The sequence below is a fragment of the Python bivittatus genome, unplaced genomic scaffold (genome assembly GCF_059951505.1).
Source record: "Python bivittatus isolate LINGU-HERP-01145 unplaced genomic scaffold, Pbiv_v1 ctg000200_np1212, whole genome shotgun sequence".
Lineage (NCBI taxonomy): Eukaryota > Metazoa > Chordata > Lepidosauria > Squamata > Pythonidae > Python > Python bivittatus.
This window is the reverse complement of record NW_028277040.1, coordinates 7,031,200-7,142,869: the sequence shown is the minus strand read 5'-3', so window position 1 is coordinate 7,142,869 and position 111,670 is coordinate 7,031,200. Positions and strand designations below refer to the sequence as shown.

General features: G+C 39.7%; 2 protein-coding genes and 2 long non-coding RNA genes across 8 annotated transcripts; 1 reads left to right on the top strand and 3 right to left on the bottom strand.

The window, feature by feature from the left end:
• Window positions 1-17,988: 17,988 nt before the first annotated feature.
• Window positions 17,989-28,042, bottom strand: LOC148216530 (uncharacterized). Its single transcript, XR_015795229.1, has 3 exons — window positions 27,876-28,042; window positions 24,929-25,145; window positions 17,989-18,777 (listed from the first exon to the last, which is right to left on the bottom strand). It is a non-coding gene; the product is annotated as an uncharacterized LOC148216530 (long non-coding RNA).
• An 887-nt stretch (window positions 28,043-28,929) lies between these two features.
• Window positions 28,930-33,197, bottom strand: LOC148216529 (uncharacterized). Its single transcript, XR_015795228.1, has 3 exons — window positions 33,092-33,197; window positions 30,882-30,947; window positions 28,930-29,034 (listed from the first exon to the last, which is right to left on the bottom strand). It is a non-coding gene; the product is annotated as an uncharacterized LOC148216529 (long non-coding RNA).
• A 503-nt stretch (window positions 33,198-33,700) lies between these two features.
• On the top strand, window positions 33,701-72,147 carry FAM117B (family with sequence similarity 117 member B). The gene is made up of 8 exons (XM_007422018.4): window positions 33,701-34,500; window positions 51,937-52,085; window positions 57,666-57,758; window positions 59,136-59,249; window positions 62,430-62,573; window positions 63,256-63,481; window positions 65,102-65,222; window positions 66,303-72,147. Exons 1-8 carry the CDS (start codon window positions 33,783-33,785, stop codon window positions 66,619-66,621), a joined length of 1,884 nt encoding a protein of 627 aa, XP_007422080.2. The 5' UTR covers window positions 33,701-33,782; the 3' UTR covers window positions 66,622-72,147.
• Window positions 72,148-72,248: 101 nt separating this feature from the next.
• Window positions 72,249-103,768, bottom strand: WDR12 (WD repeat domain 12). 5 transcript variants are annotated; one of them, XM_015890535.3, is made up of 14 exons: window positions 102,999-103,768; window positions 100,905-100,999; window positions 100,009-100,103; window positions 98,482-98,588; window positions 97,143-97,258; window positions 95,823-95,977; window positions 94,924-94,969; window positions 92,408-92,499; window positions 91,555-91,695; window positions 91,338-91,443; window positions 89,816-89,948; window positions 89,083-89,155; window positions 85,086-85,165; window positions 72,249-73,824 (listed from the first exon to the last, which is right to left on the bottom strand). In XM_015890535.3, exons 1-13 carry the CDS (start codon window positions 103,148-103,150, stop codon window positions 85,088-85,090), a joined length of 1,389 nt encoding a protein of 462 aa, XP_015746021.1. In that variant the 5' UTR covers window positions 103,151-103,768; the 3' UTR covers window positions 72,249-73,824; window positions 85,086-85,087. The 5 variants fall into 5 exon arrangements, with proteins under 5 accessions (XP_015746021.1, XP_025031482.1, XP_015746024.1 ...); XM_025175714.2 differs by having other exon boundaries at window positions 72,249-73,807; XM_015890538.3 differs by lacking the exon at window positions 72,249-73,824 and adding an exon at window positions 84,538-84,902.
• Window positions 103,769-111,670: the final 7,902 nt, after the last annotated feature.

Genomic DNA, 111,670 nt, shown 5'->3' with positions numbered 1-111,670 from the left:
ATCCAAGTTAAACACCCTTGTTACCATTTAATTATTTTGCTCTTTTACCTTAAGTCCATCCAAACATCAGAGTTAAGATCATAGCATGTGGCATCTAAATTGCAAAGGCCTTGGGAAATAAGTGCAACCATATCTTGCATTTGGAGTCCATGGAGAAATGTGATGCCAATAAAAGAAGAAGGGCTTCTTTGGGGAACTGGTTGGATTTTCTGCAATGAGCCATACTTGCATAACTGCTGCTTTGACAGCATCTGGAGGACAGTCATTCTGTATTTGTCATCTGGTTGGCAAGCGTCCTGCCATTTAACTTGAAAAGGACTGATCTTTGGGGAGTGCAGTTTAGGTGCTTGAAAAAGCTGAAGTCTTTTGGGAGTTCCAGGTTTGAGTGCTTCCAAAGATGTGTAGCCATAGCACTGGGTGCTTCTTGAGCAACACAAAATGATATATCTTGAGGCCAAAGGCAAGAGGGAGTGAAAGCAGGAGCTCTAGTAGCCCTCAGTGAGCCTTTTCTACAGATGACATTGCTTGTTCCAATTTCATCCACATCATTACTTTGCCAGGACTTCTAAATGCCTATTGTCACCTCGAGTGTGCCCCATTTCAGGGTAAGCTATTGAGTTGCAGAGGGAAAGCAAGCCAGATTTGAGACAGTGTCCTGTTTGCAATTTAAATTGAAGTATTTGCTTTTTCAAGCATGTAATTCAAATTCCTGCAGTGTCCTTGCCTACTGTATGCTTGCTTCTGATGTGTAAGTTCTATATGTAAAATTACAAACACAAATTCATTCAAAAATATCGGCTTTGTCTAATACTGTTACATTTTAAAAGGAGTCATTTAATAAAGACAAGTGGTTAAAATGCCATCTTAATCAATTTGCTTCTATGTCTTTGTTCCACAGAATTTAAAGTTTGGAGACATAATAGTTGGCACTGTTAAAAATACTGGTCTCATTACTTGAAAAGTAAGAAAGTTCTCCTTCCTTTATGTAAGATGTTCAGATATTAGATATTTGATGATTCCTACTCGACAGGGCTTACACTGCAGGAAGTCTTTAAGAATCCATTTACAAAGCTATTACAATTGGAACTAGAGCAGAGATTCCTGGGATACTTTAAAAACGACCAGATTTATTATGGCATGAATTCATGGACCTGTGCTACATAAAGTAGAGGACAAGCCATATCATACAACAAGAGTATGGAGAAATAGAAGTTGGGGACTCATCTAGTTGTTCACATCCAAAGTGGGAATATCTCAAGCTCCACCGTACAGATGAATGAGTGAGTGAGTGAGTGAGTGAGTGAGTGAGTGAGTGAGTGAATAAATAAATAAATAAATAAATAAATAAATAAATAAATAAATATAAAATGCAGTCAGAAATCAGAAAGTACCCTCTTCTGACTTGACTTTGTCCAAAAATTATTTTCCAGATTTTTTTAGAGCACTTAGTTCAGTGTGATTATTTTAATTTTGGGGTATTTTGCCAAATATTTCTATCTAACCTTTGTTTAGTACTAACATGGTTGTGGGTTTGTTTTTTTTTCCAGCCAAATACCTGGTATTTACAGCACTTAGATTTGTCCATGAAAAAATCCAATTTAAATTGCAAACGCAACTAAGAAAATGAATTCAAAAATTGATAATTCCATCCCTAATCTTTGTCTATCTTAGTTTGTGTTGCTTACTCAAGATCAAACTGCATCAGTGTTGCATATTTACTTTTTTATACTGGAGGAAATGAATTGTACTGGCCAGCATGCAAGATTGAAACACACTTTTCTTTGCTTCAGATTAAGTTTCCTAAAAAATGTATTGGGACAGTAGTCAAATACAATACGATATTCACTGAAGCTGAAATATGAAGCTATGTATATTCTCTAATTGCAAAAAACACTACCATATACTCTTCAACAGCCAAACCCCCAAATATTTCTAGAAAGTAAGATGAGCCGAAAAATGCCAGTTGTCAGATTGTAGTCCTATTGTACTGTCTCCCACATTACTGCTGAAATAGCCAGTTTATAATAATCAGTTTTATTATTTTTGTATAAGCTGCCCAGTATTTTGTTATGCTATTTAAGTTGTGTATTACAGAATAATGTGACTTAACTGCATTTATTGCTTTTTTTAATGTTTTATGGAGGCCACTATGAAAGCTGACATTATTGAAAGTCACTTTAGAGTTTTCTATGAATTCTTGTAACAAAATCCTTTGTGATATATGAACCTATATAAAGAGACTGTTTTAATGAAAAAAATGGATCAGAACATTTAAAAACTATCCTTTAGGCCTGAGGAGAAGGGAAAGGCTTGCTGTAAAATGATGCATTAATCCATTTAATAAATATCACTTCATGAAAGTATGATATTTGTACGTGTGTGTCACTTTAACATCTCTAATTTGACCAATAGGTGTCACTCTTACAAGTAAAAAATGTCTTTATATTGACCTGTTATTTTTTATAATATTTTTCAGTTTAGGGAGAGGTTCCCTATAGTTGCATAATGGAGGAGCATGCTAAAAAATGCAGTCAAGAATAGGTCATCGTTATATATTATTTGCCAATCCTTCCATTTATGTTTAGATGATGATGCAAATCAAGCATATGAATAATAGCCACTTAATATTTGAGAATTGCTTCCAGACAATGAAGTGAGAAACTTTTAAAAATAGAAAAGGGAAGATCCTCTTTCACTGCTCATAGGAGACTGAGCAATAATGCAGATATTTGTATAGGATGAGCAGTGACCATTTTTGAAAGGTTGGCAGGAGGCTAGCCTAAAAATAGTAATACTTCAATAACTAATAATAAATAATAAATGTATTTATTTATTAAAATAAAAATAAATGTATTATTAATTATTGACATATATTATTTTTAGGCTAGCCTCCTGCCAACCTTTCAGAAAGTAAAAGACTGAAGATGGAGCACATACAATTGTCATATCCAGTCATTTTAAATTACCTATATAAACTTAAATATCTAGGCAGTTGCACAATTTTTTATAATAAGGGCAATTTGACATTTAGACTTTCAAAGTCCATGCTGGTCTTTATCAAAAGAAAGAGATTGGTGGGAATCCTACTGCCTTTTAACAGCTGAAGTTTGTTACATAAATTGGCTAAAATATTTAAATCTAAATTAGGATCTGAAACTTTCATATTTGAAGAAAATAAGTATCACGGTCTTATTAAACTGCAGCATTTTAATTGTCATTTTTAAGGTGAAAATCATGAACATTTCCTCTCTGATTTAAACTCTATATTAAGCTCACAGAGGAATCTTTACCAAATAGTATTGCCTTGTATTCTAAAACAGCGAAGCAATAGGCTTGTTTGTTTTAAATTGCTGGAAAAATAGATATTGTCTGATCTCCTCCTCCTCCTCCTCCTCCTCCTCCACAAATTAAGAGTAGATACAGAAGGAGGCAAATGCCTTTCTATTCCTATCGTTAAAAGTGCTTCCCCCAAACATGAAAAGCAGCTCAAAATTATGTCGCTAAAATATGGTACTGAAAAAAAAGGCAAGATTTGGGGTGGTTCACGTGGAAAGGTTAAGGGTGGTCATGAAAGCAGTTTGCCTCCTGGGGGCCTCCCCCTCCCATTCCCACCCTTAAAATAGCCCCTCCACCCTTCCTAGGGGCGTCATCACAGCTTTCTGCAGGCCACCCAAAATTAGGGAGGCTCACAGGCTGTCCGCTTGTTTTAAGTGAAGGAATGTCAGATCGGAATAGCAGCATCAGGTTTTAAACTCTGTAAATGCGGTTACTTATATAACACTTGCCGCCCTTTGCAACACTTGCAGTCCAGTCTATTACAAAAAAATCAGTTAATGGATACTCAAACTGGCACACCACTTGTATTTATATTTGGTTACCCATTATAGTAATGGATGCATCCTCATATAAATACGCCACATTTGTAGATAAATACAAGAAAGAGATTTCCACGCCACTGATTATATTGTAATTTTGTTTGCATTGAATATTTCTATTTTTAGGCGAGCTAATGTGGTTCCATAATGATGGGAGCAAAAAGCCACTTAACAAAACAGAATTTTTCCACTTTTAACTGCCCACAGTAGCCTTTTATGCATCCAAAATACCTCTCCAGAAGCCAGATAGCTTTCCTAACAGTGTGGGCTCCTGGCAGGAAATGACAAGAGGGGAGAATCACCCAAAATCAGACAATTTTATATGAATAAAACAGAAAAATCTTGTGGTGAGGGAAGGATAATCAGTGGAATTCATTTATTTATTTATTCATTCCATTTATAATCACCACATTCCAAAGGATACTTGGTGGTTTAGACAAGACAAATTACATATTAAAATACATTTTAAAAAATACAAAAGTCCATAAATCAATTAAAAAACGTGGAATGACATTAATTAACAAAGCCACACCATAACCCAACCAAGATGGGATCGCAGCCCAAGCGTTCTCTGGAAGAGCTCCATTTTGAGCTGTTCCCAAAAGGCAAGGTGGGAACCAACTGGATGTCCTGGGAGACTTACAAAGGACCAGTGCTGCCACCAAAAATCAGCATAGCCAAGCCTCCCTAAAATCAGCTCCTTCACCCCCCTAAAATGGGGAACCAATTGTAGTTTCTCCTGTGGTCCTGCAGATAACTTGGTGTCGAGCCATGTAAGACTTTATGGGTGAGCACATTTAAATTACACCCAGAAGCTTACAGTTCACCAGTGTAGGGCCTGGAGCACCAGAGTAATGTATTTTCACCAGGAAATGCCAGTTAGCGCATGAGCTGCTGCGTTCTGAACCAGCTGCAGCCTCCAAGTGATCTTTAAAGGTAGCCCCATGTGGAGTATGTTGCAATAGTATGTTTCAGGCCCGGATATGGAATGGAAATGGCATCGGTCGCACTTATGGATGATCTCTGGTGGGAACGGGATGGTGGAAGGGTGACCATCCTTGCTCTCCTTGATCTCTCAGCAGCCTTCGATACCGTCGCCCACGGTATCCTATTAGGATGGCTCAGGGAACTGGGGGTGGGCGGCACATTCTTGTGCTGGTTCGCCTCCTTTCTCCAGGGCCGATCCCAATCGGTGGTGATAGGGAGCGAGAGGTCCCATCCTCGGCCCCTCCTTTGTGGGGTGCCGCAGGGTTCGGTTCTCTCTCCGCTCCTTTTCAACATCTACATGAAACTGCTGGGTGAGATCATCCATCATCATGGGGTGAGGTATCATCAGTATGCTGATGATACGCAGCTATACATCTCCATCCCTGGTGAAGTAAGTGATGCCGTGGCCACCCTTTCACGGTGCCTGGAGGCTGTAAGGGTCTGGATGGGGAACAACAGGCTTCGGCTGAACTCTGGTAAGACGGAGTGGCTGTGGGTTAATGGCTCCTCTGTATCCGGGATTTTGTCATCTTTGGTGCTGGATGGGGTGGCACTGCCCCTGACAGACCCAGTGCGTAATCTGGGGGTCCCCCTAGACTCACGGCTCCTGCTTGAAGAGCAGGTGGCAGCCGTGGCAAGGAGGGCCTTTGCACAACTTCGGGTTGTGCATCAGTTACGCCCTTTCCTGGATCAGGATGCCCTTTGAACAGTCACTCACGCCCTTGTTATCTCCCAGATAGACTACTGCAATGCACTCTACATGGGGCTGCCCTTGAAGAGTATCCGGAAGCTACAGCTGGTCCAGAATGCAGCTGTGTGGGCTATTGTTGGAGCCCCAAGGAGGGCCTCTGTAACACCTCTGCTCCATGAGCTGCATGGGGTGCCAGTTCGCTTCCGGGTCCAATTCAAGGTGTTGGTTATCACCTTTAAAGCCCTACATGGCATGGGGCCAGGTTATCTAAGGGACCGCCTCCCCCCTATGACTTCAACCCATCCCACCCGATCACACAGAGAGGGCATGCTTCGGACCCCCTCGGGGAAAGAACTTCAACTGGCGGGGTCCAGAAGGTGGGCCTTCTCTGCGGTAGCCCCTGCTCTTTGGAACATTCTGCCCCCGGAGGTGCGATTGGCCCCCTCACTCTTGGCCTTCCATAAGGCTTTGAAGACCTGGTTCTGCCACCTGGCCTGGGGTGGGGTGGGGTGGGAATACCTCAAGCATGGGGATGGCTAGCCCCATAGAGGCCTTCTGCCTCAGATTTTTCATCCTCTTGGACTCTCTTCTCCTTTTCAGTAATGTTTTTAATTAAGGTTTTATGTATTTATATATTTTATGTTTTTAATGTTTGTTGTGAATCGCCCAGAGTTTCCCCATTGGGGGGAGATGGGCGGTTGAAAAATTTAATAAATAAAATAAATAAAATAGTCTAAATGGGTGGTGATGAGGGCATGAGTCACTGTAGCAAGCCCTTCCCACCCCCATGAGGGCCACAATTGATACACTAGCCAAAGCTGAGCAAAGCCCCCACCCCCTGACCACATCCTCTACCTGCTGTTCTGGCAAAAGCCACAAGTCCAGAAGGAACCCCAAGTCACAGACCTCCTGCTTCAAGGGTAGTGCCACTCCATCAAGAGACACCAGTGGAGCAGACACAGAGCCCTGATGGACATACAGCAATAATTTAAGCCCGTTCTCTCCCATCCAGACCCTCACAGGCCCTAGGTTAGGACTTCAATGGCATCACCAGTCCGGTTTGGGGCATCATCAGCATACTGTGATACTGAACCCCAAACCACTAGATGACTTCTCCCAGTAGCTTCATGTAAACATTAAATGAGGGAAAATGTCAGCCACATAGGGTAGACCAGACTAAGAAACCAATGTCATATAGGTCTAAAACTACTTTTATTGAAACAGCTATAGTAACAGAATATTGCAAGTCAGAATGTGCTTCTCCCTCCCTCGCTTTGTGAGAATTAGGGAGGGGCCTCTCCGAGGCATTTTCTCAAGTTAGTTTCTTGGAATGGGCTTAAGTCACTCTTGTCTGATTGTTGCCATGGTAATGAATCTTCCCACTGTCCTTCAAAGCCATTCTCTATGCCTCTACAGAATAGGACCGACCTCTGTGGCACTTCACAAGAGAATAGCCGCTGGGCTGATCTCACCTCCCACACTGACTCAAAACACCTACTGAGGAAGGAGTAGAACCACTGCAACGCAATGCCTCCAATCCCAACTCTCACAGGCAGCCCAGAAGGATATTATTGTCAATGGTATTAAAGGCTGCTAAAAGATCTAAATGGACCAGGGTGGGCACACTTCTCTTAGCCACGTCCAGACAAAGGTCATCCTTTAGTGCAGCCAACATAGTCTCCATTCCATTTCCAGGCCTGAATCCTGACTGAAAATGATCCAAATAATCTGCTTCTTCTAGGGGGCCACCATAGTTGACTTCCCACCAATATCTGAACAATCTTGCCTTAAAAGGGACAGTTGGAGGTCAGACGATAGTTATCTAACACCTCTGGATCCAGAGACGGCTTCTTAAAGAGTGGGCATAGCATAGAGTGTGCCCTATTCCTGAAGTCACAGGAACCCCAAGGAATCAAGTAGCATGATACCTTACTTGGACAAATCTGGGTGACTTTGTCAGCAAAACGTTGTGCTAATTGTTCACAATGATCAGGTAATAACTCTTGATGTTGGTTCATCCCTAGCAGGGAATTGGCCACCCAAAACACAACCACTGGACAACAACCTACTGATGCTATAATACAGAAGAAGTAATGGTGCTTCTTTTATCACCACGGAGTAGGCTTGAGCATAGCCACATACCTGTATGTGGTCAGGTTCACTTTTTGTCTTTCTCCACTGATGCTCCAGGCATTGCTTCTGCTGCTTCATCACCCAAAGGGACAATCTGATCAAGGGCCCAGGTCACCTCTCATTGCCAACAGTGAACTAAGCCCTCAACAGATTCACCCACCAGATTTTTGGGAAATCTCCCAAGCACCTGCTGGAAATCTTCTGGATCCATGAGGCACTGGGAAATTATGCTATAAGGGGAAATGGTTAAATCCATTTCACTCCCATGCCATGGTTCAGATTGGTGCTTCTTTGTTTTTGTGGTTTGGGTTGGGAATCCTGATTATGAGGGTCAAACACATCATTAATACATAGTTTCACCCACACATTGTACAGCCTGATAATTACCAAAGCATTTAGTGTGGAGGCAAGATCACCAGTTAGTCTGTGATTAGCTCATGTCAACCATGGCTGACTTGGAAATAAAGCTGGATCTTCTTGGTATAGTGCAATTATTTGTGAACCATTATTTATTTTCAAGTCTTTATTTACAGAATTGTAGAAGTCAAACAGATTTTTACCCTTAATTTCCATGGTATTTATATCACTACAGCTGTATTTATACAATAATAAGCCAGCATTTTTAACCACAGTTTGTGGTCTGTTTCACAAATAATTGTAAAATACTGTGTGATTAATTCATCACACTAAGCCAAAGCCTTCCCACCAAATTATATTTTAGCATGACGTGGGAACCAGGCCACTGGATTTTATTTGCTTTTAAAATTAGTTCTCATCTGTATGAGTCTGCCAAATAGTCAGACAAAACTGAAATAGCCTGTGGATGAATGAAATGGGGCATAATAAATCCTCATTAGATAGCAAACAGTATCTGCAATGAAATGTTGAGGTTGTCCCCACCCAGTTTAACGACCATTCTTAATCACAGCTTCTGTCAGCTTGGTAATGCAGCTCAGGCTTCACAATGGTGTGCATGGGGGTGCCCACTCTATATGAATAAAATGCTTTTCTTATACTTTCCCATAGATTTTCCCTACAATGCTATATAACTGTCAATAGCAAATCTCTGATTTTTCCAACCATACAGGTAAAGGTATGGTCAATAAACATGCTCCTATAGGGCAAAGCAAGGTGGAACACAAAAATCCTCATAGTTTATAGGCTTCAAACTTTATTTCCTTGATCAACTTCCCTCCCCTACTTCCTGGACACATACTATCAATTGTCTTGAGATTTGAGTAGATCAAATCTCTCTTCCCCAGCTCTTTTCTTTTTCCATTCACTTCCATAAAGTACATTTAATGTCTCAATTGCTCTTAACCGAACAGATACAGAATTGAGTGATTAGACAGCTGTTCTTAGCTTGATTCCTTTCAGATGTGTTGAACTTCTATTCCTATAATTCCTAAGCCATGCTGAAAAGTACTGTTTTTTTGAAGACAGTACTCAAATCCTCATTAATGGATTCACTTTTTACAAAACAGATGAAACAATCTTTTGAAGGTTTTGTATAAATAACATAATCTGCACATTTAATACCTGCTTGGGATGCTTTGAAGGCATTTGTGGTTGTAGTATTACTTATACGTCATGGGAAAAGAAGAATAGAACATCTAAAAAAGAAAATTTAAAAAATTAGAAACATTCAAGTACATATGTAAAACAACCTCCAGCAGAATTACAGCTGTGTGAAAAAAAGTACACCCTCTTTGAGTTCTATGGTTTTACGTATCAGGACATAATAAAAATCATCTGGTCCTTAGCAGTTCTCAAAAGTAAGTAAATACAACCTCAGATGAACAACAACACATGACATATTACACCATGTCATCATTTATTTTACAAAAAGAACCAGAATGGAGAAGCCATGTGTGAAAAACTAAGTACACCCTTACTGCTTCCATAGGTATGAAGAGGCTAAGTAGCAGCCAGGTGCTGCTAATCAAATGCCCTTGATCAACTGATCATCAGCAAGTGTGACTACCTCTATAAAAGCAGAAGTTTTAGGAATTTGCTGGTCTTGAGTATTGAGGTGTGTGTTAACACAATGCCAAAGAGTAAAAACACCAGCAATCATCTTAGAGAAGCAATTGTTGCTGCCCATCAGTCTGGGAAGGGTTATAAGGCCATTTCCAAACAATTTAAAGTCCATCATTCTACAGTGAGGAAGATTATTCATAAGTGGAAAACATTCGAGACAGTTGCCAATCTTCCCAGGAGTGGACATTCCAGCAAATTCACCCCAAGGTCAGACTGTGCAATGCTCAGAGAAATTGCAAAAAACCCAAGAGTTACATCTCAGACTCTACAGGCCTCAGTTAGCATGTTAAATGTTAATGTTCATGACAGTACAATTAGAAAAAGACTGAACAAGTATGGTTTGTTTGGAAGGATTGCCAGGAGAAAGCCTCTTCTCTCTAAAAAGAACATGGCAGCACAGCTTAGGTTTGCCAAGTTACATCTGAACAAATCACAAGACTTCTGGAACACTGTCCTTTGGACAGATGAGACCAAAGTGGAGATGTTTGGCCATGATGCACAGCGCCGCATTTGGCGAAAACCAAACACAGCATATCAGCACAAATATCTCCTACCAACTGTCAAGCACGGTGGTGGAGAGGTGATGATTTGGGCTTGTTTTGCAGCCACAGGACCTGGGTACCTTGCAGTCATTGAGTCGACCATGAACTCCTCTATATACCAAAGTATTACAGAATCAAATGTGAGGCCTTCTGTCCCACAGCTAAAGCTTGGCTGACACTGGGTCATGCAACAGGACAATGATCGCAAGCACACCTCCAAATCTACAACAGAATGGCTGAAAAAGAAAAGGATCAAGGTGTTGCAATGGCCCAGTCAAAGTCCAGAACTCAACCCGATTGAAATGCTGTGGCAGGACCTCAAGAGACCTACGCATAAACAAATGCCTGCAAACCTCAATGAACTGAAGCACTGTTGTAAAGAAGAGTGGGCCAAAATTCCTCCACAATGATGTGAAAGATTAATAAAGTCATACGGAAAATGATTACTTCAAGTTATTGCTGCTAAAGTTGGTTGTACAAGCTATTGAATCATTAGGTTTACTTAGTTTTTCACACATGGCTTCTCCATTTTGGTTTTCTTTTTGTAAAATAAATGATGGCATGGTGTAATATGTCATGTGTTGTTGTTCATCTGAGGTTGTATTTACCTCCTTTGAGAACTGCAAAGGATCAGATGATTTTTATTATGTCCTGATACGTAAAACCATAGAACTCAAAGAGGGTATACTTTCTTTTTCACACGACTGTACATGAAGCTTTTAGTAACTTGGAACTGAATTCCCTGTATGCCCTAGACGAATAATAGACATTGAATTACATAAAACAAAGGCATTGGGAGTGAAGGAAAAGAACTGGTAAATTTCTCAACTGGCAAATGAAACATCAACAACAAAGTAATATTTCTACTATTTATGAATCAAATCTTTATCATGGTCATAGACCAGCATATGTAAAAATATATACTGACTCTGATCTAACAAGTCAGTATTTTTTATGTTTCAACTTTACAACTTTAAGACAAAGGTGATTGAGGAAGAAATTAATAATTTTTAAATGATATCATTTTTCCAAAAACAGCACAATGCCTCGAAGCTGTCAGTCAATCTGCACCTTTAAATCTATGAAAACAAGAGAAGTTTCTGACCCTGATGGCTATCTATTGAGTGGTATAAAAAATAGATTAGGGTTTTGATCCTAAATCATTGGAGGTTTATAATAATGCTTTTTAAATACAATTTTTCCAATTTCCTTTAATGAGGCTTATAAAAGTCCAGTTCTGAAGATTGGTAAAGGTTCTATTGATTGTACAGACTACCCGCAATTTTCTTGTAAATGCTGATGCTAAGACTTCGACAATGACTCTAATATGAAACTACAGATTATGTAGTCTTCAATTTCTCTTCCTGCACAATCTGGTTTCATGAGAAAGGCAACAAGCCTCAAATGATATTAGATTACTAACTGCTATCTTAGATATATATTTAGGAAAAAATAGAGTTGGCAATGGTAATCTCATTAGACGCAGAAAAGGCGTTTAATATTTGGACATTTTTGGAGCAGATTTTGGCCAAGTATGGATTCCTTCTGTTTTTATTAATTGGATTAAAGTGAATTATTCTAATTCTTTGGACAAGGTTATTACAAATGGAAATACTTCCTCAATTAGCAATACATTGGAAGGAACTCGTCAGGAATGTCCTTTGTCTCTTCTTATTTTTTATTTTTATCAGGCAATTAAAGAATATTCTGGCAGAAAAGTCAATAGCCAGGTTGTTTATTATGCTTTATGGATAATTATGAATGTTCTATACCAAAATTTACTGATATGGTACAACTTAATTAACTGGGGTCTCTAATGTATCTATGGAAATTTGTAAAAATTGGGGGTTGTAAAAATTGATAAGTTATTAAGATATTTATGGGAAGGACAAACAGCCAGATTCTCTTTATCTAAATTATACTTTTCCCTGATTTTCAGTTTTATCATTGGGCATACATCTTAACTTCTATTTCTTCATGGAATTCATGTGATTAGGTAAAAAAAATAGTTATGGGCACAATTGTAAAGTTATTATGTAAACTCTCTGACATCACGGCAGAGATTGGTTCCTTTTTTATTCAAAATTCAACTCTATATCTTTCATTAAAGGCTGCAAAGCCTGTTTAGAACTAGAGCCTGGGATGGAAGTTTAGTGTTGACCATTATTTACACAATACAATATTATGACACTTAGGGATATTTATCTGTCACCAGCAGAGTAACAGGGCCAAATTCATAGTGGCAGGAGAAGCTGGCAAAAGAAAGATCTGAGTTCAAAAAAGGGACCTATCTGGCCCAAGGCTACAGAGACATTTTTTAAAAAAAAACTTCCAATGTATCTCTATGGAGAAGTCAGCTGGATAGTCACTTGGTATATTGCTAATTGTGTCATTCCAAAGCCCCTCCCTCCTAGTCACATCACCCAGAATGGACCTGCTTTTAAGGCATTGGAAAGACCTCCAATGGAGTTCTATGGTGTGCAGTTTTTTCCTCTCTTGTACTGGAATTTGTTGGTTCATAATGTTAATACTTTAGATCAGCTACTTGCTGAGATATTTTTTAAAATGTAGATTATTGCACAAGGAATTTAAGATTGCCTAAACCTGCAGACTGTCAGTGTTTTCAGTTAATATATCTTTTGATTCTACAATTAATTAGCAGCATCTAAAACTCCTGAATTACTATTAGCACTGAAATATTTCATTTTTGTTTTGTACCTTTGAGTCAGTGTTGACTCCTGGCCACTGCCTGGACAAGCCCCTGCAGTTTTCTTGGCCAGGTTTTTCAGAACCTGGTTTGCGCTTGCCTGCTTCTTCCCAGGGCTGAGAGAGACTGACCCACCTAAGGTCTCCCAGCTGGCTTCGTGCCTCAGGCGGGACTAGAACTCCCAGTCTCCCGGTCTCTAGCCTGGCGCCTTAACCACTACACCAGACTGGCTCTCGAAATATGTTTCAGACAATTCCAATTCCACCATATTGTAATAGACAGTTAAAGAATATTGTTAAATTGGATATTAGTTGCTTGGACCCAGTAACAAGTCTTTCAGAGCTCTGAATAATAAGGTTAGAGCAGGATTTGTCAAGCAGGGTTCCTGTGGAAGGTCACTAGGGGTTCCCTGGGAGATCATGATTTATTTTAAAAAATCTGTGATGGAATGGAATTATGAAGGCCAAACTCAGGGAGATAAACATTTTCTTAGCTCACCAGAACCGCGTGCGAGGAACAAGAGGATGAGACTGGCACCTCCCTGAGGAATTCACACTGTTGTGGCTGGAGGACTTTGGGAACTGGGGTTTGAGTCTGGGAAGACTGATGTCAGGCCTACCCCAAGGAACTCCAAGAGACAATGCCAATTCAGTCCAGCAATGTTTATTAGCTACAACCTCTAGCAAGAATCTTCCCAGACTAAAACCCCAGTTCCCAAAGTCCTCCAGCCACAACAGTGTGAATTCCTCAGGGAGGTGCCAGTCTCATCCTCTTGTTCCTCCCACACGGTTCTGGTGAGCTAAGAAAATGTTTATCTCTCTGAGCTTGGCCTTCATAATTCCATTCCATCACAAAATCAGAGACAAAAACCAAACAAAAACCCTCCAACCTCCAACACTGGGTTGGCCCTCTGGAGCGTGCGCGGACCCTGGGTGGGGGTGGGGATTGCAGTGTGTACAAGCGGGAGGTGAGCAAAGCATGAGCCAAGGAGTGAGGAGTGCATGCACGAGACAGAAACGCTGCCGGGGCCTCCATGCCGGGGCTCTCCTTGCCGGTGAGCGCCTGCCTTCCTGCAAGTGCAGCAGCCCAGGGGGCTCTGTCTAAGGGCAGGCACAGGAGATCCAGGGCTGGCCTGGCCCAGACAACAGCAGCAGCAGGAGCCACCCACAAAGGCGGGGGAGGAGGAGGGGGGGAAAGGCAAAAGTGGTGGTGAAGGCTTTGGCATCAGGGTGCCAAAATTTCAGGAGAGGTTGACGAGTCCAAATATTAAGGGGAGCGGTGCTGGAGGTTGCAAGGCATCGGCAGGTCTAGTTCTGCAAAGGGGTCCTAGGGAGAGGAGGTGGAAAGGTGGGGGAGGAGAAAGGAGAAGCTGGATTTGGAGAACGAGGTGCTGATGAAGCAGGGAAAGGGGAGGAGGCTGGCCAACCTGACTCAATGTGCCGGCATCATCTGCATCCCTGCGGTGCATTTTGCAGTTATCATTCATGACAGTTTGATATATCGCTCAAAAACTGTACACACCCTTCAAAGTAGCCCAAAATAGCCAAAAAGACCCACAACTTGCAAAGGCCAAAAATTTCCCACAACTGATCTCTAAAACTCAAGTTCAGCCCAGAACTGAGTATCGAGAATTGAGTGAAAAACAATCACAGGTTTCACATTAAGGAGGTAAATTTCATGCTTTATTTTTAGTTTAAGAGCACTGTTAATGCATATATACAGGCCTACACATGAAACAAATACAATAATTTTGTAACTTCTGCCCTTTATTTGAGCCTGAATGTGCAGGGGTTCCCCAAGGTCTGAAAAATATTTCAAGAGCTCCTCCAGGGACAAAAGGTTGAGAAAGGCTGGGTGCAATGAATAACAGTGAACAACAATGCATGAAGTAGGATGAGTACATTTAAAACGAGAAATTATATAGTACATAGGCACATTAAGGTGGGAAACTTTGGGTTCTTTTCCTCTTATTCATCTGGTGAAAAAAGGGGCTTTTAATCTAGCACGATGTCATGCCCTCCCCTCGGCTGTCCTTGGCCGATACAGGAAGTTCCCTTACCCAGAGAGACAAGGCCCCGTGACTCTGGACATGCAGAAACAACGGAGCACGTGGTTCTCCAGTGCCTGTACTACCTGAGACATTCGTACAAGCCTCATCTCACCATTATTGCATAAATACCCAGGGCGCACAGAACAATTTTACACCTCCCTGCTGCTTTCAGATACCAGCCTTGCTACATAATGTTGCCAGGTTCTGCGCAGCAGCGATTAAAATTCGTCAGATGATGACCTATGCCATAAACGAGACTTAATGAGCATATAGTTTGTCATACTAGAGAACTCAGTAGTTTGATATACTCTGCCATATACTAACCTTTATGCTCCCCCACAACCCCCTCATGCTCCTACTCCCCCTTTTTCAAAACCTTTTTTTTATAAACTCCAATGTATCTTTTATGCTTTTTAATTGACTGTACCCCACCCTTCTTATGCTGATCTATGACCATAATAAAGATTTGATTTGATTTGATGTAAAAAGGAGGAGCGTAGTCTCTTTTGTGAAGGAGGAGCAAACTGTGATTGCTGATTGTTTCAGACACAGTACTAGAGTTCTTATCAGTATGAGAACCATGCCTCCTTGTGTTTTGCTATTTGCAAGAATATTGAGAGAAAGCGTTGGAATAACCCATATTAACATATGAATGGTTAAACAGATTAAAGACCCTTAAGTAGGTTCCTTAAGATGCAATTAATTCAACTTTTTTTGTGTTTATTGGACGCCATAGATAGTTTTTAAAAAGGTTGGTTGCCAATTTCATGTTGGAAGTATAAAATGATGCAGGGGACACTTGTACATATCGTATGGGTTTGCTTCGCTATTGTTCTGGATATTGGTTTAATATCCATGCAAATGTGGTTTTTGACAGAGTAATAAGCTATGAATATGATTCTGAATAATATACTAAAAATGTGGAATCTATCATTATATTAAAAATGATGGGCCTATCAAGCATGGAACATAACAAAAAAAAAAGAACTTTACTTTTTTTCATAATGAAATTTTCATAATAAACTTTTCTAATCTTGGATTTATGGTATGTTGTTCTCTGCATATGAACGGACTATCAGCATAATGGAAGGATTTATCAAGATTTCTCCATGTGGCCAAGGTTAAGGCTGTACTTAAAAACTGAGCTGTTTTCTTATTGTTTGATCATTTTGTCCTTTTTTCTTTTAATCCCTTTTTCTGTTTTTTTTTTCTTTGTCTTTTTTGGGGGGGTATCCTTTTTTCCCTTTTTTCCTGGATATTAAGGAAATAAACATTTTTTAATAAATAGAACAAGTCAATTGCCTCTTTTCCCCACTATTACTTTTCTATTTCAATTGACATGAAGAACTGGTAGCGCCTCAACTGCTCTCACCCCCAAAGATACAGAACTACAGAACTGGTCAGCCTCGCCCAAGCTGAAGCCTTCCAGATGCATTTTACTTCAGTTCCTAGAATTCCTAAACCAACCTGATCAGGATTTACATAAAAGGAAGCCTAAACCATCAGGAGCATGCTAGGGCAAAGCTGTAACAGATTACATCACCAATACAAAAGCAAGCATTGCCTGAATCATGCCTGGATGACCAGAAATTTGTTAATCCCATAATATGTTTATTGCTTGTGGCAGGGGTAGGCATTGTGTTACAGATGGGGACCTCGGTTGGTTATGCCAAGATTCTTAAAGGACTGATATTCTTTAAGGTTCTTTTAATGAAAAAATCAATTTAATTTAATTCAATTTAATGAAAGGCTGATTCAATCCTGCAGAGTTGGCGCGCTCCAGGTTCTTTTGATTAAACTGTCATCTGTCAGGACCCCAGAAGTGCACTTTCTCTGTAGCAGCGCCTGTCCTGTGGAACAAGGTTCCCGCCCCACCCCAAGATCCAGATGGTTCCCACTCTGCTGCTGTTTAGAAGAGCCAGGAAGGCCTGGCTCTTCACCCAGGCCTCTGGCAAGGGAGAGTGAGGCCCCTCACTTCATTGTGCTTACCTTTATATTTTATATTTTATTGATTGGATTGTAATTTCTTTGATTGTTGTTGACAGTTGAGCAGCATACAAATTTAATAAATTATTATTATTATTATTAAGAATGGGAAGCTTGTGTACTACAACACAAACAATCAGTCTCTAACATCATCTTTGTTTATAGTGACCATATGTCCATTATAAAGGACAGTCCTTTATCTCAGAAAGCTGTCCTTTAGATTTAATTTTCAAAAACTCACTTTTCTCCTTTATTTTGGTCATTTAACTTTTACCTTACAAATCATACCACTTAATGCACAGTCTTTCACATGCATTTAAAAAATACGGAAATTGAATTGACTTTTTAAAATAAGTTTACATATACTGTTTGATTTTAGATTTTTTATTAGAATATGTGTCTTTGTAAAGCCTTTCTTGGTTTTGCTCTTGAATTTTCCTTTGTAAAGCAAAGTTATAAACCTAAAGAATTTTTTTTTTTTATCCTTATGAACCTCTTTCAGATTTGCCCCTCTTTTAGGTTTGTCCTTTATTTTTTCCAAGAAAAAAAGGTCACCATACCTTTATTAGAACATTTCCTGTAGACTCTACCCAGATTTTATAGACATTCTTAGAAAATAAAGATGGTGGAATGCCATCGGTTCAAATGCCACCTGTTCAAGGAAAAAAAAAATATGGAAGTGGTAAGAGCTCTATCAGAACGGTATATGCAGTCCACCTTCCCTTAAGCTCTCAGAGCAGAGAGATACAGATGTTGCATTATGTCACACCCCCATGGACGGGGCTTTATATGACTTTACATGGGGGCATGGCATAATGCAACATCTGCATCTCTTTGCTCTGAGAGCTTAAGGGAAGGTGGACTGCATATACTGTTCTGGTAGAGGTTTTAGATATCTCTTCCTGCAACCCCTGAGCACCAGGACCTGGATAGCTCCTAAAGGTAATGTACTATATGCAGTTGTCTGAAGTGTGACAGTCTGTGCGTTCAATTCCTGGTAGAGGGTTTGAACCCCGCAGAATAACATCTAGCTACCCGTGTCTGAAGAGTCCCAATAAGGATGAAAAGGGACACGTGGTGCCTCCTGGCGGTCAATGTAACTGGAGTAAAAAGAGATCATTCTCAGAGAGAAAGAAGGTAGCGGGGAGCAATTTAAGTGTTGTTTTCTGGCAAATAGGGTTTGTTTTTTTACTAGCAACATCCAGAAAGGCAGCTCTTAATGAGAATGCTTACAACACATTCTCTAAATTTTAAGTGTGCCCAGCAGCCCAGCAAGTTTTTTTTTTACCTTTGCCTTATGTTTTGCATTGTCATAATTCAATGAATACTATATACCCTTCCAATGGAAGCTGACTGACTGAATCCCATGGGCTCTAATATTGTCATAATATTCAATGCATCCCATATTTAATTTTTGATTTTCAAAAGTTGAATTCTGAATTTTAAGTTTTTTGTGTGTGTTTTTCCGTAAGTCAGTCAATGCTTTAGCGTGTGTGCTGTGTGCAAACGAGAAAACAATCCTTCCCCACAGATACACAAGGCACGATGCAAAAGCTGAAAGAACGGTGAATAGAGCAGCCATGCACTTTCCCTGGCCAACAAGTGGAGCCAGATGGGCCTTTCCTTGCTGAGATCTTCTTCCTGAGGGACCTGAAATACAGCCTCCCGGTGCCCTTGTGTGCTTGTTGCTGGACCAGCCCAAAAGGTTCTGCAATTCAGCTCTGTGGACGCAAAGCAGTCACGATCTGCCTCCTCACTGGGTAGCTCTGCAAGTAAACCAGGTTAAGAGTAACCATCAATAACTCCATGAAAAAGTGTAATATCATGCACGTTTCTCCATCTTCTCAGCTTCTTGTTGTATTGTTTTCCGTTGCATTCATATGCATAGATTCTATTTTATGCATTTATTTAATGTCTATTTATATTGCAATCTGATATTTTAAAACATCTCAAGCAGTGCACATGTTGGGGGAAAGTATCAAAACACAACAAATGTCTGTATTTTATTCATACTGGAAATTAATATAAAGCATTGAGAAATGGTGGCTTGGGTTCAGACAGCTCATGAAGCCAAGGTTTGTTATCCATAGCTCATAAAACAACCATGGCTTGTCAGTTCCAACACAGCATTAAACACTTCCTTAAGCAACAATTGCAGAAATGTCTAAACCAAATATGGCTTCTATAAGGCAAGATTTAAACAAGTCATGTGCCAGCCATTGCATTATGTCAGGTTTTCAAATGGGATATATATCTTTAAAAAATCCCCTCTCAACATTATGGGTGGTATGTGTCTTCCTCAGTCTCAGGTGCTGTACCAGAGGCCTGGGAGTTTGAGGGTTCTGTGCAGTATCTTGGCTGTTCCTAGCACTGCACTCTTCTGCACAGAGAGCTCTGATGTTGTTCCTGGGATCTGTTGGAGCCATTCTCCCAGCTTTGGAGTCATGGCCCCAAGTGCTCCTACAACCACTGGGGCCACTTTGGCCTTTACTTTCCACATCCTCTCTAGTTCCTCCTTCAGGCCCTGGTACTTCTCCAGCTTCTCATACTCCTTCCTGATGTTGCTGTCCCTCAGCACGACTACATCTATCACCACCACTGCCTTCTGGTCCTTGTCTACTACCATGATGTCTGCTTGATTGGCCAGTACCTGCTGTCCATCTGGTAATGGAGGTCCCACAGGATCTTTGCCCAAAATCTCCCATCTGGATTTGGGAGGGACTAGCCCATGCACTGTGTCACATCCTGTACATAATGCCAGCTACTTGGTTGTGCTGTTTAGTGTGTGCTGTTCCTGCCTGCATCTTACACCCTGCCACTATGTGTTGGACTGTCTCTGAGGCCTCTCTGCATTGTCTGCACCTTGGATCATGTCCAGTGTGGTAGATCCCTGCTTCTATGGATCTGGTGCCTAGTGACTGTGTGCTGCTACGACGAGTGCCTCAGTGCTGTCTTTAGTCCAGCCCTTTCCAGCCACTGGTAGGATTTCCCAATGACAGCCACCTCAGCTATCTGTCAGTGGTACATCCCATGCAGGCTGTTGCCTTGCCATGGAACTTCAACTTCCTCCCATGTCTGTTGCTGCCTCAGGCGTTCTCTCAGCAGCTCATCTTTGGGTGCCATCTTACTGATGTACTCCTGGATGCTCTGGGTTTCATCCAGGACAGTGGCTTTGACACTCACCAGACCTCGTCCACCCTCTTTCCAGCTGAAGTACAGTCTCTGGATGTTGGACCTGGGATGGAAACCTCCATATATTGTGAGGAGCTTCTGGGTCTTCACATCGGCAGCCTCCATGTCCTCCTTTGGCCAGCTCACTATACCAGCAAGGTATCTGATGACTGGCAGGGCATAGATGTTGATGGCATGGATCTTGTTCTTCCCATTGAGCTGGCTCTTCAGGACCTATCTTATCCTTTGGTGGTACTTGGATGTTGCTGTCTTCCTTGCCTCCTCATCATGGTTCCCATGTGCCTGTGGGATACCAAGGTACTCTCTACTACCATCTGGCCACACTTCTTCTGTCCAAATGACATCCCAATATCCTCACTCTAGATCTGTGTTAGGTGGATCAGAGTTAGGTCTTGTTCACTCTTAGCATACAGCTTGATGTCATCCATGTAGAGGAGGTGGCTGATGGTAGTTCCACTCTTGAACTTGTATCCATATCCAGTCCTTGTGATTATCTGGCTGAGGGGGTTCAAGCCTACGCAAAACAGCAGCAGGGACAGTACATCACCTTGGTATATGCTGCACTTGGTCACTTTTGTGAGCTGTCTTGAGTTTATTTCCAGTGTTGTCTTTCACTGAGCTCTTGAGGAAGGTCCTTAGTGTCCTGTTGACTTTGTATAGCACCAGGCATTCACAGTTCCATGTGTGTGGCATTGAGTTATAGGCTTTCCTGTAGTCAATCCAGGCTGGGCTCAGGTTGGTCTGCCTAGACCGTGAGTCTCTGGCAACTGCTCGATCTATGAGCAACTGGTGTTTTGGGCCTCTGGTATTGTTCCCAATGCCCTTCTGAGCTGTGCTCATGTACTGGCCCATATGGTCCCATAGCTTGGCAACTATGATGCCTGATAGGACTTTTCATGTTGTGGGGAGACAGGTTATTGGCCAGTAGTTAGACGGTGCTGTTCCCTTGTGGGGGTCTTTCATGATCAGCACTGTTCTTCCTTGTGTTAGCCAGTCTGGGTGGGACCTTGCTGCTAGCAGCTGTTTCATCTATGCTGCTAGGCATTTGTGCACTGCTGTTAGTTTCTTTAGCCAGTAGGTGTGGATCATGTCTGAGCCAGATGCTGTCCAGCTCTTCTTGTTCTTGATCTGCTGTTGGATGTCTGCTACTGTGATGGTGACTGGTTCCTGTTCTGGGAGATTGCTGTGATCTGTTCTCACGTCTTGCAGCTGCTTTGCACTGGTGTTATATATTCTTCTAGTGGCTTTGATAAGGCAAGATTTAAACTAGTCACTGTTGAGTTTCTGCTGTTGGTGGCTTTGCTGTTACTGTGTTGTTCCACTGCAGTTGGGAGTACACCTCAGATAGTTCTTTGGAGAACAGGGCATTTATCTTCTTGGCCTCTGCTTCTCTAGTGTATCTCCCTAGCCTGGTAGCCAGTGCTGCGAGCCTTTGTTTAGCAGTCTCTAGGGCTTCAGATGGAGTCAGGTCTTCTTGAGCCTGGGATGTAATGTGCAGTTGGTCTATCTCAAGTTGTGAGAGCAGCTTCCTCTTCACTATGCTGATGTGTTGGGTAACTAGCTGTTTTTCAGTTAGCGTGGATGTACAGTAGGTCTTCTATCCATCTATAGTTCCCTCATATGTTGCATATATCCCCTCTCATTAGGTCTACTGTTATAGTAGCATTCCATCAATTCCAGGTTCTCCTATCTTGTCCATGTATGGTTTGTCCCAGTACCCCACATTGTCAGACTGTCCTGGTTCCCGAACATTTAGCGCAGACCTTGTAAATCCAGGCAACATCCAAGCAGGCATAACTCTCTTAATTTGTGTCACTCTCATATCTGAGGTTGGCAGGCGAAGTGCTAGGGGGCCTTTGCCTAAGAACAACTACTGGTAAGGTAGGTACCAGCCAAGATTTGAACCCTGGTCTCCCGTGTCAAAGGGTGGTACCCTAACTACTATGCTATCCAGCAGCTCTATCCACTACACTTCCTTAAACAAGGATTGCAGAAATGTCTAAACCAAACAGTGGCTTTGATAAGGCAAGATTTAAACTAGTTATGTGCCAGCCATTGCATTATATCAGGTTTTCAAATGGGATACACAAACACACACACACACACACACATTTTACATGAATTCCTGTTTGACTCTTGCTAGCATTTTAAAATATGGTAAAGAAATAAAAAAAAAGAAGACAAAGAACTACATTCTCATCTACATGCCATTGGGTAACTCCAATGAGATTTCTGGTTGATTTCCTTACCCCATTGACATAAATGAGTTTAAAATAGACATGATCATGAAACTGTTTAGATGACTTCAGTATGCCATTGTTCTCAGCAATACTATACCCAAAATAATTCTTGATGAGCTCATACTCTAAATAGAGGAGCCAAAGGGGAACTCTTAAATAAAAATTAACCCACGTTTGTCATCTGCAAGCCACATTAGATTCCCTCCCCTGCTCTCCCATCTCAGATTAAACTTGTGGAAGAACTGAATCCAAGTACTTTAACACAAACATCTGTTTCTAAGGATTAAACATTTTTATATTTGTATTATTGATGCACAAACAATGGAGAAATCATGCTTTTGTATAGCAGGATGTAGTGAGGGGAGAAAGGTTAGATGCCAGTTTTTTCTTTGGGTGCCACATTGAAAGACTTCCTCCACCCATCCACCCACCCCTCAGACACACAGACACACCGCACCATCCATACTCTCTTTCAACCCAATCTTAAACTTACTTTCTGGGGCTATGTGCTGGCACACTGAGCACAAACTGTTCTTTCATGTAAAAAATAAAGGTCTGGAAAAGTTGTTGCTGGTCAGTAATGATGAATGATAATGACTTTGTACTTGTGTCACAACAGGACCCTGGGCAGGGTAGGGATGGCTTGTGTTAATGTAGTTAACATGTAGGAAGCAAATGGAAGAACAGGGCATATTAATACTGCTTTTTCTTAAATATTCCCTTATGTCTTTGATGGATGTTTTTTTTCTGTTTACTGCCGGTCTTTTTCCCTGGCACATTTGCTTTGCAGAAAGGTGGACAATTATGAGTCCATCCTATCACGTCTTCATGATGCTGCAAATTATTTTTACACACACACAAAGTATCTATTTTATATACAGTATTCCCAGCCATACATGATTTATCCATTTTGAGCTGAGAACCGCCTCACAAAATCCAAAGAAATACAAAACCTAAAGGATGGTTGAGTTCAGAACCATTTTTTAGTTTGAAAAGTGTGGATCACATCAATTACTTAAAAATAGTCAGTCAAGGTTCAGCTCAGGTTTCATTATGGAAAATGCTTTAATTACAATAGTTAATAATCTGTGTCTAAAGACAGACTGGGAAATATAATCCAGATGAATGTATTGTCTTCCCCATGGCTGCATACAGAAGTCATAATGTGGCTTGTTGTGTTTTGATTTAGTAAGCTGGGTAAACTGAATTAATTTCGGCTTATTCAATTAACCATGTCTAAAGTATGATTTATAACGTTACGTAAACCCATTTCTAATACTCTGTAGGCCATTGTATTATACAGAAGGTGCCTTCCCCAGAGGCAAAGAACATGAAGCCTTCAGATTTACTGAAGGCCACCTCTCAGCCCTTCCAGCTGGCCTGGCAAATGAAAGCTGTGGGGTACTACAGCTCAACAGCATCTGAAGGGCCAGAGGTTCTCCACCCCTTCTGTACATCCAAACATAAAGGTAGAAAGAAGAGACTGTGACTAATACATTTCAACAGACTAGAAATGTGGTCCACAAAACACAGATATCAGGAGATAGACAGCTGTAAACCTTTCACTCTGAACTGTCAATATATCAAAGACAAATTTTTGGGGATGTGCAGCAAGAGAGAACTTATGTAAAAAAGGTATGGATAGAATGGGGCCTGTGCACAAAAGGAAATAGAAATTTAGTGATGGAAATTCCGGTCCCAATTGTGGTTGTAAGTCGAGGACTACCTGTAATTGCCAGATATACAGCATAGCATGTGAGAACACACTTTTTTCCTCTAACATGCACATGTGCACACACACACACACACACTGGAGTAGGGGGAAGATGCCTAGCGAAGTGCCCCTGGAAGATAAATGGTAGCAATGGAACCTAACAAGCTGCTTCACCAAATCAGGAGGAGGGGCCACATGTGAAGATTCAGAGGGCTTCTGGGAGAGGTGGTTGTGACCTCCAGCCTTCTACCCGTTTAACCATTCTGCTAGCTTGCCTTCTCAGACCTGGGTGCACCTTTCAAATTTGTGACTTCAGCTCCCAAAATCTGCCTAGCTAGCAATGTTGACAATTCTGGATATTAAATTCCACATGTCTGGAAGGTCATCTAGGTTGAGGATGGTTGGTGTATGAAGAGGTTGATGTCCCTTAATGGCTATCTTATCATTTGAAGAGTTGGTAGGCTTAGGTGTTACTCTCAGGGGCTCTAACTGGCCATAAAGGTCAATTGTTAGTTTTAGAGGATAATATCTGGCATGAAGAAAAGAAGAAGTCATCTTTTTTCCCCTGGAGACTTTCCAATGGAAAATCTTAAAAGAGTTGATGAAAACCCTCCTCTTTATTTCTGTGACTGTTATTGTGACTGGGAAGACAGAAAATACAACCAGCTTCATCAAATGAACTTGAGCCCCCAACAGGGAAAATCCAGAAAGATTCTGGCTTCATAGTCTACATTCGTATCATAAATAATGGAACTAAATGGGTGCACTCACAATGTAGAAAGGTAACAGCAAACATTCATGCTTGCATGAAAATAGTTTGAGCTAGCCAAGAGGAGGACTTTCAGTCCTGTTTGATGGTCCTCATAATCTTTGCACCACTGTAGAGACTGACAGGCATCGGTCCATTCTGTCTTACTTTATTTTTGCTTGGGAAATGTGGCATTCCTTAAAAACGAGTTCTTCAGCCAGAAGTTAGAGTCAGGAATTCCTGAAAGACAGCAATACCAACAAGCTCAGTCGACATGCAATAATATCATTTCATGTGGAGTGCACATGTGAACAGAAAGAGCATCCTAAAAGGCATCCCTGAAATCTTGGTAAAATTCAGCAAACTCTCAGCAGACAGGTCAATATGAATCAACAAATCCCAGTAAGCAGATCAAATAGCATAAGCAATGTTCTGAAAGCACCAGTCTAGCTCATACACTATGAATTATTGCCATTTTTAAATTTTCCATGGCACGAAATGTAAGTATTCTGCTTTGTTCAACTAATCTTGCTAAATTCCACTACAGCTGCCTCGGTAGCCTGGAAAGATAAACTTTATCAATTAATTCAAATCTAGTCACACTTCGGGGCGTGGTCTTTACAAAACAGGCAAAAATCAGGTTAAAAGAAAGAATATAGATGGTTTTCAGTGAATAACACAGAACCACTGATCTAGAAGATAAGTAATGTGAAGCAATTTTCAGAGGGAATTTGATAAGAACTAACTTGATAAAATATCACGTATTTATACACAAATTAGCTGGTGAAATCTAGGTGATCTTCTGCTTGGAGAAGAACATAAGGGTCACTTATGTTGAAAATATGAAGTATATCAAATTATATGAAGGATAACAAGGATTTTAAATCTGTATCTAGTTAAGTGAAGTTCATACTTGTCAGTATGGTTTTAGCAGAATCATAATTTCCACCTGCAATTTAAGATGCAGTTCACATATTCTGGACTTCTGGAGGAAGAAATGGTGGACTGAAGACGGCGGAGCCGATGATAGCAGTAAAGAACGAAGAGACGGCAAGTAGATCGGTACTTCGAACCTCTTCAGATAAAGGAGTGGACGGGAGATTGTCCACAAGTGCTCCAGACAGTTGCTTCTTCTGAGGAGATGGCAGGTCAGTGGTCTCTGGTGGGTTTTGAGCACTGGGAGATGAGGGAATAGCCATCTTGCTCAAGCTGCAGTCGGTGCCTTTGAAAGGACACTAAATTCACATACTTCCTTTTCTAATCACATTCGGAAATTGCTTATTAACTACTTTTCAGCTATTAGAAACTTTTGAATCGAAAAGCCTGAAAACATTGGGTGAGTCTGCCTTAATGAAAGAAAATTCTAACTATAAGCTTAAGAACTTAAAAAAAAATTTTTTTAAATAAACAGCAAAAGATTGATTAAAACTTTGGTTTTAGAAAACTACAAATGGACTAAGGGTCCAGATAAATTTGAAATAAGATTTTGGAATTAATTATAAAAAATCCTTCCTGTGGGAAAACACATTTGTTTTTAATTAAAATAATAATAATAAGATTTTAAAAATTGGGCACTAGAGGGAACTAAAGATTTCAACTAAAGGAGAAGAACACATAAACTTGACTAACAGTTACAGAATGGCACAAAATATTCTAACACTGGAAATATCGAACAATATTTTCAAAAAATGGAGTCAGACATTAATATTAACAATGTCAACAGTAATATCTGCCTCTATGGATAGACTGTGTCTAAAAGATGTTATGGAAGAAGAATAGGTTTTACCTGACAAGACAGAGACTGAGTCGAAAGTGAACATACAAATGACAGGCTATAAGAATGACACAGAAAAATATGTTACACTGGACATACAAAAGAAACTGGCTGATGTTTTAATAATTAAAAGGGACATACAAACAATAAACCAAGAGAGCGACCTGGATAATTTTTCTATATTGGATTTACAAAAGAGACTTGTTAAAGCTTTGAAGAATCTCATGAGAAGGGACAAAGAAGAAATGAAAAGAAATCAAGTTCTACGACATTATGTGAATGGACTAAAGATTAAGATCGTTAAAAGTAAAAGGAATGAATATAAGGTTGGTTTATTTGATCAAGGTTAAAATAGAGATGTTGTTATTTCTGGTAGCCCTTAATGGACTTTGCTGACACCAGGACTGAAATGACAATGCTTTATGAATTTGTTTATAGATAAAAGATGGGATATGGGAAGAAGAGATCATTTATTGTAATTTAAGAGGAGGTGATAAAGTTACTAAAATTGTTTATACTTGTGATGAAGGTTGGGAGCCATTCTTTGATTAGGCCAGTATTTTTTATTAGGTCAACTCAAAATTACCCCCTTCCCTAAAATGCAAATTTCTGAGTCCCAAACCTCAATTTGTCTGCCAGGGGGACCTGGAAATCTCAGGCATGTGAATGTTATAGAGAGGTTAGTAAGAATATTGAATTGATATAGCTTTCAGAATTACTGTTATTAAATAGCTACATTTGTTTTTTTCTATAATGACAGCCTTGTGTTTATATTAAGATATTTTATCCCAATATTTTTCACTTTCACTAAGGCTATTTTAGGTAGTAGGTGAGTTATGACCATGGTTCAGCAACCATTTGAAGTTATAACGCTACTGAAAAAAGTGACTTTACGACTGGTGCCTGAAGTTAGTTGTTGCAGCACTCCCACGGTCACGTGATCACAATCTGGGCACTTTGCAATCTGTTCGCACTTACAACCAGTTACCAAGCACCCTACAATCACCTGATCGCCATTTGCAACCTTCCCACAACCAAAGTCAATGGGGAACCCACCAGGCGAAGTTGCAAATCACTTAGGTAAGTCTCCCCCACCCACCCAGCTTTTCTTCGCTTGCTCACATGCACCATACCCTCCTTCCCCCCTTCGCTCGCTCACATGCACCAGCGCCTTCCTTCCCCCTTCACTTGCTCACATGTGCTGCACTGTGCTGTGGCTCTGGGGCTTTGCAGAAGGCTTTGCAGGAGGAAGGAGAAAGCCTCATGAACGGCCAGCAGCTTCCAACATAAGCTGCAGAGTGCCTCCCCGGAGAGTCCTTCAGCACCCAGAAGTGCCCCTGGAGAGTCCTTGAGTGACAAAGGAGGGAGGGAGAGTGTGGTGCATGCATGCGAGTGAGCGAAGGGGGAAGGAGGGAGCTGGTGAGTGACAGCAAATCAGCTAAGGGGGAAGGAGGGCCAAGAAGCCCCTGAACCACAGTGTGGCAAGTAGCCCTAGAGCCACGTAGTTCTGGGGCTGCTTGTTCCCTGCAAGGCAGGGTGCTGGGCAGCCAAAAGGTCAGAGATGAGGGGGAGACAGGCAGGTGGGGGAAGTTGGAGGCAGTCTGTTACCTTACTGAGGCTTGGGGCTGGGAAGGACCAAGCCCGGAATGGCTTAGATTGGAGTAGGTCCTTGGCTAATGACAGGTGCAATTTGCTTAATGATGGCAATAGGGAGTGCCAGGATTGCCATTGCTAAGCAATGTGGTCACGTGATGTCTCACTTTTCGACTGCATTGCTTAGCAATGGAAATTCCAGTCCCAATTGTGGTTGTAAATCGAGGACTACCTGTAGATCTATGCTGCAAAAATACGGTCAACTAGAGGATAATAGATAGGTAGATATCGAGAGAGAGATCGAGAGATCAGTTTTGGTTGCTATTTAGTGGTCATCTGGTAGCTGTAATGTGGGCAAACAAGAGTTTATTTGATTTTGCTGATAAAAAACAGTAATGGCAAGGCTGTAAATTTATATGAAGAAATTATGAAACCAACTTAACTCTTTTGCCTCCCATGTTTCCTCTCAAATTCATCTTTCTTACACAGCTTCCCTCTCCAAGGCTAAAATACAGGTAATCTTTGTTTGGCAACCACAACTGGGACCAGCAACTTGGTCATTAAGCAAAGCAGTCACTAAGTGAAACTAAAAATGTGCTTATGATCTTACTTCAGCTTTCCTTTGCTTTACAGACCTGCGAAGATTGTAAAAGTGAGGATTGGCTGCAAAGTTACTTTTTCATCACCTTTGTAACTGTGAATGGTTGCTGTCTGAGGCAGTTGCTAAACAAGGATCTCCCGTCCTGTTCTTTTCACAATCACCTGTAAAAAAACAGTCTGTTTTGGATTTTTTAAAAATTTGGATACCTTGTTTTTCATCATTCTTCCCCAATCAGTTATGAACAGCAGCAGAGCTGTGACATCCCACAGTTTACATTCTTCCCCTTGTTGCAAGTGTTTTCATATTCAGCTTCTTGGCTTAGACCTAATCTGATCCAGAGGCCATTTTACTTCAAACATTATGAAAAGCTTCCTCACCTCATCCCTTTCCCTGCATTAAACTTGCACGTACATATACCGTCTCCTTGCTCACAGGTGAGAGGGGAAGAGCTGCTTACGTAAAGCCATATTTAAGAATTCCCACCAACCAAAAATGTACAAAAAAGGGAGTAGCCTTTTCTTGTTTAATTTAGGCTTGCTATCAGTATCAGTGTTTACGGTTTAAACTAGTGAGAACTTTAGCTCAACCAATACAGAAAGTGAAGAGAGGCACTGAAATTAGAGAAAGCCCAGATCACAAGATGGTGCAGGGTAATTAGATTTTCATTTACCCACAACAGCATGAATAAGTGCAAACCCACTTTATTCCTGATCTGTTTCTTCATCTACTCCCTGATCGAAGGGCTGAGTTGCACTGGATTAGCTCCAGAACAGTGCAAATCAGATAGTGTCCATAAACTGGATTGGGCAGGCTTTGATCACCACTAATGGAAATTACTAAAAAAAATTAACATTCCTGAAATCAGATGAATAGAAGTGGGTAAGGAGCTCAAGGTAGAATTTAACCCAACAGATTACACAGGCATACTATTTGTCATTTAACTAGTGTATTGTTATTCACATTTTCAGAATGCTATAACGTAACAAAAATGACTCATATCATTTTAAAAGAAAAGAACTGACTTGGGTTTAAAAACTACAGAAGCAAGACTTGAATAGGTTGTGAAGAGGTATAGACTACCTGATCTGCAATGCAAGTTTAGTGTCTTCTTTGTTCTCCCCTGTATTTCTATAAGTTTACTGTAAAACCAAGCATTGTAGGGATTAATTATTGTCAGAAAACACATTGCTTCATTCAGTAAATAAGTCAGGAGACACCCTGGAAGCATTCACATGACCTAGTAAGCAACAAGACTTGATAGTTAGCTCATCCTTGTGATCGATGCAACTGCTGAACCACTGACATGTCATCAGAATGTAGGATGCGTATTGGTTCCAGCGGGAACCAAAAAAAAAATTAGACTTCTTTGGCTATTTCCAGGCAGATGTTACCTGAGTCCTGCATTTGGATGACACAGAACTTCAAAAAACAATAAATTGGTGTTGTGGTAGCTACACTGCTCAAGGATAAGTGGCTAATAGTCAAGTTTATGCTAATAAAGCCTTATGGCTTGCTGTATCATGTGAATTTCACATTTTGTTCAGGCAGGATTGGGGAGTAAAACCTTTATTGGAAGGCAGCTATGCTGGTTTGAGCTTAGTCACCAGGTGAATTCACTGCACACCCAGAAGATAAACCTGGGGCTTCTAACCTACACTTGGACTCAGTTTTGCTTTCCCTTTCCCTTCCCCCAATTTATCATGAAATAATGAAACAAACAAACACTGGCATACTGCCATAAAGAAGGGTTTGAAGTTCTTCCAATTTCTGTGTCACTCTGTATTATTGCTCTAGGAAAGTCACTGAACTCTCTTGGCTGCCAGAACTGCTTTGTAAATAAAATAATGTATAGTAATTGCATCTGTTACCTTGCTTCCCAAGTCCTTTGTAAAAACAGTCATGCCTAAACTGTCTTAGTTGTAAAAACAGATTAGTTTCACAACCATGTTCAGTGTATCTTACTGGCTCAAACTGATCTTCTATAGATTTAGGCCACATTCCTAAATACCTCTTACGAGTCTTAACACCTTCTGAGATCTCCGATTTCTTTCAGTCTTCTCTGCACATGGAACAACTACAACAACAACAAAGAGTAAACCAGCAATTAACCACTTCAAATGAGGTAAGCCTCTGGACACAGCAACAGCAGTTTTTAATGACTTCAGTCAAAACACAAAGACGTGTATAGTCAGATGCTTGGACTAACTAAAATGTTCCCAGGAAGAAAAGAGGGTACGAATATTCTATTATCAGCGGCTGAAACAATACATTTCTTTGTGTTTGGCAAATAAGGGATTAATATTGCTTCCTCTCCACCCCAAAAGATGTACTTCTACAAATAATTCTTTTTTGCTTTTGTATAATATCCTAAGTGATACATCTGTTTGCATCCAGACAGCTGTCTCCCTGGGCTGCCAGCTCAGAATTTTTGTGGAAAGCTGACAGAATGGCTGTGTATCCATTCAGGTGTATATAAATCAATGGCACAGGTTACAACATGTGGTGTAGAGTGGGCAACCAATAACAAGCTGTGGGCATGCAGAGAATGATGGCTCCTATGGGGACATTCTGGAAGAAGGCAATAGCAAGATGGGTTTGGGACACATCAAAATAAAGTTATTATTGTTTTAATAATGGAGGAGTATAACAATGCTGCACAGGTTTTACTGAAAAGCCATAACTTAAGAAAATGACTTTGGCTGGGTTTATATATTGCACTTAAAATAGCGAATCTAGTCACTATGACTTCCACTACAAACAATAGTTAAAATAAACCATAGCTTATAATGATTCATGGAACTAGCCACTGACTGGATTGATAAGGCAGCAGCTTTGGACAGAAAATTTACTACTGTACAGGATAAAAGTGCTGATAAGCTTAGTTGGGGATACTAGCACTGCAATGTTCTGGATTCAATTCCAAAAAGGTGCTTTGGAGTGCACAGTGGATGCAAAGGTGACACCTATCTGCAATTCTTTCAAATAGCTAATTTTTTCCAAGAATCACACAGCAGCTGCAAAGGGTTGCTGTGCAATCCTAGGAAAAAGATACAACTTTTAAAGAGTTGCAGAGAAGTGCTATGTTTGCACTCCTGGACACTCCAAAATGCCTTTTCCTAATTACTGCTGAAGCACTGCATAGCCTAGTAGAAACTACTTCTGTTTGGCTCTGAATTTTACACTATCTTAATCTCAGCCAACTCCACACCCATATGATTACTGCATAGCTAAAATATCGCTCTCTACTCCTAGGAGGAAGAATGGAAAACAAATACAGTACTGTAAATAGATATTTTGATAGAAGCTGCAGCATTAGCAGATGGACAGGTTTTCCCTTTTTCATGCAGCAGTAAGGCATACAGCGGGCCACACTGGGTGTGGGAAATGGATAATATTATTTCTTAATCAGATTTAAACCTGTATGTTTAATTCCTCAAGTAGCCCCACACCCTCTTCTTAGCTTGTAGATATTTAATATGGGAAAGGGTTGCAGCTCCAGGCACTCAAAGAACTGCTGTAGCATGCGGTGGGGAATTTGGTTTTTGTTTTTAGTGTAGCATGAACCAGGTGAAGCCAACCTGGTGCCTCCAGAAATGCTGGGCTACGATTCTTATCAGCCAGAGGCCAGTATGACTGATGACTGGGAATTACAAAAGCTGTGAACAAGAACAGTGATGGTTGAAAGGGATCATAAAATAATACAAAACTATTACATATTATATATTTGAGAAAAACGTATTTATTAGAAAAAATGACTATATTCACACAATGAACTTACTCATGTTAAGATAAACCATTGGTTATAATTAATTTTCTGGATTCACATGATACACTAAACTATATACTTGATCACAAATTTGGATTCATAAAACACACTAGATGATGTTTGTTAGCTGATTTGCACTTCAGTGCAGCATGCCATCACAGTGCATCGCTTGATGACAGTCCTGCTACCACAGATGTTGCGAATCTGTACTAGTGCTTTCTTCGTCCAAAGATGGGAAGGGCTGAGCCAGTTGGCAAGCTGCAGAGAACTAGAAGTGATTTAGACTCACCATTTGCTGATCCCTAAACAAGATGGTTACCTGGGAGCTTAGAGGAAGGACCCTAATTGTAATATTGAGTTGTTCACTTATTAAATCAATAATCAAGTATTTTTCTAGATCTGCTGGCTTTGATGACATTTGGAACCTGCCAGATGAAGGAAGGCTAGAGTACCTGATGCTCCATGTCTCCTTTTGGTGCAAACTAAGGATCAGCGGTGGATGGGCTGGTGGGCTGTGGGACAGGAGACTACTCACTCCCCTGGGATTTCTGCTGGGTGGGCTGGCACACGCCGGACACCTGGTGAACAGGCCTCTATTTGGCCTTACATGGCCAACAGATGAAGCTGCACGGGGCTCCTTCATTTACTCCGCTTCAGAGGTGGGATATTGTGCCCAGGGTAGAAATTTAAACAAGCATCCAGCATTTCCTATACGAAAGGTAAGGCTACGAGTCCCACTGCATCAATGGCACTACCGGATTCCTCCCTCCCTCCCTGCCTCGGGTAGGGGAAACACAAGCGTAGACCGCGCGCCCTGTCATAGTGCTCGCGCACCGTCCTCTTGCGTAGCGTAGATCTGACCCTGTCCCTTTAAGCCTCACCCCCACCTACCAGGCCACGCCCCTCGGCCAATCAGGACGCTGTAGCGGCAGGAACGGAGTCGATGCGCCTCCAATGGGAGAGGCTGGTGAGGCTACTATTGTTGATGAGGCGGCCGGAGAAGCCTCACGAGTGTCTCCCCGTGTGTGAGGATTCAGTGCTGGTGTGGGGGAGGGACGGGGAGGAGGGTGGGGGTTTTGTTTGCTTCCTCGCCTCGCTATTACTACTGATTCTGCCTCGGGCGGGCGCCCGGAAAAGACCAGGATGTCTTCCCAGCCGCGCGTGAGGCGCAGCGGCTCCCCCACCTCAGCCACCTCCTCGGGGGGAGGGGGAGCCGCGGCCGTGGCGGCGACTACGGCGGCGGCGGCGGCGACGGCAGGCGGGGCAGCCGGCACCAACAGCCGCCTACAGCCCATGCGGGCCACGGTGCCTTTCCAGCTTAAGCAACACGGTAGCCCCACGAGGAGCGGCGGCGGCGGCATTCCACGAGGGGCGGCGGCGGCGGCAGCAGCAGCAGCGACCGCCCCACTCCAACCGCCGCCGCCGCCGCCTCCTTTGCCTTCCGCGCGTGCCGCCAGCCCCACGCGACCAATGCTTGGTAGCGGCAACAACGCTGGCGCGCGCGGGGGCAACACCAATCATAGCAGCAGCAGCAGCCCGGCCGTGGGCACGCAGACGCTTCTTGGGGCGGGCGGCTCCGCTACGGGGGCACCCTCCTTGTCCTCTTCCTCGGGCTCCGCGCGTGGCAGCCCCACAGGCGGAGGAGGGGCGCGCGGCAGCCCCCCTCGCTTGCCGGCGCCGCCCCTGCCCGGTTCGACGCCCTCGCCTTGCTCGTCCCCTGTTTCGCCGCCGGTGCCCGAGGGCAGCGCCTGTGCCGCCGGTGGATCGGGAGGAAAAATCCGGCATCGCCAGCGACGGCAGTCGCCGGAGCAAAACAGGGCCTCTCCGGAGAGGAAGAGTCCTAGTTCGCCAGTTTGTAAAGGTGAGAGAAACGGGTGTGATCATGCCCTTTAAGTGGGCGAACAGATTTGGGACAGAGTCTCCTGGATGGGGCTGAGTGCTCCTCTTTTGTATCCCGGAGTGGTAAATCCCAAGTCCTGCAGCCCCGCGAGCTGACCACGAGGCGCTAACTTTGGGCACTTCTCGTTCGGAGGGGGAAATCTCTTATTTCCTCTTGTTCTGTTATTGGGCGAACCTGTAACTTTCTCCTGCTGCATAACTGTCTTAATTGTCTTTCACTGCTTAACTACTTTATTCTTCTTAATATTGATGGTCCCTGGGAGGGTGGGTATGATGGTATGCCACAACCTGGAGAAGTAAAATGCTGTGAAACAACAAATGTTATGTCTACGAAGAGTAAGGGAGATTAGAAGAACATGTCTCAACTTGTCTGTTTTTAAGGCAGATATTTGTATCTATTTTTAAATTTACGCCCTGCTTTTCTGCTTATATAAACACACAAGGCTTGCAGTAAAACAAGGTACAAAAGTTTCTTGTGATGATAAAACAACAAATTCTAGTGGAGAGATGATAGTCTTGAAGAATTTCTCTCTGTTTAACATTTTAAGAATGACATTGGTATGGCATGCAGCAGGAGAAAGAATCAATAGCTACTTTGAGGCTCTCTGTTAGTCCAGAATGAAGGTAGGCCGGTAGAAAACAGGAATAAGATGAGGTAAATGCAAATGAAAGTAAATAACTAACTTCTGGAAAGCAAAGGACTTTAATAATTTAACTGCCATCTACAAAATTTGTTAACAGAAGAGGAGTGTATAAATCAGCATTCTCTCCTTTTTATTCAAGTGAAAATGCTCAGTACAAAAGGTTTAGAGGCAATAATAGTGTTACCAATGGAGGCTAATAACAACAACAATAATAATAAAATAATAGTCTCTTGGTAACATGCATCTCCCACATTGAGTCTGATATACACCCAGGAAGCTAGCTGTTAACCTAATAGATTTATGAATGTGTAGAAGAGGTGATGGTTCTTTATAAAATGAGATTGAGTGGTTAGCTTGAATTTGGTATAATGTTAGAATTAGTAATGTAGACTACCTCATTATTTTGGTAACTGACAAGTATGCCAGCTTCTGCAAACCAGGGAAAAGTTTGCTTTCACTCTACAGCTTCTCCCCCTGCCCCAAATACTATAATTAACTATATGTTTGAGCAGGTTACAAAATCTTTTTGTGAGAGAGTACATTTTGACAAGACTGTCTGTATACTTTAAAATGGCATGTTAATGTTTTAAGGATAGATATTAATGAGGTCCAGTTTATCACTGGATCATTTCCACTGGATTTCAAATAGGCTGGACAATCTTGTGATACCTGTTGAAAAATATGCCTGTCATTGGTTAATTCAATGTAATCCTAAACATATTTATTCAGAAATAAACTGTGCTAAGTTCAACAATAATGTATCTAAGGTTCTGGCCCTACTCTGCAAGTGACTAAATTGACTTGTTATTGTCAGTTGCCATGGTCTTTGGAAACAGTGACTGCTTTTCAACCTCTCTTCATTCTTGAAGAGAAAGTGATATGTGAATTTTCCAAGTGAAACAATGTGGCTATTAGAATGCCTTTTCTGAGCAGGAAACAAGAGAAGTGAAGATTCAGGTTTGAAGAGGCCAAAGTATAGTGCTGTATGGCTGAGAACATTTGGTGTAAGCAGTTTGGGAGTTCTTTAACTGATGACATCTGTCATGTTGCTAGACAGCTTTCCCACAGATTATAAATAATCTAAATATAACTTCTTATAAACCCCTGTAATGTTGCCAAGAACACTGTATGGGCATAGCTGTAACATTAACACAAGTTTGGGTGTCCAGTATTGGGATCCCCAAGTCAAAGACATTCCTCTAGTGACTGGGGAAGAGAATTGAATTCTTACAAATCAACATGGAGGTGATGATGTGGCCAGACCAAAGCCTTAAAGAAGCTTGATCGCTGATGGTGCCAATACTGAAAGAAAGGTTTCTTGTTTTACAGGGATACATACAACTGGAATGTAGAATGTAAGAGGCATTATCCATCTACCCATCCCAAAAATACTACATGAAAAATTGGATTTGATATAGGTTAATAGTTTTGCAAAGTTCAGGTAACACAGATAAGACTTCACACACCTGGGCATTATTGGATGAGCAATGTCAGAATCAAAATACTGTAAGCTACATAGTAGAAAACAAAAGTGCATTCCAATCTGTCAGGATTCTAGTATATTTGATACCAGTGTCAAATATACAGGTTGAAATTAGAAAATTAAAATGTAGATGTGCAAACAAGAACTGACTGGAAGAATTTACATTCAGAATATAAGATCAATGTAAAGAACAGATTCAGTAGATTTATGAGAAAAAGAGCCTGAGTAACTATGGAAAGAGACATTGTGAATACCAAAGCCAAAAAATGTCTCAGAATGTCAAACATGAGGAGATACAAGTGGATTTCAGGACAAGCTATCATGACAGTCAAATAAGATGGAAGGTAAAAGCCTTGGGCAACAAGTAGGATGTATAATGGCTGAACACAGACATTCAGCCCAAGCAAGAAAACACAAAGAAACAGGTTCAGGAAGATAACAAGAAAAGAAAAATGAGAAAGGTGTTTTAAGAAGATAAATCACAGGATGATTTATAGGTGAAATAGGACTGTTCAAGAATAAGTTAAAAAAAATAATAGAAGCAAATGAAGTTGAAGATGGAAAGTCTTTGCAACCCTTAAGAACCAGGATTATAAAATGTCACAAACACTGGTAGAGAATTTATTAGGAACTGACTTGCACTAGAAGAATTACCTATGAGAGATAATAGACTGTGAGCCCCATGCTTATATGAAATACCCATTGGACGGTATAAAGTTGCAGGAAAAGAAGTAGTTAAAGAGGTAACAATATTATATCAACAAATGTGGAACATGAATATTTGGCCAAAATATTGGAAAATATAGTGTATTTACCCAGGCTGAAGAAAATAATAAATTACTGAACCATTGCACTAATGGTAAAATTTTGCTTAATATCTTACACAAAAGAATAAAGCCATACATGGAGAGAGAAAAGTCAAATGAAAGGTAGCTGACAAAAAAAGCAGAGGGGCACAGATCAGATAGGAAAATAAGCTGGGTAATAGAGCAAGAGAAGGTGGTTTGCCTTTATGGCCTTTGATTGTAGGTCATGCCAGCATGTGGAATACATACATTAAAGCTAATGAGAGTGCCAGAGTACCCATTTATTCTTTGAGGAGCCTTTACAAATGAACATGATAGCACTATAAGAATAGAGTTTGGAGAATTCTTCAAACTAGGAAAGAGTGTGAGAGAAGAATACATCTCTGTTTAACTTAGAGTGATTATATTATCAGAATGGCAAGATTTGAAGAGATGATGGCAGAAATCAAAATTGGAGGCTGAAATCCTAACAAATTGAAATATGCAAATAATGCCACTTTGCTAGTCCAAAGTAAAGATTTACAAGAGCTCATGCAAGTAACATGGAAAATGCAATACAGTGGTACCTCGGGATGCAAACTTAATGCGTTCCGTGACTCTGGGCGTATCCCGAGTTGGGCGTAACCCGATGCAAATTTCCCCATAGGGTTCAATGTAAATCCGGTTAATCTGTTCCACCCTCCGAATTTGGTCGCACCCCGAAGCAAATTTTCCCATAAGGTTCAATGTAATTACCGTTAATCCGTTCTGGCGTCCGCGGACCACGCATCAGGGGCGGGAGAACGGCCGGGCGTTGCGCGGTGGGAAAAAGCCGGGCGCGGCACGAGAACGGCCAGGCACGGTGCGGCGGGAGAATGGCCGGGCACGGTGTGGCGGGAGAATGGCCGGCGTGGCGCAGCGGGAGAACGGCCAGGCGCGGCACGGCGGGAGAACGGCCAGGCGCAGCGCGGTGGGAGAACGGCCAGGTGCGGCAGGAGAACAGCCGTGGACCACGTGTCACGGGAGAAAAAATGGCCGCGGACCACGTGTCAGGGGCAGAAAAATGGCCGCGGACCACGTGTCAGGGCAGAAAAATGACTGTACCCCGAGGCGGAGTTCGCACATCGAGGTAAATTTTTGCAGCCGGAGCTGGTCGTAACCCGAAAAGTTCGTTAGTAGAGGCGTTCGTATCCCGAGGTACCACTGTATCTAAGTCAATGTCAATGAATGTTTTAGTGGATTTATAGTTGATGACAGAGACGTTAATGTGGCAAAGAGTTTTGTTTTCTTGAGTTCTGCAATAGATAAAAATGGATACTGGAAGATTAATCCTAGAGGAAGGCAGTAACAAATGTAGGATCATAAAGGATAAAGAAATGTGTATGACAGAAATCAGAATTGGTAAAGCAGTAGTTTTTCAAGTGATAATATATGTCTGTGAAAGGTGAACATTGAGAAAGAATGAGAGAAAAAAGATAGTAGCCACCTCTGGACCCATAATTCAGAGTTGTCTAAGAGTACCATGAACTACAAGAAGAATCTCTCAATCTGTCCTGAATCAAATGAATACTGATTACTTGAGGCTGTGATTGGAAAGCTGAAACTCACATACTTTGGGCCTGTGATGTGTAAGTGGATGGGCTAGATAAGCAATTATGTATTATGTCCAAGGCTGAGGACAGTAAGAAAAAGGAAAGGTAATAGAGTGGATAAATGCAGTAAAAAAAAAAAAAAATCACTTGAATATTCCTGGAAAGCTATGGGTTATCACTGGAAACAAGAAGGCAGGCATTTGTTACAATTACAAATCAGGTTATGATTTCTACAAATAAATTCATTATATTTTGAAAACCTATAATGAATATGTATTTTATTATACATTTTGAAAATATGCATGTTTTAAAAAATGGACATATTTTTCACCAGTCATATATCTATAGCTATATTTCTGGAATAAAATTCCCCAAACTGTTGTATGATCAATTACATTTTGATAGCCTACAGGATATCTAAGATCTCACATCTGGTCTGGTAGGTGCCAGTATGCCTGATAGTGATACCTTCTGTGACACCTGCCAAGCTTCTTGCTTCACCTGATTTTTAACTTCTCTCTCTCTCTCTCTCTCTCTCTCTCTCTCTCTCTCTCTATATATATATATATATATATATATGTATATGTATATGTATATGTATATGTATATGTATACATGTACATATATATCCAGAGAGAGAAACTCACATACATACATACATACATACATACATACATATAAAAATGGAGGAAAATAGTATGCTGTAAAGCATCAGTCAAGTATAATCTTTGAGAAATATTTCTGGTGTATTACCTAGTCTTAGAGGAGTCTTAGAAAATAAAATAATGGCTGTAGCTCACATGCCAAAAAAACAAAACCCAACACCATAAAGATATTGGAGTAATAAAACTTAATACATTTGGAAGGTTAGAAGGGGCTGAGTCAGGGGCAATTCTTTGCCTTCTGTTAAATGTGAGTTTAGATTGTACTATATTCGCTACAGCAAGCATAATGTCAAAATTCTGAATGTGCTTACAGACTCAAAAAGATTGAGGACTCCTGATTTGTTTCCTCTTCTTGAAAAATAAATACTTGAGTGTCATGGCTGGATATGAAATATTTGTAAGTGTGCTTGCTACCTTGCTAAAGTGAGTATTTGCCCTTTTTTAAGATGAGTTAAGAAATCTCTTCTTTAAAACAGCTAACTTAAATTTTCAGGGGTTTAAGTAATAAACTCTTTAAAAAGATGTTTTGTTTGTAGATAGCAAAATTCCAGTCATATTCAGGCTAAATATTTGAAAATGAAAGCTGTAATTCTGTGGAAAAAGCATTTCCATTTTGTATTCAAGATGTACAAACGTGAAAGGAAAACTAAACTGAAATAGATAAAAACTAGCACCAGAAGCAGTAATTTAAAACTATAAGCTGGAACTTATCATTTGTAAACCTCTGAGCTCTTTGAAGATAAAGCAGAGTATAAATATAATAGGAAGTTAGGTTTGACTCCTTGTTTTTTGTGATGCCTTTTGTTCATTAAGTTTTTGTAATACCACCTCTTGTTTCTTTAAGCTTGAAATTTGTCCAAAGTTGCATTGGAAGAGAAAGAAACAAGATTCAAAGTTCAAGGAGTAATAAAGTTTATATATAGATTAAAATGCTTACAATATTCACTTAGAGCTTACTCTAGTTTGCAGATTTAAGTCCTTAAATATCCTTGTTTAGTTGTTATATTCATATTCTTTATCATTCAACTCTGAAATCTTAAGTTTTAAAAAATGACAGTACATTAATCACTGTTCTCAAAATAATTATTGCGATTAGTCATTGCATATTGAATCAGTTTTGAAAAGTGGATTTTTTAAAGTGTCAGTTCTTCATTTTAATGCAGCATGTTACAAAAACTGAGTGGGAGAGAGGTGCTTACTATAATCCCCTGTGGCCATCAAACCTGTCTTTAGCAGGCCAGGTGAACACTTGCAGAATATTTTCTCAGAAGGCTGCAAGGGCAAGACTAGTGGAGTTCTGTTTCTTGCTGGGTTTTTGGAAATCAGCCAAGATTTAAGCATAAAGCAATCTATGCATAATAGAATTTGAAATCTTGCTGATATGCAAGATTTCTCTGTGGGAACAGAGCACATCTGCATCAGACCAAACGCTCATCTAGGGTCTTCTTCCCCTATAATAGCTAATCAGGTCTATTGTCTCTAATACTGTGTTTCAATACAATTTTATTTTCTCATGTCTCAGACTTGTGGTAGCAAAATCTTCAGCCTTCAAGGAAAATCAGGTTTGTTTACCAATCAAAATTTTGTATTTTCATGTAATTTAATTCCATTGCTCACTTGTAAATTTATTTTTATAATTTCTATATATCTATATGTATATGTATAAGGAAGGAAAAGTTCTTACCTACTCATGAAAAGCTGGCTTTTCATAATATTTATAATAAGTCTGATTCTTACAATGTTTTGAGAATTTGTAATTTAAAAAAATCCATGGGGGAACAACTTCAATGAAACATAATAATTCCTAGTAATTGTTGAAAGGTTCACTTCTTATTTTATTCTGTCACTTATCTAACCTCTGTTTTCAGGCAGAAATGTGTACTACTGTAATCTGAGGTTATAATTTACTGAGGATAAATAAGTATGATGCTATATTATCTACCTACCTACCTACCTACCCAATTTATATGGCCAACCCACTCGCAGCTGTGGGGGGCTAACATCAGATTAAAACTGACAATCAAAATCTAAAGAAGCTAGAGATACTTAACACACCCAAGGCTAGTCTCAATCCAATAACCCATCAAGACATGTTCACCTAGTACCCTGACGCCATGTCTGAGGGAATTAACTGCATAAGAAAGAGAGATTTTCCCAACAGTTCCCAACATTCATCCAGCATAGGAAGTAGCTATAGGACATTATAAGTTTTGTAACCCCATACATTAGGAGGCTACAGGAGTTCTTCAGAGATAAATTTTCTCTGTATTATTTGTAAATCTTGGGGATTCTACATGGAACTTTTTATATAGAATTGATCTTCCACCACTAAATGACAGGTTAACTTCAGTAAGTGGAGTTAATTATTTTCCTGTTTGAATGTCTGCCTATGTTACAGCAATTCACACTTGGTGGTATGGGGGAGAAAAAAATGTATGACATATTTTGGATTTGCTGATAATATTTGCTCCTTTTGTTTTGATTGTACATTCTTTGTGGACTATCAAAGCAGAGATTCTGTTGATACACTTTCAGTTTCACATGAAATTTCCCTGTGAATTCATTACAGGGAAAGATATTCCAGGGATATTATTGAGAATGGCTTTGCACCTTTGACAAGATAAATTTTGATCTGGCATTCTGTTAATTGTATCCACTTTGGGCTTACTGTTAAGGGAGAACAGGAGATAGATAGAAAGGTAGATAGGTAGGTATGATGATCAAATTTACAGAACAAATGCATGATCTCTCCATATTTATTCTCCACAATAAGAAATTTGTGAGATAGGTTGATTCGGAGAGAATGTAATTGGCCCAAATTCAGCTCCATGGTTAAATAGGAGATGTTGAACCTAGCCTCCTTGGGCTACAATTTAACAACTGCACTTTACTGGTTAACCTCTGAAATAGTAAATAGTTCATATGGTTCATATGATCAGTTGTAAACACCCTTTCTTGTTAGCTGAAGACATTGGATTTCTTTTATTGAGCTTTGGAAGGCAAAACTATTTTAGAGTGCTGGTGAAAATCCTGTATCAAATGAGTTCATTTTAATGCCTGTTCTGTGGCAGAGAAGCAAATAACGTTTATTTTTCTGTCAAATTTGAGCTACACAATGCTCTGCAAAGCCTTTTTGATAGATTGAATGTCTTGCATTTGGGGGCAAGGGGCTTCTTATGAAATACTTTGTGAATAAAATTTCTCTCATCATTTCTGAATTGGATGTTGTTTGAAAAATCATGACCTGATTACTGTCCCAACAAACCTGATATAGAGTTAGCAGTTGCTTTTATGAGTGAGAGAGAAGGCCTTCTTTACTTTTGAAAGGATCTGTATTGAGTTTATTTGTGTAATAATTAGTAATCTTCACTCAATCCCACATTTTATAGCTATTTTACAGAGTCAGTACATAGTGTGACTTGATTTGATGGTTTCTTGGATGATACTGATTTCTCACTGTTGAAAAATGGATGTATCCTTCTTGTCCTTTTAAACCTGTCATCCAGGATACCACCTGTTTCATTCACAAGGTTTCTTAGGATAACTGGGCCACCATTCCAGTCAGTGTAATTGAGCACTGTTTAGTTTCTAATATATTTCAAATCTTGAAATTGCAAGGGTTGATAAGGATCATCCTACTCTCTTTCTCTCCCTCCCCTGTTCTGAAGTTAGGAAGAAAGCTGGTACATTAGTTTAGCTGAAAACAGGTCAATATTAAGAACAGCCTGTCTCTGTTTTCTGCTTCAAAACAGGAAAATTGCTTGGTGGAGGAACTTCTCTGCCCTCCTGAAAGGTTGCAATATTCTACTGTTTTTATGCAGGAAAAGGATTCCCTCTCTTTTCTGATTTGGTGCTATTGGTTATGTTGAACTGCATCATTCCCAATTGGTCTGACCAGTCGTCATGCAGTCTAGGAAAGATTAAAGTTATAGTCTGACATATCTGTATGATACCAGGCAAAGAAACCTGCTATATGCCATCAAGGTGAATGAAGAGGATGGAAGTAAGAGCAAATATATCTGGGCAGTTGAAAAATGTTTATATCAGAATAGACATTTTGAGAACACATAAGGGATGCTCTCACAAACTGTATACATACACGCCCATAATACATACTGTGTTCACTCTTGAAGTTCTTAGGCTACTAGAAGTAGAAGCTAGGATAGCAATTGGCAAGATGTCTCCTTAATGATCTGTTGTTAGTGGAAATGCTTGAAGCCAATGTATGAAGTCAGTGATTAGTGGGAAGAAAATGATTAATCTCAGATCCTGTGAAGATTTGATTAGTGAAGTTGAATATTAAGCTTCTGCTTTCACCTCTTATGCATTTAGCTTCTAACATCTTAAAGAATGATATATTTTCTTGCATATGCCTCCCATGACATATCTAGCTAATGTTCTTTTATTATTTAATTCTGCAATACTCTAAATGTTTTAGAAACATTAATTGTATTTGAGAATTACTTCTGATTTGTAGATTTAAAACACTGGTTCCTTTGTATACTATTATTGAACACTATAGCAAATATATATTAAAAAAATTCCCTTCTCACCCCTATGGGTGGGACGTGTCTTTCTCAATCTTGGGTCCTCTACCAGAGGCCTGAGAGTTTGAGGGTTCTGTGCAGTATCTTAGCTGTTCCTAGCACTGCACTCTTCTGGACAGAGTGCTCTGATGTTGCTCCTGGGATCTGTTGGAGCCATTCTCCCAGCTTTGGAGTCACGGCCCCGAGTGCTCCTACCACCACTGGGACCACTTTGGCCTTTACTTTCCACATCCTCTCTATTCCTCCTTCAGGCCCTGGTACTTCTCCAGCTTCTCATGCTCCTTTTTCCTGTTGTTGCTGTCACTTGGCATTGCTACATCTATCACTACCGCTGTCTTCTGGTCTTTGTCTACTACCACGATGTCTGGTTGATTGGCCAGTACCTGCCTGTCTGTCAGGATCTGGAAGCCCCACAGGATCTTAGGCCTGTTATTCTCCACAACCTTCTGTGGAATCTCCCATCTGGACTTGGGGGGATTTAGCCCATACACTGTGCAGATGTTCCTGTACACAAAAGGAACATACATACATACATACATACATACATACATATGATCTACGATGGGTTGCACTAGTGGCACCCACAACAATTAAATTAACTGTGTACTACTGGGGGAAGGAGAAACAGAACACTTCTTCTATAAATGCTGAAATGTATTTAACTTGGTATACTACTGACTACCAGACTCTCTTGGTAATATACAATGGGAATTATCATCCTTTTTGTCCCCTAAAATCCAAGTTTGCTGTAGGTATGAAGATTTGGTAGATTTTATTAATAACCTTTTCCTACAAATGATAATTCTATGGATTTTATAAGAAAAAAAAAGGAATGCCACTTTATGTATTACAGCGCACCTGCCTGCAACAGGAAAAGTATGCATTATAAAACTATTATACTACAGACAACAATATTAGAACCTGGAAAATAAATGGAGAACGGCTATACCAATAAGCTGAGATGGTTCTCAGAAGCTTTTGTTGAATATGGGATAAGACAGTTAAGACTAATTCAGAGGGCCAGGCAGCATATTTAGCATCCATTTTTTAAGATACAATTTACTTGTTTGTGGGTCTACATGCAAAGATTTAGATTTTGGTGCCTTTCAATAAATCCTGTTGTCGACAAAATTGACAGATAATAACACACTTTTGCACTTGCTAAACAATTATGTAAGACTGAGACTAAGAATATAAGGCTGGATCTTCTCTTTCTCCAGGGTTTCTACTGTGACATTATGTAAATTGCAGGACATCTCATTGAACTTTACCTGTATATGCTAAAGCCAGTTCAATAAATGCATAAATAGTACATTTCAGCTATTTCCCTTATCCATGTTTTAGCCATCTTCAGTGAGTTAGCTGCCGTTCAGTAGGGGTGTGTGAGAAGCAGCAGCTGTTCGCATCAATTTTGGCATTAGATTATATTCAAACTGTTCATTAGCCATCATGCCTACTGTGATGTCGGAACTTCTGTGTTGGCATATTATACAGTTTGACATGTGTTTGGCTGCTTGAAGTTCTCTTCTGGATTGTTGCCTGCAATGTGGTGACATGATGAACAAAGGGAAAGCTAGCACTTTACCTGATTAAGGTTAGTTAAACTTGATTGTGCCAGCAGTCTATACACCGCCGTGTTGTTTTCAAGTCAGAAAGCATGTAGCCCAGATGCTTTGCAAAAAGACCCATTTCTGCTTCTGTAGTCTAAGAATAGTATTGACATTACTATGAGGAGAGACATATGCCATCGAGTTCTTGCTTCTGCCATGAGTTGATATTTTTCTTGAAACGCTATTTTATAAATTGTAGTCAGAACAGACATGTTTTGTCTTAATAGTTATTATAAACATTAATAAAGCAGAGCATTAATAAAACATGTCACATGTGGAATGTTACAGAATTATTCTGAAATGGACTCTATGTTATAGCTTTATGATAGCAAAGCCATAAGCTGCTCCGTTTTTTATGATAGCTTTCTCTACAGCGGGAACCTTGTTATGGAGATGGTAAAGACACTTCTATTTTACCAGCTTGTATTAGCACGGACAAATCAATTACTTCTGGTCTGTTATTTTTTAAAAGTGCAAAAAACATGTATGCATTTTATTGTAAAAAGTAAGCGTTGGGTGCACTTTTAAGATAAACTCTTCACAGATTTCAGAGAAACACTGGACTAGAAGAATAGTTATTCCTATCTGTTCATTTTTTTTTCAGAGGTACGACTCAAGTTGGTTTATTTCCAAAACCAGATTTTCAGGATTACCAAACATCCCTATTGCTTAGTGTGGTCAGTGTTGCAGATCTTTTATTAATTCATTTATTCATTCACTCACTCACTCATTCATTCATTCATTCTTCAAATTTATATAACCATTCATCTCATATACAGTATATGACTCTGGGCAGCTTACAAACAAGTAAAAGAAATATGAAAACTTCAAAAAACAAGGAAAAAACGATGAAAGCATATTAAAAAAAACCTATCATGAACTATGCAAAACTCACAGCCAATAATCCCACTCATCAAAGCAATCAGTACAGTCACTATACTGGCTGTATCACACTCCCGTGTCCCCAGGCTCATTGGCAAAACCATCTCTTCAGGTCCTTATGAAAAGCCAGCTTCTATGTTACCAGGTCGTAGTTTTCCCAGTCATGGGAGCAGGAAAGTCCTGGAGATAATCAGCTCAGAAATAATTTTATGTATTCTAATGAGCCTGCTTGTATATTAATTATCCAAAACTGAAAATATAAAGCTTCCTTTCTTTTTCCTAGATGTCTTAATATGATTCTGCAGGTACATTCTACATGTACTTTTAATTGATTTCCACTGCAATTTGAATATTTGAGTAAAGAGTATATTGAGTTGTGATGAAACATACATTCAACAAACCATGTTATTTGCTCATTCTACTTAATTTTTAGTTCATGCAGGATCTCAATGAATTTTTACCATAGATTTTTCCTATAGTGAAGTGAGTCCAATTGAAAAATATTCAAGAATATTGTGTTGGGAGCTAAAATGGACTCTGATCTTTTAACAGTTTAATTAATACCTCTACAACTGTACAATCTATATTTCATCTGTATGGTACATGAACATTGCGTGTTTGTTAAAGTGGAGTTTTATAATCATATTGCTCTTTTGAGAGGAGAACTTCAAATTGAGGAAACAGTGAATAGTTTTGTAACCATTGGCATAGTGTAATTTGGTCCAATAAAATTAAGACATTGCTCAAATGCCACTACTGTTCTCATCCTCCCAGCTGTTGTAACTGCTATCTTGAAGCAAGTACGTCTCTTGTTATGTAGGTCACATCATGTGAAACTAGCAGCTGGGCAGTTGTGGGAAAAAGAAGATGAGGGGGATGGTATGAATAACAGAACTGATGTGAAATTATAATGAAAATACTGCATGGGGCAGACTGTATTTTATGAAATATTTTCAGTCAGCCCAGGAAATTATATGAAAGAAAATGGATTCAGAAAAAAAAGTTTTAAAATAGTTCATTTGTAGAATAAAGTGTAAGGTTACCATGTCTAGGGAACACAAATCCAGACACCCACCAGAATTAAAGTTAGAGCAAAGAAGTTGTCTGTTGCTATTTAGAGGCTATTTGGAGTTTTGCAGCTCATATCTGGTAACCCTAATTAAATAGAGCTTGATATTTGCAGTCTTGAAACTCTAGCAGACACACATATTTTGGCATTTACCTAATTAATACATCTTTTTATCTGGAATTAAGAATTGGTCAAGATGGGCAGCTGCTGGGATATAAAGGTAAACTATTTCTGGATGCTATGTCATAAACTGTAATAATGTAATAAATTGAACAAAGAAGCTTCAAGGGTATAAAATAATGAGAAATTATCAGTTTAGTTACAGTTGTCCTAAGTATTATGTGACAAGCTCTGTGTCCTTAGCATGAAAGCACACAATAGATTTCTGCTATGCTTTTATGTTTCTGTGTTGGCCTTCTATATATACGTTCCCTTTAATGGACCAATATGGGGATGGGAATTCTATTAAAGCTGAACATCTGTTGAATCCAAATGAAATTTTACACTTGTGTATTTTGTTTATGTGTAAAATGGCAGATGGGATTTAATGCATATACAGAAGCATATAACATTTGAAGTCTTTTAAACATATGTTTATTAAAGCAAGGGTTTACTATAATAAAGTCTACAAACCCCATATGAATTTCACTTTCAGAAGAAATTGGATAAAATGGGGAAATATTGTCTTGCTGTATATGCAGGTCTGTGGATAGCAAATTTTCTTCAGAGTTATGGTGGACTTTTTATATGTATATTCAAAAACAGTTTGATATTTAAGTTGCTGTAATTGATGCTTTACCAGGGAACTGATTCAAAATTAATACTTCTTTTAAAATTGTATTAATAACTTTTCCTATGTATATTAGGAAAATAATTGAGTATTAGTAAATAAAGTTGCAGAACTACATGCATGATTCAATACTTCAGGCTTGGATATCTGAGTGTGGTACAAGCTGAACTGTTTTTCATTAAGTGGTTTAGATATCTGTTCGAAATTGTAAAAAGAAAAAGGTGTACAGGTAGTCCTCGATTTATGACCATTTGTTAACAACTGTTACAATGACCATTTGTTAGCAACTGTTACAGTGGTGCTGAAAAAGTGACTTATGACCAGTCCTCACACGACCTTCACAGCCTCCCCGTGCTCACTTGATCAAAATTTGGGCGCTTGGCAACTGGGATGTATTTACAACAGTTGCAGCATCCGAAGGTCACATGATTGCCATTTGCAACCTTCCCAGCCTGCTTCCAACAAGCAAAGTCAATGGGGAACTGTGTGATTCACTTAACAGCAAAAGAGTTCATAAAATTGGGTGTGGTCACGTGATGCCTCACTTAATGGCTGCATCACTTAACAAATTTTCTGGTCCCTATTGTGGTCATAAGTTGAAGACTACCTGTACTACAAACATACCTATAAAATCTGGTTTCTGTTTGTATTTGAGATAGTTTCTTAGTTACATTACATAGCCTTTAAAAGTTTGTTTTCTGAAAATTGTCTGAGAGCCTTTTATCAAATACAGTGTTACTATAGAAAACAGTATATGAAATACAGATATGTAATTTACTAATACTGTAGCTACAGTATTTGTATCAGAACATGAAGGTAGTAACTGGAAGTTAACTGTATTGACTGATTATATTTCAAAAGTGCTATGTTTGCATGCCAGAACATTTGAAAAATACCATGTCACTTTCAGAAACAATAAGATGCCCATTTGGTTTGTAAGTAGTCCTTATTTGAAAATGTGGTAAATTGTGGAGCTAAGGTAGAGGCATAGAATAGGAGCACATGGTTGATTGAGATGGGCTTAATAAATGATGCTGGTACAGCAAAGGATTTTTTAAAAAATTTATTTATTTAATTATTAAATTTATATGCTGGCCATGTTCCCCAGATGGATATCTTTTGATGATTTCCCCAGGTCTGTTGTCCATTATTGTTATAAGAGAGTAAATGATTTGTGGTGCCATAGTTAATAACAATCAGTGAAAAGTAGATGTATTATTGTACTGGCTGTAGCTGTTGCTTTTATACACCAGGTAGAGTTGCCTTGACTGAAGCAGTTTATAGATAAATAGACACATAAATAAATTACTGATGGTTTGTTACTTACAAAGGAAAAGAATCCCATAATTTACTTGGTAATTTTAAGTTATCATGAAGTTAAGCCTTGTTCTAATCTTTTTGGGTTCGTATTCAGGTAATATTGCAAAATAATAATTTATTAAATTTATGTGCTGCCCATCTCTCAGTGACTCTGGGTGGCAAAAAATACTGTTTGGCAAACAATCTTACTACAGTTTAGATTTAAAAATCCACTTACTCTGTTTTTAGACAGTTTCAGCAGCAGGGTGGTTTAAATAAAATGCTATTTTAGACCATTTATTTAATCAAGTTTTTTCCTTTTGAAAATGACACTTCCTATACGGCATGCATTCTAACTGTTTCAATAAGTAGAACTTTTTGGTTTGCAATGTGATGTACTCTATATGTTTTGGACTCTCAATCATTTCATAGAAGCTTTTTTAGCTGATGCTGATAGAAGTCCAAGCATCTGGAGATATCAGATTGCATAGGTTTGTTGTAATAACCAAATATTTTATAATTATTTATAACTAAAACCCCAAGCATTTTGGATCCAATTGAGTAGATCCCTTTTTGGTTGTTTGTATTATTGTGTTTGGTCACCATTTTATCTTTTGTATTTCATATTTATATATTGTGTGGGTTTTAACGTTATGTGGTATACTGCTCAGAGTAACGTTGTTGGAGTTGGGCAGCCTTATAAATCCAGTAAATAAAATAAAATAAATAAATGGCTTTTGCAATTCAAAAAACCCAAAACAAACAAAAAACCTGAATCTTTGTTGATGCAGTATGGATCTTTTGTAGATTTATGTCTACATTTAAGTAAAACATTATACCACACGCAACTGAAGATTCAGTGAAAAGGAAGTGAGTGGATTATTTTTACTAAACCTTCCTTAACCCTGTAGCCACTTTCACAGTTAGCCAGTTTTTTTTAGAAGCTTAGGATACTCTTGGGAGTGGCTAGCAGAAGGGAACAGTTGTCAGAGATTGGTGAAACTTGTTAATATTCACAAAAGTCTCCATGAGTGTAAAGAACTGTATGGGATGTATTGGCTACAACCCACAGCATGGATAAATACAAAAATATTAAGCAATTTTATTTAAGAACAGTGCAGCCTAGCTGGGGAACAAATAACAATGTTCAGATGTAATGTTTAATCTCTTTCCCAGTGATGCTGTAATACTACCAGTAAATACAAGAAACATTGCCCTTTTTCTTAGGAGGCAAACGTGTAAAATATATATTGAAATGCTACTTCACTCTAATAAGAATAATTTTAAATTGCATTGCCATAAAATAGCTTCCCCCCTCCTGACTGCTGCTCCAGTTATGCTCTCTAAATTACGGTATCCTGGTATCCTATAGCTTACTAAATTTTGTCTACATTCTGGAAATGCCATACTGTTACTCATTTGGCTTGGGACTCAAATAAAAATGCATGCAAGTATATATGTTAAAAAAGAAAAATGAAGTCAACAAGGAGCAACTCCAGGTTTGAGTAATCCTTAGGAAAAGTGCCTTTGGAACCTTAGAAAGCTTACCTAATAGAGAGTGGCCATTGGGCAGTGAATTAATTTCTCACAATGCCTCTTAAAGTCTTATGTTAGATTAATGCAGAAAATTGAAAAGCAGCTTTATTTTCCTAGTGTGTTTGGAGTACTGAGCTAGGAAAAAATAAAGGATTTGCAAGCATTAGCATTGAGCTCTTCTAGGGTGCTGTGGCCCTGACAGCCGCCCAAAGATGCAAGATTGATGCTAGTTCTGGATGCACCTAGGCACTCCCTATTGTCCACATTAGGGAGACATTGTACACTTCATGCATTTGTGTACAGTCTAAATTTTAGTAACCTATGACTATGTTGTTTAAGCATAAGATACCTGGAAAAATGTAAGGAAAAAATATGAGTGAATATATGTTAAAGTCATTATTTAACAAAGTAATATAGAAATATAATGAGTTGGAGGAAATCTGACTGTAATGTGTATTATATTTGCTGATGGAGCCATATGTGTGTCTCTATGTAGATAAACCACGGCCACCATCATCAAGCCCTTCCAGTATTTCTCGTCGTACCCCTTCACTAGACATACTTGCTGCTCCATACCTTGCTGGGCAATGGCCTCGTGATAATCATGGGCAAGTCACACCTTGTATGAGGGATAAAGCCACACAGGTAAGACAGCTTCCATATATTATGCAAATTACTACCAAATAGGAGAAAAGACTATTGGCATTGTTCCTTGAAGCTGTATAGATAAAAATTTTTTTTTTTTTTAGTTTAAGACAACTTTATTAAATAAATGCTTCTCTGATTTAATTATGCAAATTATAAAATCTGTTCAAATATTATATAAAGACTTGTGATTAAAGAAGAAAAGGAATATAAATGAAAAGGAAATTCAGTTATGAATATGCATACCATAAGTACCAGTATTAAAATTATATATTATTTTAGAGAAGAAAACCACAGACCTGCGCTAATTAAAATATATTGATAAACAAAATAGGGAATATTTGTGGGCATTTTTAAAATTTTTTAATTGAATAGTAACAGAAAAAGAAAAAACAAAACACAAAGAAAATTATGATGCAAATACTTACATTCTCAAGAAAAACAACACATAAAAATGCTTTTAAAAAAATAAAAAAGAAACAAAGTATAATATATCATTATAACAGTTAACAGTTACAATTCTATATATATTTAATCTAATGTAATGAATGTAATAATTCAAGTGCATATATATTTATTTCTAATACACTTATATAACTACCATTCCTTTTTAACCTACTGTATTTTATATAAATGAGTTCCATATTTCATTATACTTGTCCATACAAAGTCTACATCTATAGGCAATCAGCTCATAGGTGGCAAGTGTAATCAGGTTTTCAATCCACTGAGTAAATGGGGCCATGCATTTATCTTTCCAGTGCTGTAATATTAGTCTTTTGGCCATAGTAAGGGCACGGAGAATCCATTTACATTGTCCAGTTGTCAAATTCCATGTAATAGATATGAAATTCAAGAGAATATTATGCTCTGAAAATTTTAGCTTTTGTTGCGCAGTCATATTTACACAGTCCACTACTTTCTCCGGAAACTTAGTAAGTATAGGACATTGTAAAAACATGTGTTTTAAAGAAGCATTAACCTTATTACATCTCCAACAGAATGCTGTCTTAATCCTTTTTTATACAAAGTGGAGTCCAATAAATTCTAAATATTACTTTTCACTGTGTAAATCGTAGTTTGAAGTCCATTGACACTCTTGCTATAGAAGTTAAGATGCTGTCCCATTGTCTAGGCAATATAGGAACCTCTAATTCTTTTTCCACTCATTTCTAAACATCTGCATATCAAATTGATTTATTGATAGCAAATATCTATAAAAACTAATAGTGGTTTGGGTTTTTTTTTTTTAGTTTTAAAGGATTTAACAAACGGTTCTAGTATCTCGGGTGTCTCTGAAGCTGAAAATGCTGCTAGTCTAAACGGTCTTGTTAACAAATGTTGTAGCTGTCAATATTGCCATTGGGTTACATATGATAGATGATATTTATCTCTTAACATAGCATATGTTAAAAATCCATCCATCATCTATCAGTTGGTCCAAAGTCAGTATCCCCACCTCCATCCAGTTTTTCCATATCACCATCTTTTTTCCCAATTTTTAGATACTAGACTTCTAGTGTATTTCGATCCTAATACTGTCTATCCAACCGAGGGTGCTATACATATATATATTCCAAAGTTGCCCAAATTGGAAAATTGATATCAGTTGTTGACAATAGGTAAGCATGATGATATGTAGCTCCAGATTCAGAAAACTGAATTCTCCCTCATTAATGGGTAGTTGCCTTTTCTGTAAAGATATTCTCAGAAGTGAAGAACCCCATAGAAATTTTCTAAACAAAGAATTTATTTTCTGAAAATATTTTCCAGATATATGAACTGGAATTTCTCTCAGAATATGAATTAATCTGGGAATAATATTAATTTTGAGAGCATTTACCCTTTCCCAAAGGGTGAAGTTTAATGACTTCCATCTATCAATATCTGAAGAAACCTCTCTCTATGTTTTATGCTACTGAGTTACATTTTTTGGTATGCACGTACCTAGATATTTAATGGATTCGGTACAAATACAGAATTGATATTCCTTAAATGGATGGGTAACCAATTGCAACTATTGGCACCAATTCTGATTTGGGCCAGTTAACAGAGTATCCTGCTAAAAGCATCTATCATTTGCATCAACCCTGGAATAGTAGTGTGAAGTTCAGAAATGAACAAAAGAATGTCATCTACAAATAAAACCAATTTGTATTCAGCTGAGTTATGTACTACTCCATAGATCTCCCTAAATATTTGTGGGTATTAATACAATGGATGATTTTCATAAACTTTGCTTTAATAAGTTAAATTACTGAATGCATTTATGAGGAGGAATATGAATTTGGTAATGAACAATTGAGTGTATGTGTGTGGGTGCGTGTGTGTATAAATAAATTAATATAATATCAAGGTTCGCTTGAACCTCAGAGAGACGTTAGCTGGTGGAACTACAGAAGGGTGTGGAGATTAAGGATAAGACTCAGCTACTGAAAAAATACAAGGGCCTGACTCCATCTGAAGCCCTAGAGACTGCTAAACAAAGGCTCACAGCACTGGCTTCCAGGCTAAGGAGATACACTTGAGAAGCAGAGGCCAAGAAGATAAATGCCCTGCTCTCCAAAGAACCATCCAAGGTGTACTTCCAGCTGCAGTGCAACGACACAGTAACAGCAGAGCCACCAACAGTAGAAACTGAACAGTACTGGAAGAACATATAGGAGAAAGAGAAGACATGTAACACCAGTGCAAAGTGGCTGCAGGACCTGAGAACAGACCACAGCAATCTCCCAACTACTAGCCAAAAACCTGCCTCCCCACAACATGGAAAGTCCTGCCAAGCTAGAGGACCATATAGGCCAGTACATGAGCACAGCTCAGAAGGGCATTGGGAACAACACCAGAGGCCAAAACACCAGTTGCTCATAGATCGAGCAGTCACCCGAGACTCAAGGTCTAGGCAGATCAATCTGAGCACAGCGTTGATTGACTACAGGAAAGCATACAACTCAGTGCCACACACATGGATCTGTGAATGCCTGGCACTATACAAAGTCAACAGGACACTAAGGACCTTCCTCAAGAACTCAATGGAAGACAACTCAAGATGGCTTGCAAAAGTGGCCATCAAGTGCAGCATATACCAAGGTGATGCATTGTCCCCGCTGCTGTTTTGCATAGGCTTGAACCCCCTCAGCCAGATAATCAGAAGGACTGGATACAGATACAAGTTCAAGAGTGGAACTACCATCAGCCACCTCCTCTACATGGATGACAACAAGCTGTATACTAAGAGTGAACGAGACATCAACTTGCTGATCCACCTAACACAGATCTACAGTGAGCACATTGGGATGTCATTTGGACTGGAGAAATGTGGCCAGATGGTAGTAAAGAGGGAAGGTAGTTAAGACTGATGAGGTGGAACTATGAGCAGGCATACAGACTAATTACAAGTACCTTGGTATCCCACAGTCACATGGGAACCACGATGAGGAGGCAAGGAAGATAGCAGCATCCAAGTACCACCAAAGGATAAGACAGGTCCTGAAGAGCCAGCTCAATGGGAAGAACAAGATCCATGCCATCAACATGTATGTCCTGCTGGTATAATGAGCTGGCCAAAGGAGGACATGGAGGCTGCCGATGTGAAGACCCAGAAGCTCCTCAAAATATATGGAGGTTTCCATCCCAGGTCCAACATCCAGAGACTGTACTTCAGCTGGAAAGAGGGCGGATGAGGTCTGGTGAGTTTCAAAGCCACTATCCTGGATGAAACCCAGAGCATCCAGGAGTACATCGGTAAGATGGCACCCAAAGATGAGCTGCTGAGAGAATGTCTGAGGCAGCAACAGACATGGGAGGAAGTTGAAGCAGAGGAAGTTCCATGGTAAGGCAAGACCCTGCATGGGATGTACTATCGACAGATAGCTGAGGTGGCTGTCATTGGGAAATCCTACCAGTGGCTGGAAAGGGCTGGACTAAAAGACAGCACTGAGGTACTCATTGTAGCAGCATACAAACAGTCACTAGACACCAGATCCATAGAAGCAGGGATCTACTACACTGGACATGACCCAAGGTGCAGACAATGCAGAGAGGCCTCAGAGACAGTCCAACACATAGTGGCAGGGTGTAAGATGCAGGCAGGATCAGCACACACTAAACGGCACAACCAAGTAGCTGGCATTGTGTACAGGATGTGACGCAGTGTATGGGCTAGACCCTCCCAAGTCCAGATGGGATATTCCATAGAATGTTGTGGAGAATAGCAGGAATAAGATCCTGTGGAACTTCCAGATCCAGACAGATAGGCAGTTACTGGCCAGTCAATCAGACTTCATGGTAGTAGACAAGGACCAGAAGACAGGGCTTAGTGATAAATGTAGCAGTGCCAAGTGACAGCAACATCAGGAAGAAGGAGTATGAGAAGCTGGAGAAGTACAAGGGCCTGAAGGGGGAACTAGAGAGGATGTGGAAAGTAAAGGCCAAAGTGGGGCTTTACTTGGGGCTGTGACTCCTAAGCTGGGAAAGTGGCTCCAACAAATCCCAGGAACAACATCAGAGCTCTCTGTCCAGAAGAATGCAGCGCTAGGAACAGCTAAGATACTGCACAGAACCCTCAAACTCCCAGACCTCTGGTAGAGGACCCAACATTGAAGGAGATACATACCACTCATAGGGGTGAGAGGGTATGTGTGTGTGTACTTCACTTCACTTCACTTCACTTCACTTCACTTCACTTCACTTCACTTCACAGCTTCATTGACTGTCCCTGGGCAGAAATGTAAGCCAGCTAGGTTATAGAAAAAACTTGCTGATCGTCTTTGTTTGTGTTGGGATTTTTGTACACATCTGAGAAAATTTGGAGAATGAAGGGTATCTACTGTCTTGATAATAGGAGGACAAAAAGAGAACACGGGGAACTTAGAGAACTATAGATCAGACAGTCTAACACCAATGCTGGGGAAGATTCTAGAGTAGTTCATGAAGATCAGTTTATATCTACCTTGAAAACAACAACAAATGGTTGTTGGAAGTCAACATACATTTGTCAAGAACAAGTCTTATTAGACTTCGTATGTTCTATCTTGGTTTTTGGTTACTTACTTAGTAAGGCTATGGAGAAATACATCTTCCACAAAACATTTGACAAAGTATTCCATAATACGCTAATTAGCAAAAGTATGGGCTGGATGATGTGACTATTAGATGAATAGTTATCCTGTGAGTATGCATATGTATTATAAAGATAGATACATTTTTAGATTTTGTATGCCTTTTTTGTTTGCGTGCGTGCATGCTTTCAAGTCAGTGTTGACTCCTGGTGACTGCCTGGACTAGTCCCTGCAGTTTTCCTGGCAAGATTTCAGAAGTGGTTTGCCCTTGCCTACTTCCTCCTAAGGCTGAGAGAGAGGGACTGGTGCAAGGTCACCCATCTGACTTCATGCCTAAGTCTCCCGGTTTCTAGCCTGGTATCTTAACCACTACACCAAACTGGCTTTCTAAGACTATTGAAGGACATAACTGAATAAAAGCTGATCTATAACTTTAGAAAGCTGATTTTAATCTAGCCTGCATATAGTAAGTGTATGATTACATGCATTTTAAATCTTTTGCATCTCTCTTTTTTTTAAGACTGAGAGTGCTTGGGCTGAAGAATACTTGGAAAAGAAAAAGGGATCTCATAAGCGCTCGGCATCTTGGGGCAGCACAGACCAACTCAAAGAGGTGAAGAAACATGCTGTTTGTACCATCTTGATACTGGTTTAGCGTAATAATTGCACATGCCCACCATTTCACAATTCAGAAAAATGAGGAATATGCTCTTTCTGCATTATAAAATTTGAACTTCCATGGAAAAGGAATTGCTCCAATAGAGTGAATCCTGTTGGAAAAACTGAAAGCAGGGCTCAGTGATTACTTTTCCTTGCAGCCTTTCAGCTCCAAAGAACTGATGAGGGAAGAGGTAATTAGGAAAAATCATCCCCCCAAATCAGCAAATCTGAATACAGAGCTTCACAGAGAATAGGCCCCTGCCAAGGGAATATGGTTTGGATTCAAGTCAGTGAGAAATTCCACAAAACTGAAAGGTCCTGTTCTGAATGGGTCTGCATATTCCAGAAGCACCATGTACACAGTTCAGGAATGCTTTTGAATCCAGCTCTTCCTCTGGTTTCTCAGACTGAGGTGGCAGTGCCTGTGCTAGTGTTCTCCAGGTTTCATTAATGTAATACCCTCTTTGGGGAATTGTTTTTGTGTCTGATCCAGAAATGACAGGTAGGTCATTGGAGGAATTCAAAGAGATCATATTATTTATTCATTCATTCATTCATTCAATTTATATAGCCGCCCATCTCAGACCAGTGACTCTGGGCAGCTAACAATAAAAACAGCCAACATTTAGAACAGTACAAAATATTAAATACAATATAAATGCAGCCAAGAGATCTTTAAAAACCGTCAGCATCAACACAACAAGGAAACGGGGCCCTTCACACACTTGGGGCCCCATTATATCTGTGCTCTGAGTGTTATACTGACTTTTAGTTTGTTTCTGAATGAGTTACAGGGTGGTGGTGGTGGTGGTGGTGGTGGTGGTGGTGATGATGATGATGATGATGATGATGATGATGATGATGATGATGATATTTTAAGCCTTAATATGGTTTCAGTCTAGATTGCCTAAAACCTTCTTCATTATGTTCTGTACCCTGCCCTACCTTATTCTAGACCATTCCCGGATACCATCTGAATAGATTCAACTACATTTGCCATGTGATCATCTTGCAGCAGTTTAGGATTCCTCCTTCTCTGTAGCTAGCCCCTATTTCTGAATTGTGTTTCTTGCATTTGAGAAGCTGACTTCTTCATTGGTTTTTTAAAATACTTTTTAAAAACAAAAACAAAACTCCAGACTTTTGCTTATTCTTTTAATTTAATTTTTTTTTAATTCTGCTTTATTGGGAACCAGTGAAAAGTGTTATTATATCTAAGCATCTGATATAGTGATAATGTTAGCAGAAGCCCTTAGAGTGAGTTTTGATTCAAATATTCAACATTTTTGTTATGAATTTAAAAAGAAACACAAAAAGTTTGTCCTTTCAGATTGCCAAGTTACGCCAGCAACTGCAAAGAAGCAAACATAGCAGCAGACACCATCGAGATAAAGAAAGACAATCTCCATTTCATGGTAATCATGCAGCTATTAACCAGTGCCAGGTAAGATGACATCTAAATGTAACATTTGTAAAAGTTGGCGCCAAAGAAGTTCAATATATTTCAGGCAATGAGTTGCAAAAAAGAATGTCTGAAAACTGCTAGCATTACAGGAGGAAGAGGCCATACTAGTGAATATTGTTTCCACTTCAGTTGATTTGAACGATGTGAAAATAGTTAGAAAACCTCTCCTAAATATTTCCTTTAGATACTTGGGAGTGATTGAAGTCTAGTTCTGGGTACACTTAGAGAAAATGGAGTCTTGGTTGCACCTGTACTAGGAAAGGAACAGAGGAAATGTACTCCTGTTGCTCTTGCTGCCATTTGACTACAATATCTGCTGAATTGTCTCTGTGATTTGGGAATAAGGAGTGCTATTTTGCAGTGGTGCCATTCGTACCTACAAGGTGTATCACAGTGAGTAGCATTGGAGGAACCAAATCTTTGGCAACTGTGATATGAACTACCCCAAGGTACCATCTTGTCTGTAATGCAAATTAAATTTTATATTTTTTCCAAGATTTTCATGGCTGCTTTACCAAGTGCTGATCTGAGCATACTGTATTTCTGGACTGCTTGCCCTTTACTGTTGATGGTTGATCCTAAAAGGCAGAAGCTAGCCTTAGAATTGACAATGCATTTAACATATGCGTTGTCAGTTCTAAGGCTAGCTGTTGCACCTATCGACATTAGTTTGGTCTTCTTTATATTTAATTTTAGTCCCATTTTTTCACTGTTCACTGATGACTTTTATTACCAGAGCTTGCAGATCTTTTGCATTTTTGGCTATCAGAGTAGTGTCATAAGCATAGCATGGGTTACTGATGTTTTTTCATCCACTTTTAAAACCACACTCATCTTCTTTCAATCCAGTTTCCATTAATATATATCCAGCATATAGATTGAATAAACAAGGAGGGACTATACAGCCTTGTCTTACTCCTTGGCCAATCCGGAATCAGTCTGTTTCACCATTGTAACTGTAACTTCCTGACTTGTATATAGGTTTCTCATGAGGACAATGAGATGTTCTGGGATTCTGATTTTTCTAAGCACCTTCCACAGCTTGACATGATCAACACAATCAAAGGGCTTTCTATAATCAGTGCACATATTGACTTCTTTTTGGTATTCTTTGGCTTTCTCAATTATCCAGCATGTTTCAGCAATAATGTCTCTTGTTCCTTGGCCTTTTCAAAAGCCAGCTTGAACAACTGACATCTCCTTTTCCATGTAGGGCTCAAATCTGCATTGGATGATCCTAAGCATTATTTTGTTAGCATATGAAATTAAGGATATTGTACTATAGTCTGCACACAATACACAAAAAAGTCTCCTTTTTTGGCATTGGAATGTAGATTGACCTCTTCCAATTTGTTGGCCTGTGTTGTTCTCCAGATTTGCTGGCGTAGTTTAGTTAGAACCTTCACTGTTAGTTGCTTGCCATATTTCTGTGGGTATTCCATCAGTTCCTGTAGCCTTCTGATTTGGTAAGGACTGGAGTGCTGATCTAATTTAATGTGCTAGTACTACAAGTTCTTGTAAGTAGGGAATATCTTCTTAGGTATCTTGGATGTTGACATATCTATTGTACATTATTTCTGTATACTCCTTCCATCTTTTTAAATTTTTCTTTGAATCAGTTATTATCTGTCCATTGGCGTCCTTTAGCACAGCAATTCAAGCTTGGAACCTCCTTCTGAATTCAAGAGATCTTTTGGAAGATGTTCCTTTTTTTCTATGTCTGTTTCCATCTTCAAAGTCTTTACAGACGTTGTTGTAATACTGCTTCTTGTCACTTCTAACAGGTCCTTGAATGCTGTTAAATTCTTTCCTGGGACTTTTGTCTTTCTTGGCTTTGGCTTTTCTTTGTGGCAATTTCCATGGTTTGTTCTGAATCCAGTCTGCTTTCTTCTGTTTCTTCATCTTTGGCAGTGTCTTTTCGCATTCATCCTTAACAGCTTCTTTAAGTACATTCCACAGTCCCTCTGATTCTCTATCAAATTTCTCAAAATGCCCTGTTTCTAATGTGAAAAGGCTGTTCTGACCATTTTGGAAGTATTTGAACTTAAATCAGTAATTCTGCATTTCAAAATGAAAAGTTGGACAAAATGTCATGCTCAAAACATTTTGGAAGCCTAATACTTTGCACATTGCTAATTTAGATTTTCCCAAACGTGATCACCATCATAGGTTGAATTATTTTGTCCTAGAATTAAAGCTTGAATTGATGTTGCTATGATTTCGCTGCATGCTGAAAAAAATGTATTGAGCTCAAGATGGTGTGGTTGAATTGCCTATAGCAATTATTATTTTATTGTGGTATTTAATATGCTTTCTGTTACTGTATTTTATAGTTTTGGAAAAAAGTTAATAATTGTACAATGTCTGGGGAGTCATTGCTTGATAGGTGGTGTATTAACAATTTAAATAAAAGAAGTAGAACAATTCTGTTTTAAGTCTTGACAAGTGGTTGCTTCACTCAGATTTGTACTTCTTTTGAGCCTCTAGTAGATACTTATACACCTGACAGAAATACATACATTTGGGTTGACATTCCCAAGCAAACCTCTGTAGTCAAGGCTAAATTACACATTAATTCTTCATAATGTGCTTTATTATGATATTGTGTATCTTGCATCTCCATAACAAAAAACTGAAACCATAGATGCTGTGAAAATGCTGGGGAGAAGCAGAGGATTTTCATCAGGGTTGGATTCTTCCGAAACTAAATTTACAGTTAAGTTTGTGATTTATCTGTTTCAGCACTTTTTGAGGTGCTAACCTAAGAGAGATATTTTTACTTCCTCTTCACATTTCTAGTTCTGATTCTTTTTTAAAAATTAAAAACATCCAGGAAAACGACTGAGCACAGATTTAAAAAATTAACGTTCTCATTGTTGGGTCCCTCCTGCTTAGCATCTGAATCAGAATGGTAGCTTAAATACAGTAGATCAAATGGATGTAATATTGATACTTTTGAATTACACAGAATTCAAGGAGCAAAGATCATAAATACAAAAAATGTGCAATAATAAAATAGCACATGTCATCTAAAGTTCTCTAAATAAACCAGATGCATTTTGTCATTATAATAAAATCTGTGATAGACTTACTGATAATTAGGTTTTCTCTTTTAAATTATATAACCATGATTTTCATTTACCTTTGTTGGGTTTTCAGGCTCCGGTCCCAAAGAGCATGCTGGTTCCTGTGATACCAATAGCTAAGTCAACAGGATCCCGTTTCCGTAATAGCATAGAAGGGCTGAATCAGGAGATTGAAATAATCATAAAGGAGACTGGAGAGAAAGAGGAACAACTTATTGTGAGTATATTTGTAGTCAAACATACATTGAGGAGGAGAGTTGTGTCCATCATGAGCATACATAAGTATGCATCTGAATACATGAGTATATGGAATATGAAGGAGAAGCAGTCATCTTGGAACTGTTACGTCAAGATCTGTCTGGCGAAAAAAATAATATTTAGAATTATGAGTACTAACAGACATTCAGCCTCTTTAAACAAAGCCAGGAGTGAGCATTATGCCTGCATACCAGTCTCTTATCCCTACCCCTGCTTCATGCTGGCTTTAACCTTTAATCTGGGTTTCTTTGAAATCATAGTCCTTCTCGTCTAAACTTGGGGACTGTATTAATGTCAATAGCAACCAGAACCTTAAACCAGAATTAGATCCTCATTTCTAGTTAACAAATTTACATTGAGCCTTCCTTTTTTTCCTGGAACATAAAGAGGAACAGTGGTTTCATATGGGCTGGAACTGAAGTTCTAAAGCTCTGAAGGGATGCTGCAGTGGCAGATTACTTTATGAGACCCTGAACCTTCTTACGTTTGGTTTGGTTTCCATCTTTTTATTTTGATACCTGAAGAATAACTGATCTTCAGTTGAAGAGCTTTACGGACAAAGCAATAAAGTCACCTGTTACCCAGACAAGATGAATAGCCTGCTGTGTGTAAGATGTATGTAATATGTTTTCATTCAACAGCCACAAGATATTCCAGACGGGCATCGAGCTCCACCTCCTTTGGTGCAGCGTAGCAGCAGCACTCGCAGCATTGATACACAAACTCCGGGTGGGGCAGAGAAAGGCAGTAACAACAGCAGCCGATCTCAGTCTATTTCCCCAAGCTCCTTCCTTGCTATCTCCAATGAGGGCAGTGAGGAGAGCCCCTGCTCTGCTGATGACCTGCTTATGGACCCCAGAGATAAAGGTATTTCCTGAAAAGTGTTCCTAATGCTTCTGTTACAGTGTAAACTTTAGGACTAACCCTTCAGTTAAGAAACCTCGTTTGTTTCCTAAGTATTTGAGCTATAGGCCAGAGTTCACAGAGCCTTTTGGCACTATTTACCACTTGCCAAGCAGAAGCTCATCTTTGAGGCATATCATAAACTGCTTTAAAAAAAAAAAATTCAGAGTTTCTTATGCTGTGTGAGAATTTTAAGCAAAAGTTCTTGTGGGATAGTAGAACTACTCTTCACATTTGGGCAGTGGGGAGAGATGGAAGAATAGTTTCTTCCCCATCATTGTAAGTGAGAAAAGTTGTATTATTTTAGTTGGGTTTTTTTGGATAATCATTCTTCTGTTGCCCACCAGTTAATTTCCATATTTTTTTCTCTGTATTTAAGGGAGTTATGTAGGTTTTAATATACAGGCAGTCCCCGGGTTAAGAATGAGATCTGTTCCTAAGTCTGTCTTTAAGTTGAATTTGTATGTAAGTTGGAGCAGGTTATTTAGCGTCAGTTGGTCAAATGTTTGTCTTAGTATATAGTATTTATTTTACCTTTCTATGCATATAAAACACTTAAGAAACACTTCCAAATACACTACAACATCTTAAACATCTTAAAGTAATGCTCATGATTAAAGGTTATTCTGATTGCTTTATTATTTCTACTTTATTTTCAATCATGATTGTTTTCCTTTTCTTTGATGCATCACCAGCACTTGCATTGGATTTACGCTTTGGAGGCATGGTAAATAGTAAGAGAAAAACAGCAGTGTGATCTGACTAAAAATGGCAGATGGCATTCTCCTTCCTCAGGTCAACGAGCCACTGAAGCCGCGCAATGTTTTCATGAACAACTGAAGCCATGCAGTGTTTTCATGAGCATCACAAAGTATACAGCCTGTATCTTAAAAATGCACGGACTACTTTGTGATGCTTATGAAATCATTGTGTGGCTTCAGTGGTTTGTCAGTTCAAGGAAGGAGAATGCCATCCACCATTTTTAGTAGTAGGCAGTCCGTTTGTGAGTACGAGCTGTCTATAAGTCAGATGTTCTTAACCCAGGGATTGCCTGTAATTCAGGCAGGGAGTTGCAGTTCTGTTTCGTTTTACTTGACATGCATATATATATGTCAGCAGACTCGAGGTGAGGGAGGGAGATGGAGGCGGTCATAGAATTTGTAAATTAAGTCTCATTTTTGAAAGCAAATGAGTCCTTGTCTTCCAACAGACATCTGGAAATGTTTGTTTAGGTTGGTAGAATCAAATGCTGCCAGAGGTAATAGTTCATTTGTAGCATGTCAATGAGCAAGATGCCTACATATGTCGAACAGAGTAGGCCTCTTGTCTGTGCTTTTCAGCAGTCCCAACTTGGTTAATGGTCAAGAATTATTTAAGTGGTCATCCAAAACAACTGGAGAGTACCAGGTTGCTTATAAAGCAAAACCGTACGGAAAGTAAGAGACTGCTTTATACTAGGTGATCAGGCTTTCATTTGCCTTTTTAACATTGCTAATCAAGGAGTATGAGAGATGCAAAGATAAATGATCTCATGCATGTTGTGGTATATATAAGTATATGTAACTGGCCCTTTGCTCACTACAGAGAATGGAAGTAATTCTCCTCTGCCCAAATATGCTACATCACCAAAACCCAACAACAGCTATATGTTCAAACGTGAACCTCCTGAGGGCTGTGAGAAAGTGAAAGTGTTTGAGGAAAGCTTGTAAGTAGTTATGCCCTTCATAATTTTTTGAATCATAATAGCTCACTATGCCTGGTTTCTAAACTTTGGTTTGACAGTATAGCTTTATGCTTAATGTATCTTATGTTTTTGGGTAAAGCAAGGACTCAAGTCTGTCCATTCAGCTCTGTCTTTTTTTTTGGTTTACAATATAATTATTTAAAGTAGTTCCTAGCCCACTTTTGAGAAAGCAGGGATCTTTCCCCCTCTGCTATTTATATGTATTTTGCAGAAGTGTATTGAGAAAAATACATTTTGAACATTTTCCCTCTTTTGAGACCTAATGAAAACCTAAAGCAGTTTCCCAGCCGTGGCAACTTCCAGGTGTATGTACGTCAACTCCCAGAAGTCTCATCAATGGCCATGTTGGCTGTGGAATTCTAGGATTTGAAGTCCACACACCTGGAAGTTGCCAAGTCTGAGAAACACTGATGTAAAATCTCATTACCTAATATGCATTCATGCATGTTCTTGAACACTGTAAATGTTGTGAAGCACTTTTTCTACTTGATACAGTTCTCAATAGTTCCTTGTGCTGTCTGACCAAACTGGCCAAATACCAAAAGGAATTCTCAGATTTCTTGTTCTCAATTCATAGGAACCATACCTCTTTGGGTTTCAAGTACCAATTCCAGAGCTTTCCATGTGCAGCTGCTATGGGAGGCTGTGGCCCAATAAAAAGATGGTAGTTAAGAAGAATAAGATGTCTGATGCCTCCAACACTGACCTTGATATAAACCAGGGGTAGCCAGTTTCTGTTTCTTTGGAGTTAGAGAGGAAAGACAGGCTGGTCATTAGATAGTATAATAGGTGTGTCAAAATGTATTGACTGCTTCACAAATAATCAGACTCGGAGATAAATTGCTACTATATGGCAGACATTCTTTTCCCCTATTCTGGACAGCTCTCATATACTTGGGACAAAAAAAAGAAAAGTATTTCATATTGTATGTTACACAACTGGAATATCAGAAATGTTGGGTAATTCCTTGCAACCTTTAACTTTGTTAATTTTTAACCACTAACCTTTAACACCTTGTGGTGTTGTTTTTCTGTTTGTAGGCCAAAACCCTTGCATGAAATTCCAGCCTTTTATTGTCCTGACAAGAATAAAGTAAACTTTATTCCTAAAAGTGGCTCTGCTTTCTGCCTCGTCAGCATTCTCAAGCCACTTCTTCCCACGCAAGATCTTACGCTCAAAGGTGCTACTCATAATCTGACCGTCACAACTGGTATGACGCCCACTCTGCTCCAACCTCTTTCTGTGGCCTCCCTTTCAGCAAACACAGACCAAGAGCGGCTCTCTCGTGGAACAAGCAAAATAATATCACAGATGTCTATGCTCCAGCAGTCAGGACATAGTGAAGAAACTGAAGGATAAACTCAGCCTAGCTAATCTGGGGGGAGAATTTTATGGAAACAACTGTGATTAAACCTTCCAGGTCACATCTCTTTGTATCATAATAGCTGACAATTCCATAAACAGGTCATAGGTAGTATCTTATACACCATGCCATGAATGTCAGCCTCCTGTGAGATCTAGGGAAAAGGGGCAGCAGAGAGCCTGCTGCGCTTGTCTTGGGATCGCTCCAGTTCAGACTCTGGGCGTCCAGCTTTGGTTCAATAAAGAAGGGAGATCTCCATAATTCCTCACAACTGGAGGGACCAATTTCTTTTGATACTTTGTGTTTCCGTGTAGACTTTGAGTTTGAACAATGAAAAAGACATCCCAACTTTTCTTAACAGAATATCTGTTTTCAGGAGAAAAAAAAGGAAACCATTAATTCATATGAAAATAGTATTTACAAATGTGGGTTTTTTTAATTTCAGATCATCGGGATAATTGCACTTTTCTTGCTACAGCTTTTTCACTGGGGACCAACGGATTGACACTTTTCAGTATTCTGTCATGAAACCAGCTGATTTTGCTCCTTTTCCCAGATTAGTGTAACATCATTCAGACAAAGAAGAAAAGCAATATTGTCACATGCTGAATGGGGTTGGGAGGGGGAGAAAGCATGGAATTTCTTGTCTGAAAATAGCATTTTAGTGCACTTCAGCCAATCATGTCATGATTTATTCCTAATGTTGTATTTCAGGACATATTTCCATCCTCTTTCCCCAGAACGCCAACTAACTGTCACAACGGTGCCTCTTGGGACAACTTAGTTTCTTGTGTTACTGTCAAAATCTTGAATTGCCTTTGGCATATATACCTGATTCTATCATGTCTTGCCACTATACTATATAAACCCTGTAGTCATATGATCTTAAAAGGGCCATGCATGCATGGTGGTTTTTGCTTGTCAAAGTACTGTTTTGTGGGTCTGTGGAGGGTAATAGTTTGTCAGGCATGATATTGTTGAAGCAATTTATTTCAATGGACATGTCTCCTTTTGGAGTAGCAATATTGTTAGGGTGTTAAGCTAAGAATCTTTTTATGCTTTCATTGATGTGGCCCATTTCATTTTTAGTGCTTTTTAAAAAAAATGAACTGTACTTATGTAAGAATTGAAAATAGGAAGAAGTTTCTGTTGTTACATTTGCTTGTGAAAGGGTCTGAACTAATATGGATAGAAAAGTGTATTTACCAAACTGATTAAATGGCACGAGGTAGAGCAGCTGGGGGATAGTTAGAGAGAAGTTACATTTAGAAAGCAATATAGTCTGGTATCTTTAAGTAAACAAAAGTATCATAGCAGTGTAACCTATTCGAGACTGGCAGATAAACAGATATAGCAACATCAGCATGGTTTTGATGCACAGTTGTTAATTGGAAATGGACCACATCCACCTCAAGTGGATCTTCTATTTTTGGCTGCCTTAGGAACATAATGTTTTTAATGATTATTCCTACATTGTTTGGCCTCTTGGTTCATGTTAAAATTAATCAACTGAGTAAAAACTTGCATTTGTCCTACCCAGTTAGGAGACTGGCTTGTCCACTTGACAACATAGGTTCTGACGCAGAAATGTTAATGCTATAATATAACTTAGTTTTTAAGGTACCAAAACACTTCATTGCATTTGCTGCAACAGAAGCCCTGTTCAGGCATTTCCTGAATGCATGAAGAGCGTGGAGGGGAGAAAGAAAACTGCACTTACAAAGCTCCCCACCAACTTCTCTCCAGCCTGACATACCAGTAGGAGCTCTGAAAGGTAGCCGGCCTTGCATGCAAGATCACAAGTATGTTAATGTGATTCTGCATTCTGCTGTAGTCCACTCCCAAAGTGGATGAGGAGCAGCATTTGTCTTTGTAGTACATGAATGTGAGCAGAGCTCTTCTTCAGACCTCTTTCCTGAACATACGGAGGCTTGAGAGAGTGGAGGTGATGCTATCTGTGCAGGTCTGTTTTCTCTTCACAGGTCCAAGCAAATGCTTGAAGGGGGCTAGACAGACAACACTAACCCTTTGGAAGTCTTTTTAAAGTATTATTTGATTGCTGTTGTACTTTGTTCCTATACTGTATTGTTTTAATCTTTGTTTCTATTTCATTTTGTATTCAGATATTTTAGCAGAGCAAAATAGTCTTACCCCCATCCCACAGTCTTAAACATGATGGTCATCCTAGCATTTTAGATTGACTGTATGAAACATTTATATTGGGAGAGCGAAGTATTTCTTACTTGACTTAATTGTATTTTCATTTCAGTTTGAAGCAGATATAGGTGGTGTGAGAGAATAGTATCTTGCAAAAAAAAAAAAGTCATTGCTCAAACAATGTGATACCCCTTTTACTGCAAGGCACATATGTGCATTCTTAAAATGTTTACTGCTCTGGCTTTCTGAAACAGGAGAGCTGGATTATATTTGTGCACAAAGGATATCTGCACTTTATTTAAATCCAGTCTTGTTTCACGTTAAGGAGCAGCTTAGAATTGCCAGACTGTGGGGAGGATTTGTGGAAATACTGAAGGGCCAAATTGCAATTAGGAATATTAAATAAAGAGTGGGTCTTTGAACCTACAACACTTTGTTTTCATGAATCTGTGTAAGATGTGTTTAAGTTATGTATATTGAAACCTTTTAGACGTGCTTTTTCACTGCCCTCATTGATCCCAGAACAAATGTTAACAGTAAATGACTCTCAAGACATTTGAGGCTGGCCTTCAAATGCACATTAAAAAACAGACACTTCAACTTTTATTAAGATAACAGACTTTATTTAGCCCCTGTGATTGTAATAATTTGAGGATTTGTATACCATAACCTGCAAGGGCTTGAGTAAAACATTTCCACTTTTATGCAGTGAGAGAACTCAACTGATTTACAGCCATAAGATGTTAGCTCATAGCAAGTAATGACTGAAATAAACAATGCTCACTATCCTTTAGAACACTTTTTATGTTTCTTCAAACCTCATATTAGCTGTCTGTGTTGTAGGTCAATCTTCTGTGTTATCTGAGCAATTAAGCTAATGATTTCGAGAGAGGTAGAAATTATAAAGTTCAAGAAGGAAATTGTAAAAACAAGGCAGAGATCTTGGATACTTTTCCACAGTCTGATGAGTTGTACTTCCAACCCATCTGGAGAGCTTGAAGTATTCCTCTGTCTTCCAAATGGAGCTAAAGAATTTGGAAGATTGTTGAGAAGCAGTTTCCAGGATTTTGTTCTATTTTCTGAAGCCAATCAGAAGTAGGTTTGAGAAAGAAGATGGTTTCTTTGCATTTTATGATCAATGGTTAATAGTTCATGAGGGCTATTTTTTAAAAAACATATTGAGAAAGGAGAATTCCTCTTACTCCTAAAGACAATAAAGTGGAACTGGGTGTTTTTCATGTTTCCTTGCCTTTTGATCTGTTTTGTCCTAGAGCTACCAGTATTCCTCCTTACGCCCTACTTCCACCACTGTTTCTTCCAGTCATAGGGGAGCACATTTCATATTCACCCAACATACAGAGAAGCAGCAACATTGGAGAGAGAGAAGAAAAACTGGGAAACTGAAGGAAAACAAAATAGATTACCCAAAGATGAGGATGGGGTTCAGATGGCAAAATGAGTAAGATTCATGGAACAACCCATGATAGATGAGAGACTTCTTTCTTTATTGCTGTGCCTCTTTGCAAGTTTAACTTGGTCAGCTGAAAGTACATACTACAAAAATTGCAAGTTTTTGGAGTTAAAAATCCAGGAAAAAGGGACAGAAAAATAAAGGCTTGTTTGACATTGTTACACTCCTACTTGGAAAGTCGACTGCTGACCTGCAGATTGAATCCTGTTAAGAACAGAAGTGATCTTATGGCAAGGATCCTTAAAGTTTTTCAGAAAAGAAGCAATAGTTGTTGCTCCTATATTTGGAAATAAAAATTACAGCATTGTAAAGTAATTGTTATGTGAAGATACTAAAAATCCCATGACTTCAACTGATTTGTAGTCATGTTCAGTGCAGCATATACAGAGGAAATTTATTATTTAAGAACTGGGTCTCTGAATAATACATATTTTCTGACTATTTTCTACACATCAGTCATAAAAGATAACAGCAACAGGGATAAGTCTTGCCAGATCAAAATTCATGTATAGACCTGCTCTGGAGTGTAGTATGTAATTTATTTCCCTCACCAACAGAATAAACCGTTTCCATCCCTTGATACTACTTCATACACCCCAAGAATATTCTGTTTATAATTTAGAGTAAAAGTTTGATGTATATTATTGTATCTGTTGCAAGGAGGGTCAGAAGTCCATTCTTTTTTCCCTTTTTTTTTCCTTCTCTGCACTTTTGACCTTTACTATTTTTTTATTTTCCAATTTTCTTTCTCTTTATTGTTTCTCTAAATATTAGTTCTTGTTAGTTTTTGCTGTTCTTTTTTAAAAAAAAATAAAGTTACAAAACAAAAAATATTCTGTTCATGCTTTTGGACTGCGTTTAGGGAAAAGGGAGAATGTTCTTCATAGTGAGAAGTCCAAGGATAGCATCGGATTTTGCCTTGGTGGTTTGCCTGCTGCTCCAGGTCAGGTGACTGCTTTGAATGGGACATATTGCAAAGTTCAGCCCTGCGAAGGCCTTGGGCAGAGAAAGGAACAGTAACTAATTGCATATATGCTTAATGCCTACAGCATAAGATGCCGCTGCTTTTTTTTTTTACTTCAGTTTGCACCAGTGCTAGTTATCATAATTCTTTGCTAGAAAAAAACAACATAAATTATTTCTGATTAAATGAAATGGTTGTTTGCAGATGTAAGCTGTTGGTGATCTAAAACTGAGCCCTTTAGAGGAGAAGTTTTGTGATTGATGTTCATGCGGCTGTAGCTGCACCACTGACTAGACAGCAGGCTTGAAAATCCTAATGTTTATAGTATGCTCCTCAGCATAAAACTGTATTAAAATACAGTTGTGGATAATAGAGTCTTCTTATGTGGAGCATCAAACAATGTTCTTGTCGAAAAGGTAAAATTTACTTGGGGGAATGAATGAGAAAATATATATATATATATATATATATATATATATATATATATATATATATATTCAGTATTAGATAATAAAAAGGTAGCTAACTTTCAAAGATGGGTTAGCTGGTGAGCATGTTTTTATGATTTCCAGTTTCCTCATTTTGTTTAGCTATCAGTGTCTTATTTAGTTAGAGGTGTTCAAATGCCAATAAAATGTTTATGAAGTTTCCTCCCGCTCTAATTCTGTCTAGATATTGTGTAAGTAACCTTATCACAGCAGTTCACTGCCAGTGGCGTGGGGCATATTTCCCTTCCAGATTCATCTTCTCTTGCTAGAGCCAGTACTAGGGATAAAGGTGTTACAGCTGTGTGCTATAATTGCAAAGGCCAATGATGTTTGAATATGTAAGATTTTTTTTAAAGTTTTCTTCTCAGTGCACACTGGTGTGTTTGGGCATTTGTTTTTCTATTGTTTTTATTTTAATGATCGATGTACGATATGTCAACAAGAAATTTTATTGAATTTTTTTACAAAAAATGTTTTCCTCACCTTTATGGAACTCGTACACTTTCAATAAATACTTCAACTGAAGTCAGGTATTGCTTCTGTCTTTTCCCTATTTGGCTTATAACATAACACAGAAATCTAATTTCGCTTGTTAGAAGTGTTTGTTAGAAAGCATAAGCTAGGTATAATAAGCTATAGATTTCCAACACGGTATTGATTACACAGCAGCAGAAAGACGAAAACTGCATAGGTGGTTTATATTTTAAGTGGATTTTGCTTACAACATGATAGATACTGTAGTGAGAGGATAACAATGTTTACTGGTAAATACTTGTTCTGAGGTGGTGGCACCATAGGTGGGAAGCAAATCAAATAGCCAGAATTTCAAGAGAAAACCCTATACCACTCACATTATGAAGTCGAGGTTAAGCGTTCATGCATACAAGAGTATTTCCCCCAGTTTCATTCCAGAGGCCACAAATTAACACTGTTGTGCCCATCAAACTCTCTACCTCATCTTAAAAAAAATCCCTTTAAAGAGAAAAGGAAATTGAAAAATCCTCTTTGAGGTACCTGCCTTGCATTATCTTTGTGAGAATGTCTTCAGGCCATATAATTCCTATATCCATTCTTAAAAAATAAAAATGGTTAGTGGCTGCAGCCCAATGCTTTGGATTGGATATGTGTTGACTTGCCCAGAAAAATGAGACCTGGGTTGGTAGAAATCCTCCTAGGACCTAGAGACTAAAAGCAACAATCTCAACTGTTGGTTTTCCATGTACACCTATGTGTACATGTGTGTGGATTATTTGACTTATCTATGGCAGTCATTTTGTGAGGACAATTGGATTCACTCAAAATTCCAAACGTGGAACAACCCAAAAAGTTTTTCTGACCCTAGAAAAAACAACATCTCAGAATTGAAGTATATTGGTTGGGGGGGGGGGGAAAAAGGACATTTATGTCCTGTAAATACAAATGTGCGCACATGAACAAACAAATGAGGAAGAGAGAACTTTGATCATACTGGGAGAAATGTAATCAAAGTATGCCAAGACAATTTTACCAAAAAAATGTTTGCTACCTTTTCCAGAATAAAAAAGCTTGTACTGTTTGTATAATACCACTCTTACGTAAATCCTCCAAGGCAGGAATGGCTTTATTAAATTGCAAAACATTACTTGATCAACTGATCTACTAAAACTCAAGATGACTGTTGTGCTCATATTTGTTAAAATACTTGATAACTGATAACTGATTCTGCCCTGGCTTCTTCAAGGGAGGCTTTTGCATTACAAGATGTGTTGAGCTAAGTTCATTAACATGCAAGTACCACCATTTTACTCGCACCACCCACCCCAATTCCACACTGCATTTTAATCAAGCTTTGTGGTTCATTGTGTTGTCTGAACCTGAAGCAGCTGCAGTTGAATTTTCCAGAAACTGGGAATGCATCCAAGATTTCTTTGAATGTGAAGGAACAGTTTTTAGAAACAGAGTATGCCTTCCATTTCACGCCAGGAACCTTAAAGTTTACTTAACGAGCTGTATGCAGTAGGATGGGGTCCAGAAATGGATGTTCTCTGGTTGCTGGAAGTGATTCTATGACTGTTGAAATGTTGTGGCCAAATATGTTCTCTGCTGCTTCCTCGGTCAGAATACTGGAGAAAAAGAAAGCCTGTTTGAACAGAAGTTTGATTTATTGGATGTTATGGAGGAGCAAAAGAAGTAAGTAATTGCCTTGATTTTATGCTTTGGCCGTGAGCATATTTGCTTAGGAAAAATATATCCTGCTTTTCTAGTAAAATCCAGTTACCATAGTCAAAACATTAAAACAATAGGAACTACAGTAACATAAAGCATCAGCAGCAGTCAAGGGGAAAAAATAAACAGAGAAGCCACATTAAAGCAGTACAGGATCTAGGCTATTCTTTCACCTGGTCCATCCAACCAGAATAGCAGCCCTTACAGTCTTCAGCATTGGGGTTTTCTGCCCTGCTTTCGTTTCCTCCCCTCAACTAGGTTATAACCACAGGGTCAAAGGGGAAATAAAATACCCTTCCTGTTTCTGTTACTCAAGAACTCTCCAGGTACCTTAAATATCTAGTAGCCAATCTGAAGTCCCCTGAGCCTTCCGAGGCATGTCACCAGATTGCCACCTCTCCCAAGACAAAAACCTGCATCCAGAATGTCTATTTAAAATGATAGGTAGCAATACAGAGCAGCAAAGAAAATGTAGCTGATATTAGCCATGGAGGAAAAGTATGAGAATTCAAGAGCAAGTATAAACACATGAATAATGTGTCGGCCCGTTCTTGATGAAGATTCAGCTTCACATTAAAGCAGCTTTGAAAAATATCAGACAAGGCTTGAGTGCATCGGGAATGACATCAAAAGCTTAATGCAGCTAGAGGTCTGGATGCACTAGATTCCCAACTTAGAATATTTCGCTCCATAATTGGAATTAAATTCTTTTCTTCCCCTTAGCTGTTTCCAGGGAAACTTGAAGAACAAAACTGTATGATGAATTCTTCCTTTGCTGCTAACTTCAAGAAGATATATTTTCTTACGAGAAGAAGAAAGTACCAATCCACATGCCAACCATGGTATGCAGCTGATCAAAAGGGGATTTCTAAAGTTTGCACTGCTAGGGATACCTGTTGTAGTTCAAAGGCACACACACACACACTGTACCCATTCATCCTTGTTCCCTTCACCCAGTGCTGAAAAGTCATCAGGCTTGGCAGGCAGCAAGCTTTCTTAAAAGTGATCTATCAAAGGTTGGGTGCCGCATCGAGAATTCATTAGAAGAGATCACTATGTGCCTGACTGCTTATGATGGAGGAAGGTGGAGGATTCAAAGAAATTCAACTGAGGAAGACATTATTGGATGGGTGGTGGATCTATGTACGAAGGTGCTAGCTACAAAGGGTTTTAAGCTTTAAGTGTTTCCCATTGAAACCATGTAAAGAAAGCTCGCTTATTTTTGTGACTTCTCAGCTGGCCCCATAAAGATTAGGATGTTGGACCAGGAGCAGGGAGACCCAGGTTCAAGGCCACCCATAGCCAGGTATCCACTCAGCTCAACCTGCCTCCTTATTGTTGCACTCACAAGGATGTAAGGGGAGATCCCCTTGTAAGAGACCTGGACCAAAATAGTTGATCGGTCCTCTAGAAGCCAGGCAGTTTTGCTCCTGATTTTCTCAGGTGTGCCTGAATGCAGGGACTCTTATCAATTTATTGGGTGTGATTTTCTAATTTTAATCTGGCATTGGAGGATCCGATCCCTTCAGGAGGAAAAAAAACATAAAACTCAAGCTATTCCACCTGAACAGGGGATGTCCTGTAGCACCTGCAAGTGATGGGTCTCCTGAGAAAAATGGTCAAAATACTCGTAACATGTCTAATTGTTGTCTGTTGCCTTGGTTGTGACACTACTCAGGAAATGCTTGGCATAATTCCATGGTGGTGGTGATTTTCTATACTATGACTAGGCATGTTTCTCCCTTCCTCCTGTTTTCTGCTTTCAAGCTCCATATCTATATCATTAACATATGGAGACACATAACAGTGGTGGTTGGTTCTTGTGGTGTGCCCTAACCACTTCCTGTAACTAGTGGTTGAAAAGATCATGTCCTGATTTTCGAAGTCTTGATCCCCAGACAGCTTTGTGTGGTCTGTGCAGGATTGCTGCCCGAGCAACAATGTGGATATAGAATGGAATGTGCTTTAATCCCTTCTTTCTGTGTATTATGCTACAAAATAATAGTTAAGAAGAAATATGAGAGGGACTGAACCCTTACGTGGAGCCATGACTAGGACCTGCCAGTTTCAGAGCCAATACTGGCTACGTGCCACTGGAAGAAGATGGATGTTGCCTACTGTTTACTAAGGGTTTCTGCTAGGAACATGTGGCCATTGCAATCAGTGGTGCTGCCAGCACAGCCATTGATGGGTTGCCACTGGAAAGGGTTCCTGGAAAACAGAGTGCTTGTCTGATGTTTTCACATTTCTAATTGTGTGGGGGCTTTTCTTCTCTCTTAAACGTGTCACAATCACCGTTTCACAGAGTGGAAACATATGAACCTTCAGCTGAGAAAAAAGGACTGCTCTGCCCATGAACGTGTGTGTGTGTGTGTGTGTGTGTGTGTGTGTGTGTGTGTGTATGCCCATATATGTGTCTATATAAAATGTGTATATGTATCTGATGACAGATATCCAAACACAGAAATGAGGCTAACACCATGTTACTAAATTGTTTACCATCTGCAAGTAAGAGATTTGTTATAACGCCAGGGTGGATTAAGAGAAGCAAAAGCTTAATACTGTAGTAGTCATCTGTGAGAACATCCCTATTCCATGATTCTACAAATCCCTGGCAATCTTTTTACTGTATTTATATAAAAGGAATCCAGAAAACAAATTGGTACATCCCAAATATAAAACAGCTTATTTAATAAACTCGTTTCTGTATTTTAGAAAAAAGTCTGAATTTTTCTCAGCTATATGCGGGCTTTTCTTTTACTCTCCGGTTTGAAGAAGAAGAAAGCATAGCTCAAAGTAAAGAATAACTATATTCAAATAGTTTAGGAAGAACTAACTGACATAAAAATAAACAACATACTTAGCATACTGACTTTTTCAAGTACTCCTTAAAAAGAACATTGTTATTCTCTTTCTTTTTCTGCACTTGACTGTCTTTTTTCTTCTTTCTTTTCTTATCTTTATTCTAAATATTAGTTCGTTATCTTTCTTTTTAAAATATCTATCATGTCTGTCTGTCTGTCTGTCTGTCTGTCTGTCTGTCGTATCTATCTATCTATCTATCTATCTATCTATCTATCTATCTATCTATCTATCTATCTATCTATCATCTAATCTTACCAAAACCTAAAAATATTTAAAACTATTTTAATTCTTCCTAAACCATAAAGAATTGTTGAATGTAAATTATAGACAATAGGTAAGCTGCAATCCAACTGGCCTGATAATACACTTCGCTTCACTTACAGTAATCCTCCCTGAACTCAGTGAGACTTACATCTGAGTAAACACGTCTAGGATCTCACTTCAAATTTTAGGATTAGCATCTTACTGTCAATGCGGATTGTAAAACAAAGGGAAATTAATTTAATTTGTCTTCTGGTTTAGATTGCCTGACCCAATTTGCTCCTTTCACATTTAATTTGTCCAAGCACCAGTTGCAAAGCTCTCTAACCAAGCAGTACTGTTCTGTGCTTTGGCTAGAACAGCACTGCTCCTCATACAGTTCTCTCTGACAAAGTTAGCAAGTGATTGTCTAAGCACAATTTAATTACCTTCCCTGAGAACTGTATTATCCAAGTGCCTTAGTAAAATTAGCAGTCAGTTTCTTAGAAAAGATCAAATAAATGAAGACTTTGTTTAAATTTAGTACCCTGCTTTCAAAATAACCTGAAATTACCAAACCATTTTATTGAAAAATATTTACATTACTATAGCAGTATGCAGTGATTTCTAGCCCAAGTAAGGGAGCCAGTGTGGTGTAGAACTGTGGTGAAGGTGCTGGCCTAGAAACCCGGAGACTCGGAGTTCTAGTCCTGCCTGAGGCATGAAAGCCGGCTGGGTGACTTTGGGCTAGTCCCTTTCTCTCAGCCCAGCCCACCTCACAGGGTTGCTGCTGTGGGGAAAATAGGGGGAGGAAGGAGTATTTGGTACGTTCCCTGCCGATAGATAGATAGACGATAGAAAATGGCAGGATAATAATATATTGTTGCATCATTCTCACTGGATCAAAAAGCAGTGGGTACAAATAGCATGAACATATAATTCCTCTATATTTTTCAAAGAATGTCCTTTTTTAGCCTACAGTGGTCTGCAGGTATGCATCAAGAGACAAATTAAAGCTTGTAATCCTATTAACATCTTAATAGTTTAAGCCATAATTTTTTTATTATGACACAGCTGCACCATAAACATAAAACATAAAACCACCCAGAGTCACCCCACAGTGAGATGGGTGGTGACAAATTTGAAATATAAATAAATAAATAAATAAAAATAAATACATACAAGGTTTGCAGAGATTGCACTGACGTTCCATCAAAATGTACTTAAATCATAAAGAGAAAGAATTTCGTAATTGCTGCGTTCATGCAACACACTTAACTTGGTTACCAAATTAAGTTGTTTTCTAGGTTCATACAATACCATAAAATAACCAAATAATATACCAGGCTCAAGTAATACAGTAAACCATGATGGTGATGATGGTGGTGATGATGATATTTCTAATTTTGTCTGTAAGAGCCAGTTTGGTGTAACAGTTAAGGCACCAGGCTAGAAACTGGGAGACTGGAGTTCTAGTCCCACCTGAGGCATGAAGCCAGCTGGGTGACCTTGGGCCAGGCCCTCTCTCAGCCCTGGGAAGAAGCAGGCAAGGGCAAACCACTTCTGAAAACCTGGCCAAGAGAACTGCAGGGACTAGTCCAGGCAGTCGCCAGGAATCAAGACTGACTAATTATTATTAATATTATATCCCTGGGCATCAGCGGCCTATCGTACTGGAAATCTTTACAAGCTTCCAGAAGGCCATGCGAGCAGGAGTTGTTGCCTTGATGTTCTGCTTCCCATTTGGTACAGGAAATCATTAACACAATGGGATGGACACAAACTTAACAGAACAAAAGCTGGTTCATATTTAAGGCAGGAATTAAATCCCCAGAATAGCTTACAAATTAAAGCACATGTACTGTAAGTAAAATAAAAATATGTCAGCCATATTAAGAGAAAACACAGAAGCCCGGTAGCAAAGGTCTGGGGGACATGACTTTTTCAGGGCTCTTGAAAATCAACAGTAAAGATGGTGCCACCCATCCCTTTTGGGAAGGGAATTTCACACGTGAAGCAGCATTCCTCCCAACACCATCTCTTCTCTTCCACATGACTCATGCTTAGCAAGGATTGATACCCAGCTAGGGAGATGGATGGCATGCTGGGATGAAATTGACAGGCATTGTTTCAGGCTAATCATGAATGCATCATTCAAATAAATAAGGACACCAGACAAGGGTAACAACACTTCATCTCTTCATAGAAGCATATTAGGAGAAATATTGGGAAAATTAAAAATATTCAAGGGTTTCATATTAAAATAGAATATCATGCAATAAATCTGTTTGCAGATGATATATATCTTTTCTTTTCAAACAGAGGTATAACTCAATGACAATTTAAACTGAATACTTTTCATATATTAGTTAATAATGTATGAAAAGTTAATAATGTTAATAAAGAGTTACACAAACAGCTTCAAAAATCAACCAAATTTTATTAATCTTTTTTTATTAAAACTGTTATTAAGATATATAAAAAGTACAGTTAAAATACAAATCAGAAAGTATAGAAAAGAAAGAAAATAGTACTAAAAGAAAAAGACAAAAACTAAAATAGTGAAAACAGGTAGAAAGATGAAACAGAAAGTGACTTCGACTATCTCCAATACAGATGTGAGTACAAATTAGAATCAACCAAATTTTGTTAATCCAGGTGGATTAGATATTTAGGAATAATCATTACAAAGGATAGGCTGCAAGGAAGGAAATGTAATTATGACTTTCTTTTGTGACACATCAAAGTGGAACCTAAGATTACCATTTTTCTTCATCATGGCATGCTAGAATAGCCGCAATTAAAATTATTCTTCTTAAAATTCTTTTTCCCAAACATTTTCAATTCCCTTGCCTATTCTTTGGTTCTGCACATGGCAAAACATTCTTAATTCTTATAAGAATTATAGCAGTAAAAATGTAACTGTAAAAAAATTAGATCAGGGAAACCATATCATATATCAAAAGTATGATGGAAGTTAGATATACCGTATCTAAAGTATTACTTCATGCTCTTCACTTAAAAGAATTAATATTATTTGGAAAACAAAATATGCTCAACCAATACAAGCTGAGTTAGCCCTCCCAATCTGTCAAGACAATACCATTCCTCCCCAATATTCAGAAGTCCATATTTAAAACTTGCTTTAGAAATTTGAAAAAGGTAGAAACAATTTCTAGCCCCAACTGTTCCTTTCTTTTCCCATTCCAATATATTGTGCAGAAGAATGAGGTTACTTTTCCCTTTGGAAAAAAAAATGCATTCTTTGGACATACAAGCTTGGTACTTAGTAACATTCACTGCTGCAGAAGGCTCGAGAGATAGACCTGTATCCCGCTTAGATGTAAAGTGTGACTGTTGATGAAACTTAGGCTTCACAGTCACCAGATGGAATCAAAAATAGCCTGTTGAAAAAGAAAGGCACTTTGAACTGTAGATGTTCTCTGTCCTCTGTAGAAAAGGAATTCTCATGATATGTGTGATAATCCATTTTTGTACTGTAACAGAGAATATCCTTAGCTGGAAGGATTCCATGCCATCCTCAACTAGGACTAGACCTTTTGCTGTCATCCCCAGTGACTTAGAAATAACTCTACGTACTATCCACTTACTGAATTCAGTTGAATTGTAAGTAGGCTGCTTATAAAGCCGGCTGCAAGGAGGCATGAAGGATTAAGCAGGGGTCCTACAATTGTCAGTTAAATGAGGGTTAGTCTTAAACGCAGCAAAAGTGTCTGTGCTCCTTGGGCAGTGGGGTTACGAATTTTCCTGGAACAATAGACACACAACTATATTTCATAGCAGAGAAAGGAAGCATGTTGGCCAACACCTATTTTCTCTATAAGCACAGCGCACATATGAAGAAATAACCAGCCTTTTCTCAGTACTGAGGCCAATATCCAAGTCAACATCACTGCTTCATACTTACCTGAGTATTCTAGCATATCTGTAGGGATTGTTATTTATGCAATTTTGAGGCTACCTGACTCCTGGACGAGTTAATGAGAAAAACAATACATATAAAAAGAGATCATGCAGACTGGAAGAACAAAACACCCAGCCGTAAACCAAATATAACTAAAGATTATTGAAGACTGCAAGTTTCACTAGTCTAATATTTACATCAGGCTGGGGTGCTAAATCTGGACTGGGAAAACTTTTGAAAGCTAGGATGATGGAGTGATTAGGGTGCTGGACTAACACCAGGGAGATCCTGTTTCAAGTCCATCCTCAGCCATGGAGGCTTACTATGTGACTTTGGCTGATCGACCTGTCTCAGCTCAGCTTAACTCCCAGAGTTTTTATTATGGGGGAAAATGGGAGGATGGAGCACTCTATATGAGCTCTTGAATGAAAGACAGGATATAAATCTACCAAAACAAATAAGGATATGTGCTGCCTGGTACCCCTTAAAATAAATTTAAGTGTGGTATGGATGCATGCCAAATAACATTAAATCATGAATGTATATTTAATGTTCCTGTTTGCTAAGTCAGAAGTGGGGAACATGTGTCCCTCCAGATATGGCTGAACTGCAATATCATGCCTGGGAACAAACTGCCAGGGGTCATGCCTCTGCCCCATCTGGAGAAATACAGATCTCCCCCACCTCTGATCTTGATGGCTAAGCCACTGGTTCAGAGTTGTGGAAAGTATGATGAACTGGACAGAGATGAGAGGTGCCATAAGCAAGATCATGAATGGACTACTTATATTCATGGGATGTATGGGACCCCTAGCCCCATTTTGTGGGCCACAGAAGCCCCCAAGTCCACACTGCCAACATTCCAGTGATATCTTGGTCATTTTCCTCACAAACCTTGGGCAAAAAGAAAAAGCCCTCCAAAGAAAAATATTGTCTGCACATGATGTAAAGAGAGTGGTTTCCAATAAGCACCCCAAGCCTTGCTAACATGGTATAAAATGCAATTAGGTGTACCTTCATTGCTATACTGATATGTACATTGGCTTGAAAGCATGTAAGAAAGCATGTAAGATGTTTGCTGATCAAGTCAATCAATTATTATCCTTGCAGTTATCCGTGGAGCCCTTCTCTCTTGCATCTGAATATCTGTGGGTCTTAGAACATCACCAAAATTGCATCATCTCCCTCTTTCCCAAGAAAAACAACAAAAGAACTTGATACCGATCTGCATCTCTTGTCCGTCCATCTACCCTAAATAAAACACAACTTCTTTGAAAGCTGGCTTGGTGATCAAATGACAATCCAAGGACATGAACCATTAACAGAAGCCTTTTTGAAGCCAGCCAGATTTTTTAAAGCTGATCTCTGGATGGAGACAGACAGAGTGGGTGGTTAGATACTGTAGCTGAACAGGTGCCTGATGATACATATGCCATTGAAGGCAGAAATGGTCTAACAAGTTCTTGCAGAGACATGGAGAAATATGAAGAGGCAGAGGAATGGCTAGAACAAAATGTTGCAGGAAAGCTAACCTGCAAAGGCGGCCGGGGGGGGGGGTTGTATTGTGAAATATTTGGACACTGAATGACGACAGCAGTGCAATGGGTTTTTGAGGGAAAAAAACACAAGAATTTGTGTGCCACAGAAAGATAGATGGGAAAGGTGGTTCAGGTATTGGACTAGGAGTGGGGAGAACCAGAAGTTCTTTTCCATCATTCAGTGGATGACTTTGGCCCTAACACACACTTTCTCAGGGCAACAAGCTTCACAAGGTTGGTATTGTGGGGAAAAATAGGGGAAGGAATGCTATATATGCCACCTTGAACACCTGAACAAAAGATGGGATCTAAATCTAATAAATACATAAACAGATTTCTTACCTAACACCAGACAATATTAGAGTGATCAGAACTACCAATACATTTAGCATAAATGGGGAATGTTGAATTGGTCACCTAGAAGACTAGAGTCAGGCTTCTTTTCCATCTGTTGCACAAACATAGGGAAATTGCAATGTCACGTATTGTGCAACAAAACAGCCTGTGTTTGTCTCTGAACTTTGGGATTTGGGATGTATGAAAAAAGCTTCCCTTGATGGCATTGCCTAAAATAAGTTGTATATATTTGCACATATGTGCAAGTTTGAAAAAAAATGTCTTGTATAATGAGTAAAACACTTTTTTCAGAAATGTTTGAAGAAACAATGGAAAATAAACTAGTTGCAACTCTAGCCATTTGAACAAACTGTTGATTGTTTACCTCCAGATGTTCCTGAATACAACCCCTAACATTCCTTGTCATTAGCCATGACAATGAGGCAAAAGGCAGTTGTAACAACATCTGGAGGGCCATTGAATCCTCACCCCTGCCCTAGATAATTTATTTAATCTAGGTGACCATGAAATACCTAAAAATAAGTGCTTTGAATTTAACTTGGAAATGGTTCTTCATGAAGCCTCAATACCAGGGTGAAAACAATTGCCTCTACTTATGGAGAATTTTATATTACTCCTGGCACAAGTATAATTTGCTTAATATTCTATTGAGCTGCTTTTGGAATCTCAAGCTGTCACATTCAAAGACTTTTTAAGCATTGAGAAGAACACTCAGCACCTCCCCCTGTCCCACTTCTCCATGGCCCCAGAGAGGGAGAAGTCTTTTGCAAATGTTACTGGTTGTCAAAGTTTTCTCTTGAAATAGAAAGCCTCTGTAGTCTTTAAAGGTGCTGCTCTCGGCTGCTACTCCATCTGGCCTCCACGGTGTTGGTTTATTCACCTGGACACTTACAGTGGTAAGGTATCTCGAGGGACCTGGTTACATGGAAGTTATGGTCAAAGGCGAGAGGCTGGGGAATCCATGCTAAGTGGATGCCCATGACTTTAAAAAGGCCCAACTGACGCACCACAAAAAATCCTTGAAAGCAACTGCTCTTGGGCACCGAGGAAGATGTACTTTGCTGAATGTCACCTAGAATCAAGTAACAGCCTAAAAAATTCAGGATTTGGTTCAGTTTTGGACAGAAGAGGAAAAAGCATTTGTTTACATAGCCCAAGGTGCTATCAGAGAGAAGTTTCTGCAGAGGTATGAGTTGTCACCCCCAGTTCAGATGCAGCCAACCTTCCAGTCCCCTTAAGGATGACATTCAGAGAGTGGCCATGAGGCAAGAGGAAATTCTCAAATCAGTTCTTGGAGGACCACATATTTCTGGAGCCTATTTCAAATAGGGCCACCAAAGAGCTCCTCAAGCAGATATCCAAGGTATTATAATAGTGAAGAATTTGGGGATATCAGCAGGAAATGTCTTAATCAAGAACAAGACTGACAATGTCCTGATTCCAGTTGGTCTTAGTAATCTTAGCTGAAATGGAAGGCTTCAAAAGGCTTCACCCCCACCAAGTGCCCACGGATTCCATCTTGCCACCTACTCTCAAAGCTCAATATATTCATTTAATGAAGATTTCTTAAAAAGCTACCTTTTATAGAATCACCACTATTCATCTGCAATAAACAGATTTCCACTTTAAGGGAATCTCTGAAATCCTTCCCAAATGGTTTGGGAAGCTGAAAATTATAATGAACTGAAACATTTAAATATAGTTGCACAAAATAAAGACTATTTTAATTACTGACATAGAACCATTTAATACTATGCTCAAAGCCAGTATCATGCTTAAGTTATTCAGTTTTTTTTTTTATACAGTTTATATAGAAAAAAAGCTTTAAATACAAGGACTGCAATTCCAACCCCGAAGGAAGGCAATGAATTTTGCTCCATGCCACAAGAACACACATTCGACTGGCTCCAGAACATCCTTTCTATAAATAGCAAGCCACTTTCTGTTCATATAGGAGACGAAGATCCAGCAGAGTTCTCCCTGGAGGGAGAGGAAATGAAATTTTACCAATTCATCATTGCTGACCCCTAGGTCACTTCCCACACTGTTCTGGAAAATCGCTAGAGCCTAACGGGAAAAGAAAGAAGGAATGGACAATAATCAACTCTTCTTCCTTAAAGGTAGCATTCAACTCATGAGAACTTTGGGATCCAACCCATGATTTGAATAGCTAGTAAAACAACCCATTTTCTGCATATGTGGTAAAATAGGTAATTATAGAATTTTTGCTTTAACTACCCTCTCACTCACGTTCATGCTCCAACATCTGAAGTGGTTGCCTGGTATTTGTAGCAATATAGCTTGTTGTCTGCTCCACCACTCAGCAGCAACTGTAACATGGAGGGAGGGGGGATCAAATTATAAGAAGACACTATTAAAAACTAATTGTTTTTCTAATCTAAGTGGAGAAAAATGCTAAGTAATGAAGTCCCTGTATTATTTAAATAATAAAAAATCACCCTGACTTTGTTTCTGATAATCTTCAGGTAGCAGGAAAATATTCTCCTGTCAGCATTATCCCCAATATGAAAAAAACATAGAAAGAAATGGGAGCGGTAAAGTGGTAAAGACATTCTTTTCATGTTTGATTACTGTACCATCAGAATAAGACCTTCAAAGCTATTAGTCACGAAGAAAAAGAACAGTAATATGATTCAAAATGTAATATATCCCTGGAAAACCTCTACTCCTGTACCTGAAAAAGAAGTGTCTTTATACACAATAATATTTATAATTGCTTAACCATGTTATTTCTTGTTCATGGAATTCAAGCTCAATTTTGCAACAAAATGTTGGCTAGATGAATGCATTTTGTTAAGGCATGGGTAATTTAATTTAATGTAATAATTTACACAATATAGACACTGCCCGACTCCAAACTGACTCTGGGAGGTGTACAATAAAATAGAATGTACAATACAATAATTTTAAAAGAAACAGGAAATAAAAAAAAAACAAGAACCAATGGTGAGTCTGGCTACCCAAACCCACACACCATCTGACATGGGCCCCAACCACCCTAAAGCAAGGCCTGGGAGAACAGCCAGGTCTTCAAGGCTTTCCAGAAGGCCATCAGAATGGCAGCTACACTGATCACAGGGGGCATCTCAGTCCAGAGAAGGCACGCTTCCTGGTTCCCGACAGATGACATTCTTTAATTGAAGGGCCGGAGTGCACTAACTCTGTCATACTGAACCAGCCAGGCTAATACCAGGGGAGACAGGCAGTCGCTCAAGTAATCAGGCCCTATGCCATGTAGGGCTTTATAGGTCATAACCAGCACCTTGAATTGCACCCGGGAGCATGCCAATAACCACAAAGCAGAGGTGTCACACGTGCATACCCAGGCATGCCCATCACTGTCCACACCGCTGCATTCTTGACCAGCTGAAGCTTCCAGGTGGTTTTTAAGGGCAGCCCCATATAAAGTGCACTGCAATCTAGGAATCAAGCCATGATGGCTTATTTAGCAAGTCTTGTTAAATGGTCACTCATGCTGTACTCACCTCACATGAGGAGTGACTTGCTAAATAAGCCATCATGGCTCAACTCCTAAATGTTAAACCCTAAACAGAAGGGCAGATTTAGTAAGTAAACCAATAAATGCCTACATGAATAATACTAATTTGTAAGCTAGAATGGCCACATTCACATATTACATTAAGCAAAAATGAAACAAACCACCTTATGCTTATGTTATGAGGACATTCTGAGGTAACCTTTGGTCTGCCTAATATCAGAGAGATGAGATTTTGTGCATAGTTCGGAGAAAGGTAGAACTTACACTATAATGTAAAGATAATGTCTTTATCTAATTGTCCTATAAACCCCTTGACACTGAAAGGTTTAGTTTGTTTTGTTAGAGTGGGTGATGAAGGGGCTGCAGCTGCCTGGAAGTTTCTTGAAGGGATCTCTCTAAAACATTGGTGGGAGCACAGCGCAGAAGAAACAGATGCACAAAATGAGAATGCTTAAAGGAAATAAACAATTTGGATTTGCTGAAACTCGGTTCCAGCTTACCATCTTTTTCTTCAGTGAGTTTTTATTAACACGGCTTCCCCGGTACAGCTGTTTTGTTTAAGAAAAATGAATTGTAAATATTTATATCCCTAATAGCTGGGATGAGTTTGAGCCCACAGCTCTCGAGGAAGTGGACAGAGTTCTTGGGACTGTGAGAACAGCCATTTGTTTATGATATCCATGTCCCTCCTGGCTTGTGAAATCTGCTTGGAAAGTGGGATGTGACTGGATCCATGAGGCAGTGTCAGCCTCTTTGAGGGAAGGGGTGGTTCTGTCTGCCTTGAAGGAAGCATGGTGCACCACCTCCTGAACAAGCTATTGCTGTATCCAACAGTATGGAAAATTTCTATCCAGTCTTCAACTATCCTGTTTTAGAGAATCAGGCCCTATGCCATGTTTTAGAGAAGGTGGTTGGGCTGTAGCTCCAGACGGCCCTGCTGGAAACAGATTATCCAGACCCTTTTCAGACACATTTCATATTGGGATATAGGGCTGAGACAGGATCAATCATGCTTGTCAATGACCTCCAGCAGAGCTGGGATGGAAACAGTGTGACCATCCTGGTTCTCCCTGATCTTTCAGTGGCCTTCAGTTGACTATAGTATTCTTCTGGACCATCGGTAGGGATTAGGAGAGGGGCACGGTGTTGCAGTGGTTCTCTCCTTTTCTCTGTGGGCAGTTCTGTTCTAATCAACTGGGAGGGGGCATTGAGATAGAAGCCCCTAACTTGTGGGGTGTTTCAAGGCTCAACATTTTCACCCCTTCTGTTGAACATCTACATGAGGCTGCTGTGTGAGATCATCCATTGGTTCGTGATTGACAGTAATGTTATCAAAGTCTTGTCCAGGTGTCTGGAAGCTGTAAAGGTTTGAACGGGGAGGAACAGACTCAGGCTCAACCCTAGCAAGACTGAATGGCTGTCAGTTTTTGGGCTCCGAATCCCAGAAATTTTCTATCTTTAGTTCTGGATGGGGTTACATGTCCCCATTTGGGACTGGTGCGCAATCTGAGTTTTCCTAGGCTCCCAATTCCTGCTCAAAGAACAGATGGCAGCTGTGGCCATGAAGGCCTTTGCACTGGTCACTCACACACCAATCACCACACGTGATGACTACTGCAGTGTGCTGTACATGGGTCTGCCCTGGGAAACCACTTGGAAGCTGCAGCTAGTCCAGAATGCAAGGATATGGGAAGCGATGGGCATGTTATGATATGTCCATGTAACACTGCTGCTCCACAAGCTTCACTAGTGACCACTTGGCTTTCAGATGCTGGTTACCACCTATAAAGACTTTCATGGTACTGTTGTAATTATAATTGTTAATAAAATTACTATTAAAAAAAGACTTTCATGGCATAGGGCCTGCCTATTTGAGGAACTATCTATCTCTGATAGTTTCTGCCCATCCTGTTCAATCAGATAAAGTGGGCATGTTCTGGGTCCCATTGATCAAACAATGTCACTTGATGGGACTCAGGAAGTTGATCTTCTCTGTCATGGTAACTGCCTCTCATTTTTACAGAAGATTCCTGGAGTGAACGTGACCAAATGTTTTAGCCCTTCGAGGGAGTCTTTGAGAATTTAAGGACTTGTTTCATTTCAAAACAACAACAAATTGTCTTGATTCTCCCTGGTTTGGAGGAGTTAAGAAAAAAGGGATGCCTTAAGGTCTTGAAGACTTAAATCCTCCAACCACCAATTCCTAACAGATTGCAAACTCTGATCCAACCACCTCAGGGATATCATAATACTCCTTGACCACACCCCCATTTTAAAAACAAGTGCAATCCCAGCCCCAAGAAAACTGACTCCGCCCCAAGGGCAGGTGTACTACCTGATCCATTTACCTCTTCTGTGGCATGTATACGTATGCATGCATTCATGTGAGTATCTAGTGTACACATGCAATGCCAACTTCTGTACCTTTTAAACTGCAATAATAGTTTCAACTAATTAAGTGTCATTTTGTGAGTCCGGATAGTGGCTATAATTCCTCCGACTGAGAAGAAGCACCTATTTCCAAAATTAAAGATTTGCATTGCCCAAATCTGATTCCTGCATGCCACCTTCTGTCACCTGTTTGTGTACAAACCCAGATTTACACTTTCACATGAACAAAGGATATTGACAACAGTCCTGGAATATTTTATGTGGTGCTGGGTTAAACATTAGACCTGTACTCAGTTTTCATCTGATTCTACACTTTCTTGAAAGATCAGTTCTTACCCCGGCTTCTGTCCACTCCACACAGAAAACTTTGTCTTCATGAGCCGCCAAGTCATAAAGAGGAGCTTTGCAACTGATGAGATATGGATATTAAAGTTAGTTTTAGTACTGTCTTATTTAAGTGGTATGGCTCTGATGACTCTTTGCTGAAATGAATAATATTCCATTTTAATCCATTTTGTCTCCAACTCCCCTTCCTCTATTTTCTTTTTCTTCAAATGTACATCTACCAGGGCACACACGTTGTCAGTGGTGAATCAAAACAAAAATCTTACTTCAGTTGACCTTGATTCCCGGAAAGTATATGGCCATGTCCATAAAGATGTGCAATTTTCTTTTCTACGGGTGTTTTTTTTCAATTTCCCAACATACCCTACAGCTTCACCTAGCTTTTTCAAGATCAGCCATGGCACGACAGCCTTGCATGTGCTTTAATACTAAATTCAAATAAAAAAATCATGTTGGGCTCTATTCACAAGATAAAGTGATTATATCACTTCATGTACTGGAAATGCTTTATGGTAGGGAATTTGGAGGCACGTTTGCAAAATTCACTTGTAGGTTCAGACCTAATGGCCCACCAAGAGTATCCCTGAAGTAAGATTTATCTACCAGCCAGTACATTTTAAAGCAAGAACTTTCAAAAACTTCAATTTCTTCAATTTGTGTGTCATATAGTAACCTGAATCCATATGCGAAATGCAACAAACAAGAACTCAAGATTTCAGCTTACCTCCTTGTATCCCAGAGTTTGACAATGTTATCTAAAGAACCCGAGATAAGTTGCTGCTCATGAGTAGGGGACCATTTCACTGAAGTCACCCAGCCAGTATGTGAGGTAAGAGAAAGTAACACCAAAGAGCCATCTGAAACAAGACAGGCAAGATCCAGTAGCCACAATTTACAACATGGCACGTAATTTATAGTCACAGAAAAGAAGAAGTCAAGATAAATGCATATTGGATACAGAAGCTTGTAATAATTTTTAAAAAATGCCAGAAATACAAAATAAAAGCATTCCTTGGTAGGATTCTGATTTTAGTTTGCTAAGGTAGAAGGTGACAGGTAATTTGGTGCAGTGGTGCTAGATTAGGGATGAGGAAACCTGAGTTCTAGTCCTGCCCTAGGCACTAAGCCAGCTGGGTGACTTTTGACCAGTCATTCTCTCTCAACCCTACGAAGAGGTTCCATCAAACCATTTTCAAAAATGTTGCCAAGAAAACTGCGGGGACCTGTCCATATAGTCACCAGGAGCCAAGGCTGACCTGAAGGACCGCCACTACCTGTCAGCCCTTCAAGGTAGTCCAGACAGGAAACCAAAACCATAAGTACTAATACTACCTTTATTGTAAGGTTACAGTAACAGATCTTGCAAGTGTAAACACACTTCCTCTCTCCCTTGCCTTTACTTTCCAGAGAACTAGGGAGGGTCCCTTCTGAGAAGCTTACTCCAACACCATTCCTCCTTAGCTGAGCCCTAATTTCATTTATCAGACTATTGTCTAGGCTGCAGCTCTTCCTCCTGTCTCCCAAATGTATTCTCACAGCTCACTATATTACCACAAAGCAGAGGGTAGATGGCATCTCAGCTGGACACAGAATGGCAGGGGGAACAATCCTATCAATGTTTTTCCTGTGTTGCTTGTGACAACCATTCCAGAGCTCAGCCACTAATGAGCTTAGTAGCTTCCTTCAAAATATAAACTACAGATCCTTAAAAAATAAAGTGTCATGACACTGATATAACTGTAAACACAGGATATCTATGGGCTAGAAGGAGGGATAGGGGAACCTGCCAGATCAGCTTCATCTACATGGTGTGACTAGCAGAAATGTTGCAGAGTCTCAGGTAGAGACCTTTCCCATCATCTGATCCCTGGCTCTGGATTCAACTTGGGACCTTCTGCATATAAAGCATGTCCTCTACTACTGAGCTAAAATCACCTACACGCAGAGGTTTCAAGAATGGACAGAGAAGGTGAGACATTTCCATTACTTTTCTGCCACATCAAGGAACAATAACCAATGCAGGCAGACATTAGAAATTCATAGAGTGGTTTCCCAATCCCACAGTTGTCATGTGAGTAGCCGCTCCTGGTTCAGAGGCTTTATTAGAAAGCACATTCCAAAGTACATGAACTTAGTACAATACTAACTTACTTACTCAGCTCAGTAAATAAGTGACCTTAAAACTATAATAATCAAGGAATACCTTTGACATTAAAAAACAAACTCATAAATCCACTTCTACTCACCTTTGTTCCGAGGATCCCATAACCGAATGTGTCTGTCAGTGCTTCCAGAGGCTATGCGCCGACACAGTGGTGAGTAGGCTATTGAGTTAAACACTTTGTTTCCAGTCTGTGATAAAATAAAAAGCGTGGTAAGTAGCATTTTATTAAAATCCCCTTTTGGAAAAAAACAAACCAACCAAACACAGAGAAGTCAAGTTCAAGTGGAAAGCTCACTTACCAAACTGGATTTAAGGCTTCCAGTTTCAACATCCCAAATCTTAATTGTGTGGTCCCACGAAGCACTGCAGATTTCATCTGTATCTGACCAAAGTACAGAAGAGACTGATTCTGTATGACCAGAGAGGGTTGCAATAGGAGTCTAGACATGAGAAATAAAGATTAATAAAACATGGTGATTGGTAATGCTGGGTTTTGTAAAAATGGAAAATTTTAATTATTGATTAAAGACTAGATTGGAAAGTAAAATGGAAAATCCCAGTAGAAGACAATGCCAAACCACTTCCATAACGTTGCCATGTAACATGGAACTTTCCATATAGTCACTAAGATAGGGTTTCTCAACCTTGGGCCCTTTAAGATGTGTGGACTTCAACTCCCAGAATTCCCCAGCCAGCCAAGCTGGCTGGGGAGTTCTAGGAGTTGAAGTCCACACATCTTAAAGGGCCCAAGGTTGAGAAACACTGCGCTAAGAACTTGAGGGGGAGTTTACTTAAAAAAGCACTAGCAGGAAATTCTGGCACACAACTAGCTGAGTAGAACCTTGGCATGTCTTAGTTGTAGTTACATTCCCTTCCACTTCCCTGGGAGTTCAGTTATTTAAATGAATTGTGAATAGAGCAAGCCACGTGAACTACTCATGAAACAGAACTGAACTTCTGATATAAAGCACTTTGCGAAGTCTTAAGATAATAGGTGCAAGGGCAGCTAGAGCAAACATGGTTTTGGAGTAAAGGCCCAGAGGGCACCACTAGCAGCCATCAACCCTGGCAGTTGCCCACATGACAGACTGTCAGGCCAAGCCTGACCCCATCCATTCCAGTGAAGTTCCACACAATTAATGTTTGCCTTACTCTTGTTAGTCCCAGCTGCTCTGTTTTTTGCTTCTTCCTTGGTCTGTTTACTACTTCCTCCACCTCCACTTCATCCTCTTCATCAGCAGGCACTGAAATGGAAGTGAGATAGGACAAACAAGAGAAGGCAATAATCACACACTCATAATCTCAAATAAAATAAATACAAGTAGCCTAAATTCGTTGTGAGTTATTTTTAACCTCTTGGGTTTCAACACATTTTCAAAGCTCATTGCAGGGAATGGATGGAGAGAAATCATGTGGACCTTTTTTTGGGATGTTATTAAGCATTCCTCCTCCTATCTATCTATCTACAGTCATGTGAAAAAGAAAGTACACCCTCTTTGAATTCTATGGTTTTATGTATTAGGACATAAAAATCATCTGATCCTTAGCAGTTCTCAAAAGTAGGTAAATACAACCTCAGATGAACAACAACACATGACATATTACATCATATCATCATTTATTTTACAAAAAGAAAGCCAAAATGGAGAAGCCATGTGTGAAAAACTAAATACACCTTATGATTCAATAGCTTGTACAATCACTTTAGCAGCAATAACTTGAAGTAATCGTTTTCTGTATGACTTTATCAGTCTCTCACGCTGTTGTGGAGGAATTTTGGCCCACTCTTCTTTACAACATTGCTTCAGTTCACTGAGGTTTGCAGGCATTTGTTTATGCGCAGCTCTCTTGAGGTCCCACCAGAGCATTTCAATCGGATTGAGGTCTGGACTCTGACTGGGCCATTGCAGCACCTTGATCCTTTTCTTTTTCAGCCATTCTGTTGTAGATTTGCTGGTGTGCTTGCGAACACTGTCCTGTTGCATGACCTAGTGTCAGCCAAGCTTTAGCTGTCGGACAGATGGCCTCACATTTGACTCTAGAATACTTTGGTATACAGAGGAGTTCATGGTCGACTCAATGACTGCAAGGTGCCCAGGTCCTGTGGCTGCAAAACAAACCCAAATCATCACCCCTCCACTACTGTGCTTGATGGCTGGTATGAGATGTTTGTGCTGATATGCTGTGTTTGGTTTTCGCCAAATGCGGCGCTGTGCATTATGGCCAAATATCTCCACTTTGGTCTCGTCTGTCCAAAGGACAGTGTTCCAGAAGTCTTGTGATTTGTTCAGATGCAACTTTGCAAACCTAAGCCGTGCTGCCATGTTCTTTTTAGAGAGAAGAGGCTTTCTCCTGGCATCTCTTCCAAACAAACCATACTTGTTCAGTCTTTTTCGAATTGTACTGTCATGAACATTAACATTTAACATGCTAACTGAGGCCTGTAGAGTCTGAGATGTAACTCTTGAGTTTTTTGCAATTTCTCTGAGCATTGCATGGTCTGACCTTGGGGTGAATTTGCTGGGACGTCCACTCCTGGGAAGATTGGCAACTGTCTTGAATGTTTTCCACTTGTGAATAATCTTCCTCACTGTAGAATGATGGACTTTAAATTGTTTGGAAATGGCCTTATAACCCTTCCCAGACTGATGGGCAGCAACAATTGCTTCTCTAAGATGATTGGTGGTGGCTTTATTCTTCAGCATTGTGTTAACACACACTTCAATGCTCAAGACCAGCAAACTCCGGCTTTTATAGAGGTAGTCACGCTTGCTGATGATAACTGACCAAGGGCATTTGATTAGCAGCACCTGGCTGCTACTTAGCCTCTTCATACCTATGGAAGCAGTAAGGGTGTACTTAGTTTTTCACACATGGCTTCTCCATTTTGGCTTTCTTTTTGTAAAAGAAATGATGACATGGTGTAATATGTCATGTGTTGTTGTTCATCTGAGGTTGTATTTACCTACTTTTGAGAACTGCTAAGGACCAGATGATTTTTATTATGTCCTGATATGTAAAACCATAGAACTCAAAGAGTTCTTTCTTTTTCACACAACTGTATCTGTCTGTCTGTCTGTCTGTCTTTTCTCGTTTTCTTAAGCATTATCCTCAGTGGAGGATAATTAAAAACGTCTCTTGGGAAAGATCAACTTGTTTTGCCCAATAAAATCAAATAAAATGCTTCATCTTTGATGTCTTGAGTCTAACCAGAAAATCAAAAAATTATCTAGTCATGAAATCTATCTTGCTAACAACTCTTGTGCAATGATGAAGTTAAAGTCTAGTTTTCATTTGTTATTCTTTTGTATAAATGAGATTAAACAGGAGAGGAACAAAAGTTGAATTCTATTTATTCAGGCTTCTCAGCATGAGATTAGCTTATCAGATACTTTAAGGGACATTGTGCCATGCTAAATATATGACTTGTTTTGTACACAGTAATTGAACTTCATTACAGATACTTAAAGTATTTCTATTTCACAATGACACCATGTGTGTGGAATCTACAATTTTGCACTAATATGCTGCATTCTGAATTTACTGTTGACAACAAGCACAGCATATGTTTGCACAATGGAAGTGCATGCACAATCGTTAGGATGATCCATGTGTTGGATGGGTGAGGTGTGGAAAAAAAATGCTTACATCTAAAATATTTGTCTTACCTGCAGACCATATTTTCAGCATTTTATCCCAGGAGCCACTGCAAAACTAATAAAAAGCACAGAATTTCAGTGAAAAGTAAATATTTGATTTGATCTGATTCCAGCCCAAACGAATATGCTTGTGTTCAAGCCAGATCTGCACTGGATCCAGGGAAAGCTGTTCTCTCCACTTGTCAAACCTGCCCTGGTAGAGTTGCTACAGAAGCAGAGAAGCTGATGCTCCAGCTATAAAGGCTGTATTCTCCCACATGTACTTCCAGACATTGTCCACGAGTGGCACCAAAATATCCCTAGTGATTCCAACAACGCTGAATTGTACAGAAATCTGGAGGGTCTTCTTGCTCTTAAAATCTAAAATCTCAATGCTGCCACGATGTTCCCCAACATCGCTGACCCCATTATTTTACTAGTCCAACTCTACCAGTCAAATTATGAGACTTTAGTGCCATCAACAAATAACGATACAATCAATAAAACATATGACAGGAATGCCTAGAAATCCAAGGATGAAAGAAAGGCAGGACATAAAGCCAGGATAGGTTATTCGTTTGTTAGATTTATATTCCTCCTGTCCTCCAGCTGCACCTAAACCTCTCCAATCCTAATCCATCACCTTTCGCAAACTCTAAAGATCTGTATTTCGTTAAAACCTCAGGAGCAAATGCATTTATGAGGGAAGGTCCTTGGCAGTTATAACTAACTGTTATTTAAAAACACCATCCCTAGGAGTCCTTGGGGGAAAAAGTCAATTAGAGGGCCCACGTAAGCCATCATCTTACAAGGAGACCATGTTATGAGCTTTTGCTCTGAATGTTCAAAAGAACGGCACTAGTGCTGACAACACATCTCTGTCTACTTTTTAGAACGCGAGGGCAGGGGTGGGAAGGCGGGTAACTTACTTTGGTCCTTGAACTATCCACAGCTACAGATTCTACACTTCCTGCGTGTCCCCTGCAGCAGTGAAGGGCCTTCACTTTGTTCTTTTCCACGTTCCACTCCCAGAGGATGATAGTCTGGTCCATAGACGCACTGAGCAGCAAGCATGACAAACCGTCTGAGGAGCACAGGCAAGAACAAAAATACTGTACACCCAGCAGCATTTTCTAAGCCAATTATCCAATTTCCCTCTACCCCACAATCTGGTAACAGGATAAAGGAGCAAAACTTTACAGCAAAACCATAATTAGATTTAGAGCTTTTAAAATGTGTAGATAACTCTCCCCTATACCGAGTGGAAATACAATCTATCAATTTTAGGGAACGTGAAGGTCACTGATAATCCAAAAGTACTGATTACTATTGTATGAACCAATACTCTTATACAAGTATTATTTGTCTGAAAAAGTAATACAAATATAGGGGACCCTGAGATTCATTTAACCTGCCCGTTAGGTCTTAGCCCTTAACGGATAACTTCTTGAATTGTGATTGTCAATGTTTCTAAGGGCCAAATCCACATGTTGCTTTAAAATCTGAAGACACCAGGCTGTTTTTTGTTTTACTCTCCAATAAGCATAGGGAACCCAGCTGGAAAGAGAGGGTATAATCCTTTGCTTTTTGCTGAAATGCCAACATGGATCAATCTTGCCAGTGCATACAATTTACACGACTAAGAGCGCAACACTTTCTGGCACTGTAAACTGGAGATGCAGCCCCACTGCCACATCCGCATCTGAGTCAGAAGCACGGCTGAAGGATAAAAGCCAGTCAAACACCCTCTTTTCTACTAAGGCTGGGCCATAACTGAGTCCTTTCACTAATCCTAGAGTAAAAATAAAGACACATTTTTATACATGTTAAAACAACATGTAGCTCATCCTTAAATAACATAGAAAAGACCCCCAGTTTCATGAGTTCTCTCTCAAAACATGAGAGGCTCGGAGAAACTCCATGACTTCAACTAAGCTTAAGTCTGAAGCCTCTTGCATTTACATTGTTCTTGCATGTAAATAGCACCAGAACAAAGGTAACATAGCCTAGCCAAGCCTGTGAGGGTTTGAATGCTGCAGATCTTTTTTCCAACCCCCCCCCTCCGCCAACAAATGTGAAAGAAGGAATTTCAAAGAAAACTGAAGATTTAACAACTGTTAAAGAGACAGCCATCGCTTGGTGGAAGCAAAACAGCAACAAAAACAGAGTCGACTATACTAAAAGTCTGTCACAAGATTTTGGAGAAACTCTATTTAGCTTAAGCCCTACAGACAGTGAATTTTACTTACCTTTTTTAACCCAAGCTATATCTTTCACCACATCGATGTGCCCAGCGAGCGTCATAATAGGTTTGCCTTCTACTGACCAAATCCGGGAAGTCTGATCATAGGAGCCAGTCAAGATCCTATGGGAGTCACAAGAAGAGACTGTTTTTGAAGACGTCCACAGCTCTTAATCAGACAGTTTCTCCTCTAAAAATTTCAAATATACCCACTGAACAGAACTTTCATATACTATGCAAAACCGTATTTTTGTAAATGTAATGCCAAGACATGACTTGAAATGAGTTATAAACACTGTGCATAGTTAAACTTTAAAGCAACCAATAAAGCAACCAAGATTCCCCAAAATCTTCTAGATAAATATAATTATTCCCCAATAATTCTTATCATCCCTAGCCATGCAGCAATCATTATAACTTGCTAAGTAAATATCACGTCAAGATGTATATGAGGTTCATATCTGCACTGTTCAGAAATTCCATATTTGTGATTTGTACCAAAAACAGTGTAAGCCAGGCCAAAACCTAACTAATACAAACTTGAAAATTTACTACCAATGCCACCCCATACCCATTCTCCCATTAATTTACTCAGCTTAAAGTACATCTCAATAATAAAAGAGAAAAACCAAAATAGAAAATCATGGCAGAAAAAGCAATCATGTTTTATTTGGGCCAATTGTTCTGTCAGAAAAAGAGTCACTAACCTAACAAGTATGTCTAATGTACCTTCTCAGTTTAAAGCAACGCACGGTACAGTCATTTTTAGGATCTGTCTGAAAAGAATGGGAGGAGCTCATCATATGTTAAGCTGATCCATGAATAGTCTAAAACTTTTAGTTTTCTATCCTCACTTTTGAGGCCTCAATCCTTTCTACGATAGCAGCTTTCTATCTGGAAAAACCTTCCTAACCTTATTGGTAGTGCCATTTAATTTCACTGCTTCGTACATTTATGAAGCAGGTATATATCATAGGAAAACCCCCCATGGAATACCCCATTTGCCTAAAACCCTGATGTATGGAAGGAAGATGGATTATGAGACTTTCTGAAAGAAACAATAATCCCTCAGAGAAATTAGTCTTAAAACTGATTAAAAAACTCTTGGCAAAGAGACAATGACAATACTAATATAGCTGATAAAAATTAAACACTTTTGGAATGAACATCTCATTCCTGAACTCTTGCTGCAGAAAAGAGAGAAAGGAGCAAGGAGACAAAGATGGATGAACTCACAGGAGGGTGAAGCACAGGAACCTAGTTACAGGAGAAGCAAGCTTTTATGTAGTACAACAAGCTGTACCACAAGCCAAAAAGAGCCAAAAGCAATTTTAAAAATCTCTTGCCATTCCTCTGTAGCTTCAATAGAACTGATCCAGTCATCATGTAGCATGCATTCTTCAGGCTGGGGTGCTGTATACTTCTCTACATACTCAATTTCTACTACATCTTCCTATACGTGGAAGAAAGGAAAAAAGAAAAAAGAAAAATCAACCACTGTGCTATAAAACAAAGTCCAGGAGACAGAGATTAAACCTACAATCTCACATCCCAGGAATGGGGAACACGTTGCTATAAATTCATATATTGCATAAACCCCAGCAAGCCTAGTCAGCACAGCCAGTGCTTAGGAGCACTGGGAGTTTTGATCACCACCATCTTGAAAATGACCAGTTCCCCAGCCTTGCTCCTGTCCCTTGCCCAGGCTCAATGGAACCATGGCATCATATTTCCAAATCACCGTGCCCATGGCCGTTCTCCCAGCTTCATCAACGACACTGGCATTCTGGGATCTAGTCCATTCCACGGTGGAAATTACTAATTCAGAATCAGAACAGTAGTATAAAGTTTCTACTACTCAAAAATAGAGTTAAATGTAAAAACTTAAAAAGACGGGTGTGATAACTTCTTACGGTGGCTTACTTTTTATTACGCTGTTTTGAGTTTGGGAAAAGTGATATAAATGTTGTTTGTATCCAGTTTTGTCTTCCATCAGCATAATGGATACAAGAGGATAAATCTGATTTTTTTTTCTACCCTCCAAATATGCTCCAGATAGCTGGGGGACACTTTGTATAAGTCTGGGAGGTGCTGAGTGTGGGCAGCTAGGAACTCTGCTGCTGGGCATGGACAATATACTCACATGAGACTGAATCTTACACTTTCAGAATAAAATACAGAGTCCTCACTTAACAACAGTAATTGGGACAGGGACAGTCCCTGGTTATTATCATTAAGCAAGGACTGCACAGGTCATGAAGTGAGGACCTCATGTGACCGCAACTTCCAAATTCCTGTCAGCTTCCCCATTGACTTTCCTTATGAGAAGCCGGCAGGGAAGGCCACAAATCACAATCACGTGACCATGAAAAGCTGCAACAGCTGGAAATCTGGGCCAGTTGCTGAGTGCCTGGATCACAGTTGCATGACTGTGGGGGGTGCCTGGATGGCCAGAACTTCCAGGACCAGTTACAAGCACTGCTTGTTCAGTGCCATCGCAAGTTCGAATGGTCACTGAACAAGTGGTCGTTAACTGAGGACCACCTGTAATATTTTAGTCTTGCACCTGTATGCTTGCAAGCTTGATGGTTTATGTCATCATTAGAAAAGGCATCATTAGAAGTGGCTACCAATGTACCTATTAATGTAAGTGAATACTGGTTGACACTATATATCTCAAAAGCCTACAGTGCATGAAACAGAGATTAAAAACCAATAAATATGCACCATGCTTATCCCCACTCTACCCATTACAGTCTCCCCTATGGCTGCCAGGAAGAAAGTTCCACTGCATTTTGAAAAATACAATTCTGAGAAATGTTAAAAATTCATAGCATTCACCTCTTCCTTCAAAAAACATTAAAATGGCTTACTGTTGAAATATTTTCCATTTCCATGTGTTTGACCAGAGACATTCGCAAAAACTGTCCCTTGACAAGGAAGTCAAATTCCACATATTTGTGGCCCGCTAGAAGCAAATCACAGATATTGGGTTACATAAGTTACATCTTACATTAAGAGCAGATTTGGTGATGTCTAAGATATAGTCTCTCTTTCATTATTCTTAAATAGCTGTATTTCCTTTAACAAGTTTGCTCTCCAGACCACTAGCAATATTACCAGTACAGATCACATATTCCATAAATTGGAATGTAGCATCTTGTTTTTTTTCCAATCATATGTTTTGCTAGACCCTACAAAATATATTACTTGCCCTGGTTTTCTTTGTGAAGGCAGTCATGAGAACAAAACTGAGTTATTATTGCGGACAATCTGGCTTTATTCCAAAGCTGCCTAGATAAAAATTTCTCTGTGTAAATAAGTATCCAGAGAACGAGAGATTTTTTTTTTCAATCTGCTCTCCTTTGAAGCAAATGAACATTCAACCATTAGTAAATAGTACTGTATTTTGAATGGAGTACCCAGGCTGACATTACTACCTCTCAGCCTAATCTATTTTTCTAAATTGTAGGATGGGAAACTCCATATGCACTGTCCTGGGTTGGGGAAATAAAGTATAGAGAGATCAACTGCTCAACAATCCATCATAATTTAGTGCTCAGATTACATTATAAACATTTCTAATTTGTTTGATTAAATAATACTCAGTCTGAAAAATCTATAGTAAAGCAATTAGTAATCAAAATAATTTAAGTCTGCATAATTATAAATAAAAGTGATTAGTCATATGTTTTTGATATCTGATTTTACAATATCCAAGAGGGTTAGAATCTATATTAATGGAACTACATCCCAAATATAAACATACCATTTTTAGCTTCCAACAATTTGTTGATAACATTACTGAGGTCAGCAACTTCAGAAGTAGCTGGGATAGAAAAAGGAACATCATCTACTGTGTATCTATAGAGGGAAAAGAATCACATATTTAAAAAACAGATGGCATCTCAGACCTTCAGCTCTCTCAGGGAAAAATATAGTTAATAATTTGGGTTTTCAAGACTCTCACTGCTCACTGAGCAAACAAACAGGGAGAAATAACAGGAGTTTGTCAGAAGAATTCCACAGGACGAAGAGGAAAGTGACTCCAAAGCCACGTGTTCTGAATGATCGTGGGCTTGGCTGTGAGCCACAAAAACAGTGATCTCCTGAATGGCTTCTGTCTGCAAGAGCTATGGAGACCCACTGATTGCCAGTGTGGGTGACTGACTGACTACTTCCTATAGAGTAACCAGGAACTCTAAGAGGAATATAATGCAGCCAGGTTCCAGAAAGAGCCAGGCTCCAGGCCATTTCCCAGGAAAATCTGTCCCACTTTGTCCTTAAGTGAGAAGATCTGAGTAGAGAACAAGGAGAAATAAAAGCCCTTCTGCTGGTGGTGCTCTTAAAGGCCAAAGCAAAGATTGATGGATAGAATCTGCATTTGTGATTTGCAATACCTGTAGCATATTTGTCTTCCTGCCTGAATAAAGCATATACTTACAGTCTACCTCACAGGGCACCACAATGGCTTTTTAATCATTATAACCAATTCAGAGAAACCAAGTTCAAATAAATGGTAGAAATGAGGGCATAGGAAAGAGAAGGCTTTCACACATGCATAACTATACAGTTCTAGCGTGTTCTCCAGCTAAGCTTTATTGCAGAGATAGGCAACTTTGTGCCCTCCACGTGTTTTGGACTAAAGTATTAGATATGTTCGTTGCCTTGAGTTATTTATAATAATATAGTCAATATAAAAAATCTAAATCTAAAAAAAATCTAAAGCTTCTACAATTCCTTGTCATTGGCTATATAAGCTGAATTTGATGGGAACAGAAAATGCAGCTGTTTGGAGGGCATTAAACTGCCTATACACGTGTGATTGTATTTCACTGGGCATACTCTCAGGTAACACATACACACAGAGAGAGGGACATGACTAAGACCAAAATCTTTATGAAGAAATTGTATCCTTATCCATAAAGTAATCTCCACAATGCAATGAGGCTTACTACAGTAGATGGTTACACTCATATAGCTGGTCTGCAGAGGCTAAAAACGGGGTAATAATTTTACACTTTCTTTTTATTTCTATTACACAATTTCTCCCATAGGAAAGAGACTCAGTTTTTGGGCACCACCCTCTACATACAACAGGATCCCCACAAGACGTAAGGAAGGTGCGGTTGTTTCCATCCGCTAGGGAACTGCGCAGGCAGAAAGAAGAAAGTCTGCACACGCCTCCCCGGTCTCGGTCTCGTCTGCTTCCCTTCCTTGGTTTGATCACGGAACAAGAACTCCTGCCCACAGGAACTCCTCCGCACACAGACTGAGGTGGTGGCTTACGGGCTATCCAGTCAGCGTTGACTGCAACAAGCAGCACTTCGACATCCCCCCGTTTCTGTTTCAATTAAATCTCTATGGCTACCAGTACTTAGCAAACGAGCTGACTGCCACCCAAAGCAGCGGCAGCCGATACACAGTGTCGCTCCCTGAAATCCTGGACGGCGGGTCTCTGCCATCACTCGAATTACGTTTGGGCTTCCCCCCAACGAAGGGCTGCGTGGCCGTTCAAAGCCAAACTGCCTAAGTTATCTTCAACCGCCACAGACACCAATGAAAGCCCGTTTAGAAACGTTTCAGAAGAAGAAGGACGTTTGCAAAGCCCAGATGCGCTCAGGCTACGAAGAGCGGCCCGTTCTCAGCCGCGATCCTGGAGACCCCCCGCTCAGCTGGGCTGCTTTGGTGGGAACGCCGTCCCGCCTCCGTCTCAGCGCTGATTCGGATCAAGCTTTATTTCCCTTTCTGGCAAGAAGCAGGGGGAGGGAGCCCACCCTAACCCGGCGGTCGTCCCAAGGAGCGACCCTTGAAAAGTTACAGCTCCAGCCCCCTTCGCCGAGTCTTTCCCCTCCCCACTCACTTCGTGTCGTTGGTGAAGAAGCGAGCTTGAAGTCGCGCCATAGCAGGGACTCCGGCCGGCCAGCCCTGCCGCCCGCCGAGACGCCCGACCTCGCCGAACCCGAAGCTCCCACGTGGCTGAGAGTCCCCCGCTCCCAGCCCTGCGGGGCTCATGGATAGCTCAGGGAGCGATTAGTAAGGACTGCTCTTAAAGGTCACAACCCAGCCGCGGACTTCTTCCCACGAGGAGGGATGAGGGGCCTGAGCCGGGCGGCGTTTTCTCCGCCGGTGCTGCACGAGCCTGGTTTCCCCCCCTCTTCGGTAACCCACGGCAGAAGTGGCGCCCCCTCTTGCAAGCCCGGGCTTCTGCAGCGTTTATTTTTTGCGAAACCCCGAATGACGCTCCGACCTTCTGCAACGGTGTTCGGAGGGGCTCTGCTGAAGCCCGTGCAGCACAGTTCCAGCCAGAGGGTGGAATTAGGAGAGCTGAACTCCAGCCCATCGGAAGGGCAGCAGGCTCGATAAGGCTGGCTTAATTTTCTGGCGCAGCACGGGTTTCCCAGCTACTGTTCGGGGTGCGCCCCCCCCTTTCATTATTTTGTTAGCTGATTATCATTTCAGAATTAAGCGTAAGAAAGCCGTTTCAGGGAATATGGGAATTCCCAACTGTGAAGAATCAGGTTGTTCTAAGTTTACCGCGCAATTTTAGGCGTCTTTACTCAGAAGTAAATCCCTCTGTAGTCAGTGCGGCTTCCATCGAACTGAAGTTTAAACCGGGCACCCGATTTCTTCCGCTGAAGAAGAGCTGAACAGAACGTATATTACGTGCAACAGAACAAAATGAGTGAGAGGCCAGCCGTTTTAAACTACAGTTCCCATGATGCAACTCGCGACCATATCGTACTTTCGAGCAGCGATTTCAGCGCCTGCCTTGCGCGCTATTTTTATCCGGGACGGAAAGCGGTGACTTACTATGTAATAAATTATACTGAGCATATAAACTACGGATTGCAGGCTGCGTTCGATTGATTCCTCTGCGGGCAGGATGAAAATATTGGAAACAGAAATCCGTTTTAAAATTAGAGCTTTTGGATATCTGCCTATTATATGGTTTTGGAATTCATAGCTCGCTTCAAGTGTATTATAACAGTGTGTATCGGCGCCGGACAGCATTCCAAACGTTTTGTTCATTGCGTCTTAAAAAAAAGAACAAACTTGCAATCTCAGCCTGCGACCGTCAAGTGTGCTTCTAAATCTCTCAAAAATTAATTTCCGGCCCAGAACTGAAATTTGCTATTTTCTCCCTGGAAATCATATAAAATATCTTATTCATAAAATTGTGTATGTTCATTTGAACAGAAAGTGGAATCTTGGTGATAGTGCCAGTTGGATAGACAGGAATGAGAATCGCTAGGGATATGGAATATTGAATTTCGAGAATGCTTATGCTCTAGTTTGCTTATAGCCCCAATGTTTAACGAATTGATCAGAGTATTAATCGACTCAAACCTTTTGAAAGATTAAAACGAGCTGTTTAAGTTCGTTGAGTAGTTTTAATAATCAATGCTTATTAACTTGCAGTTGCCAACGACTACCTTAAGAAATAATCTACGGCACATACGAGCCGCATTGAGAAAAAAAAATATTCTGCCTGACAACGTTTACTTCTTTATTTAAACGCCACTTGAATATATCAGTCAGAAGAAAGCCTAGAGCGGAGTCTACTGTGATGACTTTCCCTGATTGATCCAGCCACATATTGAAGGCTAAACCTCTTCTGTAGTATCTTTTATAAAAACTCTTCCAAAAAGCTGGGAACAAAAAAAAAAAACCCGTGAAGATCCGTTTTTGATTTATTAATGGCTCTAAATTTCCTCCGCTGATGTCCTAAAGCTATCGGAACCGGAAAAATTAGAAGCACGTGGCTTAAAAAAAAAAAAAGGTCCTCGGACTAACGATCACCATCAATCCATTTCCGGAAAGTACGGTGTCCCACTAGGCTACTTCGAAAAGCGTTCGCCTGTTGCTAGCACTGCGCCTGCGCCGTACGAGTGGCTGCGCGCTCGCTAGCTCCAAGACGGGGTTGGGTAGACTCGCTTTGAATTTCCTCTCCTCGCTGGCCCCCGCCCTCCGCCGCCCTGGGTGCTGCGTCCGGGCTCCGTCGCGCTCTCTGCCGCTGCCCGCCTCCTCTTCCCCCGCCCCTTCGGGTGGGCGTTGCCTGGCCAGGCCGCCGCGCGCGGGGGCGGAAGGCTCGCTCTCGTGGGCTTAACTCCCAGCTTGCTTGGGTGGAGGGGCGGGCGATGTCGAATTTTGCTCACTCGAGAGACGGACAGAAGAGTGGGTTTGGGGGGCGGGAGGAGGGAGACGGGGACCCAGGGACCCAGGTTATAGGATTTGCTAGTCATCTGGGGTGGGCGGAGAGTTGACAACGGATTAGCCTTCCTCTCTTCTGTAATCAGGTATCTGCCGGTCTTGGATTACAATTCCCATTATCCCCAGTCGCCAAGTTGTTGGAATGCCTAAAGCTGGGCGGCGCTTTTGAAAAATTAGAGAAAGCAGATTGCATACTACCGATGCAGTGTTGCGGTGCAGTTTACAATAATTTAAGAGGCAAGCCTAAGGGTCAGTTTGCTGAAAAGGAGCCCCACTGAGTAGAAGAGGATTTCTGTTTAACTAAACATGCATATGATTGTACTATTTGCAAATTTGGATGATGCTGAAAATAAATTATGGCGGCTGAATTAAAGTTTAATCATAAGTGCATTTACTCAGAGATGTGGACATCATTCTAAGTGTAAACAATGCACAGGGGTTGCAGAGGACTGTTAAAATGCTGAATTTCTTAGGCTGTAACTGGAAACTTAAAGTGTATATTCTTATGACTCCGTTACGACATTGATAGTTGCATGTGGAAACTATCAGCAGATCTTCTAACATTCTTTACAGCTTTGCTTGTTCGTTTTTAAAAATTTGTAGTTTGTAAGCATATCAAAAATGTTCACGCACTAGATGGATGCTTAGTTCTGATGCCACTATTCAGCTCTCTAATATACTTTGCTGACTGAATCACTGCTTTCCAATCTCTGGTCTGGGGAGCAAAGGCATCGCAAAAGGATTGAAAATGGTCCCAAATCAGTTCTTTAAAAATGCTATAATTTCAGGCAGGAATGCCAAAAACTTGCAAGAGTTGACTTTAACTTAACATTTGTAAAGTTAATTTGTGGTTCTGTGGATGTGGTCCTATATGCCATGGTGATCACAGGTGCTGAGCTGCATCTCCTGGCTTATGTGGTTATCATCTTAAGCTTTTGAGAACCATGTTGTAGTCTCTAGAAAGGAAGACACTGGGAACTGCTGGTTAGGCTGGTGAATGAACTGCTGTTTTAAAGAACAGAACAATGTATCTTCATAGATCTTCATATTCTTGTTTCAGTTACTTTGTTTTGTCAAATAGAGAAAACTCTCCCTTATAAATTAGGTATTTATCCAAGATTGGCAATATTTTAGATTCCGCTGGAATGTGACAGTTTCCTGGCTATGTTGAAAGCCTTTTATGATTGGCTGCTGTGTGCTTTTATTTTTTTGTGTGCATTTTATTTTTTGGGTTCATTTTAGTCATAAAATGTATATATTTTTTACTTATCTTAAAGTTGTGCACCCCCCAGAGTCATGTATGTGAGATAGGTGCTCATATAATTTGAATAAATAAAAATGTAAACATATAAAGCAGAGTCCATTTTCTGTAGTAGGATGTTATAAAAGCTTCTGAGTAGAGATGTGACCGATCTATTCACTCTGTTTAAAAGAATAAAAGCTTAAACAATTACCACATAGTGCCACTATTTGAGGAAAAAACAACTCTGATCTGGATTGTAGTTGGAAAAACTGCAGTGTTCGCCTTTTATTTGTTTCTGATCAACCAGTATTTTTTGCTTTAAATCTTATACCTGATATTTTATGAGTTTGAAATTTAAAGAAAAAAGCCAAAGTTTCTATGATTCAGGTGAGGACTTGTGGCCATGAATTGGCCATTTTAGGATTTTAGTTCTGTGAGAACTGTCTTAATCTTGGGAAAGACAGTTGGGATTTAAACCAAATCCTAAACAAGTCTGTTGAAAATAAGTCCTACAAGTGACAAGTGGTGCTTTTCCTCAATAAGCAAATATATTACTACAGTTTGAGTCACTTATTTTAAGGGGGAGTTGGCTTTTGGCTCAAATATGTAGTCTAGCTGGAAAATAATATATAGATATTCCTTGCTTAACAACTGCAATTGGGACCAGCAACTCCATTGCTAAGCGACATGGCCATTAAGTGAAACATGTGAATCGTGATTGATTTATGTCAGTTCTGCTACAGTTGTCAAGCAAATCACCCATGGCTGTTAAACAATGTCACGTGACTGCAACTTGCGACTTCCTGCTGGCTTCCCCATTGACTTTGGTTGCAAGAAGCTGGCTGTGAAGATCGCAAATGGCAATCACATGACCGTGGGATGTTGTGACCATCATAAATGCACACTGACTGCCAAGAACCTGAATCGTGATCACATGACCATGGGGGTGCTGCAACCATCGTAAGTTCAAGGGCCAGTGATAAACCAACTTTTTCAGCATTGTAAGTCTGAATGGTTGTTAAACAGGGCAGTCGTTAACCGAAGACTACTTGTAGTCACCATAAAGAAAGACAGCCGTGAATTTCAGACATTCTTATTGCTTTCTTCCATTATTTTTCAGCAAATCTAAGATGATTCTTCCATTTTATAGGTAAATGATTTGAGAAAATTGTCTTTTTTTCAGGTTGAATCCAAATAATGGGTTCACTAAAAGGGAGAACAAAGAGTTTTGAAGAACTGACAAAGACACCTAATGATCCACTATTGTTCTTGGGTGGCCACTTTCCTAGTGTCCTAACAAATCAATGCAGTGAGCAATAGCTTCTTGAAATATTATAGGATTCAGACAAGTATGCATTGTTTATCTTATTGATATTGTAAATTTATTCTACATATAAATAAGATAATGCATTAGCAATATCTTTTTCAGACTGGGTGAACATAGGGTTAATATAAACTGTGGCAAAGGACTTAGGTGTACAAGAACTTAAAGTCCCTTGGTGAAGGGAAAGCTCTTTGGAGAAAGAGTCTGAGTTGCACGCAGGCTTGAACCTTAGGAAAGTAAGTCCTGTAGTCAAGTGCCTTTTAAAGGCAATTTGAAGGGGAACCCTGGTGCCAGCTTGGAATGATTCACTAATCTCCCAGTGGAACCATGGTCTATAGTTCCAGTTATGGCAACTACAAAATGACAAATATTACCTTTGCAGTCAATCACCAGTCAATGCAACAAACAAAGTTACAAAGAAACTACTAATAAGAAACAAATATAAAACACTTTATCAAACTAGAGGATGTGAGGACCATACAAGCTATCTGACATAAATTACATGGCTGAGGCCTAATATCAAATTATTACTAATATTGGGAAACAAAGTAAATGTTGCTTTCCATCAGGAATACATTTAGACATACTTGTATAATTAGAGTGAATCAACTAATCTTTGATACTTACAAAGGGAGCAAAAACAAGGCAATTGAGAGTCTGGAAGATCTGGTAGATTTGGGAAGCACCGCAGCCTGCTGGATGTCAGCTGAGATTGCATTTTCAGAGATGTGTGAGACCACACAGCTCACATTAATCAAAGAAGTGGCATCTTCAGAATTAGGTAACTGTCAAGTACCTTCCGTCCTTGAGGCTATGAAAACTGTGGGGAATGTAGAATGAAGAAAGGGAGTCTGCCTCTGAAGAGACAACACAGTATTTTATTCAGGCTCCATTCAACGCTATGTGATTTATTTATTTATGACTAATTTCAGATCCCAAATTTCTCATCTGAGATTGCTGGATGCCATCTTCCCCATCACTTCACAGTGTTTCAATCAAGGAATACAGAAATGGATTTTTTGTTTTGCAGTATTTCAATTCCAAAATCAAATATTTGATAGAGATTGTTTTACAAAAAAATAACGGATGCTCTCACTATTTTTTCCCTTCAACTAATTTTTGGGGAAAAAATGAGAAGGGGGAAGGGGGGAATGTGGGAGAGATGATTCTGGGAAAATAAATTACTTTCCAAGAAAACTTTCTAAATAGGATGGCAAATAAAAGTCTGCAGGGTATTGTGGAAGAAAAACTCTTTCATCAGATACCTTCATTTAACCTTTGGACCTATGGATAGCATTTCATTTCTTCTGTAACCGATGGATCATACGGACTAATTACATTTGGTGCATTTGGTGAAAATTTGGGGAGCTACATTTTAGCTTTGTGTATTTTATCCTTTACATGCTAGGAAGCATTTAGGACGTAAAGCTGACTACCAGAGCAGGTCTATTCAGTTTACTATACAGTAGAAAACCTTCAATATATTTGATTTTAGAAGAAACACATTGCAGTCCCAACCATAGCTTTCTTGAGTAATTTGAGCTTCATATGTCTTTTGTTTTTTTTTCCCACAGAGGAAAATTTTTTAAATGCAAAATCCTGTCCCTGTGAAAAGTCACATGAAATTCAAAGTGAGAGTGAAAAAGTGATTAGATGTCAGAATGGAAGGAAGATTTCTCTGCCATTACTGTAAAGAAGTAAGGTACAGTGGGGCAAAAAAGTATTTAGTCAGCCACCAATTGTGCAAGTTCTCCCACTTAAAAAGATGAGAGAGGCCTGTAATTTTCATCATAGGTATACCTCAACTATGAGAGACAAAATGGGGGAAAAAATCCAGAAAATCACATTGTCTGATTTTTAAAGAATTTATTTGCAAATCATGGTGGAAAATAAGTATTTGGTCACCTACAAACAAGCAAGATGTCTGGCTCTCACAGACCTGTAACTACTTCTTTAAGAGGCTCCTCTGTCTTCCACTCGTTACCTGTAGTAATGGCACCTGTTTGACCTTGTTATCAGTATAAAAGACACCTGTCCACAACCTCAAACAGTCACACTCCAAACTCCACTGTGGCCAAGACCACAGAGCTGTTGAAGGACACCAGAAACAAAATTGTAGACCTGCACCAGGCTGGGAAGACTGAATCTGCAATAGGCAAGCAGCTTGGTGTGAAGAAATCAACTGTGGGAGCAATAATTAGAAAATGGAAGACATACAAGACCACTGATAATCTCCCTCGATCTGAGGCTCCACGCAAGATCTCACCCTGTGGGGTCAAAATGATCATAAGAACGGTGAGCAAAAATCCCAGAACCACACGGGGGGACCTAGTGAATGACCTGCAGAGAGCTGGGACCAAAGTAACAAAGGCTACCATCAGTAACACACTACGCCGCCAGGGACTCAAATCCTGCAGTGCCAGACGTGTCCCCCTGCTTAAGCCAGTACATGTCCGGGCCTGTCTGAAGTTTGCTAGAGAGCATTTGGATGATCCAGAAGAGGATTGGGAGAATGTCATATGTCAGATGAAACCAAAGTAGAACGTTTTGGTCTAAACTTGTCGTGTTTGGAGGAGAGAGAATGCTGAGTTGCATCCAAAGAACATCATGGAAACATCATGCTTTGGGGCTGTTTTTCTGCAAAGGGACCAGGACGACTGATCCGTGTAAAGGAAAGAATGAATGGGGCCATGTATCGTGAGATTTTGAGTGAACACCTCCTTCCATCAGCAAGGGCATTGAAGATGAAACGTGGCTGGGTCTTTCAGCATGACAATGATCCCAAACACACCGCCCGGGCAACGAAGGAGTGGCTTCGTAAGAAGCATTTCAAGGTCCTGGGGGGGCCTAGCCAGTCTCCAGATCTCAACCCCATGGAAAACCTTTGGAGGGAGTTGAAAGTCCGTGTTGGCCAGCAACAGCCCCAAAACATCACTGCTCTAGAGGAGATCTGCATGTAGGAATGGGCCAAAATACCAGCAACAGTGTGTGAAAACCTTGTGAAGACTTACAGAAAACGTTTGACCTCTGTCATTGCCAACAAAGGATATATAACAAAGTATTGAGATGAACTTTTGATATTGACCAAATACTTATTTTCCACCATGATTTGCAAATAAATTCTTTAAAAATCAGACAATGTGATTTTCTGGATTTTTTTCCCCATTTTGTCTCTCATAGTTGAGGTATACCTATGATGAAAATTACAGGCCTCTCTCATCTTTTTAAGTGGGAGAACTTGCACAATTGGTGGCTGACTAAATACTTTTTTGCCCCACTGTATAATATGTATCTGTGTACAATCAGTATTCAGCATTACTGAAATTTGTGAGACTCAAACAATAAACAGTGTAATGATTCTGTACTTGTAAATATAACATAATTTCTGTGTTCCGTATGCTCATACATAGTCCTTCTAAGCAGAGATCTTCAGTCATTGTAGGAAACCAGTTTCCCAAGAATGTTGTCCTTTAAAATTAGGGATGAGTGGGATGGGGGACATTAAGGTGCTTGCTCATGACTCCCATTTCTAAACAGGTTCCTGAATCCTATTGCTCCATCTTTAGCATTGGGGAAAAAGCTAAAATGCGGTTTTGCTATTCTAAATGTTGTTGCTTTTTATTGTTTCATGTTGTTATGTGCTCCATTAATTGCAAATATTGTTGTATGGATACCCAAATCTCCAGTCCATTAGCATCAAGCCATCATCTGATAAATCCAATAAGGCTTTTGCCTTAAGTGCCATTTCTGCAGG

Excerpts from the sequence above, each read along its gene's own strand:
- FAM117B (XM_007422018.4), top strand. The coding sequence starts at position 33,783 with ATGTCTTCCCAGCCGCGCGTGAGGCGCAGCGGCTCCCCCACCTCAGCC. Across the intron at positions 57,759-59,135 it reads GCACAGACCAACTCAAAGAG|ATTGCCAAGTTACGCCAGCA; the intron begins GTGAAGAAACAT and ends TTGTCCTTTCAG. Across the intron at positions 62,574-63,255 it reads AGAAAGAGGAACAACTTATT|CCACAAGATATTCCAGACGG; the intron begins GTGAGTATATTT and ends TTCATTCAACAG.
- WDR12 (XM_015890535.3), bottom strand. The coding sequence starts at position 103,150 with ATGAGCCCCGCAGGGCTGGGAGCGGGGGACTCTCAGCCACGTGGGAGC. Across the intron at positions 94,970-95,822 it reads TGGATAGTTCAAGGACCAAA|TTTTGCAGTGGCTCCTGGGA; the intron begins GTAAGTTACCCG and ends GCTTTTTATTAG. Across the intron at positions 91,444-91,554 it reads GAAGCCTTAAATCCAGTTTG|ACTGGAAACAAAGTGTTTAA; the intron begins GTAAGTGAGCTT and ends ATTTTATCACAG.